The 125975-nt window shown below is 42.1% G+C and overlaps 5 protein-coding genes across 7 annotated transcripts; 3 read left to right on the plus strand and 2 right to left on the minus strand.

Moving 5' to 3' along the window:
- The first annotated feature begins 346 nt into the window (after positions 1 to 346).
- On the plus strand, positions 347 to 73966 carry DIP2A (DIP2 acetate--CoA ligase A). Of its 2 annotated transcripts, none has more exons than XM_005528922.3 (38): positions 347 to 491; positions 21717 to 21788; positions 28381 to 28500; positions 33953 to 34072; positions 39235 to 39480; positions 42926 to 43054; positions 43620 to 43739; positions 44578 to 44775; positions 45609 to 45700; positions 45983 to 46093; positions 46805 to 46928; positions 47168 to 47277; positions 47673 to 47775; positions 48712 to 48776; positions 49095 to 49188; positions 49617 to 49736; positions 50456 to 50570; positions 51476 to 51615; positions 57728 to 57864; positions 58325 to 58405; positions 58601 to 58728; positions 59688 to 59802; positions 60923 to 61124; positions 61250 to 61359; positions 61499 to 61579; positions 62607 to 62730; positions 62998 to 63119; positions 63276 to 63387; positions 63605 to 63714; positions 63824 to 63954; positions 64491 to 64659; positions 65683 to 65853; positions 68429 to 68490; positions 68654 to 68711; positions 69405 to 69479; positions 70059 to 70233; positions 71535 to 71658; positions 71982 to 73966. In XM_005528922.3, the coding sequence occupies exons 1-38, from the start codon at positions 395 to 397 to the stop codon at positions 72232 to 72234; spliced, it is 4716 nt and encodes a 1571-aa protein (XP_005528979.2). In that variant the 5' UTR covers positions 347 to 394; the 3' UTR covers positions 72235 to 73966. The 2 variants fall into 2 exon arrangements, with proteins under 2 accessions (XP_005528979.2, XP_087914833.1); XM_088058707.1 differs by having other exon boundaries at positions 61250 to 61350.
- A 1651-nt stretch (positions 73967 to 75617) lies between these two features.
- Positions 75618 to 84641, plus strand: LSS (lanosterol synthase). The gene is made up of 21 exons (XM_014257744.2): positions 75618 to 75765; positions 75840 to 75978; positions 76057 to 76165; positions 76562 to 76683; positions 76990 to 77086; positions 77783 to 77918; positions 78133 to 78241; positions 78551 to 78669; positions 79074 to 79171; positions 79278 to 79305; positions 79893 to 79949; positions 80135 to 80206; positions 80911 to 80961; positions 81106 to 81255; positions 81605 to 81701; positions 81863 to 81968; positions 82197 to 82262; positions 82675 to 82755; positions 83045 to 83215; positions 83527 to 83605; positions 83690 to 84641. Exons 2-21 carry the CDS (start codon positions 75900 to 75902, stop codon positions 83879 to 83881), a joined length of 2019 nt encoding a protein of 672 aa, XP_014113219.1. The 5' UTR covers positions 75618 to 75765; positions 75840 to 75899; the 3' UTR covers positions 83882 to 84641.
- Positions 84642 to 86588: 1947 nt separating this feature from the next.
- Positions 86589 to 91374, plus strand: LOC148183884 (maestro heat-like repeat-containing protein family member 7). Its single transcript, XM_088059115.1, has 15 exons — positions 86589 to 86694; positions 86931 to 86995; positions 87090 to 87239; positions 87418 to 87566; positions 87827 to 87974; positions 88167 to 88354; positions 88444 to 88581; positions 88836 to 88950; positions 89123 to 89260; positions 89512 to 89688; positions 89815 to 89970; positions 90112 to 90213; positions 90603 to 90705; positions 90795 to 90851; positions 91124 to 91374. Exons 1-15 carry the CDS (start codon positions 86589 to 86591, stop codon positions 91306 to 91308), a joined length of 1977 nt encoding a protein of 658 aa, XP_087915241.1. The 3' UTR covers positions 91309 to 91374.
- A 3195-nt stretch (positions 91375 to 94569) lies between these two features.
- On the minus strand, positions 94570 to 104359 carry NUP35 (nucleoporin 35). Its single transcript, XM_005528920.3, has 9 exons — positions 104241 to 104359; positions 103354 to 103524; positions 101279 to 101406; positions 99566 to 99626; positions 98186 to 98327; positions 97753 to 97822; positions 97534 to 97662; positions 95562 to 95729; positions 94570 to 95209 (listed from the first exon to the last, which is right to left on the minus strand). The coding sequence occupies exons 1-9, from the start codon at positions 104272 to 104274 to the stop codon at positions 95132 to 95134; spliced, it is 981 nt and encodes a 326-aa protein (XP_005528977.1). The 5' UTR covers positions 104275 to 104359; the 3' UTR covers positions 94570 to 95131.
- A 774-nt stretch (positions 104360 to 105133) lies between these two features.
- On the minus strand, positions 105134 to 112328 carry DUSP19 (dual specificity phosphatase 19). Of its 2 annotated transcripts, XM_014257750.2 has the most exons (5): positions 112072 to 112328; positions 111943 to 111989; positions 110497 to 110649; positions 106024 to 106290; positions 105134 to 105936 (listed from the first exon to the last, which is right to left on the minus strand). In XM_014257750.2, exons 1-4 carry the CDS (start codon positions 112289 to 112291, stop codon positions 106069 to 106071), a joined length of 642 nt encoding a protein of 213 aa, XP_014113225.1. In that variant the 5' UTR covers positions 112292 to 112328; the 3' UTR covers positions 105134 to 105936; positions 106024 to 106068. The 2 variants fall into 2 exon arrangements, with proteins under 2 accessions (XP_014113225.1, XP_005528976.1); XM_005528919.2 differs by having other exon boundaries at positions 105134 to 106290.
- Positions 112329 to 125975: the final 13647 nt, after the last annotated feature.

Below are 125975 nucleotides of genomic sequence, written 5' to 3' on the forward strand. Positions count from 1 at the left end.
TCACAGTTCCTACTTTCCTTTGGGAGCAAGAAGTGGGGAGGGAAAGGGCAGTTTCGGTGTATGCAGGAAAGGGGCCTCGGCACTGCAGGTGCCGAGGCAGCGAGAAGGGTGGGAAAAGGGAAGGGGGCACACCAAGGGCAGCGGCCGGTTCGGGAGCGGGCGGGCCGTGCTGCGGCCCCTCCCCAGCGGCACGGCCCCGGCCCGCCCCCGGCGCCGGCCGCGGGGCCCGGGCTGCGCTAGGGGCTGCGCGGGGCGGCGGGGCCAGCTCCAGCCTCCTTCCCTGCCTCCCGGCCCGGGCCCGCCGCTGCCCGCCTCCGGCCCGCCCCCGGCCCCACCTGCGGCAGCGCTGGGCGGTGGCTCCGCCGGGCCCTCTCGCTGCTCGCCCACCCGCGCCATGGCGGCGGAGCGTGGGGGCTGCGCGCTGGAGGCCGTGCCGCTGCCGCCCGAGGTGCGCGAGAGCCTGGCCGAGCTGGAGCTGGAGCTGTCGGAGGGTGAGTGGGGCCGGGCGCGGGGCGCGGGCGGGCTGTGGGGCCGGTCACGGCCGGCAGGCCGCGGGTGGCTGCGGTGCCGCCGAGGGCTCCGGGGCGGCGGCGTCTTCGCTCCCCGGCGCGGCTCTCGGCGGGCCCGGGCTGCGCTCCTGCCGGAGCCCTCGGCCGGGAGCTGGGAGCGGGCGGTGGCGCCGGGCTCGGGCGGGCCTGCGCCGGGCCCCGCCATCCTCTCGGCTGCACCGAGCGCTCGCGGCCCCTGGAGCCGGCGCCGGCCGGAGGCCCCTCAGGAGCTCTTCCAAATGGGCAGTTAACTTGCAGCTGGATACTCTGGAAAGACATATCTGTTTAGTATCTTTTCCTAACTGTAGTTAAAACCTTAAATCTTTCCCTTTGTAGCTGTCATTAATTTCTAACTTTTTTTTGTGCTTCACTGTATATACAGCCAGGAATATGATCATGCTCTATCTGTTTTTATAAACCTCATAGTCGTAGAATGGTTTGGGTTGGAATCTTAAAGCTTGTTCAGTTCCGTTCTCCTGCCACGGGCAGGGACACCTTCACTAGACCAGGTTGTTCCAAGCCTCATCCAGCTTGTCCTTGGAACACTTCCAGTGATGGGACAGCTGCAGCTTCTCTGGCCAACCTCTGCCTGGGCCTCAGCACCTTCCCAGAGAAGAATTTCTTCCCATTGAGCCATCTGGCCCTGCCCTCTTGTCAGCAGGAAGCCATTCTCCCTTCTCTTGTCACTCCAGGCCCTTGTCCAAAGTCCCTCCAGCTTTCTTGGAGCCCTTTCAAGCACTGGAAGGGACCCTAAGGTGTCCTTAGACTCTTCTCCAGGCTGAAAACCCCCAGCTCTCCTTGGCTGTCTCCAGAGCAGAGGGGCTTCACCGTGTGCATTCGTGGGCTCAGAGGTGACACTCTGCAGTACCAGGCAAAGGGTCACTGTGACCATTTGATGGATTTTCAGCCCCCTAAAGGAGACATCCCTTCCACCTCCAGGTCAGTGATAACAGCCCTTTTGTGATCCCTGTGGGTGTTAGTAGAGGTATCTGTGTTAAAGAGCTGGGGAAGGATTTTTGTATGCTGATTCTCTGCCGTGGCCCATCCTGCAGACAGGCAGGTATAAGCACTTGGTACAGGAGGGCATGCTGGGGTGGTGACCGAGGCAGCATGTTCTGTGAGCTGTTGCTCATTGCATTTTCCCCAGTTAACTGTCAAGCTGCACCCTTGAATAGAGGAGCTAAAAGCCTGTTAATACCATCTGTGGTTTTGGGATTAGGAGCATTCAGTGTGCTCCTTGCAGTTTTCAGATTTCAGCTGGGCAAAACTGGGCCTATTTCACCTAAATGTGCTGCCTGATTCAGGTCAGAGTTTCGGAAGTTATTCACAGGTCTGCTGTCGTCATCTCCAGTGTGGAAGCTTTGGTGCAGAGGTAGGGGAAAAGTGTAGGACGGGTGACTGTTGTCCAAGTGTAACCTGTTGCTGCATGTCTGCTGGCACAGTCAGAAGCAGTACCTGGCATGCCCTGTTGCATGTGCTAGATGAGTTCCTGCGTGTGAGCTGGGACCGTGTGCTCCATGGCCATGCTGGGTACAGTGGTTCTTCCTGTGTGCCTGCTGACATGTGCAGGGATATCCTGAGGCTGGCTCCTCTGCTGTGTAGTTCCTGACTGTGTGTTTGTTTAACTGATAAAATACTTTTTTATAGCTGGATCTGCATATGTTAAACCTGTGAGATACCTGAAGTGATTGCACATTGTCCCAGTGCTGTGGGTCTGATGTGGAATATGTATTGCTGTGTAGCTGCTGGATTAATGGAGAGATTGGGTAAAGTGGTAATGTGAGCTTGAATTTCTTGATCACTCTGAAGACTTAGTTTATATGAGTTTAGATGTGACTCCTTTTCTGTCTTTCCTAAACTGGAAGACATTTGCAAGTAGTTCTTCAACATCTGGTAATATGTTACATGCTCGTATCCTGCCATTGCTTGACGTTTGTATGGGCAGCTTTTAATGGAGCCCTCCATCATTAATGCTCAAAACTTGCTTACTTGGAGAGGAAGGAATAGCAATCTAAGATTTCTTATGCTAAATATGCCTCAATTTAGAGAAGGTCAGTACTTGGGCGGATGTTCCCATCATCTGAGAGGAAGTGTGAAGGGAGAAAGAGAAAAGGAGAAACGTGAGAGCAAGTTCCTTTCTACTTTGTGTACTTTGTTAATTGAAATATTGTGTGTTGTGATGAGGCAGGAATAATGTCTGTTCTCTTTGATTACATTATTTTCACCTGTAAAAAATAAGTCAGGAAGATGATTAATCTCCTCCTTTGGTTTTGCTTCAGATAATCATAGCAAATGTTGGGAAAAGTGTGTTGAGCTATAGAGAAGCATGGGGACATGAGTACATTGGTGCTTTCTAAAGACAACTCAAAATCCTAAGTAGAGCATTCAGCTGAGAAGAATTTTGGATGGGGATGGAATGCTAGTTCATGCTACGATTCCAGTCATGTGCATGGTTAGGAATCCTTCAGCTTTACAAGATCCTAATCTCTTGCTTGACATTGTTTGTATTCTTTATGTACTAGAAAAATAATAGTTCAGGATAAAAAGTGTTCCTACTATGATGCTACTGTGCTGCTTTGTTTTATCAAGACCAGTTTCTTTCTTGTTGAAAAAAAATTGCGAATCTTTTAAAGAAAACTAAGAGATCTGCCACAACCTTTTGGGGAGATAAGGACAGTTTTGAGACCATGCCTGGCACCTAAGCTGAGTTTCAGCTGATGGATCTGTGGACTACACTTGCTTATCTTAAGGCTCTAAGATGCTGATGTAATGGAAGGATACAGAGTTCCCTAATCAGACTGGCAGGATCTGTGTCAAAGTATGATGGGGATGCTGTGAAGCTCCAGTACTTCAGGTTGTTTATTAGTAACTATAAAACATTGGTGCTTTGGGGGTTGTTTGCTTATTTGTTTGTTTGTTTTGGAGGTTTGGTATGGTTTTTTCTTCCTTGCTCTGAAAAAGAACTAAGGTTATAAACAATTCTTTAAAAAATTCTTATCTGCAGTGGAGATTCTGTAGGAAAGGCATCAATGTGCATTTTAAAGCTTGTACTTGCTCTGTGATACTGCATCATGTGTATGTATGTATATATATTATATATCTAAATGTACTTGTACACCACTTTGGAATTGGGTCGTTTTTTGCTTCTTCTGGGTTGTCTGTGCAGGAGAATGCATCACTTGTTCCTTGATCATCTAAGGACAAGATACATAGAAGTAGTCAAAGATAAAATTGTGTGATGTGTTCATGTAGCAGTGAGGACCTGGTGTCAGCTTATATTGTCTTCATCTTCTAGGGCTGGTGGTGGTAGCAGTGCCCTCAGCCATGTGAGAAACGATGCTCACTTTTAAAATTTCAAAGGTTTATTAAACCTTAACAAAATACAACAAATGACTGTATAAGAAAAATTACAGTGCTGCGAGCATGGAACTAAACCGCCATGTGCTCATTTACAAAATGGATGCTCTGCTTTTTATACCCTTGGCCTCTCCCAAAGTCTTGTCAGTCAGCTCCTTCTCTGCCACCCATCAGTGAGATCACTTTCTTACAACTTGACTGGAGGTCAGGTGTTGCAGTGCTGCACCCCCTAGTAACAAGCCTGCTTTCCCCCAAAATGCCCCAACTCCAGTGGCCACAACATAAGGGGGAGGGGAAAGAGGACCATGGGGAGAGCAAATCACAATAACATAACTCTGCATCAATAGAACTTCTCTTAACATACACAATATTCATCCCTTAATTGTGAGAGCCAGCTATCACATTACCCATCTATAACAGCCAGCAGTTCAGGGACTTACAAAAACATATGACTATGTATATGACATATAACATATGACTTTTTTTTCTTGGGAATTTTTGATCCAGTTTCTTGGGAAATCTTGATCCAGTTAGTCCGGGGCATTTGGATGCACAACAGCAGATTTTCGTTCAGTAAAAATTGGATTAAAACTGCAGGAAGAACAATATAGTTGTACCAACTTTGAGGTGGTGTTTGACTGGCTTGTCAGTGGTATAACATTTTCTTGGTCTGAATTTCTGCAGCTTGAAACATTAAGTATATGGATTTGGATTTTCTTCTGCTTGCTAGGAATTTGTAGGTTGGTCTTACTTTGAACTGGGTGATCTTGGAAGTCTTTTTCAACCTCAATGATTCTATGAACTAAGCTGAAACTCCAGTCAGAGATTACCTAAGTAAACAGGCTTAAGAGATTTTTTTTTGCTAGTTCAAATTTATTCTATTACTTCACCTACTGACAGATGGGGAACACTGTTCTCAATGGCTTCTATCAAACAGGCTGTAGGATTAGTTCAGAGATAGAAAAGTATTTCATGTAGCTTACCATCTTAATTATAACCTCAGTTATTTCTTAGTTGATTTGGGGAGGAGCATTTTTCACTTCCTGCCACGCTGCTCATAGGTTTCTTCTGAGCCTGGCTGAGTTTTAGTGGTAAAAGATGCAGTTTATGTGGAGTGGTCAGTGGACTGGTTGCTCTGCTTCCCCTTCAGAGGTTTACTCTGCCTGGACTGAAAGCTGACTCTCATGTGATTTTTATCCCAACTTTTTATTTCCCTTTATAGGAAAGGAAGAAATTGTGTGCATGACAAGGAGGCTTTCTCTGGGGTTTTATTGTTTTGGGGATTTTTTTCTTTTTGCAAGGATTGGGGTTTTTTGGCACATTTTGAGGTACTGCAGGTAATTCCTGAGTGGAAGAAGATACCAGCTACGAAATATTTCCTGAAAAAAGTAATGGTATTTAATGTCTGATATCTTTGGCTGCTGCAAATATCCCAGCAATACTTTCAGCAAGTACTTTTGGTAATTAGTTTGATTTGGCTTTTAAAAAAATAAACTGATAAAAGAATACTTTTTTTTTTTTGGTCAGAATGCCTTATAAAACCTCAGGGTGGTGGTCAGAGCTGAAAAGTTTAGGTCCTTTTGTTACACCAACAGTATTGATGTGGTGTTAAATTTCTTTGTGTGAAATCAGACGAGGAAGAGACACCCACACACACTTGCACCTGTTTTTCTTGAGATATATCACGGTATTCAGGTGTTAAGGTTTTTTGGTCTTAAAATGGTAGTTTTCCGCTATGGAAGTCTTGGAAATACTTGGAAATAAATATGATCTGAGGCTGTCGGTAGGAAGAACTGTTGTGACTGGGGAGACAGATGGCAGTCTGTGAAGCTTGACCTGCAGCATCTTTCTTACTTAATTTCTGGGCTCTCCAACAGAAACTGTTAATTGTGTGATTGTACCTGGGGCTTGCCAAATGCCCATGGGAACTGAGTAAATCTTGTTCTCACACGTTAACACCCGCAGGTCTGGGCACCTGGCTGATGTCCTTCAGGCTGTCCCCTCTGATCCTGAGAGCTAGTGAGGAGTTGAGCCCAGCCCCTCACTCCCCAGCCAAAATCTCACACCTTTCCCAAGGGAAAGCCCCTCAGCTACAAGAGTGCAGCCAGCTGCAGCCCTCCCCCTCTTCCTTGGCTACATCTTTTGTCTCTCCTAAGTACTGGTGGTAGATCTTTTAGGCAGTAGGTGGGAGAAAATTCCCTGAGAGGGGGAAAAAAAAAAGATTCTAACCTCTAGCATTGTCCACCCTGAATTTTTTCCCATACCAACATGTTACATCAAACTTAAACTTTTAAACTAAATACATACATGCATTGCCCCAGTTTTATACATATACCTAGATTTAGCTACAGGCACAGTGTGACAGGTGGTTCACCCTAAAACAAGGTCTCCTTGAGGGATGCATGGTGTCTCTCCAACCTTTTGCACCACCTGGTGCAACCTGGTCCCTGAGCAAAGACAACCCCACAGATGGGTTTGTCTTTGCCTGAGGCAGAATTAACCCAAACAGTTTTTCCCAGGATACCTGTCATGTACCACTGGAGCCTTATCTCTGTTCTTCACAAGGGTTCAGATTGGGCAGGTCCAGCTCGGTTAGTGGAGCCTCTGGCATTAACTAATCAGGTGGTCTTTAGTAAATGCAGCTCCCAATTTTTGGAAGTCTCTCTGCCCAGTGCCTTCAAGCTGGTTTTGAGCAGTCCATTGCACTGTTCAGCTTTCTCAGTTGGTGCATGCTGGTGCATGATAAGGGATATGGTACACCCACTCAATGCCATGTTCCCTAGCCCAGCTGTTTATAAGGCTGTTCTTGAAATGAGTCCTGTTGTCCAACTCAATCCTCTCAGGGGTGCCATGCCTCCAAAGGAGTTGCTTTTCAAGTCCCAGGATGGTGTTTGGGCAGTGGCATGAGGCACTTAAAGGCTTGCAGAAAAAAGGACTACATGTACTATTCTGTTACCTTTATCACTGTGAGGAAATAGAAGATTCTGAACCAGGAAAACTGGGATTGCTAGGTCATTAATTTCATTTCCCATCAAAGCAGAATTTCAAATTCAGGCAGTTAGGTGGTTGGGGCTTTTATTGGTTGTCTTCTGGATTTCTGCTGTAGTTAACCAGTGTTTAAATTAATCTCATCCTTGTGTTAGAGTAGAAGTCTTGTTATTCTTTTATATCTTGCTTTGGCAAGGAAGGTTAAAACCTGGTGAGGAACAAAAGTATGATGGCAACCTGTACATTAAGAAAATTAAAGGAAATACATTTTCTTCCATGTGTTCTTGTGCAAAGATAAGCTTCCCTTAAAATTATAAACACACATTTATGAAGTAAATAGACCTTTATAAAATTAGCATTGAACATTATCCTATGTTCTACCTCCCTATCCTTCCCCTAGACCTAAATTAAGCTCTGCCAATCCTGAGATCATGAAGTGACTGTCTTTTCCATTTGCTAGTTAAAATGCTGTTGGGGGATATTTTTTATCTTTGGGTTAGTTTGGTTTTTAAAGGAATTGACTATTCTTAAATGTGATTTCATTGAGGATGGGCTGTGGCATCTCTTGGACTAAAGAAGGTGTCTGCTTGATGACATTAAATACAGCTGAGTTACAGGTGTATCACTCAGTTCTGTTACTGAGAGACTTTAATATACCTGTATGCAAATGAGAGGGAAAACATATCAGTCTCTCTTGATTACATGACAATCATTTGGTTATTAAGAACCCTTGTATTTACCTTGGAATAAGTATCAAAGTATTTGACAGTTTCTTGGCACAAGGTTTGTAGCTCTCGAGGAAACATAAATTTGGTGCATTCACCTGAGTTTTCTTGGCATGATGATTGCAGATCCAAATGCAACGATCATAGAATTGTTTAGGCTAGAAAAGACCTCAGAGTTCATAGAGTCCAACTGTTATCCCACCATGGTGTGCAGTGAAATACAGTATGTAATTCTGTGCAGACATCTAACAAAGCAGTTCTGCAATGCAGAATTCAGGGGACCAAGTTGAAACGTGTGACTGAATAATTAAAGCCTCCAAATCATCATCATATCCTTCTATCACTTGCTCACTGCTTCATTATGACCTTTCTTCTTTCTCAAAATGTTGTTTCCTCAGCAGTGCTCCACAGAACACAAAGATTTTAAGCTTCTGTGGGTTTTTTTTTTGTTGTTGTTGTTTTCCCGTGTGGAAGCTTGTGCCTTGTATCTGTGATTTACAATTTAGTGAAGAAAGAAGCAGCTCTTAATCTTCTGTGTCTGTTGTTACCTTCTAAAGGTCAAGACATTTCTGTTTGATAATCTCTGTGTACATCCCTTTAAGAACTTGAAGAGAATTCCAACACCAGGTGAATCCAGTTTGGCCTCATCTAGCAGGGAGTTTTTGTTCAATGTTCTGCTGGATGCCAGTGATGTCTGACAAAGATCTGCCTCTTGTAGGATTTGCTGTTTATGGACACTAAAAAGATACTAATAGTTATTATTGTTATTATTATTATGAAGACAGATGCAAATAATCATTTTTTTCTTACTTTTTGTTATAATTCACTGTGGCTCAAATTTTTAATATTTTTTTATTTTTTCCTTTTTCCTACTTACAGCCATATGGCCTCAGAGCTGGATTGGGTTGAGGGCAGAAGAGTGAAAGAGGGTGCCAATACTTCAGCTTAGCTGCAACATGAATCCATACCCGAAATAAATGTTTTCGGCGTCTGCCTGTATCTGTACGGCTGTTCCTTCAATCTGTTGTGGATCCAGCCTCAAATGAAACGTAGGACTTGCTGATTGTAGCAGCATTTTGTCCTAGAACTTGAAATATGAAAGCTCCCATAAATCATAATCAGTATGTTTGTGTCCCACAGATCTAGGATTCATCAGATCCAGGGAAAATACCAGCCAGTTCATCATTGTATCAAATCATGTTTGAGAAGTTACTTGCTTATGGAGAAATGAAAACCTGTGTTGGGAGGTGGGTTGAATATAACTGGAGGGGCTTCAGCTCTATATCTACCAGCTGCCTTTGTATTATGGTGGAGTTCTGTCAAAGTCCCACATGATGAGATTTCTGCCTGACATTATAAAGAGTAAGAAATGCTTAGAAAGCACCAGAATGTGTGGTTGCAAAGGAAGCACGTCAGACAGTCCATGTTGTGGAAGCACACAGTTTGGTAGGGTTAAGAAAAGGTGTTGTGACCACAAAACATTTGTTGGCAATTAAGTGTTTATCTAACAAAATTACTGAAGTTTCTCATTTCAGATGTTTGTGTATGATTTGTATTTCGTGGGAGTTACTTCACCTTGTAAAGATTATTCACTGTTTTCAGAGATGGCAGCTCACTAAAGATTTTTTTCTTCATTTTTCCTTCAGAAACAGTATTTGAAAAAAGCAAATTTAGGTGTGAGCATATTTTCTAATTTTTTTTACCTAAGCTCTAATTTGCTAAGTAAAAATCATGAAGAAGCTTAAACTTTATAAACAGCTAGTTGAGGTTGAATTAAAATGGTTGTGCTTGGGGATGCTTATTCTTGCTCTTTGCCTTTTTTCTACTGCCTCTTGGTTAGATGTCTGTGTAGTAAAATGCATGACCTTGAAACTTCTTAAGAGTCAAGCAGATGACCCCAAAATCACTCCTGGCAGGAGCTTGGGGTTTTTTTCCCTGTCTCCCCTCCCCAGCCTTGGTCTAGTGCAAGCATGTTAAGAGCTTCACTCTGGAGGTCCTCCCAGTTTGACTCTACATAGTCTCAGCTGACTGTGTACACAGAAACACCAGTGAGGTCAAGATTAGTTTGTCTGCTGTGGGTTTGTGTATTGTATTTTTGCCGTGTGTTTGTCTGCCTTGAGCAGTTTGGTAAACTGAGAAATAATATATTCTGTGGTGGTCAGATCCAGATCTGTGGCTGGACATACCGGTTTGAGCAATAGCACAGGAATTAAGGCCATGGTGCTGTTGTCCCTGTGCTCACTTTCCATCTTCAGCCTCCTTGTTAGAGAGGGTTTGGTTTACTTTTGATGAATAATTTAATAAACTGGTCTGTTTAAAAGCATTACTTATAGTAATCAACCAGTGTGATCGTGCAAGAGATGAAGGAATGTGTTAAGGAAATGGGTGTTTTTAAACAAGAGACTCTTCTGATGAACTTAGTGGTGAGAACAAATTGTATTTGTGATTCTAGACTTCTCACAGTTGTGAAGCCAGGATTAGATGTATCAGCAGCTATTGCCTAAATAAATGCAAAGTCATAGTTTTCTTCAGATTTGGGCTTTAGCAGGTATTGACAGGGCTCTGATTTGATTTCCACAGGACATCAATTTATCAGTGCCTGAGACTGACCACTAGCAAATGAGACTCTTCCCTTAGTATCAGAAGATGTTTTCACTTGCCCTTCAGAATGTTTAGATTCTGCTAATTGAAAGAAGAACTTAAGGTGCTGGGAATACCTTAAGTATACCTAAGGTGTTTACAGGAGGCAGGGGCTGGGACAAAGATCTGGAAAAGGTATCACTATGGATGTTGCCCTTTTCCAGTGGAATTGATTTTTATTTGTTTTTTACCTCATTATTAATTACAATGTAAGTAACTTGTGGCACGACCCCAGCAAAACTACAAATCCCTTCCTTGGGAGACATATTCTGTATTTGCTTGTAGCTGTGGCTCAATATTCTAATCTTAAATTACTGTTAAGATTATAAAGAATAATTTAAATTATAAAATGTCTGTGTATAAATCCTTGTATGTTACTTTTATCCTTGCAAAGTTATATGGCTCTTAAACCATGGGAAGTCTGTGTTGCAGAGTTGTAGCAGGGTAGTTGGGATGAGGTGATTACAGGCTGGTTTGAGACAGAGGAGGAGTAGCAGAATCCTTAGTGAAACCAGAAAATGGTAGCTAGTAGTAAGAAATAAATAATCTTGTATTTTTATTTAAAATGGAAGCCATATAACTTAGATTTGACAAACTCGGTGGCTGAGTATGTACTTAGGCAGCTGCTATATTGCTGCTCCTTTTTCCTGGCAGGACCAGTGTTCCCTGGACTGCATCCAGAGGGAAAAAAATTAAAAATCATTTTAAATGTACAAAACTTGTGAATGGCTAATAACTGACAACTTGTTCATGTGATCATTACATGTTTTCTGTGCCCTACAGCATCTTCCATGTATCTTCCATGTGCAAGCTCTTACATCAGGGCAACTTGTACCATTTATTTGGGTTAGGGCATTTTAGCCACTATTGTGCTACAAACAGGTAGATTTTTCCTCTGTGGAAACAGCCTTTTCTTGGTTTTATGCACTTCTGTCCAAAATATTCAGCACTAATAATAATAACCCACTAGGTTTTTTGGAGGGTTTTCCTTTCTTTAGTGACTATTTGTTAGTAGTGAACTGATAGACACTTTATGCTTAACTTGGAGCTGTACTCTGCAGCGCTGCAGTCACATGTTGGTGCAGCTGGTGCATTTTGGGAAGCCCAATAAACTGACTCATTACAAGAGATAGCCTTGCTGTGTTCAAACAAGCAATGTTTTGACACTGCAAAATAAAGAGAGGTTCTGAATCGGTATGAGATAATTCCCGGGGGTGATGGAAGGGGACTGTGAGATCGATTGATGACTCATGCAGTACTGATGCTATCAAAATTGTGTTCATCACATGAAATAAGTTCTCAATGCCCTTTCATAAGGGAAGCTGTGAGCTGCAAAACTTGAGAACTTACTTTGTGGCCCTCATCAGTGGGTGTCATATTTGGGAGAACGATTGCAGTGAAATTGTTACCTGATGCTGTGTAAAGACCATTGCCAAATTTTGGGCTAGAAGGATGGTATGACAGTTCACTTGAAGTTAATGTTGCTGTTTTGTAATTAGTAAAAATATCTTCAGCAAAACATAGTTCAGAGTGATTTAAATAGAGATATTTCTGTAATCACAATGCATTTGCGTTGTGACCAGAGGAGGGTAACCTGCCAAACCCCCAAAAAATCATGGTTACATACTACCTTCAGATGATAAACCTAGTGATAGTGTAGTAACTTCTGCAGATTTGTCAGTTTGTAGACATTTTTAGTAACAGTGAAGTAATATGTATTTATTGGAATTAGCAATTGGTGTTTTATGGTAAATGCAAGTGGGTTGCATTTTGAGACTGAGGAAAACTTAGGTTTAAAGGAAATCCAGTTACTATCTTCATAGGAATTGGTGTTACACCTTTGAGACTCATCTTGAGGTTTTTTTAGGTTTCAATAAAGTTGGTTTTTTTTCAATAAAGTTTCCTTTGTCTAGGCTTTCACATGACACTTCTGGAGAATCTTGAATGCATGAGTTTATAAAGAGATTCTGAGCAGCAGGTCTTTGAGGGCTATTGAAAGTGAGGCATACACACAGAATTAAGCATAGAATATGTGATTTGACAGAAGAATGTTGTGTTGATGCCTTTAACCTTCTTTTGATCTTTCTGTAGATCTTATTGGATCTTGACACCATGCTAATATCATTGCTGATTTCCAGCTTCTGCAGGAAGGGCCTTTACTGGTGGCTTTTGTAGTGAACTTTTTTTTTGCTCACAACAGAGAAGGTAACAACAGGATCCTAAGGAAAATCTGCGTGCAGAGTTACTGACTTTGAAATGACTTTTTCTTTTTTCTTTCCCACCTGCAGTGACTTGGAGAATTTTTTTAGGGATGTTGTATTAGCCTGACATTAATAGAATTTCTTGAGATTTCTTGACAATTTCTTGGTTTCAGTCTTATTCTTGTGGAGGTGTCTTGGTTTGAAAGACAGGGGTCTGCTAAGGAAAGCAGGAGCCTCCCTTGGAATGGAAAATATGATCCTCTCCCTCCAAATTATTATAACTTTGAAGTGAAGGGTCTTTCAGGCAAAGATGTGGGAAAAGGAGTAACAGTTGTTTACTGATGTGTATATATATATATTCCAATTGCCTCAGTTTAAATGCAGGAGATTGTGTAAAAAACAACAGTAGATAGCTTGATTCTGCATGTGTCTTGAAACTATTTTAATGCAGATTTATGCAAGGTGAAAGCAGATATTTGAAGGTGCTGACTTCCATGTGAACAGTAGCGTCTCTTCTTGGATTTGGGGTTTTTTGAGGTTTTTGTGGCTTGGTTTGGTTTTGAAGAGCTTGGGTGGTCCTGCTTTCTGTCCTGCATCCAGTCCCAAGCATCCAGCAGGTTGTTGCTGCTTTACCAGGTTTCAACACCAGCAAGAGGTTCTGCTGATGATCTTGGAGGAGATTGGAAATAAATCCACACTCAGACTAGATCTGAATTCAGGATTAGGTGACTTTTCGTACTGTGACATGTCTGAATAAGACTGTTATGAGTATAAACAATTGGGGATTTTCTGGTTTAGGATGAGAAAGTTGAAACAGGTGGTAACTTCTCCTTCACAAGTACCACCAATCTCTGCCTTTATCCATGACCTTCCTGTTCATGAGCTCCTACATTCTGAAGCCTTTTCTCTCTTGGCGAAAGAATTAAACAAAACAGATACCTATTCAATGTTCTGTTTATTGAACAATGTCTCCTCAGTGCCCTGAATGAGTCATGGGTCTTGCTGAAAAATAAGTGTAGTCATGTAGATTTTCCCACTACTTGCACGCAAGGGTCTTTGTTTGACTCAATGGATAAGCTTAAATCTGATATTTTTGTACTCCAGTATTTGTAAGTGTAATAATTTGAGCTTGCATTCTGGACACTCAGTGTGGTGTATTAGTACTGGGTAGCACTGCATTGGTGGGTTTTTTGTACTGGCCTTCACTGTTGAGGCATCAAATACATGAACTTTCCAAAGTTCATAGATGAATATTGTTTTAAGGGAATTGCTTGCAATCTTTTTATCTCAATAAAGAGATTCCAAGTGATTAAATGATTTGTAGTTACTTAATAGTGGTCAGTGTTAAGGAGCTGTGGTGGTAAAAGCTGCTTGTAATGGAAGAGCTTGAGGAAAGCAGAACTGTAGTGTCAAGTGGAAGAACTTTGGTGTTTTGTTGCTTCCTTGAAACTAGGTTTTGTTGAAACTTTTTGTTTAATTGAAGCTTTGTTATGCTGTGGGTTTTTGAGGGGCCTGGTGAAGAATGTATCGTCGGCAGTTGTTTTTGGGGTATCCAACAGGGAGCAGGTCCCTCTCTTCCCATTGCATCCACACCCTTTGCCTACCTGCTTCTGTTTCTCACAGTTCTGCTGCTGCATTCCTGCTCAGCCACCCTCATGATGGACAGAGTTTTCAGCACATTTAGGTGACCATTCAACAGTGCATGACAGCACCAAAGCTGCACACCAGATTTGACATAAACCCTCAGTGAATATCCATGGTGTGGACATAGAGAGATCACATATGAGAGGAGGAAAAGGAAAACCTAAACTGAGTTGCCTGTCTGTCATTCATGGTTGTTCTAGTACAGATTTTCTGAATAATTGGTATTTTTCTGTCTTCTCTCTGTTTCCCAGACTCAAAAGAATAAGAAATTTGCCACCAGAAAACCAGAGGTGTAATTTGGCAGGAAATAGATATCCTAGGACAGGAGGAGGTCAGCCTATGTGAATAGGGAAGACTTGAGAATAAAGGTTTTAGCATGGATTGTGAGTAACTCTCATGGGGGAATACAGGAATAAAATAGATGTATTGCAGTTAGTGATGTGATAGTAAGAAGCTGGAAAGGTAAGAAGTCACTGTGAATGAATTGAAAAGCAGTTTAATGATATGACCTCAACAAGGGAATTATAAATTATATTAATTTTATTATCATAGTAAATTATAGTACTTTAATAATATTGTGGGTATTATAACACTCATTCTATAATAACTATGGATTATAAATAATAACCTGATTTAGTGTAAAGTGTGACCATAGAAGGATATTGAAACCAGATGAGCTTTAAGGCCCCTTCTCTCCAAACCATTCTCTGATTCAATAAATGTGACCACCTCCCATATGGCAGCATTTTTAGTAGATTTCTCAGGTTTGGTCTAGTTAAAGGTGCTTTATATTTCTCATGCAATTGACAATCAAGTACTTTTTATCTTACAGTAGAATTAGTAAAGGTAAATAACCAAGTAGCTTGGTAAGGGCATTTAGAGGCAATGACATCAAATACATGGATATAGGATCAAAAGATGCAGGACAGAATCCATATCCATATGCATATTTTGGTTGCAAAGATTAGGCAGAGGTGGTAAGGAAGAATAAGTGACTTAAGATACTGCCAATCTGTCTCTTCCAGATCATCATTAATGTTGGTAAGGATATGTTACTGCAAAAAAGTGTTTTTCAGGCCTTTGATTATGGGTATCACTGCATGGGACATTCTGGAAACATGTTTGATATGTACTGGAATTGGTTCACCTTTTCTCCCAAACATGATTTGTTCTTAAGCAGCTGATTTAAAAATTATTCTTGTGTTCAATACTTTGTTGTGATACAGCTGCATTTCACAAATAAGGTTATAACAAACCTTACTTCATAGAAAATACTGCTGCTGAGCCCCTGCCTTGGCAGCAGCCTGGGATCAGCATATTACATTCAGCCTCAAACAGGTGCTGGCTGGGGGCTTGAGCATCTGAGACTGCAGCCAAACCTGGCTTTCCTTTGGCTCTTTTTAACAGATAAAAAAGGTCCAGTTGGCAGAAACCACAGAATCAAGGAATGGGGCAGGTTGGAAGGGACCACAGTGGGTCATCTGGTCCAACCTCCCTGCTCATCATTTTGTTGCCAACGTTTGGTTCATGCTGTTCAGAGAGAGCTCCATTTCATCAGAAAATACACTTAATAAGTAGTGTTGCAACTGGAAATAAATTGTAAATAAGTTTAGCCAGCACAGGGACGGACCCATGCTGGGGCTTCTCAAGGGTGCAAGCTCTTAACTGTTCTGGTTCTAATAGGGATTGATGGGGTTTTTTTCCTGCCATGAGAGGATGTCTGTGTGCACCAGCTGGCTTGCTTTGCTGCCTCCTTCTGTGAATAATTCAGCTGGTTTGTTTTTGGTTTGGTTTTTTTTTTCAGTTTATCATCCTGTAGTTCAGCCAGGATCTCTGAATCATTCATCTGATTCTTTGTGATCATGTCAGATGACTTATGTGCACCCAGTATATTAGTGAGGTCTGATTTATTAGTAAAATTATATTGTGTTACGTTATTTATGTAGTTTTAACACGAATACTGATGAAGTTTGGGTTGTTTGGTTTTTTTTTTAATATGCCAGTGTTTTATTTTAAGAAGTCAAAGTGTCTGCATTCACCATAAAATTTTGCCCAGTAGCCACCCCCCTCACCCCAGTTATTTCAAGATTAACTGTAAATCTTTTCCCTAAAAGCATGGTTTTATAGTGCATTTGAGGGCATGGTATTGACATGCCAGGAAACTAATCAAATCTGAAACCCAGATCTAGAAGTTAATTGAAAAAGTTTCATAGTTTACAAATTGAAGTAACTTGTGTATGGAGTAAACACTGCAGGTTACAGACCTTCTCATTGTACGTTTTCAAGATACTTGGTGAATTTTGTGTGTTGTGATGCTGTTTGAGTATTTTGGAGTTTGCTGGTGTGTTTTTAAATGATTTTCATGGTCTCATAAATGAGTTGGATATTTCCATGGTCATGGATTTTTGTATCAGTCCGCTTCAGTCTTTAGTGTGGTGCATCATGCCTAAATGGCACCTTTGCTATGTTCTTTGTGGTTGCTACCAAAATTTAAATACAAGCTTTTTGCAAGTAGTAAGTATGAAATGCTCTTTTTCTTGTAAAATATCTGTGGCTGATGGGGTAACTTCTTGCATATTAGTGGAGGACAAAAAAAAAAAAAATCAGTGTTGCTGACATCCAAAAACACACCATAAAAATAAAGCTTCATACAAGTTTAATAGTCTGAAGTATCTTCATTGGGTTAATTAATCACTTTGCCTTATATAATAAGTCCATGAAGAATGTGAAAGGAAAAGAAACTGTGCTTTAGAAAGGCTTTTCTTTATGATTCCTTCGTACCTGGTTGTGTCGAGATTTGCATCTTTGGAGGCAGTTTTCATGGAATTTTTGGGGGATACTATAGAATGACTTGGTTCAGGCAATTATTTCTGGTCTCATTCATTATAAAAGTTGTTTACTACATGTCAGACAGTTATTCTACTTTGATATTTTATCCTTGATGTATCTAGGAAGTGACAAACAGAAACTCTGAGTGTTTTTATTTCTGTAGTACACTGAAATTTTGATTGTTTTGAAATAGCATTTTTGATCACGGACTCAATGATCTTGAAGGTCTTTTCCAACCTTGATATTCTCATTCTGTGATAATGAGAACTGGAAGTGGTAGCTGGTGTGATAGATGTTGTTCACCCTCAGGTGTACCATAGCTGGCATCTGTCAGTCTGCGTCTGTGTTCTGCAGGGAGCTCCGGCAGCGTAGAACGGAAATGGTAGAGTTAGAGCTTTTCCTGTCTCCCTGTAGACCAAGCTTAAGGATTTACCGCAGCAGTGGAAGAACAATTCATTAATTTGGCTTAACTGAGCCTAGAAACTGCTGCTAAGGCTGCTTTTGTGATCCAGTTATTTAACCTTCTTTCATGCTGTCAAACGCTGACTCCTGGCAGATGAAGCAAATGAGTGTTTAAGCCAGGCACTTCCAGATTTTAAAAGGAGCAGCTCTCTCTTCTCCCTACGTACACATGCAGCTCACAAGTAGGGGTTGTATGTATCCTTTCTGAACTGCAGGATTCACCCTCCTTGGGTTTTTAAAGTCCTAAAATACAAGCTGGGCCTTTGTCCTGCAACTGCTTTGAAACCTCAAGGTGAAAAGGTGATATGTAAATGTGTAAGAATAGAATTTTATTATTCTAATTTCAAATTTTCTAAATCTGAATGCTACTTTGGATTGCTTTGCTAATTGCAAAATGTCTAATGGCTTGATCAAACTAAAATTATTGGTTTTGCTAATTCCTTCCCCAATTTAATAGGCAGTTAATGGTACTGTAAAATATAGTTCCACTGTGTAATTGTGAACAGAGTGGAAGACTGTATCTTTTGCTATTAACATATTGGTCAAATTCCTTCCCTTTCTATCATTAAGATACATATAATTAGCTGGTCAGTATTTGCCTAGGGTCTAGAACTTGATGTTTCAGTGATTCTGTTGTATGTGCAAAGGTTTAAGGAAATTCTGCATTTATATAGTTGTATATCTCCATGCTGCCACTTTTACATCACACAGGTTTTGTACTTTGATAACTTAAATTCCCTCAAAGGGATGCAAGTCCTGCTGCAAATTAAGAATTACCAGTAACATACATTTTCAGTGAAGTCATGCTAAACTTCTAATACTGTTTCAAGGGTGTGGGAGTTTGCCCACTTGAGTTAACAATTGATTTAAGGCCATAGGAAACATCTAGTTAGGTTATAGCAAAGAGAACAGGATTGTGAGTATAGTTATGTTAATATGCTAGTTCTATATCAGGTTATGTTTTGAGTTCTCATTCATGATTGGATGTTTGACATACATGGTAGTGTTTGTGGTTCTCATTCATGATTGATTACTTGTGTTATATAGATCGTGATGTTTGACCCACTACCAGGTCTTTGAGGATCATCCCCGTGCCATGTACGGCTTTTGCTCCCTTTTGTTTGCCATTAAACTCTTACTTTTCAGATATCCTTGTCGCACCCATCCCTATTTTAATTTTGCCACAAAATTCCTGGTTGGCCTGGTCCTGAGGTCGTGGATGCCAAGTTGCGACACAAAGGCATTGTGATATTCTCAGGATGTTTCAAATAGGGGCTTTGAAATAGAATTTCTATTGGCTTAGTTAACTGCATCACCATATGAAGTGATCAGATGTCATTTCCATTTTAAAGAGATTCCTGTTATATGAAAGATTCCAATCAAAATGTTTTCACACTTCACTTAGCTCAATATGCAAACTAAATTAAGGTATCAGTTGACCTACCAGATGTGATAGGCACAGACCTTCCAGAGCCCATATCTCAATCATGGTTGTAAGTGTTGGCTGCTGTATAGTTTGGAGAGCCAAATTTTTTTTTGATTGCAAGTAATGGTTTTCCTCTTCTACTTCCTTTATTGCCTGTTGATCAGTTTGGCTTTTGCCTGATTTACACAAATGTAGTATCTGGAGAACATGTACCAGGTAACCATATCTGGGAATGGGTACTAGTAGTAGGTTTGGAGGAGTTGTTCTGGTTCCTAGATTTAGGTGGTAATAAAAGCTTGTGGGTTAAATAAAAGTGGTTGTTGAACTGTCACGGGCAGAATTTTTTGGTGGCACACCTGTGTGTCCCAGGTTGATGCTCACAGGTGTGCATATGGAGAAAATACGTCCCAAACCACTTCCAGTTTTCTTTAGACTGTTTAATTTCTGAAATTGTTCCTTAACCTTCTCCCATCTTTTCCAAAATTTCTACAGTTTATCGTAAAGGATTTGTATTTTGATCTTTGGTTCATCTTCAGGGACTTTTTTTAAAGGGTTGTTTACGATGTAGAATTAGCAAGGATGTCTGCTGAATTGACTCTTCCACCTCCACCAACTTTTCAAATACAATGACAGCCTATCCCAGAAACATGGGGGATATGCTTTAAATACTTCTACAGATGACATGTGAGTTTATGTTTTAGACTGGCAACTTGCCTGCTTTCCACAGGAGCCACCTCTGCAGGCAGAAGCCAATGTTCATGCCTAGGACTTTATCCTGAAGGAACTGGCAAGATTTCTGCAGTCAAGGTGATGGACCTGTGATTGTGACTGTGCTCACCAATGGCCAAACAGTGCAGTTCTTAAAGGTTTCATCTGGCAGAGCTGATCCAGCTGGTTAGGTTCATCCATGTTTAATGTACAGTCAGTTCATTTAGAAATGTTTCTGCTCTTGAGCTCTGCAAACTGGGGACCAGGAGCCATTTCTGTGTCTTTAGCAAGTGTCATGCTCTCACAGATCCATTCTCAGTTCTATTTAGTGAATTTGGCATTAGGATTCTGTTAGGTCTAGTGCTGACATGGTGGAATAGAACCATGCCTGGGAAGAGTCAGTGTAACTGCATGACAGATTCTTACGTGTACTAATGAAGAATATATTTTTATAGATTATATTAAGAAATGCTAACACTTTCATCTCTGTCTAGATTAATTTTCCTGGCACTTCTGACATATTTTACTATATATATTTTATGATACTTTAGATATTTCAAGTAAAGATCTCTTCCAAACAGAGCTGTAACAGCTCAGCCCAGTGTCTGGCTTTATGCAGCCTCCCCAGGTGCTTTGCTGAGGCCGAGGAACCTCAGATTGCTTTTGTGTAATCCAAACTCAGGATAAAATGAGGCTAAATGACAGCAGCTGTGGCCCCAGTGTACCAGATGTGGCAAAGTGGCTCTTTTTGGAAGAAATGAGGGATCACAAAAAACCCATATGATGGGTAAATCCCCCTGAGGCTCTGGGGGCAAGGGAGGGAACAGTTGTCAGGGAGAGCCCCAGGCTTTGGAGAGAGGAACAAAGCCCAGCTTGGCTGGGCAGCACAGCTCAACCTGCCACAGCACTGCAGAAAGCAGCAGAGATGCTTTTGACTTCATCCTTTGCTTAAACTCATTGAAGGAAAGTCCTTCAAGTCAGCATTCCAGGAAAATGAAAGAATTTCCAAGTGCAGCAAATGCCGGCGTGTGAAGTGCTCTGGTTTAAATAGGACTCTCTCTTCAACCCGGTTGTGTTGTGATCAGTGCTTCCATGGCTTACCTGTGCAGTTGGGTGGTACCTGGCAGAGGCTGAGCTGCACTGAGGGTTGGGATAAGGATTATGTGGAGTGTTTATGAAGCTGTGCAAATTGATGTCTTCACTGGGCTTACAGTGCAGCACATTTGTGTAAGGTACAGTATTGATCCTTAAAGAATTTGCTGAGCTTTAGTCTTCTAAATTACTTCTGGCTTAAGAAAAACTGTTCTTTTTAATGGTGCTTCTTGTTTATTGGATTGGGTTGGTTTTTTTTCTTCCATAACTGAAAATTATGCATCTCTTCTGGTATCCTTTTCCTTTTTTCATAAAAAGTGTAGTTTGTCATTTTGACTACCTGTTCCCAGGCAGACAAATCTGCTTGGGCATTTGTGGTGCTTTGTTGTAGTTTGATATCATTCTCATTTTGATATAATAATACTATATATAAATAAAAACTATATTTCTGTGTATTTCTTCTGCTAATTTTTTTCCCGCTTTAGAAAAATGGTAATTTCTGTCTTGTGTCCAAATTTTATGTATAATATTTACATGGGTTTATAAAAAAAACCTGGCAGATTGTAGTTTGAAATACCTGCAGTGGTTGAAGCACTCCAGGATGTGCATTTGTTTTTCTTACCTATTTTGAACAATGTCTTTGAACTCCCATTGCTTGTTTTGGGAGAATGTCAGTAGCTTTAAGTGATGCACATTCACTTGGATGGAGGTTGGGGATGGCAAAAAGGAATTACTTTGTGTCTGTTAGTGTTCTCTGATATAAGGGTGAGGTGGATATTTGAGGAAATTAAGAATATTAAGTAAAAAATTAAACACAGTCCTTAAGGATTAAGGAAAGTAAATGAGAATAATTTTAAAATAAAGAATAAGAATTCTTCTGTGTAAAATCTGACTGAGTAGCAGGATTTGTGCTTGGCCAGAGGTAGGCTGAATCCATATATATATGTAATTAATGCCTTTTTGTTGGTGTTTTTTTCCCTGCATAATTTGCTTTGTTAAACTCTTTCACCAATATGTTGCTGATAGAATGTGCTTGATGCAAAGATTTAAATGTAGAATTTCCAAACAGCATGTATTTATTTCTTTTTTTCTTTAGGAGACATCACTCAAAAAGGATATGAAAAGAAGAGGGCAAAGCTCTTAGCACGGTACATACCACTAATTCAAGGTGAGAAACTGCATGGAAGTTACACCTTTGTGCCGAATCTGTGAAAATATGAAATGGAAAAGTTCTCACTAAATAAACAGGATTAATTATAATAGTGTTTGATATTGTATCTAACCAGCAGTGGGAAATGGCTGTCACAGAGAAGTGCAGAGCAAGGAAAAAGCCTGAAATATATTTTTTTTATAGTTTTATAAGAAATGTTAAATGGTAACTTTCATCAGCAAACTTCAGTTTGACAACTATGTCTAAGAGTTTAAGATAACTTTAGAGATTAATAGTTATTGCTAAAAGCAAACTGGCTGCTTTCATTAAATGAAAATACTCAGTAGCCCTCACTCTCATGCTTTAATGTGCTGTTTTTTGCATTTGCCCTGTGCCTCACCCCATTTCCACACACTCCCTCACCCCCTCTGTTTCTTCTAAGCACTGACTTTTCTTACTATACTTCTATATGTTCTTCTTATACTTCATATACTTCATATACTATATGTTACTTCTGAAGCTGGTTATTATCAGACTTCGTCGTCCGCAGCCAAAACCTAAGTGGCCAACTTTCTTTAAAATTTATTTTTATACTAGGACACTGAAATCACTCAAGGTTAGGGCTGTTATGCTGCCACTGAGCTTTGGTGTTCTATAATCCCCCAATTTTCAATAGTTTGACAGATTTTAAGATAAGGGAAAATGAGAAGAAAACCAAGGTGAGTAGAAGCAATGAGACACTGTAAACTGAGACAGTGTTGAACAGTCAGAATGTAATCTGGTGTTTCATCATGGGGGTTCTTAGCAAAGATTTCTTTTTTGTGCCTTTTGTTTTTATTTGTGTTGGGGGTTTTTTTTAAGAATAGATGTAGGTTTTTTCTTAGCAAATCTTTAATCTCTGTAGGCCAAGCAGAACCAAATTCATCTCTTTAAAATGGTTTGTTCCTTGCAAAGAAGCAGTTTGGATTTTTAGTATGACTGACAGTCAGCAGCAAGCTCTAGCCTCACCTGCCACAGCTTTTCCTCCTTACACCATTTTTCTGGAAAGAACTGTCTCTATTTTCTGTTCAGAATACCATGTCCTCTAACTCAGCTTTATTAAAGATTCTGAGAACAGGTGAAGTATAAATTTTGACTAAGGATTTACAATTACTAGAAATATTCTGTCAATGCACTTTGTCTCCTAGAAAGTCATGTCTTTGGATTTCTGTCTCTTGCTTAATCTCTCATCACCTTTTGATTTACTCTGCCTTCACTCCTTTCTATTGACAGTGGGGGTTTTACTTCATATTTTTTCCTTGTCAGCTCTCAAAAGGCTGTTTGCACAAATATTCAAGTACTGAACTCTTAAGCATAGCTTACAGAACTCCAGTACTCTGTCTCCCATACTCGTTAAAGTAAGTTTAGATTTTCAGCTGCTTAAAGATGTTTCTCCTTGTTCAGCTATATTTTCCTTAATCGCCTTAAGCAGTAGCTTAATGAGTCAGCAAATCCTTTGGTTTGTCCTACTTGCTCGATACCACATTTTCAAAGAAATACCAGATTACCTGGTCTTTTTTTACCACTTCTGCCTAGTATAGCATTAAGCTGACAGGGATCTAGCTTTAATATACTAAAAAAATGAATAGACTGTCTGCCTCTGAGCACAAAGAATGATGCTCTGGCAAAAAGATAAAATTTGCCTAAAACATGAAGCTAACTGCCTGTTTCAGTTTCCTGACATATGTTCCATTAACCCAGTTCTAACTTGAAATTTCTTAATTGACACAGCTTCAGCATGGCTCAGAATAGTGTGTGGGAGTCCCAAAGGCTTTGAGCCTGCAGAAATTTTTTATCATTAACAATTTAATTGCAGCATTCCTGATAGGATTCAGTATCCATCAAGGTTTTGCAGACTGATGAATGTCGGCATTTTACATTTGTTGAGTTATTGCTCTGTGATTTGACATTCCCAGGACCACTAAATCATGTCTTTCTACAGCTTCATGTCTTAAAAGTGTACTTGCATGCCCAGAGGTTTGAGTTCAGGAAGTTTAACTTTCCCTGTTTCACCTCATCAACTGCCACCTACAGACTAATCATGTGCAAACTCCTGCTCTCTCAATACCATGTAAAATGCATTGGGCTATGTTCTGCTGCACTGTACAGCTGAATCTGTGGGGAGCTAAATCATTAGCCAGACAGTGCTGAACAACCCCACAGAGGGCTTGCTGAACAGAAAAATACGGAAGTGGCTGCAAAGCACATTTTCAATTAACAGGAAAATAAAGCAGAACATCTTGTGATTCAAGAGTCTCATTCCTGTAGATTGTTTTGTATTCTAAAATTCTAAATCTGCAGTGATGAAGAGTTAGTGAAAATGTCAAGGTTTAGCTTAGGAACCATAGAACAGTGTAGTTATATGGAAATAATAACTAGAACGAGTTATTTTTCACTGATCCAACCAAGTGCACTGTGCAAAATCAAAAACAAATGTTGAGTAATAGCAAGCACTAAACAGTAATTAATTATTTTAATGAAGTAAAATTTAACAGTCAGTAATTGGCTTCCTCAGTCAACCTCTGCATGCAAATTACAGATAAAACTCTGAGGAAATAATTAATTATATCTGTAGGCAGTCTGGCATGCTGCATGGTGAAGTTTCTGAGTGATGGATAACATCAGATACATGGCAGAGGGTGATTTTGAATGTGGGTAGAGCTGGGATCTAACAACATTCAGAAATAACACAATAAAATAAGCAGCATTTACAGTGAGTATCCTGTCCTGGTGGTCTTAAGCATCCTTTCTAGTATCTCAAGTAAAACTCCTGCCTTGTGATGGTTGTTTCCTGATTATCTTGATTTCTTACTGACCTTTTTACAGTGTTGCTTGTTATTTTCAAGTTGCCTCTTCAGCTGTGTAAATGAGGTTGAAATTACAGTTAGTGTCCTGGTGCTGCTTTACAAGGCAGTCCCTGGAAATTATTTCAATGGGTTTAGTTAGTGCTAGATAAACACCTTGGTGGGTGGCTTTGTTTCTCCTCTGGTGTGAGAGTGATTCCACTCTAAAATTACTTTCTTTTATTATTATCCTTCTCTTTTCTTCCTTAGCATTTCTGCTCCAGCAAAATTGAAATGTTATCCATTTTCAAGTCTTCATTTTAATGGAAAATGATGATGAAACCATCTCTAATTTTGGCTGAGGCTGGCATCCTTCTATTTTTCTTACATTTTCATGGTTTTATGTCTCTGTTTCTGCTGCTACCAGGAATTCATGCATGTTCTATTCCTGGCTGGACCAGGTGATCTTCAAGGTCCCTCCAGCCTGGATTGCTCCATGATTCTGTATAACTGTGATTTTTGTTTTTATGTCTTTGTGGGTAAGAAGTACCCACAAATCACCCTCCCATTCAATTAGAGTGGGATGAGTTTACATACCCTTATAGCACTTAGTATCTGTAGTTTCATGTTTAAGGAATGTGCAACTTACTCTGGTGTCTTGGAGTCTCCAAAACCTTTATAATTTCTTATAATTTAAAGGAAAAACATAGAAGTGCCTTTCTTGGTGCTATAAAGTTAAAAATCCTACTTTATACTATGGGTATAATGACTGTGATCAAAAGATGTCCAAATTTTAATTGGCTAATTTGGTTGGGTCTTGGTGTACTTGGTTTAAATGAGGTATGTGAAAATGCAATGTGTTCATGTGGACTAGTTGAAAAAGCAGTTTATAGCTTCATTGCTTACAGTTTCTCAAAATATCAAGAGATTGCAATTCCTGTGCCTTTTCAATTCAGTGCACATCCTTTTAAATTAGGAGTGCTGGGCTGCTTGTGAAGCACTTCCTGAACTGCTGCTTAAAATGGACTATTATTTTGAGAAATTTATGTTCTAGCTAATGCCATGTAGGTGTTCTGCTTACCAGTCTGTCATAGTGTATAAATAAGTGTGTCTCTTGCTTATGGGTATTTTCATTGAAATGGTTTAGTCACTGTTTGGATTCTCTGAATTGGATCCAAATCCTGACTTGTATTTGGTTTCACTGAGTTTATAACAAGTGTCTTCTATGCTTTTGTGTTCTTTGCTGCTGTTTCATGCTTCCTTGAACAGAAAGTGTTAATGTCCTTAAAATAGTTTCATAGGCTTCAAGTGGAAGCTTATGAGCTGGAATTTACTTCCTTGAGTAGAGCAAAATGTTACAGAATCATGGAAGACTGTCAAAAGATAATGCTTTTTGGTTACCTTTATTATTTCTAATCTCTTGAATTTCTAATACCTTATTCTGGGAAATAAATTACATTGGGTAAACCCTCTTTTAGTCCCTCTAATCTGGAAGAACTGAACACTTAGTTTTGGATCTTGAAGACAAAAGAAGTGTGTACAGCAGGTAATATGTTCTGATATGACAGTAAAGGATGATAACATTGAACTGTGATCTTGAATGAGGATTGGATACTCAGTAACTGCCCCAAAGCCAGACCTCCACATTTTGGATTTTCTGCCTTGTCAAACCTTTTCCTTTCTTTTCACGCTTTGAACCTGGCTGCTGTAATTTGTTCCTTTCTTACTTCAAGAGCTAATTCAATAGCTGCAGAAAGATTTGATAATGTACAAAGAGTCTGGAGTTTCCTCTTTGGTCTCCCTCTTCCCTTCTCTGCTCTACAGAGCTCTTTAATACATTATGTTTTGGAAATTTGATCTCTACCTACCTGGTATCTTTAGCTGCATATCCTCCCCAGTGATGCCAGCAGAGAATCTTCCTTGTCCTGGCAGCTCTTCACTGTTCTTATGGTAAAATAATTTTTTACTTGTATAAATGAGAATTGTTTGAAATGCCAGTATTAGTCTTAATTCCCCAGTGCTTGTGGATGGACAAATACAGGAATAATTCAAATATTAATTTCATCCTGTAGTTAATTGTTCAGTTAATTGGAACAAGCAGCCTCTTTAAGGTGACTTCATTCTTGCTAGCTTTGGGCAAGTTAAAAATGGAGAAAATGCAGTGATAGTGGATCAAGTGCCTTTAGTATATGCCTTTTCTGTAAAGGTGTTGGTGTGAGTGAGGAAACTTGGCCTAATTAGCCATCTGCTTTTGCTAAAGGCTAAAGTAGTGGTTTGCATAGTAGGAGAATAAATGAAAAAGCTCACCAAGCTCGTGGAACGGCATTTTACTGGCACATAGATATGTGGCCTAAGAGTCAGATGCACTATCTTACTGTTTTTACCCAAAAGTGACACTTTTCAGATTCACTGTTGGTATTTTTGCACTATGATATGAAACCTACTTTGAGAAAGCAAGAAGGGAGACTTAGTCTGAAGAAACTGAGTTGTTGTTTCTAACAGTGCCAAGGATTTCATGCCTCATCCTAATTTCAAAGGAACTTCTGAGATTCACTTATACATACTTCATCACAATAACTCTGATTCACAAAAATCAGATCTTAGTCTTGAGAGGAGGAGAGTGTTCTGGTTTTGGAGTTGGTCATACACTCCTGTTGTTATGTGTGGTCGCTTCTTCCCTGCTCCTCCTGCCCCAAGTATTGGTGCAGCCAAGCAGCAGTGCTCAGGCTGCACTCAGGACATCCCACATGCAGGTTGTCATCTGCTGATGGATTATACCAGTCAGCTCATTTTCCAGATTATTTTCCTCCCACTGGGGATCACAGAGTGGAAAATGAACTCTTACAAGTCCTGATTTCAAAGCTCTGTAGTTACTTCAAGACTGCAAATGGGAAGAATAAGGAATTCCCTTGAAGGGAAGGAAGGAGTGAAGGGAAAGATATATTCAGCCCTGTGTGGTACAAGAGACTGAGTTAAATACAGTGAACTTGATGCAGTAGGTCTTACATGAGGAAAGTTTATTGTAAAACACAGCGCTAAGCTAAATTTATGTTAGGATTATGCACAAAACCTTCCAACTGCACTGGAATTTTTACATTACATTTGAAAGTGTGGATGTATAATAAAATTGCAAATGGAAGTTCCTAGTCCAAATTTATATAGCCCTTGATGGATCAAGAGCCAGCAGGGGGTCCCCTCATTTTGGGGATCAGGAAGTGATAGTGGATATTTAATGGTTACTGTCAACCCCTTTGATTTTTTTTATTCCTGTTTTGCTACAATGTAAAATTGAGATTCATCTTCCTGAATATTAGCCAGCCTAAACGTAAGCAACTGCTCTGGGTTATCAGAGCCCTGTTCTAATAAGGTGCAGAGCAAACAACTAGAGAATGGCTCAGTTCCTGTTATTTTTGTTACCTTGTGTGAGGCTGGGAAGGTCTGTCATTGTTTCAGGAGTATGTGGAGCACCCAGACAACTTAGATTACAGCGGGAGCTTTTATATGGCTGAAGCTGACAGAATTAACTCTGCATTAATATCTGCAAAGGTTTTATTAGAGAATTGTAGCATTTTTGTAAAATATGAATCTTCTGAGTATTGCTCTATTAAATGGTGGGTATAGATTGAATGGGATTAAAATGCAGGTAGAAGATGAGCGCTTTTTAAAGGTACTGTCTTGCAGCAGTTGAATTTATGAGTAAGTATCAAGGGTAGTGAAACAATGTAGACATGGAGAGCAGATACTGTATTTGCAAAGCCGAGTTTGTACTAAAATAAACTGTGTTTCAGGTGTGGATCCATCCCTGCAAGCAGAGAACAGAGTCCCAGGCTCTTCCCAAGCTGCTCCTGCGGTACCCAAACAGCAGAAATCCCGATCCACCAACTCAAGGGACGAACGCTTCCGATCTGGTAAGGGACACAGATACAGCTGAGCCATCACATGTCCTAAGAGGAAAAGTATACCTGCAAAATGGTACCTGCACCTGCACAGAAAGCTTTGGAAGAGGGGAAGAGATAATTAATGTCTTTCAAGTATCTTTTTGTTTTGATACACAAGTGGTTTTGTTTGAATATGGCCTGGAGGAAATGCAAGAAGGGAAGGAGACTGTAGACCTGTCTTCTGATGTGTTTCTTGTTGTGAATTTTACTTTTACCTCAACAGCTTTTTCATATTTGCTGAGAAAACAAAATTGGGTTTCCAGTCTGTAGAACAGTTGCTTAAAAATTTTGAAGACTACAGTGTGTGGGATTTTTTTGCTTGCATGTTTGGGTTATTTTGTTAAAGCAAGGTTATATATTTATTGTAGCTTTCTTTCAAATATTTCCTGGTTTAAAGCAAGTGCACAAAAAAGGAAGTGTCACAATGGATATTCTACTTCATTTTAAATGGACACCACAGTGACAAACCTGTTTTGGAAAATTGTGTGAAAATACTGATATCCTCATTGCATCCTGTTCCCATTGTTACTTTTCAGGTGGTTGGAGTGCACCATTTCCCTGTGAAATTCCTTGTCACAATAGTGAGGAAGAACAGGTGTTTGGAAGCTTTTCTCTCCTAAATACTCTTGGACGTCTAGCTGGATATTTTTCTGTTTGTTGTGCAGGGTAATTCCACATCTTGGGTTTGGGGATGAGAAGTGCAAGTGATGGCATGCACTGCACATCCTTAACAGGAGGCTGGTCTTGGGTCACCTTGTCTTGCCACTGCTTGGGCAGAGTGCTGATTGCATCCTGTTTGCCCTGCTGATATGTAAAACCTTGCTCCTGAGTTGAAGTTGTGCCTTGTACATTCCTTAGGGCTAATTGAATGATGAATGAGACTTCTTAAATATTCTGTAGATATATACAAACTCCTGGGAAAGGTGCCTCTATTCAGCTACACAGAGAAGAAACTTCTGAATGTCAGGAAATATTGCATAGCGTTGTAATTAGTTAATTATATTGAAAAATATTTTTTAAAATATTAAATTAAAGAAATATGTTCTAGAAAATTATATTATAGAAAATAATGAGAGTAAGATGTGCCATTGTTAAACAGAAATAAAAATCTACAAGAGCAAGATTTCTAAGGAAATCCTTGGGAGGTAGTCCTTGGTGGGCACTACCGTGTCCTTTTGTGGTTTCCTATCACTGCTCCCCAAACTAATGTTTCATTAAATATTTCTGCCTAGAAGAAACACGTTCTTTACTTGGAAATTTGGAAAGTTCTTAGTTACAACACACATAATTGGTTCTCTTTCTCCTATTAGTGGTAAATGACAAGGCTTAATATGCTCAGATTTGGTACCAAAACCAAATAGTGACAGTTTTTTTAGACTCGGTTTAGGTTAAACTTATTTAGGTCTGTACAAGGAAATGTAGATATGGCTTTCAGATGCCAGTATCTATTCCCATCTTTCTTCTGTAGTTTAAAAAAAACATCTTCACATTTACTGCATTAGTGATTGGCTTCTTTACCTCATCAAAGAGCTAGACATTGTTCCATTTTTTAACTTCCCTGTGTGCTGACACACCTTGACTGTTGTGAGGGATAACCAGCCTCAGCCTCCTTTCCTCAGTCTCACACCTTACTTATTCTTTAGACTCTTATGGGGAGGGGACAGTATTGTTTCTTCCTTTTTCTTTCCCTTCAGTCTTTCTTCAAATCTCATCTATGTCTTTTTCAAGAGTAGTTGATATGGGGAGAATGCAACTTTTCCTAGAACAGGATCTTTTCTGGAGCAATTTTAGGTACTTTAGAACCATCAACATAAATTACTTAAAATGAGCAAGGAAATGAAACAGTTCTATCTTTTATACAATTAATCTGTCATTTACTCTTGGTAAGCACTTTTTTTAATAGTTTCACAGAAGAGTTGTATATTTAAATCCACTGTATGTTTTTATCATCCCCAGGTACTTGTCTTCAAACAGTAAATATTATCAAAAAAATTCCAGCAGCGAATACTGTTGATAAGTACAGGCCTGCTGTCCAGGCTTCAGCTGGAATAGTGTTAATTCTCTGCTTAATAGCTGGTACTGTACTGTATTTAGGATTTGCAATGAGAATAATGCTTATATATTATTATTTTTCTTGTTCTACTATTATTTTTTTTATTGTGAACATCATCATTACTATTACATTTTATTTACTTCAGATATTATTGTTCATATCTCAAGCCATGGATTTTACCTTTTTCCAGGTCCTCTCCCCATCCCACCTAGATAGTGCTTATTGCTTTATCTGTTGGTATTTTGAAATCCATGAGCAGCAGGGACACTGGTCAGCCTATAAATGTCTTTTTTTTTTTATTTGACTGACTGTAGAAATTCTTCCTTCTGTGCCTTAAGAATCAGAGGCTGATAAATGGGCAGAGGCTACAAATGGGAAAGAAAAATGCTCTTCTAATAGCTGTACAGTTTAGAAGCTGTAAGAGTTTTTAGGTGATTTATAGTCCACAAACTATTGTAGTTTTCCTCCCTTAGCCCTTTTTTAAGGACACATGGAAAGAAAGAAAATGAGAATAAGTACAAGGAACAGGAGAGAAGATTATGTGGTTTACTACAACAGAAGGAGAAAATGTTTGTAATTTATTAATTATTGATGGTTGCTTGCAGCTTCATAAAGTGCAGAAGCTTAGAAATACATCTCCAAGGCTTTTTTATTCTGCTTTTGGATGGCAGCATGTGTTGTTTTTCACTTTGGTACATATATTCTTTCTGTTAGTGAAATGCTGGACTTGCTGTTCATCACTTCCAGTGATCACTGTTAAGCATTCATGATCTCTGTTCTCAAAAATGTGACACATTTGGTCTGATTATGAGTGTTTAATTCCCTGAAGAAAACTGAACTCCACAGTTCTTACATGGTGAAACTTTCACAGTAAATTTTGAAGAATTTAAGTAACAGACAGTGGTAGAGAACTTCTTTTTTCAATATCCATATCAAATTCCAATAGCCAGTTAAAATTCAATTTATACTAATCTATGAATTTTTGTACCCTGAGCATTCTGCTTCTTTAAAATAATGTCATTCCTTTTACTTGTTTTGTTGAAATATGTTTCATCATGTAGAAAAGCTCTTAAAGCAAAAGTGGAATAGGAACAAAGTGTTCCAGGGAAGAAGTGAAAGCAATTACTTCATTGATTTGGATGAGAGAGGATGTTCCTACTCAGCTGATGTCCAAGGACAAGATATTATAAGAAAGATTTCAAGCCAGGAATAGATCTTAATGAGTATAGAGGGAATGATGAGTTAAATTGGCACTGTAAAAATAAAACATGGAACAGGATAAAAATTCCTACTGACTGTCTCCTGGTTGCATTTTTATCAGTTAATCTACTCTGTTCCAGGTTTTGGGGTGGGAGTTAGGACTAGAGGAGAAGGCGGTGGTGATTTTGCCCTCTGGAAATGGAATGAAAAGTAGTTCCCATGCTTGCTCCCACAAATCTGTGTGAAGTTATGACCTGCCCTGCTCTGCTTTGTTACAAAGCCCCAGCACATCTTTGTCTCCAACTAGGCCTTTCCATTCCCAAAATGCACAACTAAGAATGCTTTCATTTTTTCATCTGCCACATTATTTAATGACTTGATGTATTTATATGCAGACTACAAATGTTGTGTGTTATTTTGGTCTTTGGAAGACCTTTTCTGGAGAAAAACAGTGCATGTTCCCCTACTTCCTATGAGATGTTACTTTAACAAAAAAGTCTTTTAAATTGTATGTAGATGTAGACATGGTGGAAGTGACTGCATCTCGCAGTTACTGTCTCTTTCTAGAAACATTCCAGCTTGGTTTTGACTGGAATTTCTGCCATGGAAATGTGTGGCCATTTTGCCCCTTTTAAGTCTGCAAGAATAATCCTTAATTGATGTTGAATCCTGCTTAAACTTTCTGGAATTTGGGGGCATAAAAGGTTTGCTTCTCGGTATCTATGGGAATAAACTTAATTGGTGAACAATTACAGATAAAACTAAGGATCAGGAGAAACTAAGACTTGACAAAAAGCCTAGCTGTGGGAATGGAGAGGGAGGCATGCAGACATAAGAAAAAGGGAATTTTTAATTTTTAAGGCATGTATTATTAAGTCCTCGGTGTGAAGGACTGCAGCAAAAATCTGACAGGGGGCCCAGGACAAAAAAAAATGATTGCATTGAAGGGTAGAGGTTTTATTGTTTTTTGGGTTTTTTTTCCCTTCTTAATATTTTTCTCTCATAGCAACATCATCTTTGAACCTCCCATGTTGGTTGCACAAAAAGTTCTTCTTTGAGATAATAATCTACTTAGTACATTCCTGAGTCTTGTAGGAGCACACAGGTGGGATAGTATATTTGCATGTATACATATTTTAAATATTGCTCTGAACAGATTATCTGCAGGGAGCTGCAGACTGAAAAGTGATAGGTACAGGGATAGAGTAATTACATTACATTGTATATTATATGTAAGTTGTATAAGTATATATCTGTCATATACTTACATACCTACAAATAGTTTCATACCTTCAAATTTGTCTGCCTGTTACATATTTTCATCTTAGCAAAAGAATAGATAGATACTTACTGAAAGAATATATATATTCTTTCAAATTGAATAGTTAAAATTCTGAAAACCTTGTACAGCAGTTACCATGTAGAAGAAATGTGGTCAGCCCAATGCACAGATTTAGCTTTTGGCACCGTTGGAATGCAGAGATCAAAGCGAAGAATCTTCTGAAATATCACTGGAATACATTAAATTTTATCTGCAGTGATGTCTTGATTGAATGCTGAATTCCTGTTTAATCTCAGTTTCGGCTTAAAAATCAGAAAAGTTAAAATATAGCCCTTGAGCCTCTTAGGGTAATTTTTTGCTTTCAGGAAGGTGAAAAATCTGTGTGTCTTTTCCCTAATTCTTCATATAGAATCATAGAATTTCATTAGAGTTGGAAAATTCCTCTAAGATCATTGAGTCCATTAGTCTCTTTTTTCTGATTTTTATTACTTGCATTGTTTTGTGAGAACTTCAGATATGCATGTACTTGTACTTCTTTTCACTTCCTGGATTTTGAGAATAAAGAGTCAAATGCTGTTGCAAATTTACAGAATCTGCATTGAAATTTCCCCCTCAAATGAAAATAACTGATAGTTCAAAACAAACATGCTGGGTACTCTGTAACTGCAGTGTTTATTTCAGGGGGGTTTCTGAAATGCTACTCAGAGAGCATTTTCAGGCTGATTTCATGAGGAAAATGTATCAACTTGCCCCTGCTTATATTCTCCCTTAGCTTTCAAAACCATTGCTTCTGCACTGGATTGGAGCTGGAGGCTCCAAGTGGTGTTGATTCAGTCCTCCTGATTAACTGAAATTCTAACCTTTTTGTTTGTTTGTTTTCTATATAGATGTCCACACTGAAGCAGTACAAGCAGCACTTGCAAAATACAAAGAGAGGAAGATGCCCATGCCCTCAAAGAGACGCTCTGTCCTGGTGCACTCTTCAGTAGAGACATACACCCCTCCAGGTACATGTTGAGTGAACACAGACAACTAACAGAGCTGCCCAGAGAAGCTATGGCTATCCCATCCCAGCAAATGTCCAAAGTCAGGTTGGACAGGGCATCCTGAGATTGCAGAAAGTGATCCTGCTCTAAGTAGTTATTAGGTTGCACTGAAGTTCTGTATCATGGCTGTATTTCCCAATAATAAGGTCTTGGCTGGATTTATGCTGTGATGTTTTTCCTCGTGGTTTTTAGTGTCTCATCTAGAGAGTGTAGCTGCTGAAAGTCCACAAGAGAGCAGTCTTAGAGTGAGCAGGTGTCATTTATGCATTAAGTATATTCTCCTACATTATATCTCACTCAGAGGGTATCATCTAGGTAAGTATGTCAGAGCTGAAAATACCCCATTTCACATTGCAGAAGATTCTCCTATTATAAGTTGAAGAAAGTACCAGGGCATTAAGTTGCTGCATTAATTGCAGAGCACTCATCAGATGGTTTCAACTATTCAGTGGTGAGCAGACTGAAACAGTCAGAAAATCATTGTTCAGATTGGTTATGGCAGAATGCCTTCTTTAATTTTTTAGGGGGAAAAGGTAATCTTCTGTTGTTTCACAATGAATTTTCTGGAGGTTAAGAAAATACTACAACATATTGTGGTAGCAAGCCGTGTGGTTTGAGGCCAGCGTCTGTACAAAGAAGTGGGATTTCCTAAGATGTTTAATTTTGAGAACGTGTACGTGTCTTTTTTAATGTGGCCCAGGAGCAGAAGCATACAGACACCTACTGCCCTTCTCTGTCATTTCTAGTTCTTAACCCCCTTCTCTAAAAGAAGAGTTCTGGTATGCTGCCCTCCTGCTTTCTGAGCTGTATTTCTTCTTTCTATTCTTCCCATTTAAAGAGAATTCCACTTGAGTTTGCTAGTCACACACTTAAGTATATTATTTTTGTGGGTTCTCCAATTATTTCATTAGTTAATAAACAATAGTCTGTATTCTTATATGTAGTCTTTCTTGACCCTTCATGTTTTTACCTAGAAAACATGCTAAGTATTTTTATTAAAGTATCCTTTTATTCTGAGTGACTCTTAAAAAAAGCTGAGATGCTGTGGAGAGAATGTTAGGTTGTGTGATAAAAGCTGCCCTGCTCACCTGCAAAGGAGCGTGGGACATGGCAGGTAGGGCAGCCCAAATAATGCCCCGTCCCAGGAGCCACCAGCCTGTCTGTCTTAGTTTAGGGCAAATTAGGAAGGAAAACTCCAAATGGGGATTTCCCCAGGGAAATGCCCCTCCCCACCAACTGGTCCGGGAAAAGGAAAAAAAAAAAATTCCTTGGAGAGAAGTGGAAAAAGCTGTTTATTTAACAGAAATTGAGTAATAATAAATAATAAAACCTCTTGCTGTTCGATGGGATGGCAAATCTAGGAAGAAAAAGTCCTTTTCATGTGGTGTAGCTCGGCTCGCTCAGGTTCTTATCAGTCCCTCCGGCGCTGGAAAGTGCCGAGGCCCAGGCCCCGGTGGGCCCCAGGCGTGAGCTCCTGGGGTTTGGCTGGGTGTTCAGTCCAGAGCAGGCTTGCACAGATCTAAGAAAACTGGAAAAAAACAAAGGTCCAGGGAACTCTTCTGCCTCAGCTAGCTAAAACTAACTAAAAGCCAGAGAGAAGCTCTGTCCCGCTGTCTGTCCGTGCTGCAGACACCACAGTCCAGGAGCGGGATGTGTGGGAGTGATGTTTTTCCTTAACACAAACTGCGCGCTTCTTCTTCCCCCTCTCTTGCTCTCAAAGCCAGTCTTAAAGGTGCAGAACTTAATATATAACATAAACCAGACGATTGGGGATACCAGTATCATAAAGTCACCCAGGACACTGTCCCAGACCCATCTGCACAAACCTAGAGGGGCACTGGGAACAGTAACAGGCAGGATGCCAAGTTCAGGATTCTGAGAAGGGTCACCCTGTCCAGGCCTGTCCCTGGAGAGCCTCAGCCCTCAAGACCTCACACAGAGGGGTGAGGGACACTGTATGGGATGCAGGGAAAGAATATATTGGAACTGCACGAGTCTTGTTATGGGATGTTAAGGTGAGGAAGTGCAGACAGGCAAAGGGGCCTCGCCTCCTTCCTGTTGGGGAGGAACAAGTGTGGGGAAAACAGCAGGATAAGAGGATCAAAAGGGCTGGTGGTGTGTAAATGGAACACGTGCCTGGCCGTGCCCCCAAGCCTGCGCTCCATGCCATACGTGTGTGAACAGAGCAAGAAGAGGCTGTGGGATCTGCATGTTTTTTGTGTGTTTGTGCTGCTGGAGTGTCATCTTCTAACATGCCTGTGCAGGTGGTCAGCAAAGAAGCCAAGTGTACTTACACTGGGGTTGAGCAGGGTGCAGTAGCACCTTAAATAAGAGGAGCTGGAAGCTGGTGGTGTGACCACCACAGGGACGTGGTCATGACCACAAGGCTGCTGGAGTGCATGAACTATTTGAACAACACTCCCAGGCACACGGTGTCATTCTTGGGGTGCTCTTGTCCAGAGCCTGGAGTTGGACTTGGTATTCCTCATGAGTCCCTTCCAACTCAGGATATGCTATGAAAAGTTAAGTGCCTTTAGAATCTGTCAAGCTCTTTCTAAGAGAAGCTGTTATGAGATCCCCTTATCTCTATAGGAGAATGGGTCACTGGCTAAGTTCTGTATCATGGGGAACCAGGACATTCAGAAATATTCTAGGTACTTTCTTCAGCTATATCAAGTCATAAAAATAATTGTCTTTTTATGGTCCTGACTTCATTTGCAAAGTTAGCTCAGCAAGAAGGATCCAAAGTTGCAAAAACCCGAGTAGTGCTGAGCATCTAATCCATTCACCCAATGCCTTAAGTCTTTTTATTGGCAGGAGTTAATGCAATTAAAACATGCTTTGCTATTAGTAATTGAAACTTTGTTACAAACAGCTACCATCAGGTACCAGGAAGGAAGTATCAGGTTCACATTCTTTACCCTGAGGGTTGTGAGGCACTGGCCCAGAGAAGCTGTGGCTGCCCCATCCCTGGAGGTGTCCAAGGCCAGGTTGGACAGGGCTTGGAGCAACCTGGGATAGTGGAAGGTGTCCTGCCCATGGCAAGGGGTGGAACGAGATGAGCTTTAGGGTCCCTTCTCACTCAAACCATTCCGTGAATCCAAGGTTCTCAGCACAGTGTTAAATTGGAATCCAACTCCTGTCTGGCAGTAAAGGAATTACTTTTATCCATCATCCTTCCAAAAATTTTGACATACTTTTGGTGTTGTCCTATTGAGTCTCTAATCCTTCCCACACGAATTCCCTGTGATCAGAACTGGAGCTGAGCCTTCATGCAAGTCTGGCTCAAAGAGGGGTGGTTTCTGTGACTGTCTTGGGTCAGCTCCCAGCCAGGAAGAGCTGGAAGCCAAGCACAAAGTATTCTGTCACTGTTCTGTCACCACACACCAGGATCAATGGATTAACCCCTGCCACTGCCACAGGGCTTCTGCTGGGGTGATCTTGCTACTTCGTGATGTATTTATGTTTTGATATTAGAATGCTTTTACCATGGATCCTCTGTTTTTTTGCACAGACTTCATTTGTCTTGAGTCTGGGTAAGGAGATGTTGTCAGAGTGTGTATTCTGTGCAAAATCTGCTTTTTCTGTATTTCTTCCTCTGAAGTGGTTATAAATTGCAGACAAGGTGGTTCGGTTAGAGTTTTTTTTTCAATCTCTGGCTGTTGATAATCCTATCTTGTTCCATATTCCTGGGATTATTTATTTTTGCTTTCTGCCTAAAAGAAAGGGAAGGTTGCAAACAATACGGGACAAGTTTGGCTTCTCTCCAGGAGCAAATGGAGTCAGCTGCCAAAACCTCCAAATGTGGCAGCAGACCAGAAGTATCACATGAGACATGGACCCAGGAATGGGGATGCACCACAGCTGAATTTTCTCAAAGATCTCTTGTTTGGGTATTTTCATTCAAAATTGTCATGTTTGATGAGGCAGGTCAAATAATGAGATATCTACAATTTTAACTTAGAAAATGCTATCAAAGGTAATGGAAATCTTATTAAATGTTTTTTGCCCAAGATGAAGAGTAGCTTTTTTTATGTTGCTTCAAGAAATTTATATGGAATTGTATCTAGCTGAACAACTGTATTTAGATGACCAATTATATGTCCAGAGGATTAAGAAAATAGCCAAAATTAAGGTTGCAGAATTCATTATGTAACCCACCCCAGATTTCCATGTCTAGGACTCTTAGAGTATAGTAACAGACACCCTACCTTATATAAAGCATGTAAAAGATCAAGTCATTAAAATTCAGCAATTTCTTTATGAGGGCAAGATTTTTTTCTGTAATAAGACTTTCTGTTTTTTGCTCAAAATCATAAGGGATGTATTTTCTTGATATTTAGAATGACCTTTTTATTTTTAATTGGATGGATAATAAATAAGAAAAGATTGTGTGCCAAAGGGAAATGTCTGGAAAGTTGTAAGTAACTGAATGGTAATTAAATTAGGAGCCCTTTGTCAGACTTCTAACAACAACAAATATACATCAAGAATGAAAAGATGCATTAATAAGCATTTCTGTGTATTACTCATTATATCAGTTTATGTTGTTAAAATAATTTAACAACTTAATTAATGTAATTCTTGGTAATTACTCTTTCATTGAACTTCAGACCATCATGTTTTTTTAAGAATTAGTTCTCAAAACAACTTGTCAGAAGAATCAGAAACTGAAGAATTCCCTTCCCCTCAAAAAGAGTAAAAAAGGAAATAAAAAAAAAAAGGGGGAGGGTGGTATTCAGGTGCAATGAGATAAAATTTACCTGTTCAGAACAGAATTATTTTTTTCAGTGGAATAGGGATGGGATGGGATTCTCACTGATCCTCTGCTGTAGGTAGAAGCCTGTTTTGACTCTCATGTCATTACAAATGTTGGAGGTAACAGAAACTTTGCTCCAGGTGTGTTCTGGCACTAATGTGTAGAAGTTGTTGTCTTAACCCAAAAAACGGCAGCAAGAGGGGTTTGTGTGTGTGAATATCCCATTCCTTTAGTACGCGCCCCTCACGTGTAGCACGTGAGAATGCTGCACAGAGCACATGGAGCAGGGCCAAATGCCGTGTTCCTGGTGCTGGGTCATTCCCATTCCCACATTACAGGCCTGTCATCATTATTTTGACCACAGACACATCGTCAGCATCAGAAGATGAGGGTTCGTTGCGGCGGCAAGGGCGGATCAGCTCCACTCCGTTCCAGAGCCATTCCAACGTAGAGCCCTGGCTTAACCGGGTCATTCAGGGCTCCTCCACCTCATCCTCTGCATCCTCCACCTCATCTCATCCTGGAGGGAAACCTGCTGCTGCTTCCAATACCGCTCCTGCCACCACTGCTGCCACTGCGCTTGCAGATCTCATGGCACACACGCAGATAGGTCAGTAAACCTGCCGGTGTGGTTGGAATGAAATCAGATTACAAATCTCAAAGCAGGGCTAAACACAAAGGTCTTCACCAGGAGATAGATACCTGTGAATAGCCTTAAAATGTGCAATTCACAGACCAGGTAGGTATGATGTATATGTATTTAACCCAAGCCAGTTGCTCATGAGATCTGAATGTGCATTCTTCTTGGTAAAATGCTTGCTTTACCAAGAAACTAAGGTTCAGTTTTAGTGGATCCCAAAGCAGAATTTCAGAGGAATCCTGGTTTTGGTGCATGCTTTCCAATCTGCATGTATTTACCCTAAACAATGTCAGACTGTGTATTTCAGACATGATTCAGTTGCCAAGCACCCAAAAGACAGAAAAACACACAGAATCTTTGGGAAAGGTATGAAATCAGAGGTCCTAATCATTAGGAAAATTTTTTGTTGTTTGGACAGAACCTTTAAAGAAACCTAATTTTTCATATTCCCGTTTCCAAGCTTATTAATAATGAGGAATTTGCAATTTTGTTTGTCCTTGGTGGTTGTAAGAAGGAGGTAATCTGTCACCACTTTACTTCAAGCCATTCAGGATTTCATATAATGGATTAATAGAAATCATGTTTAACTCCTTAAAATTACAAAGTCAAATATTGCAAACCTTTTAAGCTTAACCGGCTGTAAATAAAAAAAGATATGTATTAAAATAGCTGTAAAAATTTGCAAGATACACAAAATGTAGCACAGCATCTTGTTATGTCTCATGCCACAGGCCAGATAGACCTGTCTATCAGGACTTTTTAATCAACAACATTGAATGCAAAATCAAGGCCTTATTAAACAGGTCAGAATCCAGCATTTAAGCAGCTGAATGTTGGACTGTATGCAAGTTTAAAATTTCCTTAGTGGGAAATAATTACAGTATCTAGAAGGAAGGAAGCTCAGGGATCATTAAGAGCCGATCTATTAAAATATTTATAAAAATAAAATTTCCAGTGCCTTTGCCAAAAAAAAAAAAAAATAGATGCATTTTCACATAAGAATGGTCTACCTCATTTCTGCAATACCTGCCATGTTCTATCAGTTTTCATTCCTAGCTTGGTAACTTGGTAAAGCTTGGTTTTCATTCCATGCATTGGTTCATGCATGGCCAGTATCAGTTCAGTTGGGACATTTATCCTGTCTGTGTCTGTCCTTTCCTAGCTCATAAGAATATGAAAACTTACTCAGTTCTTACACTGCAGAATTTCTAAAAGGGGCTTTGATTTGTCCTAGAGCATAGAAGAAGAGTTTTTTTATTTTTTCAGATAGTGAGCTGATATCAGCAATCTAAAAGGCATCTTACATGTCTTAATTGCCATGCCCTACTGAAATATTCTGTGTTTTGGTTATGTACTGAATAGCTAGTCACAGTTTTGAGATGTTGAAAATTTAAATTCAGCAGCTTGTTCCCTTGCAGCTCATCTTCTCCCGCCTGCATTTTTAATGGTAAGCTCAAACTAAGTTCCCAGGCGGTAAGCTGCAGTATTGGAAGTGCAAGGTTACAATATTTAATGGAGTCATATAGGAATGTGCATTATTTTTAAGATGTTTGTCTTTCACTTAATATCAGCAAGGACAACCCTTCATGTTGGAAGGCTTTTTTGTCTTTTGTGTAATTTTTTTTTCTTTTAATGAGTAAGGCTGGCAATATGTCTTGTTTTTATTCAAGAGCACCGTATCATCTGTGGAGTATTTCCCACCTTAATTCTTGGAGCAGCTGGAAGTACAAATCATCGTGACTTTTAATGCTCTGTCATACCCCATTTGTTCTTTCTTTGGATACTGCTCTCTTGCATTTATCTCTGTCTGGTCATCACTAATGGAAAGGTCCTTCAGTCTGAATCCAATTAACCTTTCTTCCTGAAGTCACAACTCTGCTCACACTTTTTTTTGTTAACTCCTCACCACTTCTCTTACCCTGCTGTGCCATGGTATTTCACAATGATATAAACTAATGGCATGGGGTCTCATGGGCATTTATTAATAAAATGCTCAAATCATTAATTGAGATAATGTGGTTTTTATCTGAGCATAAATCCTGAAAATTGAACCTATTCCTTCTCCATACATGGTGAGACACTGCTAGTCCCTGCAGGGTTTGTCAGGTGGGAAGTGGGATCCAGGTACACTTGTCTCTGTGGCCAAGCTGTATGCTGCAGGAAGCCTATGGTTTGGGACTTTGAGAAAGCCAAGAGGGAGAAAAAAAAACCAAAAAGCAACTTCAAAAATCTACAGAGCAGAGTGAGAACATATACTTGAGGCAGGTGTATGCATGGGCTCCCTATGGGTCCTGTGCAATGGTTGTACAGGTCAGCTTTACACAGTTGTCATCTTTGTGGTTACTGATTCCAGAGCATTTTTCTGAGAGATGAAGTAACACTTTTCCCTTCATGTACCTCACCCACATGAAAGGAATTTAGTCTCTGCAATACAAACATTGGCACTGCAGTGAGGTCCATTGGAAAGGATGGGAATGGATTTAAATTTTTCCACTGGTGATCCCTCTAAGACTGCTTAGAGCTGGACTTGTGGTTTGTGTGTCAGATTTGGCAATGTAGGACCAGTGCAATAGGCACTTGCTGTCTTGGGGCTGATTACTGCCTCAGAGTGGGGGATAATGTCTGTATTTCACAGCACTACTCAGATCTCCCTCTGCCTGGAGTTTTTCTGGCAGGATTTGTGACATGCTGAGCTCCTCCAAGGGCTGTGTCTACAGAGGCAGCTTGAGCCCTGGGCAGCAGGGTTTTCTCCAGCTCTTCCCTGCTGCATTCCTGTTTTTACTCATCAGGATTCTGAATATTTCAGTCCTTCTATTCTTGTCCATTGTTCAAACACTTCTCAGAAATACTGCCATTTCCTAACCCATTCCATTCAAAACCATTCTATAACCTTGGTTACAGTTTTGGAATGATGATAGCAACTTCTTACAGGAGTAGTTAGTGATAGGATAAAGGGAAATGGCTTTAAATTTAAAAACAAGAGAGACTCAGATTAGGAAGAAATTCTTCCCCTGTGAGAGTAGTGAGACCCTGGCTTGGCACAAGTTGCCCAGAGAAGCTGTGGCTGCCCCATCCCTGGAAGTGTTCAAGGCCAGGTTGGACATGGCATGGAGCATCCTGGGATAGTGGAAGGTGTCCTTGTCCATGGCAAGAAGTGGGAGCAAGATGAGCTTTGAGGTCTGTTCCAACCTGAACCATTCTGTGATTCTGTGATGTTCCCTAAGCATTGCTCTACAGCCAGGAAATGAGGCTCAGCTCCAAGCAAAGCAGGCTTGTGCCTCTGGGTTTGTAAGGAGGTTCTCAAGCCCCTGTCAGGTGCAATGTAAGAAAAAAAGCCTCATGTAAGAAGCAATTTTGATTATGTTGATTCTTAAGGTGCCTGATGAGCTCCTGTATCTGTCTTGCATTTCTGCAGAGAACCACTCTGCCCCCCCTGATGTGACCACTGGCCTGGTGGAATACCTGCACCACGAGCGCCCGCAGGTCGCATCCGTGCGAGGAGTGCCCAGAGGCTACAGCAGCAGCATTCTGGAAACTGCAGATGGTGATTGCATTATAGACCTCCTACCTTTCCATCTGTGTCCCCTTGGATATATATCTACATATGCATCTTAATTTTATATTGCCTCAGAGCTTTAAATTTTGATAAAAACGTGTATTTGTATGTAATTTAACATACACAAATGAAAATCAGTATTCAACATGTTTTGTGTTGTGATTATTTTTACAAGCCCTGTAAAATATTGAAAGATTCACTATTTTTTTCCAAGCATTTTGATGCTTTCAGAATGGAATGAATGTTAAAGTGTAGTAAATACCTAGATCCCTGGAGAAAAGGACATTCTTCATGTTTCAGTTTAAATCTCATGAAGGGGCCAGTGGGCTTGAAAAGCTAAAATAAAGTATGAGAAGGTGTTTGCATCAGCCAGGTAGCCAAGGAACAGCATTGTTTGAAAGCAAATAGAAGTTTCTATGGTGGAAACTCTTACTGATTTAAGCTGTTTTCTAAACTAGGTACTCATCCTGAATGACTTTTCCACCAGAAAGTTATGTGTTTTAGTGTATTTTGGTTAATATATGATAAATAATAAATCTTTTCCATTTGGCAGGTGTCCCAGTGAATAGCAGAGTGTCCTCTAAAATCCAACAGCTGCTAAATACTTTGAAAAGACCGAAGCGCCCACCTTTGAAGGAGTTTTTTGTGGATGATTTTGAGGAACTGCTAGAAGGTTAATTTTCTTTCAGATACATTTTTTACTCCTTGTGTAAGTGGTTCATGACAGAACTGATCCCTAGCAAGTGTTGGTTTCTTTTTCTCAATAGAAAACTAGCCATACTAAAATTATACAGAGGAGCAAGAAAGATCATATGTTATCACAAGTGGAAGATAATCTTTAACTCAGCCCTCCTTCTCGGTGTGACATTTTTGAGCAGCTACCACTAGAGTTCCCTTACTATTGATTTGATACATGTAAGATACAATGCTTTTGTGATTCTAGTCTTTGCTGCCAGCTGGACTTCCATTGAGGTGCATGTAATTGTGGAAAGCTTCACTTGGAACCATTAATTTTGCTGGTTGTCTACATTGAGTGTTCACTAACTTCAACCAGGACTTTGCTAACTAAGATCAAGGTACTTCACTTTCTGGAGCCTTGTTAGACAGGCAAAGTGTCGTTTCTCATCACCTTTTGAGAATTCAGTGCAGCAAAAATCAGTGTCCGGATGTCACTGAAACCGTTGTCTCTGATAACCCTTCTTGACTTGGTGGAGGCTTTCATTGAAATAGATGTGGAGAACAAGTAGCAGAAAACAGCAGCTTTCCAGAGTAGAGAGAAGTGGGCTAGAGATTCAAATTCTGCTCTTTCAATAATGTGAAATCACAACTGTGAAGTGTTGGTCACTGTTTTTTGGGAAGCCAACAGATGATTAGCCTAGCATCATCATAAAGCAGAGGAGAAGAAGGATAGATGTGAGGAAGAGGTGAATGGTTCATAGAATAATCTGTGAAGTGTAACTTACACATTTTGTACAGATTGACATTTCCCTTTTACTGTGCTCTGATTTTAGTGCAACAGCCTGACCCAAATCAACCAAAGCCTGAAGGAAATGAAGTTAATGTACTTAAAGGGGAACCCCTGGGGGTTGTGACCAATTGGCCCCCCTCACTGCTGGCTGCCCTGCAGCGCTGGGGAACCACCCAGTCCAAAGCCCCTTGTCTGACAGCGCTGGATACCACTGGGAAAGCAATTTATACCCTGACCTATGGTATGTGTTGGAGCCAGCTGTGAGGAGGAATTAGGTGTTCATCATGAAATAACAGTTTCTCTTACTTGAGAGGGACTGCCTGTGCTTGTAACACATGGTTGGAGATTGCTGTAGCAATGTAAATTATTAACTCATTGTATGTGAAAAACGTTTTTAAAGAAGGAAGAGAAAATGTTTATTGCAAAACATATTGATTCTTTCCAAGTGACTATTTGTAAATCTCTTAGAGTTGTGTGGGTTTTTTCCTAAAAGAATGCTAAAAATAGCCCAGTGTAAATTGGGAGGTAGAAACAGATGACAAACAGTGCACTCTTCAGATTCCCAGAGGAGACATTCCACTTTAACATCTTCATGCAGAGCCTTATAGAGAAGACTCATACCTCAGGAGCATAATCAGGATGTTAATGGTGGGAGGTGAAACTTGCCTGTATTATTGAACTGAAAGTATTATAGTAAATTGCATTTTTGTGTCCTTCAGGGTAGCTCACTGCAGCATTTCACTGTATAATATGTTAGAATGTTAAACTTTATTGTTTGATGAAGGATGCAGGAAATATAGCTGAGCATCTACAGTAATTTAATTACTCTGCAGTGGAGCTTTGAGTGTTGTTTAGAATGTCATGTTTAGTTTTACATTTAAAATAAAAAAAATAAAACAATAAAATAAAAAAAAGAAAAGATAAACCAAAAAGAAGCTGAGTTCTAAATTGTACTTGGACTCAGCCAGCTGTTCTGATATAGTCATGCTTAGTGCATGTGTGAGGGACTGAGGTTTACCAATTAAATGTTAAAATTTTAGTTTCTCCTTTTTAATTTCTTCTATAATTCTTTAGGCAAGCTGTGGAGTCGAAGCTTGAAGTTAGCCTATACCCTGCTGAACAAGCTAACCACTAAGAATGAGCCCCTGCTGAAGCCTGGAGATCGGGTAGGCTGCTGTTGGAAGTGGTCCCTATGGATGAAATAGTGAGGAACAGCTTTAGCTGAAGAAAGCCTTGTAATAAAATAATACTTGTAATAATATACTGTGAAATAATTACTGTGACTTATAATAATACATTGTCTCAATACTTAGTATCTCTCTGCCTGGTTATCTATGAACCTGGACATTGTTGTGAAAATTTTGTTTCACAAATACAAAAGCAGCCTCCCTCTCTGCCAAATGACAAAAAAAAAAAAAGTATTTTCATATTTTACTTTATTTTTGTAGGTAGCTCTCGTATTCCCTAATAGTGATCCAGTTATGTTTATGGTGGCATTTTATGGATGTCTCCTGGCAGAACTTATTCCTGTCCCAATAGAAGTTCCACTGACAAGAAAGGTAGGTAGATACATTCAACATTTTTATTGTTTGATAAATAAGTGAAGTGCTTGTCTATGTGTGTATGTCTAAATCCTACAGTCCTTGTATGGGGTCCTTCAGAACCTGCTCTTTAGAAAGCATCAGGTGGACTGTTCAGTGTATATTCTGTGCTTGGAATTACATTAAGCTAGTAATTTAAGTATCTTAGGATATGTAATTGTAGAAATTATTTCTATCCATTATTTGCAAAAATATGTGCGGAAGTATTTCTCTGAGTACATCAGAGAAAGGTTGTCTTTTCAGCTCTCAGGCTGAGTATGAGGCAGGCAGAGACATCATAGTTACTGGAAATAAAGGTATAATCCTACACACCTGGAGATAGTTAGGAAAGACCTAAAAAGGTACAGGCTCTGTTCTTCAGTGTGTCAGGACTCAGAAACAGCATCAAAACAGTTTTCTGCTTTAGCAGAATTTATAAACATCCCTATTGGGTTGAGTAGGGATGTATAGCCATTGCTTCTGATGCTGCTTTCCTTACTACATCTGCTGCAAATCTTAGCTGGCATTAAGCAAAACTAAATTTTCTCAGTTATTCAAAGGTCTTATGGTATAGGCTTTTGTTTTTTCCTGTTACAAATTGAGTTACATTTTCTAAACAGGAAGAAGTTACAAAAAACTGTCCAAAAGCTTTGTTATTTGTAATTTTGCTATTTCTTTGTTTCTCTACAGGATGCTGGCAGTCAGCAGATTGGGTTTCTTTTGGGCAGCTGTGGAGTCACGTTAGCTTTAACCACTGATGCCTGCCAGAAAGGCCTCCCAAAAGCTCAGACTGGAGAGGTGGTGACATTCAAAGGTGTGGGTTTATTTTTTATGGGATAAAAAGCAGATATATTCATTTTTGCTGTCAAACTTCAGCTTTTGGGTTTGCTTGCATGATTCTTATAAAGAGCTGCCTTGATTATTGTGGTAGTGCTTTGTGCTGTTTCTTCCTATCTGGGGGTGGATTCTGCCTTTGTCATTATCCCTGAATACTGGGGGAAAACCTCTGATTTTTGGAACTATTGTGGCAGTAGCTTTTATTTTTCTTTGAAGGCTGGCCTCGTCTCATTTGGTTTGTGATTGATGGGAAGCATCTGGCAAAACCAGCCAAGGACTGGCATCCACAGGTCCGGGATGCCAGCACGGAGACTGCTTATATCGAGGTGATTTAGTGTAATGTGATCATTTCTGTGGTTACATAGTTCATGGGATGTTTTCTTCCTTTAAACTCTTGATACAATAAAAGAGATGGCTGTAATATTTTAAACTGTGAAAAAAGAGTGTTTCCATCAGGCTGCCAAGCAGACAGTTCAGTAACTGTGTGGAGTGAGGTTAAATATTGGAGATAATCAGCATTTTGGGATCCCCAGGACAATTTAATTGGATTAGAGAAATATTTTTTACCATATCAGTGTATCTGTGGACATAAATATATTTTTATGCTAGCTTTTTGAATTAAAAAAAGCTGGGTTTGTTTTTGTAATGTTTACAATTCTCTACTGTAAAATTTCTTGGTTTTGCTGTTAATCTAATGCTTGCATACACTTTCTCTTCTCAGTACAAAACAAGTAAAGAGGGCAGCACAGTGGGCATTACTGTATCTCATGCCTCCATGCTGGCACACTGTCATGCACTGACTCAGGCATGTGGTTATTCAGAAGGTAAGTTAGGTGTAACTTCAAAAGGATACTGACAGCTTTGCATCTTCAGACCATTTATATTGCATAATTGTGTCTGCTGTCTTTGGAGAACTTTAGATACAGAGTAGTAGCTTCAGCTTCAAAGGGAAGGACAAACTTCCTCATTTGTAAAGGGTGTGATGTGAGAAAGAGCATTAAGCCACCTATGAAATTGTAATCAAGGAGAGGATCTTTCTCTTCACCTAATCATGTCCCATAAAAGAACATCTCCCCAGGGATGTGAATATAGTGAGAGATCTGCTTGTTTGCAGTCATTCTTCCAATGTACAGCCATGAAATGTGCTTGTTTTTGACTATTTGCCTAGAGTTAATCTGTGCTACTACTTAAGCAAGTACTTTCCTGCATACATCCATCCTGTATCAGTGATAAGTAAGTTTTACCTAATCAATACAAGATATCCGGCAAAAATTGGGTTGAATCCTTGATTTAAAATCTTTGATTCTTTTTGTTTTTTTGAATCACATAAGATACTCAAATTCCTCAGAGAAAATACTGAAGAAAATTTAGTAGAGCCATGGTGGTATTTCTTACTGGATCCAATTATTTCAAATACAGATTAACTTTTTCAGTTCAGCTGAAGAAGTTTGCTTCTAGACTAAATTTTCAGTCTGCATTGTTCATTGGCAGATGTTACAAATGCACATAGAAGGGGTATTATAATGAATCAAGATCTTAAATACCATGTAATATTCTAGTCTAGTAATCATAATTCAAAGGTGGTTGCAGTAGGTTATAAAAGGCACTTGGAGCTTAAGCAGCCTGTTTGTTATACGCAACAGAGCTTTGGTTTCTTAGCAGTCATGAAAGTTTCAGAGTTGCTTTAACAAATATTTCCAGTTCTTAAGCACTTTTATAAATATGCTTTTTAAATCTGATATTTTTTCCTTCACTTTCAGCTGAAACACTAACAAATGTCTTGGATTTCAAAAGAGAGGCTGGCCTTTGGCATGGAGTGTTAACGGTGAGTACTGCATGAAGGGCAAAAACCTGCAGCAATTTGCTTCTTTCATTGGTAGTGTACTGATATCAGAATGAGGCTATAAATTCATCAGTTCTCTCAAATGGTTTTTGTTTCAATATTTCTATTTTTCAGAATAAACTTGCTTTTTCAGTAGCTTGTGTAGCCTATTTTTTCAGAGTATATGCATAGTTTTCACTAGCACTTAACTGTAAGACTTATGCTGTAGCTGTGATGATGGGTGGGTTTATTTAAGCATTGTTACATGTTCTATATTTTTTAAGCCACTTGGAAGTTTATTTTTTAATTTCTTTCCTGTAGAGTGTTATGAACAGGATGCATGTCATCAGTATTCCCTATGCATTAATGAAGGTTAATCCCCTTTCCTGGATACAGAAAGTCTGCTTATACAAAGGTACCCTAAAGGTTGTTTTAATTCACCCATCTCTTTTTGGTTTATTAAAAACAAATTAAATTGTTTGTGCAGAATGTCTTTGTACACCACTGAGTACCCCATTTCAGTGTCTGTGTGCTCATAGTTTCACTGATGAGTGACGTTGATGGCTTCTTCTGAGAGACCTTTAAAGAAACTGTGTTTCTTAGTATTTGAATTTGTAGCAAGCATTCAAATTCTATGATCAAGTCCATCTGGAGATATTGAGCATACATGTGTTATAGTAGTTGAATATTTGGCATTTGTATTTGTTTTCTACGTTTGTAGTGTCATAAATTTTGTGTGTAGTTTCAGGAATTTGTGTAAATACACAAGAATACTTACATAATTTTATAATTGATCTTTATTTTGTTCTGCACATGCAGCATAATTATTGTTTTGATTTCCAGCCCGTGTAGCAGTAGTAAAATCACGTGATATGCACTGGTCACTTTTGGCTCAGAGGGATCAGAGAGATGTCAGCCTGAGCTCCTTACGGATGTTAATAGTGGCAGATGGAGCCAATCCATGTGAGTATGGATGTGTTTCCCGAGTGTCAGTCTTGCCATGATCCTGTTTGTTGTAAGCCCTGTGTCAGAGCTGATGCTTGGGGAGTTAAGCAGTTTGTTCTGTAGTAAAACACTTAATTGTGTGCCAGTGATGCCACTGTTTTTTCATTGCTGTTTGCTTTTCTTGGCTATATTTACCAGTGTAACCAGTGAACTTCATGTTTTCATGAGTGTTATACTCATCCATGAATTGACTTGAACGGATAACCACAAGATATAAATATAGATATAAACCACTTTGGGCCAAGTGCTAGAGGCCTGATAGAATTGTGAAGGTGTGTCAGAAGTGTTTGATATTCAAGTGCTGTGACCTCTGTAAGAAACAATCAGATAGGAGCTGTCTAGGCAGTTGACATAAAATTACCCTTAGTGACAAAATATTCTGATCCCTGAAGGACTTTCCATTTTACTAAGTGCTGGGGAGTGCTGCCAGTGGAGGAGTAGGCAGCTGGGAATTTCATTCAGCATAGTTGTTAGTCACTAGTTCTTTCTCCAAATCTACTCTCTTACAGTAAACTTGGAATACCTCTCAGACAATTTGGAAGACTATTTGGTTTGTGTATGAAGGCAACAGTATTAATATAACTGAGCTGAGTGTGAGCACAGACTTTGAAATTCCTGCAGTCCAAGCTTTCCTGCTCTTAGAAAAATATTTCTAATTATGTGATGGCTCTTTCTAGGGTCAATATCTTCCTGTGACGCATTCCTGAATGTATTTCAATCCAGAGGTTTGAGACCAGAAGTAATCTGTCCCTGTGCTAGTTCTTCAGAGGCACTAACTGTTGCTATCCGCAGGTAATTCACTTTTCTCACAAGTGAACTGAATGTTTCCTTGACTATTGAATTGTGTCATAGAATCACAGAATGCTTTGGGTTGGAAGGAGTTCAAACCCCCCCACCATGGGCAGGAGCACCTTGCACTACACCAGGTTGTTCCAACCCACATCCAACCTGGCCTTAAACACTTCCAGGGATGGGGAATCTCATGTTAAGATGATAGTCAGAAAATAACCATGACCCACATAGAGATGCCCAAAGACCTAGGCAGAGGGAATGTAAAGCTCACACTTTCACTGAAGGATGAGTGATTTTTGTTTGGTTTCTTTAAAAAGTTTCATGTTTTCTGAGACCAGTCAGGCAAAAGGTGTTTTTTTCATGCTTTGGGAAAGTGAGGTCTCATCCTCACTGGAGTTATTGGAGGGCCTTTTAAAATGCCCCCAAAATAAGACCTACTTATTTGGGAGGAAGAAGATGGTGAATCCTCAATCAATTGCTTATGTATGATGATTTGTAAACAGGGGCCTAAAATTAAAAAAAAATAAAAAATTGTAACTGGTCTGAAAAATACCGTTGGATTTCTGGAGATGGCAAGGGATGCTCCAAGAAAAAGAAATACTTTATTAATTAATTATTAATAGATACATGGATGGGCTATGCTGGAATTTTTTGATAGCGGTTCTGATCAAAATGTGCTTTTTCAGAAAGTCAACTTCAAGAAAACTTGAAACAAAAAGCTGAAATTATGGAGAGTTTGTTTTAGCTCTTTCTTCATTTAGTTACCATATAAGTCTTGAAATCTTGTTTGTTCAAAGTGAGAAATCATTCTTTTTCTTAACCTCACCAAGCCTAAGAAACCAGCACAATGTTTTCAGTGACTCTATCACCAGTTAATTTATAGCTAACTGGACTTTGTCTTCCAGACCTTCTGAACTGGGTGGCCCCCCTCCAGGAAAAGCAGTGTTATCCATGAATTGTCTGAGTTTCGGTGTGATCCGAGTGGATACAGAGGAGAAGTTGTCAGTGTTAACTGTGCAGGATGTTGGGCAGATTATGCCTGGAGGTAGGAAAGCATTTTGTGTAGGTTTCAGCATATTCCAAATAAGTTTCCTTTACTATTACACTTGTGTGCATGGAATAAATAAAAATGTTAATTTCCTTTAAGGTAGTATGAGTTATGTTTTGACACATTACCTAAATACATGATGGATTAGAATTTCATGAGCAATAAATCTGAATGACTGTAGATTTTGGTACGGGTAAATGATTTTGGCTCGTTGCAGAATTGTTTTTGGAATGGAATGGAGTGGAGTGGAATATGATAGAATATTTCAGTTGAAAGGGACTTCATCTCAAACCCTGCAAAGATGATGGAACAACTAATTCTGGAAACTATTTTCTCATGCCCATGGAGTATAAGAAAGTGATCAGGAGTTACCTGGAGTAACCTATTTCCTAATGACATCTGTTTGCAACACTGTGGTTCCTGAATTAGGTAGAGCTGGGTATTGTTCCTCAGCCCATTAATTGAAGAGACTTTGTCTCATCCTTATTGTTCTCATTTGACACCCAGCTGCATTTGGAGAAGAGAACACTCTGAAGAAGGTTAGTAAAGGTAGGGTGCCAGACCAAACCTAAAACTGTGAGCAGTGGGATGAAGGAGTGGACACTTGGTGCCATCTACTCCAGCTTTTAGGCTGGCAGTTCCATGGCATTGTCTGTACTACTAGCTTCAGGCCCTGACCTGCTCTGATGTGCTTGGAGAGGATGTAGTACAGATATTTTGGAATTTTCCTCACCCCTCAAGTTTATTGTGTAGTTACCAAAGAACCTGCTTGATTCTGGTCATGCCCCTGGCACCTTTGCTATTCTTGGTCTCCTTATGAGCTTCCTGCCTTGCAAGGCAGTGGTTCTAAAGCCCTGTTCTCTGTAGAGCATATACTCAAGGTAAAGTGGGAGACTCAACTTGTGTAATTCCAGCAACAACCTCTTCTCTGTACACCAAAGCCCCTAATGCAGGTAAGAGGAGGTAGACAGCTTCCCACTCTGCTGATGAAAATTTCAGCCATTGTATGCTAGTCTCATTGGTCTTGTTTAATTTTCCTTATTATCCCCAGAAGCCCTTTGCCACCCCTGAAGTCAATGGTTCAGTTGTTATTAACTTAGATATGTTAGAGGTCCCTTCTGAAGACTGAGCAGAAGCTCTGTACTTCATAACAAATCGAAGCAGAGGAGTCGGTTGGTTGTTGTGTAGCTTCTCTCAAGTTTTTTGTTTTGTAATAAGACCTTTTGAAGTTGTTTTGAAAGTCCATAATAAAATACAAGGAAGGCAGTAGTAACTTCAGCCTCACAGGTGGACTTGATCTTAAAGGTCTTTTCCAACCTAATCAATTCTCTGACTCTGGGACTGGCATCAGTGTCTCAAAAAAATAGTGATTTTTCTGCTTCAACTGGAATACAGATGGCACGTACTGCTACTGCTGTCTATTTTGGGTGTCCACACTACTGCTGTCCCCTTGAAACCTCACTGAAATTCAGCTGTGCTCCCAATGTTTTCCTTAGATTATAGGTTAGACACAGGGACCTGAAAGGAGCGAGTTTACATGCCCTTGAGGTAGTCATGAATCCTTTGGTGAACTGACTGAGCTTAAACTCAATGTTGTTGCTGTTCAAAAAACTGGTATTAGATGCAGGATCAATTGAAATCTTTCTTTGGATCAGTTTATCTTGTATGGCCCCACCTCTATGGCCCCCTTGCTACCAAAAACCAGGCCATGCAAAACCAACACAGGGATGCTCCTGGCTTTGCTGTAGGCTTGCTCTCACAGCAAAGTGTGCTTGACTGCACTAAGGCACAAAGCTGCCTGCAGCTATTATTCATATTCAAGTGTTGAAGCTGTAAGTCCCCTGGGTTAATTTTCCACAGAACATCTGCTCAGGGGCGGGTTCAAATCTGCCTTAGGATGTTGGAAAAGTTCCCTGTATGCTTATGGCTAAGTAATTTCACCTCATTATGAGTTGTCAAAAAATACGACTCTGCCCTTGTGAAATGCCTGATTCAGCAGTCAGAGGGATCTGTGAAAAAGCCTTTCTCCTTTGTCAGAAGTCCTTGGGGCATTGTCTGGCAAATCTAGGGGACTGTTCTGGATTAGGGTGCCACTGACAGGCAGTGATAATGCTACCATGACTTTCTGCATGAGTAAGAAGCGTCAAGTGACTTATCTGATTCTGTGAGGGGAGAAGAGTAAAATGTGTACTATTAACTGTCTCAGAGTGATGTGACTTGTAATTGCTGGCTGTTGCTATTTGAAAATACAGTAGTAAGTGGTAAAACTACTTGTAGGTTAAGCAGAATTTGGGCAATTTAATTCATTAACTCCTTTTAAACCCTTTCTACCATTGAGCTGTCAGAATCTGGGGCAGATTTGTCTCAATTTATCCACATACTAAGAATTCCAGCAGAAATTTCTCTGTACATTCCTTAAGTCAGAATATACGTGATAGATTTCATTATGAAGGGTAATTGATAACTTTTGTCTCTTAAAAAAACCTGTGGAGTATGAAGGAAGTCAGAAGACTAGCAGCTACTTACAGGGGAGTGCTAAATGAAAAAAAATTAATGAGTTAAGTGAATTAATTACTTAGTTTCAAATGGGTCTGCATGTACATTCTAACAGTGGAGATAATTGTGCCTTACTTGGTAAGATTTATGCCTTTTCCTGTGTAGTATTCATGGAGGGTGTGTCCTTGTCCCTTCTGGCTTGGTGTTTGGCATACAGGAGAGAACATACCACCACCTGCTCGTTGCCCCTCTGCTGACTGATGAGTCTTGATCTGCTTTTGGTTTTGTATTTCTTCCTGAAGGCTTTGTCCTATCTTCTGATCTCCACTGAACTTGGAAGTCTGATCTAGCCTTTCAAATACTTTGTGCCATAGGAGCTCACAATCCTGAATTTCGTTTGGAAATGGTCAAGCCAAATGGTTTTGATCTCATTACCTGTGAAGATCTCTGACATGCTTTATTCAGGAATTGCCTGGTTAAAAGGTCATGGATAAAATGTCCGCTCACACCCTCCTTTTCTTCAGATCTTGCTTTTTTTCTGAGATGGTAGCCTACCTGCTATGGGGATCTTACTCAACAGAGCCATCAGCACCAGGGTCATGTGTTACTGCTGTTTAATCCATAGGCCATTCTTGATGCCACATTCCCTTCATGTTCATTATCTACCATGAGTGCCCATCACAATACCCTCAAGAGCTGTGCCAGCATCCACAGGGAAATCTCCTCAAAGATAGCTGGAATTCTTAAGAGAAAATCTGGTATGAATTCCCATGGAATCCTGTCATGAAGGAATGATGTTTTACCCCAACTTTTGACCACCTTGGGCTATTTTGCATAGTTTCTATCTGGGATTGGCATTACTAAATTTGGCTCCGAACAATATTCGGCTCATTTTTTCAAATTGGAGAGTAAAGATGGTAGGGGGAGTGCCAAATCTCTTTTCTTCTGCCCATTCTCAGCCTCCAGCTTTCACATCAACTGGAATGTGATTGCCGTGTTATCTGTCATCTTGGAAGCATATTACACCTTAAGTTTGAGCCTGGATATGTTGCTTGATGGATATATTAACTTAACTGCAGTTAAGTTTGTCTCCCTTCTACTTCCCAACTAATCCTTTCCATTCTTTTACTGGGATCCTTCTCATGTTCTTTTTTTGACAAAAGCTAAATCCCAGTAGCTTCTAATCATACAAAGGCTGGTTCCTAGAAACAACAGCTGCTTTCTTACACTCGAGCAGAAAATTTCAGTTTGGCACCAAATTTTGGGCTTCTGCAAGATCTTCGGCAGTGAACAGAATCATGTTCTGGATTGTGACTGCATTCAGTATCTTTTCTGGAAGTTTAGGGAGATGGTTCCAATTTCCTAAATGTTGGGATGCTCACATTGTCTCCAGCCCATGGATGTCTTGTATTTCATTGTTTCCTCTGTTCATGTCTGAGCAAACATTTGCCTAGGTTCTGGTATTTGCCACAGCACATCTTCACGGCAGAGGGCTCTGGTTCCTTTATCTCAGTGGAAAGAGTTGTTACAGAAGAACTTGGTGAAGCTTTCAGGTTTTTTTTCCTAAGATTGTGGGTTAAAAGCACCTCTTTTCTACTCAGCCCTTAGAATTTATCATATTCATCAGGTCTGTGTTCCTCTGGGCTTGAGTCTTCACACAGTGGCACAACATCCACTGCAGAACTTCTTCTGGAGACCTGTGCCAGTGTGTGTTTGGGATAAGACGTTTTCTTCCAACTTAGATGTTAACTTTGGATGCTCATGATCTAGATTTATGTTCATCCTCATCTGGGAAGTTGGCTTGCTTTATGCCTATTGCCCTTTCCACAGGAGCAGGAAGAGGTTCAGGTCTGCATTTGATATCCCCATATGCTGTTTTGCTCAAGGATGAGGTTTCTCTGGAAACCCTGGAAATACCTTCCACAGTGATTCTAGAGGCATTTTATCCTGGCATTTTAGTATTTTTGCTACGACTTCCTGCTTCTAGAAGAGAAGTTCTTACTAAAGACTGTAATCCAAGGGTAGCTTTAGTATATGGATCCACTATGAAATGCTGGAAAGGGAACAAGAGAGCACTTCCTGACCCTCATCAGTACCTTTGGTCACAGCCTTCTGCTGGGCAGGCCCTTTGCATTCTTCTTGCATTCCTGCTGTGCTAGTCTTGAAACATCCAGAGCTGAATCCAGTCTTTGGTAGGGCATCAGTGCCATCCTTTGCACAGCAAGATTCTCATCTCCTGCCAGGATACTCCTTGGCAAGTTTGCCTGCTGCAAGTCGCCATCTGTCAGAATGTACATGTGGACTCATTTGAAGAAAGAAAGCTTTCTTAGCAGAGTCTGTGTTCTTCGTGACATGCAGTCCACATGTACATTCCTGTCCCATCTGCTTTTCCCTTCTCTTTAATTCTTTTTCAGATGCAATGCTGTTGAGAGAGACTGAAATGGTGGTAGATGCACTCTCTTGTATGTCACACATGAAGCAGGAAAAGGAGGAGAAGCAAGAGTAGAGGCTCCACAGATACTGCAGAAGGGCAGCCTTGCAGTATATCCTGGCAGGACAGAACTGTGCCTGCTGTTAGAATGTACCTGTAGACTACCTGTATCATACATTGGTTACTGGTAAGTATTTTTTTTTTTTACTTGGTCAGGGTGATAGGATTGTCCTTTGGCTTCACAGATGGAGCATCATTTAGGGACTGCAGGCTGATCTGTTGGTTTTTCCATGTTTGTGAATACAGTGAGGGCTGTACATTTGTTAATGCCCACAAACTGTGCTTTCTCCAGTTATTACCACTTCCCTTCGCATCATTGTTTAAGTGTTACATACAGAGTTCTGATGTTTGCTCAAGTTATTTCCTCTAGTAATAAACTATTTTTTCAGGTCCAATTTACCACTGAGTTTTATTTTTTCTTCCTAAATTGCAAAATATGGGGTTTTGCATGACTGACAGTTCATACTGTAGATTTTAATTTCAGACGTCTTGTTCACACATACAATATCCAGAAGCTGTACCAGAAGTTGAGTAGCATCTCTTTACTTGGTCACCCAAGGTTATCATTGCATGGTTTCAAACAATTACTAATTACTTCTAGTTGTTCTGATAGGTAATTTTTATGAAACCGAGATAATTTAGAGGTTGATGTATTGGCAGGGTGAATGATTATCTCACCTATTCAGACTGAGAATGCTGGCAATTGGAAAACTTCCCTAAGGTTTGAAAACGTACCCACAAATCCATTTTACCACCAGTCGCTGGTCAATGCACACAGCAGAGTTGGTTTTGCCATGTTTATTCTGTATTGACCTGGGCAGATTTATTGGTTTCTTTCTTGATCTTGAGTCTTAACCTCCCTCAGTCCATTGTGGCTTGGAGTCAGCTGCACCTGATGTGGAGGCTGTGAAGGGCTGTAAGAAAAAAACATTGCATTTGTGAACTTGGAGAACAGATTGCACAGTCTGTCAAGAAGCTAAAGTGAACTGTCTTACATGCTGTGGTTTTGCTGTAGCTGATGAATAATTGATATTAAAATCTTTATCTTCAGTGGCAGAGCACCATGTGTGTCAGCTGCTGGAGAAGCCTAACACTGTGATTCTGTGTTCTTCCTCTGTGCAGCCAGCATGTGTGTTGTAAAGGTGGATGGAACTCCTTATCTGTGTAAAGCTGATGAGGTTGGAGAAATATGTGTGAATTCAGGAGCAACTGGGTCAGCATATTTTGGCCTCCTCGGAATCACCAAGAATGTATTTGAGGTTTGGATTTCTTTGTAATTGTTATATTTCTAATATTTCTCCTTGCAAATAGACTTCTTTATTCCTTAAAGGTCTTTTTTTTTGGGGGGGGGGGGGGGCGTGTTTTATTCTTTGCTTTGCTTTTTAGTTAGTTAGAAAAAAGCCCTGGCCAGGTACACTTCGCTTCATTCACAGAATCATAAGAAGACATTCTGTCTCTTACAACCAAAAAATACCAAGTGTCACCTGCAGTCAGTCAGCTTCTGTATTCCACAGTCCAGTGTAGTGCCTATGTGAGCATTTAAATTTGTCTTAGCTCTGAATTAACACAGTGGTCTTACATATAGTTACCTGAAGGCATTTCAATCTTTCTGCCCATATTTTTCCTTGCAGTGGTACCCCATTTCATGTATTCTGGCAGGAAAGGAGTGAAAATCCTTATCAGTCCAGTGAGTGTCTGAATCCTTCTGTGTTGTTCCAGGCCATCCCAGTGACGGCAGCTGGCATGCCTGTATCAGACCAACCCTTCACAAGAACAGGATTGCTTGGCTTTGTGGGTCCTGTAAGTGTGAACAAGCCCTCAGGGCCCTGCTTTGTCCTGACTCCCAACTCTAAAGAGATGCCCCTGAATTCAGTAGAACTTTGTGTCAGGGCACCAACCTCCTATAGATCTCAAGAGTATTGTTGGCTTGAGTCAGGCATGTATTGCCAGGAGTGAGGTTTGTCTGCTCTGTTTCTAATCCTTCCTTCTTTTCAGGACTATTTGGTGTTTGTGGTAGGAAAATTGGATGGCTTGATGACAGTCAGTGGCCGCAGGCACAATGCAGATGATGTGGTAGCCACCGCCTTGGCAGTTGAACCCATGAAGTTCGTTTATCGGGGAAGGTCAGTGTATTAAAAACTTCAACACTGCTGATTCAGCTTTGTTGCTCCTTTTTTAACCCACAGGCAGTCATCAAGTGACACAGCATACACAGGAGCAATGCACATAAACTTTCTCATGTGTGTTTTGTATGAAAGTTGACTAGATTGTGAATTTGGTTGTTCCTGCTTACTTGAAAGACAAATACTGACACCTTGATTCATGCATAATAGATTTTAAATTACTTTCACACAGTTTAAAGGTAGATCTTAAAGTGTCTGTTAAAACTTCTTTCAAAGTTTCTCCTAAGACACTCAAATGAAGCTCGTATGCCAGATGTAAAACACTTCTGTCCCCTGAGCCTTTTGGGTGGCTGAGGGAGGAACTGTGCAGCCTTTTCTAAAGAACAAACTAGGCTGCTGAAGGACCCTCAAAGATAGTGTGTTGTACCACCAACCTGAGTGCCCTTCAGTGGTCCAGTGGAGATCAATGACAAGTGGAGTCTTTCAGGTTTCAGACTGGAGCTGATTGATTCAGTCCAGGCTGAGGCATTATTAATATTTTATCCTAGAAGAGGAAAACCTAAAATTAAGGTAATTGCCCAATGGGAGTTAAGTATTTTTCTGTGCAAGCATCTGGTGGTCAGTAATTTGACATAGTTGTCTTCCAGAAGGGACATTGTATGTAGGGGCTACAAGTCTAGTGTACATGATGGAGTTCTGTAGGCAATGTTTGCCCAGCCCCTACATGTATGAAACTTGCCTATCAGATACGTGTTACATGGGTGACTGCAAATCCACCTGACCCCCAGCAGAAATGAATTACCAGCAAGGAACCCACATGTGTTCTAAATTTTTCTGTGATTTTGTGATGATCTGGCATGAATAATGCTTGTGTGTGTGAAGAGGTTGCAGCCATTCCCATGTGATGGTAAGCCATGCTCTTGTTGCATCCTATCATTCTTCTGTCCTTTGTGTTTTAGGATAGCAGTGTTTTCTGTGCCTGTTTTGCATGATGATCGGATAGTGCTTGTGGCAGAGCAACGCCCTGACGCCTCAGAGGAGGATAGTTTTCAGTGGATGAGCAGGGTTCTACAGGTAGTCAGTCTGTCCTTTTCTCTTTCCAGGTGAATAAGGCTGATGCATGAAATGAGAATATTAGAGCTTTTTTTTTCCACTAGCAAAACTTATCAGTGTAACCACAGTGAGCTGTAATAAGATAATTTTTTCAGGGTTGAGAATTAACAGAATTTTGTAAAATGTAAGACTTCCTTTCAGAATATTCTTTAACTTCCTGCTACCAGGATTCTCAAAGTCCTAAGGGTCATGGGTTTTGTTTGGGTTAATGCTACATGTCTCTTCTGATTTCATACTGAGAGTTACCTCTGAAAATATTCATAAGTATACTGCCAAGTTTATGAACAGCCCCAAAAGCTTTTTATCACTAACAACCTTATTCTAGTTTTGCAACAAGAAGTATAAAAACTTTTTCCCTTAATTATTTTACTGTATTTTCTTGGGGATGAAGGACAGGAGGAAGGGGAACTGTGATAGATCTGCATTTGCAGATTTTAGAATTAATCAGTTCTCAGGAAGTGAAAATGGGGAGATCAATTATGAAAGACTCTGGAGACAACTGAAGGGAGGGATCCAGAGAACAACTTAAAGGAAGTTTGCTCTTAAGAGTAAGGCAGTTGAGTAATACTGGTTTCTGTCTAATTTCACCTTTTTTATGTTTTTGGAGAGAATATCTGGTATTGGGAGAAAATATTTTTGTTTCTCTAAAGTGTCATAGCTAAAAGAGACACTTAAGATTTATGCAGCAAAGATGCTTCCCTCCTAAATTTTGTGACTTTTATGTTCTACTGTGCTTTTGTGATTGTGCCATACATGCTAAATTTGCTGTGATATAACTTTGGCTTTTGAAAATCTCTGCACTTTTTGCCCACTTTTAAGAGACTTTCCTAATCCCTGATGTGCAGGTGGCATCCCCTTGATAGAGGGCACAAGCAAAGTCCTGGGTCTGCTCCTGCTCCCATTGAAGTCATGGCACAGCTTCTATGAGTTCAGTGAGTGCAGAATTGGACCCTTTATTTGCAAATTGTGGTACAAGTAAAAATTTTAATGTTTTAAATGAATTGAATTCAAATTCTTGCTCTAGCTACATCCCAGTTGATAACGTGGAATGTTTTGGTTTTTTTCTTTAATTTCTGTGAAGGCAGTTGATAGCATTCACCAAGTAGGCGTGTACTGCCTTGCCTTGGTGCCAGCCAACACTTTGCCAAAGGCTCCACTCGGAGGAATTCATATTTCAGAAACGAAGCAGCGCTTTTTGGAGGGTGCTCTGCATCCTTGTAACGTCTTGATGTGTCCCCACACCTGTGTTACCAACCTGCCCAAGCCGCGGCAGAAACAGCCAGGTGAGGAAACCCGAGTATGTGCTGGTTCTGCCAGACCTGCGTTATACAGGGCACCTGCAGGCTGAAATGTTGCTTTTTCCTTAGGTTGTTTTTCCTCATTTTGCACTGTTCTTTTCAAAATGCAGATGTTGGTCCTGCATCAATGATTGTAGGAAACCTCGTAGCTGGCAAGAGGATTGCACAAGCCTCGGGGAGAGATGTTAGCCAGCTGGAGGACAATGACCAGGCAAGAAAGGTGACACTGGGGTCCTGGTATTATTAAATATTTTAATTAGCTTATTCAGAGTGACAGAAGACCAGCTGTGATACTCTGCTGAAAATAAACCTGGGGCACTTTGAGTGAATTTGAGTGTATCCTTTTTCTTCCCTTTTAGTTCCTGTATTTAGCAGATGTTCTTCAGTGGCGAGCTCAGACAACTCCAGATCATCCACTCTTCCTTCTGTTGAATTCCAAGGTAAGATGCACTTTAGGTCATACTTGGAGATTAAGACCAAAACAAAAGATTATTGAGTTTCTAAGAAAATTCCTTCTAGAAGTCTTTTCCTGAAATGCTGCAGATTATTTTAATGAAGCAGACAAAAATTGCTGTAGTAAGCAGCATAAATTTTTCCACTTCTGGAATTTTATGTCATATGTTTTATTCCACATCTGGAATTTCAGTATGTATTCTGCCTAGCTTAAAATGTTGCAGTAGTTGCATTTTCTGCTGGACTACAATTTTTGTCATATGAATGGAAGCCATAGTTCTGTCTTCATTCCTGATCACAAGGATTAACTATAATATATAAATCAGAAATGGAGGATTTCGTGATTAGAAGATCTAGAGCCTAAGTAGAGAGCCCTTGGGACAGTTTTGAAGTGAAATTTTCCAGGAGCAGGGGATACTGATGCCTTGCCCTGGGCTAGGCTCTGCCCTCAGAAAGGATGGCACATAGAGTGACAGTAACAGCCCAGGGACAAATTGGATCTGCCTTGTGCTGTACTGTACTGCAGACAGGAGTCTTCCAGAAAGTCTAGCAGCAGTTTTGGGGAAGTGAAAGATTTGTGGGTCTCATTCAGAATGGCAAAAGAGTTTAGGACATTAGTTCAAACTTTCTAACCTTTCTTTTGAGATTGTGCTTTAGAAAAATAACATGTTTCAACATCATTATTGTTGAATTGGTTTATTCTCTCAGAGTAAAGATTTTGAGGGAAGTTTTCTAGTATGAAGCAGCCCTTTCCCAGGTCACTTCAGGCAGGTTTTACTCTTGACACAGAGACAGTGCAAAAGGAAACACAAAACTTGGGCACAGAGAAATTACCTGTTGGTGAACACCTGTCTTAAATAGCTGAGGACTAATGAGCTACCTTGCTGTATGTCGATGTGTTCACATGTCTCCAGAAGAAACCCTTCTGGTTTATGCCTTTTCCTGTCAATATCCAAGTCACTGGGCTGCTGCTGTTCCTATAAAGGTTTCTGCTGTCACTTGTCTCCTGTGCAGGGTACTGTAGCCAGCACTGCCTCGTGCATCCAGCTGCACAAGAGGGCAGAGAGAGTGGCAGTCGCGCTGATGGAGAAGGGACGGCTGAACGTTGGTGACCATGTGGCCCTGGTTTACCCTCCAGGTAAAGCAACACACACAGCAAAACACACAATCACACAGCACAAGAAAAGAAGTTCTGGCCATTAATTGGATCGGAATAATTTTTGCTGGCTCTTAAATGCAAAACATTTTAAACTGAGTGTGGAACAGCCTGTTGATTTGAGGAGACACTTTGTGACAAATGTTTGTGTCTTAATAACAAAAATCAGTATGTATTTTGATTTTGGTGAAAGAGTTTGGCCTATTGATCTGATAAAAATGGCTTTAATTTCACAAATATCTTTTCCAGGAGTAGACTTGATAGCAACTTTCTATGGCTGTTTGTATGCTGGCTGTGTTCCCATCACTGTCCGCCCACCTCATCCACAGAACCTTGCTACCACTCTGCCCACTGTCAAAATGATTGTAGAGGTAGGTATGAGACATTCCTCTCCTCGTGCTTTATTTTGCTTTGTTTCCAATTATTTTCTTCATCTCTTCATCTTACTGGTTATCTCATCTGGATGCATGTGTGACTTTGAGAATGCACTGGTTTTATCAATGGTCTTAATGCTTTGCCTTTTGCAGGTCAGTAAATCTGCATGTATATTGACCACCCAAGCTATAATGAAACTGCTCAGGTCTAAGGAGGCTGCAGCAGCTGTAGATATTAAAACGTGGCCCACTATTTTGGATACAGGTATGATAGCAAAAATGGAAATAGTTTGAAGAGTGATGTATTTATTTTGCTACACCACAACTGCCTGATTGAGTGGATGTGTTGTGCATTGCATTTAAATAGCTGTCCAGAAACTGTAGGGGGGATCTGGTGATAATGCTGTAAAGATACATTGTTTGTCCAGTGCCTGTTTCCCAGAATAATATGGTACTCTCCTCTATTTATGTATTTTAAATAGATGATATGCCTAAAAAGAAGCTGGCTAATGTTTTCAGACCTACATCTCCAGATATGTTAGCATACTTGGACTTCAGCGTGTCTACTACTGGTATATTAGCAGGAGTAAAGGTACAGTAACAAGAGATAATCATGTTTTATTCTTTTACATTTATAAAGAAATATGTAAAACCCTTTTTCTAGAAAAAGGTTTCTGAGAGGTCCTCTTTTCCTCTTGCAGATGTCACACGCAGCTACAAGTGCCTTATGCCGCTCGATAAAGCTCCAGTGTGAGCTGTACCCATCCCGACAGATTGCCATTTGCCTGGACCCCTACTGTGGCTTGGGCTTTGCACTGTGGTGCTTGTGCAGGTATGGCTCTGGAGCTCTGGGTCTCCTCACGTGTGCCCAGCCTTCTCTGGAACCCCAGGGAATGGACATGGCTGAAACTGTCAAAGAAAGCCAAATTAATCTTTTTATCAGTAGTTTTGTGGTAAGAAAATCCATTTAAGTCAGTTACATTAGTAACTTCAGGTTTGCAAGTGGAATTAATTTGATACCAAATTCAAGGAAGAAAAGGACCTCACTGTCTGTTTCACATTAAGTAAATCCTTTTAAAGTCTTTCAAGATTAAGCAATCCTTTTAAACAAGACCTTTAAGGTGTTCATAAGCAATCCTTTTAAACAAGACCCTTAAGGTGTTCACTGCAAGATTGGTATGCATTAAGAAATACTGCTAAAGGAAGCAACTAAATGTTTCTTAAAATGAGTGAATCTTGACTTGGTTCAACCAGATACCAACTCTAATGCAGCACATCTGGCAAAGCTGCTATTTTTTTTGCCTTTTAAAACATGTCATATGCATTAATTAATTGAATTTTCATGTTCCTGTTGCTTCCTCTGCCCAGTATATATTCAGGTCACCAGTCCATCCTGGTGCCTCCTCTGGAGCTGGAGAGCAACGTGTCTCTGTGGTTGTCTGCTGTCAGCCAGTACAAAGTGCGTGTCACCTTCTGCTCGTACTCCGTGATGGAGATATGCACCAAAGGCCTCGGGACACAGACCGATGTTCTCCGGGTGAGTGGGCTTCATTTTCCCACATACTGACAGAAACATATGTGTATCTTTCTAAAAATACTTCATTTTGGCTTGGAGAAGATGAGGTTTTAAGTGTTCCCATGAGAGCCTTCCATTATGACTTGATTTTTGGGGAGTATTGAGTATTGCTGGAGGATTCAGCTTCCATGTTTCTGGTGGAGGAAAAAAAGAAGTCTTGTATTTTCAGTTTTAGTTATTTGTGCAAACTCTGTGCTGCTGGATGTTTTTGAGATTCTGGGCAAGCCTGTCAATTTATTTTTGTCTGAGACAAGAAAAAAGCCCAACACCAAACAAAAAAATCCCAGACAAATCACACACCAACTGAAGGAAAAATCCCAAAACCCACCAAACAAAAAAACCTCACCCGAAACAGCCAAAAGAAAAAGCCCCCCAAAACTCAGCAAGTCTTACTTACTTTCAGATTATCACTTGATACCAAAAGTGTTGAGTTCTAAAATGGATGTAATCTTCCCCAGTCCTGGAAGTGTTCCAGGCCAGGTTGGATGGGGCTTGGAGCAGCCTTATCTAGAGGAAGGTGTCTCTGCCCATGCAGAGGGGTTGGAATGAGGTGAGCTTTAAAGTTCTTTCCTTCCCACTCAAAGCATATGCTGTATGATTCTTCGATTCCTGACATCAAATACACTCTAATACATCTGTTTATTTCTGAGGGAAATCTCTCTGCTCAGATTTAATTTATTTAAAGAGGAAGGAGCATTCCCACAGCTGTTCATGCTCAGAGGAGCTGATGATGTCTGGGACACCTAAACTGCAGTGCTGGGAGCCAGCAGTCTCTGGTGAGCCCAGCCCTGTGGCAAAATTTTGAGGGATTTTCAGCTCAAAATGGTGAATGTGCATTGCAGCTACACAACATCTGTAGTGTTAATCCAGTTCATGTCTTACTCTGGTGCTTTCAAAGCCATTCTGTTGTAAAATACCTTGGTTTATTTCTAGAATTGCTGCCTTTGAAGTTAAAATGTTTGTTCTCTCCTCCTGCCCTCGCAGATGAAGGGGGTTAACCTGTCCTGTGTGCGCACCTGCATGGTGGTGGCAGAGGAGAGACCGAGGATCACCCTCACCCAGTCTTTCTCCAAGTTATTCAAAGACCTGGGCCTCTCTGCTCGTGCAGTGAGCACTACCTTTGGGTGCAGGGTCAACGTAGCAATTTGCTTACAGGTGAGGGTAAACTGCTTGTTCCTTACACAGAACCTCTGAGAACTTGGTAGAAAATCATGTTCAGCTGAATGGATTTCTTTTTCTAATGAACTAGAGCTCCATTGCTTGCTTGCTTCATCACCAAGTGAAACTAAGCTTTTTAATAACATTTTTAATATGGTATTGATTATGATAATTTCACTTTTCTATACTAGTTGACCAATTGATTTACTTTCCTAATCCAGAGGGTCAGTACTAAGAAACTGGTTTCCTTCCTACTATGCAGGAGAAGCACTAAATAAACAGCTTCCTGTTCATTAATATTACAAGCAGTGCTCTTTCTGTTTTTGTGTGATTCAGATTTTGTCTTTTGTATAATGTGGAATTAAACAGAAGACAGAATTTCACAAATAAGATCCAGGAAAATTGACAGAGTTGGCAGGGGTTTTTTTTATTTTTAAAGATCCCAAATGAATAATAGGAACATGCAAATATTTTTGTCTCACCTTGTGTGGACAAAAAAAAAAGTTGGACTGTTTTTTTACTTAAAAGTATGAAATTGGAAGCTTTGAGAGGGAGGATATGCCCATAAAGTATTCGGCCATGCTTCATAGTCTGGAGATAATGACATGCTGTGGGCCAGAACCACCTCTGATAGTTTAGTATTCAGCTGATAATAATCTTTTATGTGTAATTTAACCAAAGGAAGTCTAATTTTTCTTAACAAGGTATTTATTTTCTAGTCAGGAGATTTTTTAAAAATATATACATTATATATATATATATTATGTATATATTTATATATACAAAAATACATATTCCAAAACTTACCTGAAAAATCAGGTGTTAAGTAAGCATGGACTAGAAAATTGGAAAGCACCCTGAAGTTTGGAGGATGCTTGATTTAGTAAATAATGAGCTCAGGTTTCAGATGAGGCAGTAGCTTTGTATGTGGACAGCATCTTAGGGGGCACATGGATTAAGCACGTATAATTGTAAATTTAATTTCCAATTTTATTGGTATGGATTACAGTTAATAAAATAGGATTCTATGAAAATTGCTACTGTACTTTTGCAAAACTTTGTTTTTCCTTTTTTTTTTTTCTTCCTGGTGCCCACTAGATGAAGAAAAGCTTTTTCAACTCTCAGAATATATTAGAGTGTTCTAGGTTTCCTACAAGAGAGATAAGTTACTTAAATATGTTGCCATTTACAGTTGTTTCCTTAGTTTCTATAGTTTCTTTCACAATTAAAGGAGAAAGGATTTTTAACAAGACCAAGCTAAATGGTTATCAAGAAATAATTTCAGAGTAATTTTATGAATCAATACATGGAAAACCAGGAAGGATACACACGAAATCAAGATGACTGCAAATTAAGATTTTAAATTCATTGAATACAGCATTTCAACTCCTAAGTGTGAAATAATAGCTTTCCAAATTTCCTATGTAAATAGAGATTTCAAAAGCCTGTTTGGGATAAAGGGGTGGGAAACAGTTTTTCTGCAGAATACTGAATGGCAACATGAAAAGTACTCAAAAAAAAGCCTGGTGAGGAATGCAGGACTGCTGAGCAGTTAAGTTTCCTTTCATTTTATGCCTTTTTCATCTCTGTTTTCCATTCTTGAGCCCCTTTTTAGTGGAGAGGTTTTCTACTCCTTTCCCCCCATTCTTCCAAAGTGATACCTCCATATTTTAATTGGATTACACTTTTTTAATTAGATTTAAATGAATGTCAATTAATGACCTAACTTGTATCAAAAGCTTAAAAATTAGCAGGCAGATAAATACATGTCTTCCAACCCTGCTGATCTGGCTCACTGAGAAGGTGTTTCTGAAGCTGCTAGCAGTCTTACAGAAGGAGAAGGGATTTATTATAAAGCAATGTATGAGTTGCTGTAGCCCTCTTTTGTTCATGATCTGAGACTTGCATGTTTCCAAAAGAACTACCTAAAAGTGCCAAGCTCTTAAATAATCTGAAATGGAAATTTTCTTTTCATTCTTAAACAGTGTAAGTTTTGTTTTCTGTCTTACTGTGTGTATCTTATGTTTCCAGTGCCTCTTTGTTTGTATTTTCCTTTTTTCCCCTTTCTCTCTGTTTCCCACACTTTGATGGCCTCTGTTACTTCTGTTTGTGGTCCTGCTGTCAGCCAAACAGGCTGGGCAAGCTGGCTGAACAGGTATAGTGATGCATGTGTGCTTGTCACGTCCTAAAGTCCATCTGGTTCTGCAGTATTAGAGACTAGGCCCACACAGTTTTGTGCTTACATCCTTTTGCACTGCCTGTATGGGTTTTAGAGCAGGTGCTTACTCAAATGAAATCCTAAAAGCTGGATATTAAATTTAAAAAATTTGCAAATTTAGACTTACCTGTAATGCATACTTCACTTGTGCATTCATTGACTGATTCCATAGAAAGCAAAGGCTCTTCAGTAGTCACAGTAGAAAGGGGGGCTACTTTATTTCTTGTACATTAGGGAAGTGCTATGTAAGTGTCAGTAAAAAAGGGAGAGAAATATGTGAATTTATGTGGCTGTGAGAATGAAAGCAGGGTGTTGTAGCTTCTGTTGAATTTGTTTCTTCCTCCTTATTCTTAGGGAACAGCAGGACCAGATCCAACAACAGTCTATGTAGATATGAGAGCGCTTCGACACGACAGGTACAGTACATCTTTTGAATCCCTTAAGTACTACAGTCATTATCATATCTTAGGCAGCAGATGGGAGAAAATTTCCTGAGAGAAAAAGGAAAAAAAATTTAAAAAATCCTAGCCTCCAGTTGTTCTTAAAGTCTTGTACAAATGTATCCTCTTATTTTCTCAGGGTGCGTTTGGTAGAGAGAGGTTCTCCACACAGTCTGCCACTTATGGAGTCTGGGAAGGTGAGAGATTGAGTGTGATCCTTCCTCCTCACAGAATCATGGAGTGGTTTGGGTTGGAAAGGACTTTAAAGCTCATCTCATTCCAGTTCCTGTCTGCCATGGGTTGGGGGACACCTTCCACTATCCCAGGTTGCTCTAAGCCTCATCCAACCTGGCTGGCCTTGGACATTTCCAGGGGTAAGGTAGCCACAGCTTCTCTGGACAGCCTGTGCCAGGGCTTCATCACCCTCACAGGGGAGAATTTCTTCCCAATATCTACTCCAAACCTCCTCTTTCAGTTTTGAGCATTATGACACTCTTTATGTCCTCGTGGCCTTCACCTGGGCAGGGAGCTGCATCACCTGGATAAAGAATGTGTGGGATGAGCTTGGCTTATCACTACATGTCCAGGCGAACAGTTTATGACTGAGTAGTTAAAGTGAAGCCAGGTGCATGACATGAAACAATAGGATAAATTTCTACCACCAAAACAAATCTGAGGCCTTCATATGAAGGGCATTGTCTAGGTATGAAACCAACACTGCAAAACAGCTGCTCAGAGTTAAAATTATTTAACAAATTAACAGTGATAGGAAGAGATGGTTGGTATCTGTGGTGCAGAAAAAAGTAGTAAGAGAAGCAGACTCTTGACTTCTGATTAACTTTTATATTGATGAATTCATTTTTTTAACTTCTGTTTGCTTCTTATTTGAGATTCTTCCGGGAGTAAAGGTCATCATAGCACACACAGAAACTAAGGGACCTCTGGGAGACTCGCATTTGGGAGAGGTAAAGGTTTGGTTCTGTTGTACTGGGTTTATCAGCAGTGATGTGATACATCAATACCTCCTGTTAGATAAATGCCTTCCTTCCCCTGAGTGGGATGGCCAGGATGATCCCGATGTGGTACGTGAATGAACCCCACAGAGAGCTTGCACTGCATGCATTGCTGCACATGTGGCTGCACAGCACCAGGTGAGACCAGGGCACTAGTCTGTGTCTGCCTGGCAGCTAGAGCAGGTAGGGATGTACTCCCATCAGGGGGCAGCAGCAGTAGGTAACTTGCTGCTTGGTTTAATCTTTGTTTTATAGGCATCTTTTTGTTGTGTAATAAGATGCCCAGCTAATCAGTTAGCTTTCCTGTAAGCCAAATGCCTGGTTCATTTTTTTATGGCCTTTACCATCCCCCAATTACATGTATATAAAACTCCTTTTCTCTGGTCAGAAGTTAATTATTTCAGTAAAACTGGCATTTTGGAGCAGTCAAAATTGTCAGTGAAACGGATCTTTCAAATCAATTAACCATGCTGTCTGTGTCTGGCAAAATAACCTATGTTTATTCCAGTTTGGATTTGGTTTATCCCCTAGATATGGGTGAGCAGCCCACACAACGCTACTGGTTACTACACGGTGTATGGAGAAGAAGCACTGCATGCTGATCATTTTACTGCTCGCCTGAGTTTTGGGGACACTCAAACCATGTGGGCTCGCACCGGCTACCTGGGTTTCCTGCGCAGGACAGAGCTGACGGATGCCAGCGGAGGTGAGAGGAAACACCTGGACCTACAGGGGCACTTGTGTGAGGTTCCTAGGGGAAGCTGAGCCAGCAAAGACTGGGCTTTCCGGAAATTTATGCTGACTTCCATCACAGAAGACTCCTGAATTAAGGAGGAGATGTTCTGTCATTCATTTGACACGACACCAGTGATTTTGCAGTCTTTCAGAAGTTACAGGTCTAGAGGAGAAACTTTCCAGTATAGAAGATAAAGTTAATCTTGGGGGTTTTTTGAACTAAGCCAAGATGTCTAAACTTGGGAAAAGTTTATCTTCCATCTGCTCTGTTTTCTGTTGAGACAGAATACAAAGTAGATATTGCTCTTGATAATCATATATTTAAAACATAAATCTCTGAACATTCTAAGGGGTTTGAATACTTATAACTTAGTAACAAATGTGTATTGGTGGTTTTCTGTGATTGGACTTGAATGATGGTGTCTACATGAATAGTGTCAGTGTCCCGACTGCTGCCACTGAATAGTAATAACAAGTTTTTGTACCTTGCAGCTTTCTGAATAATCACAGAGATTTTTATCACCAGGGAACAATATCAGTTGTTCTTCAGTTAGTTTTTGAGAGGCTTTGTGCAGTGAATTAACATACAGTATATATGAAATGCAGCTTCCCAACACGATTCTTGCCTCCAGTGACACAACTGAGCAAGACAAGACTATAAAACAGTTAACAAAGAAAAAACAAAATTGAACTGAACAGAGTTACAAGGATGAATGTGAAGAGTGTGTCCTTCAAGTAGGGTCTAGCAGAGCTTTGCTTATTTAACCTGGCAAAGCTGAGGCTGAGCAGACGACAGAGTTGTTCTTACCATGGTAACTTGGGGGCTTAAGAAGCTGAGTAGAATTTTGCTGGCATGAGGACAAGTGGGTATAAACTGCTGTTAAAAAGAAAGAAAAAAAAAAAAGTTAAATTTGCGAATTTGGAAAAGTGGTTGTGTAGGTCAAAGAAGAAAAGTTCTCTGGTAAGAGTAGTAGAACAAAAAGATGCTTTAACGGTGGATTTTGCTTGTGTTTATGAACAGAGGTTACATTACTTGAGAGAAAGGACAGAACTGGATGACCCAGAAATTTTTTTCGTTGCGGTTTCAGTTGCTTGAAATCATAGGCAGAAGTGCTACATGAGCTCTTAACTCTCTCCAAATGCTAGAGCTTGTATTATAGACTCTCCTAGGAAGCACTGGGAACATCTTAGAATGTCAGGAATCAGCACTTACAAGTGACCGTGTTTGTCCTGTAGAGGTGATGATGTTGAAATGTGTGTGCTGTGTTGCAGAGAGGCATGATGCCTTGTATGTGGTGGGCTCTTTGGATGAAACACTGGAGCTCAGAGGAATGAGGTACCACCCCATCGACATAGAAACCTCTGTAATCAGAGCACATAAGAGCATTGCAGAATGGTAAGAACCACAGCATTATTCTTCTGTATCATTTTATTTATTCTAAAGCAGAAGAACTTGTAACTTCCTTGGGTGTGTTGGAATATACACGTGGGTGTGGTAAACACATCTCAAGATTTCATGGATGATTTCTTCTCACATGTATTATTCCAAATTGGCCCTCATGAGTTATGTGTATCATTGGCTGTAGGTCCTCTCCAGCCTCTAAGCCTTCAGGTTTAGTTGTAAGCTTTGGGAGGTCTTGTCTTTTTTTCAATCATCTCTTTTAATAACTTGTCTAGGTGTTTTTTTCTCCCCAATTAACACGTGTGTCCTGCCAACAGTGCTGTGTTTACTTGGACAAACCTGCTGGTGGTGGTGGTGGAGCTGGAAGGCTCAGAGCAGGAAGCGCTGGATCTGGTCGCGCTGGTGACGAACGTGGTCCTGGAAGAGCATTATCTAATTGTTGGTGTTGTGGTCATCGTGGATCCCGGGGTCATTCCCATCAACTCCCGTGGGGAGAAGCAACGGATGCACTTGAGAGATGGATTTTTAGCTGATCAGCTGGATCCTATTTATGTTGCCTACAACATGTGAAAACAGCAAATCACATCAAGGCTAAAGCACCAAAATCCAAGGGGCTTTCCTCATAATAACATTGGAATCCATGCTCTTGTTTTTAAAAGCTGTTGAAGACCTTAGGAAAATGGAGATACTTCTCTTTACATACAGCCCTTCATCTCCAAGATTGCATTTGCTTTCATAAACTCATTGTAAAAGTCACAGCTGTCTTAGGATGGAGAGTTTACTGGAATTCCTGAAGGAAGCTTATTAGAACTATCATGGACCAATTTTATTTGGGGGGGAAGGGGCAGAGGGGAGAGAATAATTATGAATGTCAGTACTTGATGCACTGCATAAAAGGACATAGAGTGGGGTGGGGAGAGAACACCAGCTGTGAGGAGGACTCGTGGAAACAGCACCCAAAGTCGTGAGTAACCATCCAGAGTTCACCTTCCATGTGACTGCAGTATATTGGCAGTGTCGGGGTTGGGGCATATCCTTCAACATTGCACACACCTCTACCACATTCTCTACTGAAAGGAATTTTGCACATATTTGAGATTTAAAAATAGAGCATTTTTATTTTAAAGCAGTGACTCATCCCTATTCAGAAGAAGCCAACCCATTCCAATCCTGGATTCAGTGTTAACAGTTATGCTGCTGTTCAGCTTTTTTGTACCAAGCAAAAACAAATACTGTAACAAGGTTACTTATGGTGCCATGCTGGACTCTGAAATGCTATAAACTTTATAATAAAATACAAAGTAATACCCAGTTTTAACTACTTGATGCAGGAGCCTTCAGTGCTCTTGCTCTTCTAACTCTATGTCAAAGTTGCTTGTTTTCATAGTGTTAGCTGTTCATTCCTGCCCTGCATAATGCCAAGGATTCGAAAATCCATTCCAAAGCCACTCTGAATGATTTGTATGTTTACAAAGCATAGGCTTACAAAGTGTTTTCCCTGAATATTCTGTGCTAAAACTTGAAATAGTAACTCTTTTTCCCCACCATCTAAAAACCTATTCAGTGTTAGTTAGCTTGAGCTGCTGTGGTACAAATTTCCTTTTTTTCTTTGGGACTGTATTTAAACTCTTTTGTTTGGGCTAAAATATCCAGTTGGTTGAGTCACAGTTGGACTAATTAAGGTTTTGAAGTTTCTGCCTGATCTAATACTGCAGTGAACCTAATGCAGAAAGAGAATATGAAGTTATTAAAATAATTCTGTGTTTGAAGGTAGGCACAAGATTAGTAAATAATTATTTTTATAGATTTCTTAAAGAGAGCTACATACATTTTTTTTAAATAATGCACAAGTTTGCAAAAGAGCCAGTTTATTCTGCAAGGCAATTCTGCCTGGATCAGTGCCTAAGAACGATGGATGTCAATCCCCTTATAGATCAGATTTATCCACGGTCAGATAAGCTCTGAAATCTTCAAGAAACAGCTCTCCTTTATAGTAGTTATGGGCCCTGATAGTGTTTACCTGTGGTGTATAATACAGCTGCATACTCTGACTGTAATTATGTACAGAACTTGTGTAACTTATTGTTTGAGTCCAGCAGCCTCCAGCAGCAGGCTGTGGGACACCCCTCCTACCGAAACAGCTGGCAAAAGGAGACAAGTCCCTAACCCCCAGTTCCATGTTGTAGTTTTTTAGCAAATAAAGCATTGTAAGACTTTTGTATTGAGATACTGATGAAAGTGATACAAGTTGCCTTGTAAAGTAAATCTTAAAACAAAAAGCTTATTAAACATTTCAAAACAGCTCTTGCCAATCTGACTTGATCAATGTTGAAACTTAAGCTGTTAGGTCAAAACCTTGACATAGCACAGTTCTCGCTCATATTACAGACAGTTTGATGCATTAAGAGCTTTTTCTGCAAAGCTTCACTGCAATTGCTTTGCAGGTAAAGCAGTTGTAAAGCTTGGATGGTCCTGAATTTCCTGTTTTGAACCTCTGCCAGGCTGCAATGCTGTCGTCACTGTGTCACACATGACATCACTGCCATGGGGCCAGCAGGGCACGGCTGTTAAGATATCACTGCCATGGCACAGCTAAGCAGCTGCTCCAGGCATGGCCGAGCCTTTCCAGGGCCTCTGAGCTCCAGCTCCAGGCACAGACTGGCCATGGCCCTGCTTGGCTTGCAGCCACACATCCACTGAAGTTTATGCGCTTGGAAAACATTGCAGAAGGCACCAGCTGGACAGGAGACCTGATGCCAGATCCAGGCTGATGACTGCCAGGGAGAAAGTACCAGCTGAAAAGGAAAAGCACAAGCAGAAGCAGCAGGACCAGGATGATGCCCTCCAGCAACTTCAGCAGGCTGACCCACAGCAGCCACTGCACTACCAAAATTCTCCGAAACTGTCAGGGTAAGAAGGTCCTGTCTCCAGGCTCTCCCCTTTGAGTCAGTAAGTCCTGTGGGCCCCTGTGTCCCCTGGGGAGGAATGATGAGAATGAAGAGGGGGTGTTGGGTGTAAGAAGGGTTGGGGAGGGCAAGAGCTGTACTCACAGGATCGCCTCGAGGACCAAGGATGCCCTGGAAAACTCAGGAGGTGAACGTGTCCCTGCCAGCCAGGGGAGTTAGGATGGGATGGGATGGAATGGGGTGGGGTGGCAGCTCCCGCCAAAGCAAGGGTAGACAGTACACTTTCTGTGGGATACACATACAGTCCCTCGTGGCACACATGAGCTGGGCGCCCAGGCTGGGCCGGCGTTGTTTTGTTATTTCCATTAACGACGGAAACCACACGCCTGGACTTTGGGGTGCACGGAGGCGGGGACAGCCGCTTTCGGGGCTGGCGCTGTTACCCAAAGGGACGGGACGGCTGTCGGGGTCTGTGGGGGGATGGCGCTCCTGGGGAAGCGAGCGCGGTCGGTGTGCCGGGGGCAGACACGCGGGACGGAGGGGCCGAGCCCCGGCCGCTGGCCGGGCGATGTCCCAGGGCAGGAGGGGCTGGGAGGAGACGGGGAGGGACGGGGACAGCCCGGGGACCGGGCCGGGAGGGGACAGCCCGGGGACCGGGCCGGGAGGGGACAGCCCGGGGACCGGGCCGGGACCGGGCCGGGACAGCCTGGGGGCGGGGCCGGGAGATGAGGGGGCGGGGCTTCGTCCCGCCCAGCGCCCCCATTGGCTGCCGCCCGTGAGGCGATGTGGGGTCAGCCGGCGTGGTCGCGGCGCTGCCAGCGGGAGCGGCGATGGCGGCGGGCGCTGTGTGGGTCCTGGCGGTGGGATCGGGATCGAGAGCGGGAGCAGTGGGTGGATCCCACCCGATCGGGTGGGGGTCAGTGGGTGGGTCCCGGCTGCGGGATCAGGAGCGGCGGTGCTGGTGAACGGCGGGGTCCCGGCGGGGTGGCGGCGGCCGCGGCTCACGGTGCCCGTGTCCGGCAGGGAGGTTCGGCGGCGCGGCGGCCCTTGGCGCTCGGCGGCGGCCACGGAGCTGCCGGCCTGGCGGCTGCGCTGCGAGGGCGGGCGGCAGCTCTGGCGCTACCTGGGCGATGGCGATGTCGAGGAGCGGCGAGCGCAGACAGCGCTGGAGCAGCACAGCCTCGGGCTGGACACGGTGCGGGGGCCCCGGGCCGGGGCGGCGGGGCCGTGCCCGGGGCGCACCGCTGAGGTGCCCCTGACTCCCCGCAGGGCGCGACGCTGCAGACGCTGCCGGCGGCCGGCTCGGCCCGGGAGGCGGCTCGCAACGGGATGCGGTTCTACGCAGCGCTGCAGGCTGAGGACGGGCACTGGGCGGGCGACTACGGCGGGCCGCTGTTCCTGCTGCCAGGTAGGTCTGGGCACCTGCCCGGGGGTGAGTGCCCCGTGGTTCGGCTCTCTGCAGTGCCGGCCTCTCTGGTTCTTCTAGGTCTCCTCATCACTTGCCACACCGCCAAAATCCAGCTGCCCGAGGGGTTCCGGAAGGAGATGGTACGCTACCTGCGCTCTGTGCAGCTCCCGGACGGAGGCTGGGGCTTGTGAGTAGCAAAGATACTTCTTTGAGTGACGGCAGCTCCCAAGGTCCCAGGACTTGGAGTTGCTGTCAGATCTGCCCAGGCTCGGGGAGGAGGACTCAGCACCTGTGATCGGTGTGGGTGGTTGGTCTTGCTTGTACAGCACTCCAGGTACACTCTTTGTCAGAGGTGGCCGTAGCATCGGGTCTGGCCACACCTCAGGGACACTATATCCCAAAGTATCATGTGTGACAGGGTAGTGCAGAGCAACGTTTTTTACTGTATTAGTTCCTTCTTTTCCAAAGTCACCTTTGGTATCCCACTTCACCCTAACAAAGACAGCTTTGTGTAGTGGCTTGTGTCTGGCTAATGGCAATAGCTGACTAATGGGTGTGATGTTTCTGTATATGCTCCTGGCAGACATGTGGAAGACAAATCAACAGTGTTTGGCACAGCCCTCAACTACATAGCCTTGAGGATCCTGGGGATTGGACCAGATGATCCTGACATTGTGCGGGCCCGTGTCAACCTGCACAGCAAAGGTCAGCCATGGTACACTGGTGAGAGAGGTCTGGTGAGACCTGAGGGCTGCAGGGAGCACTGGGGGCTGCCAACTAGTGGAAGAACTGTTGTTCTTACTTGCCTTTCAAGGCAACTGCATTTTCAATTAATGATGGGAAGCTGTGTTGCATTTTTCTACCATTGCCTGCTTACCCTGTTTTGGGACATGTATCCCAGCCTGAGTAGAGTGCTCCCAAACATGGGGAGAAGTGGGCCCTGTGATGGGGAAGAAAGTTGGGAGCTGGCATGGCTGTGTTAACCCTGAAAGCTGATACTGTTTTGTGCAGGAGGTGCTGTGGGAATCCCTTCCTGGGGCAAGTTTTGGCTGGCTGTCTTGAACGTTTACAGCTGGGAGGGAATGAACACGCTTCTCCCAGAGATGTGGTATGTGCCCCCTCACTGTGGAGAGAGGAGGCAGTCTCAGTCCTGCCACTAGCCTCGACCCAGAACTGTCCCAGGCACTGCCAGGAGCAGGAGGTGCTCAGGCTGCTCGTCAGCTGGGAGCCAGCAGCAGGCCAGCCAGTAGGTGGATAGCACTGAACACTGCATCCATGGGAGATGCCAGAGTGCAGCTCTGGTAGCATTTCCCACAGGGTCCCTAATATATTAATGTGGTCCCTGCCTGCCACCAGTATTTCCAGCAGCAGAACTGGACCCTACCAGGAAGGGACAGCCACATGTACCCTCTCTGAATCTTCACAGGGCTGCTGGATGTCAGAGGGGGAAAGTGTCTGACACTATCCCTGGAGGAAATCAGGGGCTGCACAGTACCAAGGGCTGCTGGTGCTTTGTCAGCAAATGCCATTAACTGTGGCCTTCAACATCCCATGTGACTGAATTGTCTTCTCTCCTTCCTCTTTGAGCTTGAGTTCCTCCCTGCCCTGTGTCAGCTGGGCCTGGAGTGGTCTCAGGACGGAGTGTCCCTGTTGGAGGGGGAGTCCGAGCAGGGCCAGGCTGTGTGTATATCCCCTAGTGTAGGGGACAGGGAAAGGCCTGCCCTGCTCTGGGCATTCTGCACATCTCTCCAGTGGCCCTTGCCTTCCTTGTTCCTCACAGCAGCTCTTTCTCTGTTGCAATCAGGCTGCTTCCCACATGGTTTCCAGCCCATCCGTCGCGGCTCTGGTGTCACTGCCGCCAGGTTTACCTTCCCATGAGCTACTGCTATGCTAAGCGTTTGTCAGCAGAAGAGGATGAGCTTATACGGAGCTTGCGGCAGGTAAGGAAGGAGCTGATCCTGCTGGACAGGGGTACATGGCTCCATGACCACCTGCTGTGCTGGCCATGCCCTTGTGAGCCAGCCTCTGGCTTGCCAAGTGGCAGCTCTCATAAGCTGCACAGTCTCTGTCAGACAGCAGAGCCAGCTCCCAGCAGTAACTGCCCTGGGTGCTTGCTCCTGGCTGACCAGGCTGCCCTTTGCTGTCCTGTGCCAGGAGCTCTATGTGCAAGACTACGCCAGCATAGACTGGCCAGCACAGAGGAACAATGTGGCTGCCTGTGATGTGTACACCCCACACAGCTGGCTGCTGGATACTGCCTATGGTGAGTGCAGGAGCTGCTGTGAGGAATACTGAAGCTCCCTTGTACCCTCCGAGCCCTTTAGGGTCTACTACCAGCTACTAGTGTATGCCCTGCAGCTGGGATGGAGACAGGAATTATGTGATCCGTGGGGTTTGCCCTCGCTGAGAGCAGGAGGGCCTTGTGCCCATGTCCTCAGGCCACTCTGGGGCAGAGCTTCACATTGTCCTGATGCTTAATCTGTTGTTGTGTGAATTCAGGTGGCCACAGCAAGTGAATCTGGCTGCACAGGGTGGGGTTTTTTTCATTGCATGTCCCTTTCTTCTCCTGTAGCCATCATGAATATGTATGAAGCTCACCACAGCACTCACCTGCGGCAGCGAGCCGTCACAGAGCTGTACGACCACATCAAGGCTGATGATAGATTCACCAAGTGCATCAGCATCGGGCCAGTAGGACACTTGCTGTTAATCCTTTCATATCTCACCCTTTGTTCTTTAAGGACCAGCTTGTGCAATTGTGGCATGTAATAATCACCAGATCTCTCTCAACTCCTGCTGCTCCTGATGCTCAAGAGCTTAAGGCTGACAGGGCACAGGAGATGCAGAGGCCATGAGGACAGCTGTGGCCCTGGTGAGGAGTATCTGTCCTTGAGGTCCAGGGAGATGATCTGAGAGGAAGCTCTGGAGTAATCTCATGGCACCTAACTCAGCTATGCTGGGTGATGCCAAAGGTGGAGCCATTGGGATCAAGGCTGAGAGAACCTCTGGATGGCTTTGTGTTGAGTGGGAGGGATGTATGTCTCTGGGACTGGAAGAAGCTCTATCCAGAGTAGTGACAATGCTCCTCTTGGCAGATCTCTAAAACAATCAACATGCTAGTTCGCTGGTTCGTGGAAGGGAAGGACTCCCCAGCTTTCCAGGAGCATGTGTCCAGGATCCCTGACTATCTCTGGTAAGGGCTGAGTGTGTCCCATCTGGCACAGCACACCATGGCTCCTGACTTGCCTCCTGGTGCTCCCACTGTGCCTGTGCTGCAGCTCTGCTCTCTCCTCCCACAGGCTGGGCCTCGACGGCATGAAGATGCAGGTGAAGTGCTGTAGGAGCTCCCCTGTGACTGAAGGGACCCTGGTGTGCTGGGGCAGCCCATGGAGTAATGGGATAGTGTGTTCATCCCAGGCCTGAGCTCATGGTGTCTCACTGCTGGTGCCTGGTGGCCTTCTCAATGCCACTTCCCCCAGATGTGCCAGGAGGGAGTACTGTCTGTCCTGTTTGCTTTCCTGTGGCTGGGAGCTGAGAGGCCTCCATTCCCTCCATCCTCATGAGTCTTGGGAGAAGGGCAGGAGAAAACCAGGCCCCTTATCCTGTGTGTTAGCTGAGCTCTGCCTCTCTGAGCCATTGTGTCCAGCTGTTCCTTAATGCTAGCCACCTCTCCCGCCTTAGCTGTGCACAGAGCAGACTGAAGCAGCTGTCTTATTTCATTCCTATTAATTCCCTGTTTCATTCCCTTGCTATCCCTTGACATGCTGGATCTGTCCTCTCTGTGCCAGCATGTCAGCCGTGATGCAGGGTGACACTGGGGGTAATGCAGGAGGAATGTGCTGTCCCTTAGTCGCCACAGCTGGGTCAGGCTGCTGCTAGCACCTGCCTCTCACTACCTGTTTTCTCTCTTCCAGGGCACAAACGGATCCCAGCTCTGGGATACTGCTTTTGCCATCCAAGCCTTCTTGGAGGTAATGCACCCTTCAGTGCTACATGCTGCCTTGGGAAAATGGTCTCTGCTCATGAGTCCCCAAAGACCAGAGCTCCTGCTGTGCACCCCCTTGGAGCTCTGTTCTGGCCTGGCATTCTGTGACCGAGCTGGCAATGTCTGGCTACAGCTCCTTGCTGACTGCTCACTGTGCATCTCTGTTTCTAGGCAGAAGCCCAGGAGATGCCTGAATTCACCTCCTGCCTCCAGAATGCCCATGGGTTCCTCCAGTTCTCCCAGGTGAGCAGAGCTGGTCAGTGGTGTCTCACATACTGGCTGTGCAGGCTTGACTGTTTCTCAGAACCCTGTTGGATGCATCTGTTGCCTTCTGAAAAGAGCTTCTGAAGGGCTGACTAGCAAAGTCCCAGGCCCAGCCTCCTGTTTTCTACTCCCTGTTTTCAGGGAACCGTCTTTGAAGCTTGGAGAGGACCTTGGCAAGGCCCAGGAGTGCTTGGGTTGTCTGCCTGAGCTTAGAGAGGCTGGAAAACTGAAAGCTTAGGGTTATTTGCCCTTCATCTTGTCTGGTACCAACACATTTGAGGCACTCTTCTGGGAAACCCAGTATCATTCAATGGTGACTGTATGCGTTCAGCTTCTGCTGGCCAGGCCAGCAGTGGCTCAAGGTGAGGGTCAATGTCACCAGCAGCTTGGTGCATATGCGGTCATGGGTCTTGTTCATGGTGCTGCCAACAGGAGCGTTGAAAGCAGGTGGTTCCCTGGCAGGCAAGCTCCCAAAGGGGACTTCAGCAGCACTTGCTGAAAGTAGGCCAAAAGGTGATCTCTCTTCTCCCTGCTCCACAGCTGACCACTTTCCTGTCTACTTCCCTCAGTGGAAGGCGGGTACTGTCCACTTCCACATGGTTCTGTACCTGCAGTGGTTTCAGCCCATGGTCCTGCAGCCAGGCACCTCCAGGCTGCCCTCACTTGTTTCTTGTCTCCTGCAGATCCCAGAGAACCCACCCGACTACCAGAAATATTATCGCCATATGAACAAGGTATGATGGCTGGGCAGGGGCATGAGTGGGGCAGGGATTTGGGCAGAGGGAACAGGAATCAGGGGCAGCACCTGCTCTCTTCCAAGAATAGAGTGGCTGAGGGAAAGTGATCCTGTTCCTTAAGCCTACCTGATTGTTTTCCAGGGTGGCTTCCCCTTCAGCACGCGGGACTGTGGCTGGATTGTGGCAGATTGCACAGCGGAGGGGCTGAAGGCAGTTATGCTGCTGCAGGAGAAGTGTCCCTTCATAGCCAAGCTTGTGCCTGCTGAGCGCCTCTTTGATGCTGTGAATGTGGTAAGAGCTGCAAAAATTTGGCCAAGCGACATGCAGGACTGTAAGAGAAGCCAAGGCCCAAGGAACTGCTAAATCTAGTATTAGCTCTGGTATTAGATCTGGTTAGATCTGAGCTAGTAAGAGGCCTGGTGTGGCAACACTGTTGTGATTCAGAGCTGCCTATTTTACCTGATGTCATGTGATGGCCCAGATTGGGCCTGCCTGCCTGTCATGGTGGTTTGGGACCTGGGTTTTCTGCCAGCCCCATAGACCTGTAGGTCTGACTTTGTCCTCAGAGCTGGCTTGGGGCCAGACTGGACTAGTACTCCCCATGAGGTTGTCCCACCCCACTCTCTCCTTGTCTGGGCAGTTGCTGAGCATGAGGAACTCAGATGGAGGCTTTGCCACTTATGAAACCAAACGAGGAGGCCACTTACTGGAGCTGCTGAACCCCTCGGAGGTGTTTGGTAAGGGGAGCTGTGGGGCTTGGCTGTCCTGCCCACTGTGAAGGGACAAAGTGGCCTGGGCTGAGCATGCCCAGTGGGTGCCTGACAGGGGATGTGTGTCCTGGCTCTGAGGGACAGGCCAGCAGTGGGCTGTGGCACTGATACCCACTGCCTGCTGGCAGGTGACATCATGATTGACTACACATACGTGGAATGTACATCAGCTGTCATGCAGGCACTAAGACACTTCCAGAGCCAGTTCCCTGAGCACCGAGCCCTGGAGATCAGGTGAGGAGGCACTGAGATGAGAGCTGGGCAGGGGAGAAGACAGGCTTACTGTCCTGAGCTGCCTGTCATGGCCTCCTGAAATATGTAGCTGCCTGTCTGCATGCTCTTGTCTCTTGTGCCTGTCAATAATGGGACCCATCAAAGCCTCAGAGGGGCTGATGGAGCCCCCAGTGAAGCAGACACTGAGTTTGAGCTGCTTCTGAAGTGGATGGCTTCTTTCTTGTCCAGGGAGACTCTGCAGAAGGGCCTGGATTTCTGTCGCAAGAAGCAACGAGCTGATGGGTCCTGGGAAGGGTAAGCAGAGATCCCAGCACTCAGCTGGCCCCAGTGTGAGAGGGATCATCATGGCAAGCGTCCCTGGCTGGCAGGATCTGTGGGAGGGGAAGTAGGGGCTGATCCTCCTCTAGCTGTTGTGCTTTGCTCTCAGTTACTCAGTTTGCTCTCAGCCCAGGTAGAACAGGTACCTTGTGCATTGCACAAGACCCAGAGAAGTTTGGGGTGGCTCCAGCTCCTGTGGTCCCAGTTCTGCTGACACTTGAGTTAGCTGGGAGTGGGTGCTGGTGGGAGTGGGTATGGTTGGGCCATAGGGGAAGGCAGGCTGCAGCTCTGTGCCTGGCTGTGCTCTGCTGTGATCACAGCTGTGTTGCAGCCTGCTTCTCCCTGGCGCCTTGCACCCCTGACAGTGCTGCTCTCCCCTTCTTCCTAGGAGCTGGGGGGTTTGTTTCACCTATGGCACCTGGTTTGGTCTGGAGGCGTTTGCCAGCATGCAGCACACATACCACAATGGGTGAGAAGGGGATGTCTGGGTGCCCTGCCCCTACCTACCTCCTGGGCCAGGGTAGGACTCCATGGTGGGGCTGGCTGGATGCCCTGGCTGCACATGGACTCTTCTGCTTCAGGGACTGCTCCTCCCAAATCCTGTGCCTGCAATATGGCCAGGGCACTTGCTGCCTGACCCTCAACCTCTCGGGGCAGTGCTGGCCACAGACACCGCTTCTCTTTGCAGCTGAGAACTGTGGGCATCCAAACACTGTCTGTCCACAGTCCTGTCTTGATTCTGCCCCCCATCTCTGCAGGACTGTGTGCCGAGAAGTGGCCCAGGCCTGCCAGTTCCTCGTCTCCAAACAGATGGCAGATGGTGGGTGGGGAGAGGATTTTGAGTCCTGCGAGCAACGCAAGTATGTGCAGAGTGCTGAGTCACAGATCCACAACACCTGTTGGGCCCTGCTTGGACTCATGGCTGTCAGGTAAGAGGAGCCCCACCGGGCTCCAGTGTTCAGGGAAAAGAGATGCAAGCTGGGTTGGGTGGCCTAGGGCCTGGCTAGTGTGATCCAGTGCAAAGCAAAGCTTTTGGTCATGACTGCAGGCCTCCAGCCTGGGAAAATGGTGCCATATTCATATCTAGTGTCTTGGGGTTGTGGGGAGCCCTTCCCAAAGCACTCAGCATGCCTGGGGCAAGCTTGGGGCAGCCTGGAGGTGGTTGAGTTCCCCAGGCACATGGAGGAGGGTTTGCAGATGGTTTGGACAAAGATGCTTACATTTCCCTTGTGCTTTGTAGGTACCCTGACATCAGTGTGCTGGAAAGAGGCATTAAAGTGTTGATGGATAAGCAGCTGCCCAATGGGGACTGGCCTCAGGTACATCTTTAGTCTTTCCGAGGTTCCTGAACATGCAGCAGTCCCCTGTCACTCATACCATTCTGCTCTCTGTTTCTCTCCCAGGAGAACATTGCTGGGGTGTTCAATAAGTCATGTGCCATCAGTTACACCGCGTACCGCAACATCTTCCCAATCTGGACGCTGGGGCGATTCTGCCGGCTGCATCCCAGCAGCCCTCTGGCTGGGCAGCTGCCAGCCAGAGCCAGACCCTCAGCTGAGGCAGGGCAGGAGGAGCAGGAAGCCCTGTCTGCTTAAACCTGGACCTCTGGGGATGCCATGACCCTGGACTTGTCTTGGATCCCGGTGTCTGCATGGGGCCATGGCGGTGTGTGCTGCATGGGATATCTCAGTGCTGACCTTAGCATGTGGACTGCTTCCCCTGCCAGGAAGGGGCGCTGCACTGGTGCTGCAGAGCCTCTGTGTGCTGTTTAACCTCTTCTAAACATTCCCTTTCTAAGTTTTTTTCCAGGTATATTCTCCATCTCCAGATGGGGAGTGAAGTGCCTTTTCAGACCATTTTTAAGATCTGACAAAGCTGCCAAACTGTGCTGTATTTGACATCTGGACAGACTCTCCTAGGTTGAAAGGCTGCCTTTATTGTCGCAGGCTGTCTGTCTATACCAATAGTGTGGGATTTGGGGTCTTCCCTGTGCCCACCATTGGGGGTGGGGGGAGGCACTGCACAATCCCTGCCGAGCTGACCTCTGTACTGTGGGTGCCAGTGATGGCCTTTGAATTGCTTGCTCTGCTCTGGAGCCCATGCTGGGAGGGGAAGGACACCTGTCCTCCCCCAGCTGGTGGCACCTAGCTTCTGCAGGTGAAGTCACTACCAGCCCTTGGAAAAGGGGCAGCTGAAGCAGAAAGCTGTGAGGTGGTTGGCACCCTGGCACAGCCTGAGCCCCAGGGCTCCAGCCTTCCCCCAGCACAGGCCATGGTGCTGTGGGGCATTCACAGGTCATTGTCAGAGCTGGATATCAGATGGGATAATAAATTGCTAAGCGTGATGCAAGAGGAACTTCACTGTGTTTTCCTTTCTGTCTGCTAGTGTGTGTCCCAGGCAGAGGGGAGCTGGCACAGCAGCCTCATGTCACATGGCTTGGGTTGCCTGTCCCCAGAAGTATGAGCACTGTATCTACCAAACCATGCTGGGAGCCTGTGCCTCCTCTAATGCATTTAGCCCCAGAAAAATTTAATTAAAGAAGCAGCTCACTAAACGGGAACGATCACTTCCCTCATCCTGCTGCTTACACTCATGTAGATAAGCAAGATAGAGAAATTTATTTATTTGAGAAGATTCAACTCAGGCTGTCTCAACCCAGCCTGTCAGGTTTAACGTGACGTGAGCATGACTTGACAAAAAGCTTTAGACTTAGTAATACCAGAATAAGGAATCACCCCTGTGCAGGGAAGCAATAAGGAAGAATATCTGCTTTAGGGCATGAAACACAGCAGGTTCTCTCATCCCAGAGTTATCCCTATCTTCTACACTTCCCTAGGTTCCTCCCAGGTTCAGCAGGGAAAATCACTGCTCACACCTGTCCATTCCCTTGCCCAGCAGGCACCCATCTGTGTGTGGACATGAGCTTCTGGCCACAGCCAGCCAGGCAGCAACCGGAGCATTGGGCACCAGACGCTGGGCTGATGCTTTCTTCCATAAAGCAAGAAAAACAGTCAGAAGAACACAAGGAAATTTGACAGTATATCTCTAAGAATCTAATCGTCCTGTGAAAGTCAACTTTCTTCTCTAAGAGATGTTTACATTCTTGTCTCTTGGGAAGATGTTTCGTATGATTATGGGTCCTCTATTTTCACAGGTGCAATTCCTTTCTGACAGGAACTTGTTAGGCTAGCTGTTAGCTGTACCCAGCCGAAGCAGCAAGCCTGAGCCATGGTTTTATAAGGCCTTTCTTTTGTAAGAATATACATGCAATATATGCAATTAACAGCCGCCTGCAGAAAGAAGCACAGACACCAATGCATGCTGGCTTTAGCTGCCCTCTGGCACAGGAGTCCTCTGGGGCAAAGGTCTCTGTGGTAGGACATGGGCACCAGCATTGGCAAGGCTTGGGAAGTGGCAGGGACTCTGCCCCCACTGTTGATTTCAGTACTCCCCAGGGGTCTGAGCAGCATTTGTGCCCTGGGCCACACATCCCGTGTCTGTGTCACACCCCTGCGTGTATGACAGCCACCCACCAATGGGACGTGTCCCAAAGAGGCTGTGGTGGCTTCTGTGGAAGGCCCTGGTGCCCTTCCCGCTACAGCCCCATGGGGACTCCTCCTGCTGCCCTGAGCAGGCAGAGCAGAGGAGCATCTGCTTGTTTATTGTTTATTGTCCCTATCTGGCTTTGTTCAACACTTGGGGGAATGTCTTCCTAGCAAGCTGGGGCAGTTTGGGTGGGGTGGGTGTGTCCCCAGGGCATGTGGAGGTGTGTCCTAGGGCTCTTTGTGACACAGCACACCATGGTCACCGTGGGATGGGAATGGACAGAGTGTAGAAGGGTGACCCTTTGTGACAAGTCATGACATAGGTGCTGGTGGTGACACAGCCACACCACAGTGCTCAGTGCATGCAGCGAGACAGGACGGGACAGAGCAGTGCTGTGAGGAGCCCCCACACAGCCAACTCGTTCTTCGCTGATCTGGAGCTTTCCCAAGCTGTTACTGTTGCAGGTGACCTTGAAGCCAGACTGTGCGACTTGGTGACCATAGGCTTCTCAAGTTTTCTTTATTGCAGGTGCCCTCAATGGCAGTCTGGACTTGCTGACACAGAGCCTTTACGAAATGTCTCCTGTCACTGTGGCAGGAGGCCTTGAGGCCAGACTGCAGGACTTTGTGTCCTGTAGCCTTCCCAAGGCTTCTCTTTTGTAGGTCCCTTCAAGGCACAACTGCAGCCCTTGCTGGACCTGGAGCTTTTCTGGGGAGCTTTTCTCCCCTGCAACTAGCCATAAATCCAGACATTGACATGGCAGAGAATCCCTCCAACCTACCCAAGAAGGTGGAAGAATGCCCTGGTGGTGCCCCACCACAGCAACATAATGAGATGGAGCAACTCCTGCTGCTGCAGAAGGGTGAGTGTCAGAGCTGGCCCACAGGGCTGGTGCCTGCAGCCAGCTTGGCCCTGTTCCATCCCATCCCAGTGGACATGCCCACGGATAGGACAAAACAGGGGCTGGACCCCTGGCAGCCGTACTCTATCCTCAGGGCATCCTGAGGCTGCTCCTGCCTGGGGCACTGCAGGGCTGGGCTGTGTTCTCCAGCCTCTTCTGCAGCTCTTTCAGCTCTGACATTCCTTGCTCTTTGCCAGATGCAGGGAGGGACCCGACAAAAGAGCAGAACTCTGCCCGTAGCAGCTGGTGCTTTATAGGCCAGGTACTGAGAACCATCCCCACCTTCTCAGCCAAGCAGCACAGTTGGAGCACTCAGTGGATCATCCCTCTCTTCCCTATTGTTCCTTGTTTTGCAGATGTTTACGAACAAAGGCACTTGGTGTCGAGACATGATCACCATGTTGACCAAGCGTGCGGCAAAGCCTGACCCTGCACCCACTCAGAGCATAGCTCCTGCTCCCAGCATGGATTCTTTTGGAGACAGGATTGTCTCCAGTCCAAATCAAGTAAGCAGCCTGTGGCCAGGGCTGGGTGTCCCCAGGAATTGCACGGTGCCTCAAGCCATTTCCACTAGGCCTCCTCAGCCTTTGAGTTCAACCCAGTGTGGTGGGAAGCACTTCTCAGTGGAAACTGGGGAAGTTGCTCCCTCTGGCAGCTCTCCAAGTCTCCCTGTGCTTTCTCCAGGTGCCAGGTTTTGTTAGGAACATGCATCAGAGGCTCATGTCCAATGAGCCTCCAGACGACAGGCTGTTCATGGACATCCTGAGGCTGACTGATGCACACCCCACTGATGTTGCAGTGACCCTCCTGCGCTGTGCCCCATCATGTGATAGGTACAGAGCCCACCTGCCTTAAGGGCTCAGGTCTAACCAGCCTGTAGGGCCTATCACCCTGTACAGCCAATCCAATGGGGTCTTCTAGACAGGCAGACTTCCAGGAGCCACTGGACCCTCCATTTCCCAGCCCCTAAGCCTCCTGCCATGCTCCCTCCCTACCCCTCAGGGCTCTGTCGCTGTCATCTAGACCCCTGTGGCTGCCCAGGCCATGGTGCTCTGGCTGAGACCCCCCCTGACACACAGCTCTGGTCCTACAGAGGTGCTGCAATCATGTGGAAAACCATAGCATCATCAGGAACAACAGTGGACAAGGTGCTGCCATCACTGCTCTGTGTGATGGATGGCTGGCCACAGCAGAGAATGTACACCTCCGATGGGGACAATAAGGATGTATTTTCCATGGCTGTGAGTTTCTGGAACTGGCCTTTGCTTGCACCCAAGTTGCCTCCCCATCCTCAGGCACTGGGCTGACACCTGGGTTTGGGGCAGGTTCAGGGGCACCAGGCCAGGTCTCCCCTGGTCTCCCCTGGCCTCTCCCTTGCACACTTGGCCCTGCCACTTGGCATTGAGTGCTGTCTCTGGGTTTATCCTTTGCAGGCAACCAGGGTGGTTTGGGAGATTCTCCGCCTGCCCTGGTGCCCAGAGCCATTTATGGAATATTCCCCCCATCTCATCGTGGCTCTGCTCTTCCAAATCTTCATCAGTACAGAGCAGGTGCCAGAGGAGGTCAATAATTTCTGGAGGACATGTCAGGAGGAACATGGCTTTTCCACAAGCATCAACAGGTGCTCCATCCCAGTCCTCCTGTCATTGCCACATCCCCAGGGCTGCAGCCTGGGCTCCCAGAATGACCTGGGCTTTGCTCTGCACACAGGTTTGCAATGCAGACTTTAAGGGCGCTGTTCCACCATCTGCAGTGTGTGGATTTACTGGTTGCAGTGGAACGCAAGTGTGGTTGGGACACACTGCTCTGTGTTGACACCCACCACTATGCTGTGGGTCTGCTGGCAAGGTGAGAGCCCCTTCTGCCCACTGCCCCTGTCATTTGTGCCCAGGGTGCCCTACACAGTTCCCATGGTCATGGGCCAGAGAGCCTTGTCACAAAGAGACAGATGAGCAGATTGGAAAAGGGAGAGGAGGGTGCCCAGTACCACCCACCTCCCAAAGTGCCCACAGGGTGCTTGGGAAAAGACGAGACCTCTGTCAGTCCTGGGAGAGGTTTTCCCACCCATCTCAGGGTTGACGGTGCCTCTTTCCCCCTGCCAGAGAGATGCGCCGTGTCTCCATACCCTTGTGTTCCTGCATTGCACTCCGCCTGCTCAGGCTGCTCAACAAGGAGGAACCACGCTGGGAACTTGCTGCCCTGGCGCTCCTTGTGGAGGTGAGCCCGATGGCCAGCGCTGCCTTGCTGAGCTGCTTCCCACCTCTCTGCCCTCTCATAGCTGTGGCTGCTTGGGACAGTGCCCACAACCTGTGCTGCTGCCTTGGCTCAGCCCTGTGTAGTTCTGAGCTCCTGCGACTGAACACCCTTGTCACTGCTCTTTGCTTTTCAGGTCCTGGACTGCCTGGACTTGAATGAATGGGGTGAAAACCTCCTGGAGATCATGACAAAGCACCTGAAGAGCGAGTCCAAGGAGGAGTGTCACCTGGCACTCAGAGGCCTCGTGGTGCTCAGCCAAGATCCCTTGATGGTGAGGAGGCAGTGGCTGAAGCTGTGCTGGCAGTGCGGGGCTGGGGAAAGCAGCCTCTTGGGCTTGGCTGGGCTTTGGGAGCTGTGTCAGCTGCTCCCAGCTCTCCTGTGTTGCTGTTTAGCTGCCCGAGTGCTTCAGGAGAGGCCTTCGGCCTCTGGGCTCCATGGCAGCAGGGTGGGGCTGCACCACTGGAGCGGTGCTGGCAGTGCAGCTGTTCATGGATTCATACCACAAACATGTATTCCACACAGGCCAAAAAAATGTGCAACCTGTCTGAAAGCTTGGTGCAGCTATTGAGGAACGCAGATGGAGAGGAGATCAGGTTGACCCTCACTGTGTTCATGAACATGCTTCTGAACAAAGATATCCTAGTATCCAGCCCCACGGCCCCGAAACTGGCTGAGGCTCTTCGGCCTCTCTTTGACAATGTAAGGCTCTGTGCCCCCAGCCACAGGCTCTGGGTGCTGCCTGAAAGTGTGGTGCCCTGTGCATTTTCAGGCCTGTGCACAGGGGAGTCTGGAGAATCCAGTGCTGAGTTTTTTCCTTTCCAACAGGACAACAGCCACATACAGGTGCTCTCCATTCAACTCTACCAAGAAGTGATGGAATCGGTAGTGGAAAAGGGAAAAAAGCCCTTGAAGGTGTTGGTGAGCGAGAGCCTGCTGCCGCTCTTCTTCCACTGCCACAGTGAGAACAGGCGTGTGGCAGAGGTGAGGACTCCTGGGTGCTGCTGTCCCCATGGGAGGGGGCTCAACTGTCTCCCCACACCCTGTCACCTCATGGACTGCAGCCTCCTCCTGGCCTTGTGCCCTGGGCTGTGGTGCCATCTCTGGGTCTCTGCTGCTCTGCAGTCTGCTCGGGAAACACTGCTTTCTGCACTAAGCTTCCTGAATAGGAAGGATCTCAGGCACCTGCTAACGATGGAGGACCCATGGAGCTTTGGCGAGCATGTGGTAAGGACAGCCTGGAAGCCCCAGTTGGAGCCTGGAGAAGTCTCCTGCCTGTGGTGCGCAGTGTGTGGGGCTGGCAGCTGTGCCCCTGCCCAGTGCTGCACCTAGGGGCACCAGCTTTGCACCCCACATGCTGCTCCTTTTCCTGGGCCACATGAGCTCTTCTCCAGGCTCCAGTGGCCCCAAGTCAGATGCTGATGGAGCACCCAACCCAGTGGGGTGGTACCATGGTTCCCCAGGGCCCCTGCCCCCTCCAAAGCCTGGTGCCAGTGGCTGCTGGCCGGGCCTCAGGGCTGTGTGGGCAGGGGAGGTAGTGTCGGGCACAGGGAGGATCTGGCCAAGGAGCAGTGCCCGTGCCAACACTTCCCTCCATGCCCTGCCACTCTCTCCAGCTGGCAGAGGACAGGAGCCAAGCGGGCAAGCACCTGCGGCAGGCTCTGCCATACCTGGAGAGCCCACAAGAGCCCGTGCGAGAGGCAGCCATCAGGTCCATTGGTGAGCTACATGCCCTGGGTCTGGGTCCCTCCCTTCCCCATCGCAAGGAGGATCCAGGCCAGGGGCCATGACAGGCTCTGTGTTCCCAGGAATTGCCAGCATGCTCATGAGGGGGCAGCAGGAAGAGCTGCAGATCATCTGTGAGGGTGAGTGAGGCCAGCAAGGTTTCAGTGGGAGCTGGCGGGGGAGGCTGCAACTCCTGCCCCAGCTGCAGAGGGCTCTGCTCCCTGTGTGGATGAGGGGTGGTGTGGGCAGAGCACAGAAATGTTTCAGGGGGCTGTGGGATATTCGTGGCCAGCACCTTCCAGCCGATCCTTGTTGTCTCCTGCTTCCTCTAGGCCATGGCAAGAACTGGGTGGACTTTCAGGGTCCTTTCAGGGGGTTTCCTCACTCTGACCATGGGTCTGTTCTGTTTCAGCCCTTCAAGCCCTTAGGCAAGATGAGAGCCCCTCCAACACAAACCTGATAGTTCAAGTCATGTTGGATGAAAGAGCTGCATCACTAAATTCATCTCCTGGATCAAGACAACCAGGACAGCACCAGATCCCAAGCAAGAGGAGACAACCTGGAGCTCCAGGCACAGCTGATGCTGGGCACTCCTGAGCTTGCCTGGAAGCTTGAGTAGCTCCTGGCCTCTCCTTCCCTCTTTACTGATCCCTCCCTACAGCCCTCAGACCCTGCTCGTTCCCTTCTTCTCCTCCCAGCTCATCCCTTTGCTTTGCTTGCCATTAATAAACATTTTCATTAATAAACATTTCAGCTTCTTTACCTTATTTGTATCATTGTGGAGCTAAAGTGGAGCAAAACCTGAGCTCTGGAGCACACAGGCCCCATCCTGCTGCTCTTCTCTGTGCTGTGTTTTGTGCAGAGTGGAAAAAGGGCAGATCAGGCTGGAAAGGTCTCTGCCCTGAAAGTCCAGTTTCACAACATTGTTGAATTAAAGGTCTTGCTGAACACACTGAAGGTCAGCAGTAAGACAAAGATTTGGACTTTAGAAGAGCCAACTTCAGTATTTTCTGAATCTGGCTGAGAGGGATTCCATGGTAAGCATCCACTGAGGGCAAAGGAACTTGGAATACTGGAAGTTATTCATGAATAGCTTCCTTGAAAGCACAGCAGTGCTCCTTCCCTAAACAGGGTATTATAAATACACATTATAATATTGGCTTTTCGCAAAGTATTGGAATGGATATTATACATATGTTAAAGTAACTTTGCTATAGTTGTTTTTTTTCTATTAACAAAACTTAGGCATAGTAGTAGAAGAGCTGATAGTTATGCTTCAACTGCCTGGCCAGTTAGGATAACATCCAATGGACATATGATGAAGACCCCTGCTACCTTCTTCCATCTGAAGGAAGTATGGACCAAAACCCAAACTGGAGGTGATAATAAGAATGGACTAAAACCACAGCCAAAAAATGCGCACGCTCTAAAAAAAGGCTGTCCTGAGGAAGAGCCATGTAAAATAGTTCTTAGAATATGTAAATTAATTTGAAGAAAAGTTTAAATATGTATAATTGCTTATGGATATGCAATAGGCTGATGCAACAGAAACAGTATATAGTGTCCCCAAAATAGTAGGTGTGCTCTTGGCAGAACACCCGGCTGTTGATCTTTGCTTTATCCTTGTCTCCTATTATCTCTTATTAAAACTTTCAACTTTTACCAGGACGTAAATCTCGTTTTTCACAAGGGAAAGGAAGAGGGCAGAGACCACCCTGATTTACAGTGAGCTTTGGGTGTACTCAAAATGAAACAAAAGAGGCAGCAGCACAGGGGCTGAGCCTCAGACATATGACCACCCACTGAACTGAGCGCTGTGAGGCAGTGCTGGGATCCTGGGTGCGGTTCTGGTCCCCACAACTGAGGAATCACAGTTCCTGCCTCGTACACAGTCAGAAACCAAAGTGAGACCAGTGGGAAGAGACCATGCCAGTCTCTCTTGGGCATGACTGCTAAACAGACGCTGCTTCTTCCTCTACCTGTGTTTGCTGACCCCAGAGCCAGAGCCAGGTCATGCTCTATTGTCCAAAGGCTGTTCAGAGCAGGCATGAAAAGTGCCCCATGCACAGTGTCAAGTCCTGGAAGGACAAGAGCATCTAACCCAAATCTATCCTTTTTCAGTTTAAATATGTGGCTTTCTCCAGCAAGAAGGAGCTCCTCTGTCAGTGCCTGTTCTGCTTGCTGCCTTTGGGCCATCTAATGCTGGGACAAGGAATTTGCACCAATTCCAGAGTCTGCAATAAAAATAAAGATGCTGAATTTGGGACTGATAAGTTGGTGTGATGACTATATAAGGCTAAGATGGAGTCCTAAAACTTTGGATGCTGTGATGTTTGCTCATCATCTCAGCAGCTGAGAACTTGAGTGCAATTGCAGTTTTGCTCTTAGCTCTGGGAATCACAGAATCCCAGAACAGTTTTTGTTGGAAGGTATTTTAAAGATCCTGTATTCCAGCTGCCTGTCTACAGGCAGGGACACCTTCCATTAGAATTGGAAGAATTGGACTAATCCATCTTTACCTTCCATCCTCTGGATTTTGATCCAATGTGAAGATATCAGCTCGTTAAATTTTGTAGCTCACAGAAGTAGAAACAGGAGTTTCCAATGGGACCAGGAGTTTCCCAATATCCCATTTAAACCCACCCTCTGGCAGTGGGAAGCCATTCCCCCTGTCACTCCAGGCTTTTGCCCAAGGTTCCTTTCCAGCTCTCTTGGAGCCCCTTTAGACACTGGAAGGGCTCTAAGGGCTCCCTGGAGCCTTCTCCAAGCTGAACATTCCCAGTTCTCCCAGACTATCAGTGTAATGTTCCAGTTCTTGGACCACTTCCTGGCCCTTTCTTACCTCCTCTGGACTGCCTTGAGGTCCTCTCCATCCATCCCAAGATGAATCATCTTGTTGGCTGTGCAGCTTCTAGGCTAGAATCTTCTCTGTGGGACCAGCTGCTAAACTTTTCTAGTTTTGTAACTGGACTCTGGGAGCCTGAAAGTTCATGAGGATCCATGGAGCTGAGCACACAGAACTGTGTCTGCTGCCCTTTATAAGCTGCAACCAAAGTAATAACCAATACAATTGAAAGCACATGCCAGCAAGTTAGAAAAAGGCATCTCAAAAATCACTGAATCTGAGGTAGAAGCATGACTTCTCACTAGGGGGTTTTACTCAGGGCTGTGTCATTAGCACTTGAAGGACATTAGGCATGCTTTTGGTCTAATTTTTCAATCTCATTTCATCCAATGAAGAAGCAGCATGAAGAAAGGCATAGAAATGTGTATAACTGGAAAGTTACCTGGCCAACATGCTACTTACTGACTGAGACTAAAAGGCTGACGTTGACCCACACTAACACAGACACAAAATCACAAAAAGGAATAGTGGCCTGTAGTTTCCCAACTATAATAGAAAAAATTTCTCTTTCCAGATGAAAGAGCCTATAATTACTTGAGAGTCTCATCTCCAAAACTTCAAAGGAGAAAAGTTTGATTTAGAAAATAAAACTATGAAAATCAATCGCCATTCAGCCAATTTTGAAAGTTTGAAATTTTCTTAAACACCTTTTGAAATGAAAGAAGCTACTACCATTCATTGACACACTGCATTTTTCACTTCAGCTATTTCAAATAAAAATTTTATAGCTGAGAATGCTACAGTTTGTTACCTGTTAAGTGCACAATGGTAAAAATATCCTTATAGGTTGAATCCTGGTTGGTAAATGGTTTGAATCCTACTTTGGTAAAATCAGCAGCACCCGCTCTGCCAATAACACTTCAATAAACTTAGACAACAACGTATTTATCAGTTAAGAGTACTGCTAATAGTTTTTCCTAACAGAACTCATACTTGTTTAAAAAAAAAAAATCTAAGAAAAGAAACTTAATTTTTATTAATGAAACAAAGAGTTAAAAGGTTGGTATGACATTTAGAATAGTATGCCAGAGGTAATTGTAAAACAGCAACAAATCCCAATTTTAAATAATTCACACATACTAATAAAAAGCCCTGTCCCTGGTAGATAGCTCTGCATAGTGTTTCTCCTGCAAGTCACCAATCACCTTTCCAGAGGGGGAAAAAAATTAAAGGCATCAGTAAATTTAGCTGCCAATTTAAGCATTTCCAACTTACTGTGAAGTAATTTACAGAAAGCAATTACAGAGGAAAAGTCAGTGCTGACATTTTTTCACAATCATGCCATCAGAGCAGAAATGGGGAAAAAGCACTTTTATTTACACTTACTCAGTTTGTAAAACCATGTGTACACTGCCATCATTTAAAGTGCAAGCTACATGTCTTCTGAATAAACTGAAGGCATAACAGGTGCTCTGTAAGATAAAATACTGCCACCAGTAGTTATACAACTAACTACAAGTGACAGTAGTATAGTTCAAACCCTGACCAGCTTAGTGTGTTACTCCCTCTTGTGTATTACCAGCCAAAAACATATTCCATTGCTTTAGATACAATACTTTCATCTTTCCTAGGAGTTTGTCTGTCAGAAACCACCTAGAAGGCAGGGAGAAAAACAAAAAGAGAAAATACAGAGAATCAGTTAACATGCAGTTAATAGTTTTTACACCAACCATTTACTTATTTTTTCCTAAGTGCTATTATATTTTGACAAAATATGTTTGAAATATTTTCAAAACAAGCCCTTAATTCCTGGAAAAGTGAAAAGTCATTAACTTAGTACTTTTTATTATTATTTTAGAGGCTGAACAGACTGAGCTTGCACTTGAACCACATTGTTAAAGAACTGAGAGCAAAAGGTAAGGTCACATTGAAGTTAATGTCTGTACAGCCTCAAAGAGCTAAGGGAAGACAACACAAAAACATGTTTCTGTTTCCCTCAAAATACCTGATAGTCACTAGTGGAAGCCTTATATGCTGTTGCAAGAGGTCTCATTGTAGAAATCCTTGCAGTATTATTTGCAGGTTGTATTGGTGTGCCAGCAGATTTTGTAGGCGGAGTGAAAATCGAAGACATCGGGGATGTAGAGCTTCTTTCAAAGTTTTCCATCACACTCTTAAATAGAGGGTTAATATAATGTAAACAAATACTGAAAAGCAGTATTCCAACTTTTATTGTCTAAAATTATCTACTATTAACATTTTTTTTTATAAAACATACATGGATCCCAAAAGATAAAAGGTGTACCAGTACAGAACATACAGGTACACATGACCAGCGAGCATTTTCCTCACTGCAATCATGTTGAATTATGCCATTGCGAAGTAGTGGAAAGTTGAAATCTGTTCACTGTCTGTACTAAATGTCAACCAAGTTTGAAACAATGTAGAGGAAATATACTGTATGACTTGCAGTAAACGTCAAGGCTCCATTTTGTAAGCCTGTGTTTAGAAAGGAATGCACGTTGAATGGAAGAGGTAGCAAGTGACTTGATGGGAACCACAAGTTCCTCAACAAACCAGAGAAAACAAGATGGTAAATAACCAGCCTGGGGAGATGTGATTTGGTGGATTTAGACTCAGTGGAGCATAGGTTTCAACCAGGCTAAAGACAGCAAAAATTCAGCAGCACATTTGGTAGAAAAGCACTTTCCAGAATAAACACTAGGACTGGTGTACACTATGGATGGCAGCTGACTCTCTGCTTAGCACAAGGGGAACCCATGGAACTAATACTTTTAAATCAAAAGCCTAAGCACTGGTGTCAAATCCATCACATCTAGTTTTCAATTCCAGGAAAGTCTGACCAAAACCAATCCTTCAATGGATTAGTCTCCTGAAATCTTTTGCCTCCAAAAACACAAATTAATGACTATGGGTTTATTTACTGGTATATGAAAGTGAATACTATCCACAAAGACATAATGAGAATTCAAAAGCAATGAAAATCAGATGCCTGGCAATTATAAGTCTTAGATCATTACTTCTAGAGCTTCAGCTTACTGACCATTCATTGATAAAAACTGGACAGCAAAATATTAAAAAGGCTTGGACGGACCACCAGCAGAAGCCCACAGAGAAAAAGGCTGCAGAATTACTTGTTTCTGAATTTTATTGAGTGTAAGAAATGTTTCAGACTGCTAAAACTTCAGAAATGCAAGTTTAATTTCTAGGGCTGCCTTCTCAGAAGAGTTTGGAAAGCTTACATTACTCTTTAGTATTGTGTATCCTTAAAGGAGACAAAAAAAATAACCTGTGCACTATAGAAGAATGACTGTTATTTGCTTAAGCTAATGTACAGTACCCAGTGCAAAGCACTGCAAGAATTACAGGTCAAGATATTGAAAATACCTAGACAATAATAGCTCATGTTAATATTAAAACTACAAGACAGCTATGTCTACCCCTAACTGCTTCTTACAAGAGAGTGACATGTTTTCCTAGGAGAAGCTGGGAGAACAGGATTGGGATTTTCTTGCTAACAAATTTTCAAAGAATTAAGATAAATCCAAGAGCCAGAAGCACATAGTCACATAACAAATAGAGAGGTACAATTAGGCACAGCAACGATCTTAATCTGCCATTAGGTATCTACTGCAGGCCCTAAATGCCACAAATTCCAGTCAGGAAACTTATCTCAATTGTCTCATATTATGGTTTCACTTCCTTGTCTTGTACAGCAATATAATGTGCATTGTAACTTCCAAGGAGCACAGAGATTGCCCATAGTGATCCTTCTCAGCAGGAAATGTTGACAAATACTTAAGAAAAAACTTATATAAATGTGTAACAGACTATATAGATGAACTACCTACAATTTGCAATTCCAAAAGGAAAAAAATTAAAGAGATCAGGGAAAATAAAAAGAAAGACCAAAAGCAAAGTGCCTTATATTTAACTAAAAGCAACTATTAACTTACTTTATCTATACAGGGCTTGACACCAATCATGATAGATTCACCAAAAATTCTTCCATCTTTGCTTAAGGCTTTCCGGGCTTGAAGCTTAGACTGATATCGAATATGCATCCAGTTTCCTGTGTTGGACATCTGAATGAGATTAAGTGAAAATTGTGAAATGTAGTTTTTTCAAAAATGCTTAATTCACAATGTTTTCTGATGTGTCAAACTAAAACATACCACATGCTTTAATATGTTTCCATACTGAGCAAACTGTAGTAGAATATAGGAAGCTGATGCTTGAGGAAATCTGAAAGACAGAAAAAAAAAACCTCAAAAAATTATGAGTAGTTTAAGAATTCAGGTGTTCAGATACAACCCTATGAAGCATTTACAGAAATCCAGAAGAGACCACTGTAATGATATAAGAAGCAGTGACTTGAGAAATGCCACTTTCCAGGCACTTTACCACACGCCCCAACAGCAGAATGGTGTTTTTCTATCTAGAAAATATAATGTGTAGCTCAAGTTAAGATGCCTCACTGAAATGTGTTTGCTTGCTTTAACCATAGCAGCACATAGCAATGTCAGACAACATCAATGCCCAAGTATTTTTCTCATATTCTCTAAGGACTTCACCCATGTTTTTCTGATACTTTGGAAATCAACTTACCCAAATACAGTTACCCATGTGTCATCAAGTTGATCTTCTGAAGTAAGGGAATCACCTTGAGTATAAAAAGGATCTAGCTGAGCAGGAGATAGTGTGGTCTTCTTAGGCTGCCCAATACTTGCAGGACTGAACATGCTTGAAGCTGTTAAATTGAAATAGCATTGTTTAACAAATTTCTTTTGCAAGACAGAGGTGTATAATACAAGAATAAATTCAATGTCAAGCATTTTGCTTGTATATGGAAGAGTTTGATGGGGATTTACTCACACACAGAAAAAGTCAATCATTGTCCTGGTGTGACAATGGTATCATTTGGGTATCCCCAATTGCCTTGTTTATGTCACATATTAAGTTCTGCACTTTTAAGACTGGCTCTGAGAACGAATCAGGAGGAAGCAGAAGCTGCAGTTTGTGTTCAGAAGTGGCACTCACTCCCCCACATGCTGCTCCTGGACTGTGCTGTCTGCAGCACCGACAGACAGCGGCACAGAGCTCTCCTTTGCTTTTAGCTGGTTTTTAGCTGCCTGAGGCAGGGCAGTTCCCTGGACTGCTTTTTGTCTTTTTTCTCAGATCTGTTCAAATCTGCTCTGGACTGAAAACCCAGACAAACTCGGGGAGCTCACGCCTGTGACCCACCGGGGCCTGGGCACTTTCCAGCGCCAGAGGGACTGATGAGAGACTGAGCAAGCCCAGCTACAACCCACAGAAAAGAGTTTCTGGATTTGCCATCTCCTCAATCAGCAAGAGGTTTTATTGTTTAATATTATTAATTTTTTTTTTTTTTATGCTTGTAGATGCTTTGCTTGTTAAATAAACAGTTTTTTCCACTTTTCTCCAAGGAAGTCTTCTCCAGAACCAGCTGGGGAAGGGGCTGCTTGAATTTGTTTCCTGGAGGGACCCCATTCAGAGGGTTTCTCCCAAATTTGCCCTAAACCAGGACAATCATACCTTCACATCTGCAAACAAACTAATAAGTTTTTATGTCTAGCAACCTAGTGTTCTCTTTGAAACATCAACAGCTTAATACAGTTGCCAAATAGGAACAGGCCAACAATAAATTTTAGCACCAGCTTCTTACACAAGATATCAAACCTTGTGAAGATGGAAGGCAATCCATCAATCTCAGCTTCTTCATTCAATTACAACCACCTCTGTGCTCAGCTCAACACCACATTTGGAACAAGAAAAACTGCTTGAAACTCTGTCAGTCTCAAAATGAATAATTATTTCCTACTAATACCCATACACCTTTGTAAAGCTAAGAAACACACAACCTCTTCATAAATCAGCAAGGAATGGATGTAGCTTTAACAGTGATGATTTATCTGTATTAAAGAAAGCAGTAAGGAAAGAGAGTAGAAATTTTGACAGGACATCTACCTGCTCCCGGTGTTGATGGCAGAATTCCAACTGATGGGCTCTGTGTTAAACTAAAGCTGGCCTGCATTAATATACAGAAAGAAACAAATCATTCTTATAGGTATACTGCTCACATCAAGAGAGACAATTTTCAAGTGATTTAAACATTCAGGTAATAATATTAACTGTCTGCCTTAAGTTATTCCTAATTAAGAGTAAGGACAGATTTTTGCATGTATATTTAATACAAGATTGCCAAGGGGTATTAATGAAAAGTTATTTGACAATATATATGACACTTGCTTTGTGAAACAAAGTAGCTTTAAGTATCAATACTCAGAAACCCTTTAGTTTATTTTCTCAAAATAATCAGGTCAATATTGCTACACTGTAATAATTCACACATTCACGTGCATCCTGATAGGAAGGATATTTGTATCCTAAGTTTATCAGCATTGTCACTGCATAAAGGGTTCAGAAATCATGGAAACATAACCTTCATTTATACGGAGACTATTACTGGACTTACTTTCTTGCTCAACTATTTAGTGCATAGAAAAAAAGTATACTTTGAGTTTTAAATGGCAGCAGATGTTTTCTTATTAACATAGGATTTCAACACCCAAAACAATTTTAGTCTGTTTTTAGCCTGAATAGTGGCATTTCTTAGATACATGATCGAACAGCCTGGAGTACCTGTAGACCTAGCAACACATGTTCAAACATTTTTTGAAATTTAATATCCAGTCCTTCAAGACACTATAGGAGTCCATCCTTCCCAGAGAACCTCTGCTTTCAGAATAAACTTTTCAGAAGGCAACACTCAATAGAAAGACTGCTCATTCAGTGAAAAATGTTCTCCTAGCATCAAAAGGGTTCAGTGAAAAAGGACCTAGCAATGCCTGATTAGTCAGTTAAGCAGTAGAGCTTATTACAAAATTTACCTTGTAGAAATTTAGTGTTCCTCTTTCAAAATTAACCCCAACTGTCTACCCAAACTTTGATCAGATATTTTTCTCAGAAAAAAATTCATTCTGTTTCTGTAAGTGCCTGTATTGCCTTCTAGAAGATAATCACAGAAACACCAAATTAATAATGTTGGAAAAGATCTCTAAGATTGAGTCCAACCATTAACCTAACATTGCCATCACCATGTCCCCAAGTTCACTTCCACTCATCTTTGAACACTTTCAAGGATAGAGAGTCTAACACTTCCCTGGGTGGCCTGTTCCAATGCCTGACCACCCTTTCAGTGAAGAAATTTTTCCTGATATCCAAACTAAATTTCATCTGGTGCAACCTGAGGCCATTTTCTCTTGTCCTATTACTTGTTACCTGGGAGAAGAGACCAGTCTCCACCTTGCTACAACTTCCTTTCAAGCTGTGAAAGGGCCATTCTGTCAATAAGCAGCCCAATAAACTTACAAAAAAGTGAAAAGCTGACAAACAAAGCTGAATTCGTACAAGAAAGCATAACTGAGGCATGACTTGCATTTTTCATTTCCTACCGTATTGAAAATTGGCAATAACAGGAATTTGCTTCATGACCACAGCTCTTGTTTAGTCTATACAGGAACAGGTAGGCTGAACAACCCAGATTAAGCAATAGCATGATCTGAAGGGTCACCAGTCATTTTGCTACAGCAGTTTATACAGCTAAGTTTGAGAATTCACTGCTGCAGTAAGCTGCCTCACATCATCTGCTAAGAACAGGCCAGTATCCAAGACACTTACTGGTCTTCTTGAGGATAGAGGTGTTGATCCAAGCCCAGGACTAGATAACTCATCATATATGCTTCTAACTGGTGGAGCACCACCTTTATCTTTATGCGAAGGGACTACTGGTTGTGGGGGAGACCCTCCTGCAATTCAAAGGAACAAAAGAAGAGCATGAGAAAACTTGTAATTTTGCTTTGCTGCTACTTGTTCTGGAAGCTTCAATAATAAATTCAGCCATGCTCTCATGTTGATTGCTGCTGAGACTGCTTGTTTCACTGGAGGTTTGCAAAGCCATCTGTCTTACCAAGCTGTTCAGGTTTGAATGTTGTAGGTAGGAGCATTACATTTGTGTCTAACAGCACGCTAAAAAAGTACCATTTAGAACTTTCAGACCTCTTATTAACCCATTATATTCACTGTTTACATGTTCCTTCTCTGAAGTTCTGAGCATTGCTGTATCTTTCAATTTTAAGCCAGGCTAGAAATCTATTTCAATTGCTTCAGAGACTAACTTGCCTATAGTACAGATGCAAAAGCAAGATTTTCAAAAATTGAGATATCCTACATGTTAAAGAACCATACCAAAATGCAGAGACCTTGCACGTTACTTTCACATTCCCACTGCCAAATTCCTTTGCTTCCTATCTAATTTCATATTAAATAAGAGCATAAACTCTTGAAAGCAGGGACTAGCTTGCCTACAGACAGGATGAAGTTAAACCAGCTGCTCTCCCATTTTGTAAACTTTGGAACTTCCAGAATAACTGAGAATTAAACTTCTTGAAAGAACTTGATGTATCTTAACACTTTGTGTGGATTTACCCCAGGGACAAAAAAAAAAAAAAGTAGCTTGCATCAAGTTTTTATTTGCAAAATATTTGGAAATCAAGCTTTTCCAAGGTTCTCTTCAATCCTAAATTCTGAGCTTCAAGACTTCACTCTGAACTACTTAACACATATGAGAACTTACATGAAATAATGTGCATTATGTAAAGCACTCTCCCATCAAGGTTTTCAGTTTAACTGATCTACTTGATCACTCCCTTTGGGAAGTCTGTGTTAGTATCTGACTGGCTTCCCTCTTTCTGAAATTTATACTCTAAGGCTATAATAAACCCTTTAAAAAACAATTTGGTGAAATTCACGTGATTACTTTCAATTTCATAAATATTTTCATAAGAGGTTTGTTCCCAGACATATAAGGGCAGGCAGACAAGAGTAAGAAGCAGAAGACAAATAAACCTCCAATTACAGAACGTTTTAAGTTGGAAGAGACCTAGAAAGATCACTGAGTCCAATCTGGCCTGACAGTCAAAGAAGAGTATTTTATTAAGTTAAATTTTTGCAGTACTTTAATCATCGATTTCCCCTTCAAAATGACTAGCATATTAGCACCCTCAGACATAAAATTATGCCACCTGATTTAGTACAAAAGCCAAGATTACCTGTGACATGTCAACTACTCACACATTCTTCTCAGAGAAGAAAACAGACATACATGGGTCTAACATGGGTAAGAACTTCTCCTAGTCTGATTAATTAGGTGGTTGAAGAGAAATGAGCATCTACAGCTAGGAAAAGTCACTACTCCAGTCCAATGACAGCAGACATCAAGACTTTAACTACAACCACTAGATACTAATTAAGAAGTCTATTTTCAGTTTTTCTCCACCCAGTTTTTGTAAGTTTTGACAATCTGTAAGTGACCTTTTAGAATTCAAAGAAATAGAAAAAATTCTGCAAAGGAATCAGCAGTTCGTACAAGCTGCATTTAGTTTTCCAGCAGATATCTCTGTTTTCAACATTGATGTATGTGTAATTGACTAGTAAAGTCATATAAACTGATCCTGTACTAGTAGAGGTTCATAGTGCCTTCCCTGTAAAACAAACTTTTCCTGATACCAAAACTGCCACATTTAAAACATTTATTATAATTGAATACACCGAGTTTACCACTTATTCAATCAGTGGAGTTTGCATATAGAAAGATATAACTATAAAGATTCAAGTCTGCAACAGTCACGCAGAACAATGAGACAAACCAATTTTTTGCTTTCACAACAATTTTCCAACATTTAACAAATTCTGACCTGCAAGTAGTGGAGACCTTGTTTCCATTACACCAATTGAAGGGCCGTATAAAGCACGTGGCTGCGGAGTCACTGGGGCAGGTAAGTCACCCATCAAAAACCCAGGGAGAAATTGAGCACTAGTTCCTTGTTTGGGAGATGTTGGGGAGCCAAGAGTCATTGGTTCAGCTCCTGAAAACAAAATGTTAAGAAAAAGACTTAAGCGAGCTAACTTTTTCCATTGTGGGCTCTATCAAAGAAACATAACACAAGTAAATTATTAAGATCACAGAATCCTAGAATTGTTAGGGTTGGAAGGGACCTCTGGAGACCATCTAGTCCAAACCCTCTGCCAAGGGTTTGACCAGGTACACAGGTGTACCCTCCAGGTGGGTTTGGAATGTCTCCAGAAAGGGTTTGTAATGTCTCCACAACCACACTGGGCAGCCTGTTCCAGGGCTTGGCCACTCTCAATGTAAAGAAGTTCCTCCTCATGCTGAGATAGAAACCCTTGTGTTTTGGTTTCTGGTCATTACTCCCCGCCCTGTCGCTGATCACCACCCTCTTGGAACCCGCCTTTGAGATATTTACATGTATTGATGAGACCAAAGGTTTAATCATTCATTTTACAGGTAAGTCGAGTTTACCACAACCTTGTATTTTTTGCAACTACAAGTGGCGACCGATCAATTTAACCCCGCTCCCCTTTCGCTTCAGCCCAGCGGGAACCGTCCCTTCCCGGCGCCGCCTCCCACTGCCCGGGATCCCCGCTGCAGGCGGGGGTCGGCCCCGGCCCCACTCCCCTCACAGGAGCGCAGGCAGCGCTGAGGGACCCGCCGGGCACCCGCGGCCGGGCGGCGGCGGCCCCTGAGGCGGCGCGTCTGGGGGAACCCGCGGGCCCAGCTCACCTGCGGGCGGCAGCTCCATGGCGAAGGCGGCCATGTCGGCCCGGATGGCGGGAAAGAGGCGGCGGCAGCGGCTCCGCCGGGCGCTTTCAAACGGGACGGAGCTTCCTGCCGCCGTCACTTCCGACCCGCCCCCGGCCATGTTGCGATGAAGGGGGCGGGCGGAACCCCGTCACGGGGGGTGTTTATCGGGGCCAGACATGGGCTTGTGCCGGCCTGTCGCCTCACGGCTCCTGGCCAAACGGTCCCACCGAGAAGGGCGAGGTGGCGAACAGAGCTGAAGGAACCGCGGTTACAGTTACAAGGGCTTGTCCTGGGTTGCTTCCACGGCCTGAGAGCTCAGAGCAGCCTCCCCCCGCTGCCGCCCCGGGGAAAGGCTGTGAGTCATTGCCCGGGCTGCCGGCACCACAGCCGCCCGCGCCCGCCGAGAGCACGCAGTGAGCTGTTCCCTCACGGACACGGGGATCGGTGACCACGAACAGCGAGCAGATGCAGCGGGGTTGCCTAATTCCCGCATTAACGTTTAGCACAGACTCGTGGAATGGCTTGGAAGGGATCTTAAGGCACATCCAGCTCCATCCCTGCCATGGACAGAGACACCTTCCACTGTCCCAGGTTGCTCCAAGCCCCTTCCAACGTGGCCGTGGACACTTCCAGGGATGGAGCAGCCACAGCTTCTCTGGGCAGCCTGTGCCAGGGCCTCCCCACCCTCAGCGTAAATAATCTAATCTCAGCCTTTTCTCTCTCTTGGAATCCATTCCTCCTTGTCGTGTCACCACACGTTCTTGAGCACGAGCAATCCACAACAGATATCATGGTTCAAACAACCATGTCCATGGTACCAGGACAGAACGCCAATCTTGAAACCAAACCTTTAAAATCACTTCAGCACACAATTTATCCAAACACAGTGTTCTCTTTATTTTGTTGCATATTAATAAATATATTAAGAGCTGGCTTGAAGGCCACAAAATACTATTAAAATCTTGTGGAGTTTTGTTTTTGGTTTTTTTTAAAGCATGACATATTAATACAGTAACCAGCCTGGGATCTCTCAGGAGGGTCAAAATTACATACCCTATATGTTCTTTACATATGATGTGGAATGGAGTGAGGGGACAGTACGTGAGGACTAGATGTGAAGACAGTAGCATGAGCAGAGACAAATCATTATCAAAATTTTTTGTATCTCTAGTGAAATGATTTACAGGTAAAAAAACCCTGTTAGTTCCAAGACTGGATTCATCATGTTAGTGCACTTCAAATCACTACTAGATGATAAAGAATAGAAATACATGAAGCATTAAAGCATCCTATGCATTTTGAGCATCCTCAAAAGACCATCGTTTTAATTTAAAAAAAAATTAATGGCTGGCTAGCCCATAAAATTCAATAATATCATCCATAGTTGCAATATAATTTTAAATTCCAATATCAAGGTACTTCATTATTTGAACATTTTATTATCTAGATTTTACAACAAAGTAAGAATGTGCAGATTTGGAAAGAAAGCAACTTATCTCAGTTATTTTACTTCCTTTCTCTATTGCCTGCATTTTCTCGTGGTTCAATAAGCAAACCATCATTCTATTGTTTTCTAATATTTCAAGGAAAACTGAGCTGTATCCTTTTATTAGTGCTCTGGTTTTAGGCAAAACTTCTCTGAAGTCAGTACACCACTTGACCTTTTGATGACATGCTGGAAAAAAACAGGGTGAAAGGAGGGTAAGAAAAAAATATATAAAGACTTGAAAATGCACATGTGAAAGTGGTTTAAAGTACATACAAATCCTGTATAGTCAAAACAGATTATTTCACTTCTTGCTTTGGATCAGTCATGACTGTTTATGCTTCCATTTGCCTTTACAATCTGTTCTTGGTACTTGTGAAGCTGCTCCATGAAGCCAGGATTTGGACAAGCTGCAGGCCTTGCATTTTTCACCAAGGAATAGGCTCTGGCAAAGCTCAGTCTTTCTGAATTCATTAGAAAACCAATAACTACAGCCGCTGCACGGGAGACTCCTGCATTACAGTGAACCAGTACCACACCATCCTCCAAGAAATAAATTAAACATAAGTTGGGAAAGTCATTAGATAGATTACAAGTGTAAGAAACTTTATATAAAATTCTTTTAAGACTTATTGAAAGCTCCTTACCGAGCTCAAAGCAAATATTTACACATGTAAGTCCAAACACAGACATAAGCACAATATAAGCATGAAATTAAGTATTTTTCTTCGCAAAATGCTTTATTATTACCAAATTCATCAAACCTAACTCATACCATAGTACTAAAAGACATCTTCTGTCTTTCTTCCCGAGGCCTTACAGCAGCCTGTTCATGTAAAAACCAAATCACAGACAACTGGGATACCAAAGTATCTGATCTAATTGGGTGCCAATTTTGAAATAGATTTTATTTGCAATATTGAAAGGAACTTAACAGTATCTTGTTAAAGGTTAAAAACATAGCAAGGCAGCAAACAGCTAGGCAGAGAGGCAGATTTTAGAACATCTTGTAGTTCCAGTAGCATGTTTCTTGTGTACTCTGCAGGGAAGATTCTGAGTAACAGGGATCATGCACGGGAACAGAAAAATTAGAAAGGATATAGTGTGATTTGCAGCAGATCTCTCCCTTCCCATCACACCACTGGTACAACTAACACGCCTTAACTGGGAACTAGAGTGCAAATCCAAAACTACTCAAACTCCCATAAATTCACAAATGCTTCTTCTGGGGTTTGAATTCAGGCTTATGCTGCATTATATATAAAATTAATGGGTTTTATCCTACTTAAACATTTCCTACACAACCTTTGAGATACCTGAATGGCTCTTTTTAGACACTCTGAGTTTTGTTAAGAAATAAACCCAAATTAACACAAATACAACTAGACAATCTAAAATCTCCTAAGTAATGCTTGCAAGGCCCAGGCTTCGTGATGTTGTCATGTTTGTATGTCAGATTATGACCTGGAAAAGCCTCAGTCCAAACTGTCCACTAAATGCTCCTTTGACACAAAAAGAAACCATAAAACCCCCAGCACCTCCATATTCAGAATGAAAATACTGAAACATGACATGATGTGCTCAGATACTTGAGGCTAAACAAAACTATTCTAGTTACAAACAGCCTGTTCTGTCTGCCCTTAACAGGCACAAGTTACTTAATGGGAATTTTACCCAGAGACAAAAAGATCTTTTAAGCACCAGGGTTCCTTTCTAGGAACTCAATAGGTTATATTACAGATTTGGGAGCTACAATTACCTAGTATTTTAAGACACACAGACCAGAAAATGGTTCCTGCTCCAAAAATCTTCCAGTTTAAGTAACAAAACAAAGAAGTATGAAATGGAGTATTATTATCCTTGTTGCAGAAATCCCAAACTGAGCCTAGAAGAATGATGTGCAACATTATGATAGAGCTAGGAACCAAGTCTAAGCTCCCACATCCCAGCAAGTAATACCACCCTTCCTTGCAATGAAAATCACATCTCCTGTGCACTGCCTGCTGCAAATTACTCTCTTCATTCCCTTGCTCACATTCCCAGGACCACGTGTCCTCACACACACTATGGCAGAGTAGAAAGCAGATCTGTAATTTCAGCTACCTGAGGACATGCCAGTGGTGGACCTGTAAATCCAGAATAATGACACTAAAAATTATGCTACTGCTGATGAAGCAATTGCTAAAGGTTATCCACTGTAGATTTGGAGTAGTATTTACTGATTTAATGGGAGTTATTTTAGACACAGCATACCATAATCCAGATCAATGTCTAGCAGAGGCACTGAGGGTAAATAAAATGCATTGGAAGCAATTTTTCTTTTCCTTTGTACAGTTCATTCTTTACTTCCCTCTTTCACATTAAAGTCTGATGTATCTTTTTAAATAACTATATATAAAAATTATATAGTGATACCCATGAATTCTGAAAATTATTGAACATGAATAAATGTGGGCCATAATATTAAGCCAACTTTAATACTGAGAATATTTATCTTTCCTTGCTATAGCCCATTGTTTACAATTCATACAAAAATGAATTTGGCATGTCATTCTTAACTAATGTTTTATTATCTATGAATACAGAATAAAGTGAGAAACAGACTGCAAACAGGAAATTCATCTCTATTTACCAAAAACTCCTTGCTCTGATTCTGATACCCTAAGTTTTCCTGCCAAGAAATGGTCAGTGGACTTGAAAGAATCATGTAAGATTCAAGACCAAGTTGGGGTTTTTAAAAAATTTTTATGGAGGGAGAAACAAAATCACCTTCCACTATCAGAAAAGGTGATTATATAATGGTTATACACAGTGGGCAGAAAGCCTCACCAAGGAAAGAAATTTAAGAGAAGCATAAAGTTTTTAGTGAAGTTGAAGGCTAATGTAATTCCTTATGGATCCATTTTACTTTGCATTGAAAAAGAGGCTTTTTCCTTAGGAAAGATAGGGGGAGCAATCCAGAGTGATGTTCATGAATAAGCAAAGATTTTCTCTTTGAAAACACAAGATTTCCGAAGTTTTATTATTAGATATTAAACATATCAAAAAGTATCCGTCATTCACAGTATTATGAATTGACATGGGTCACCGAACATGTCATGGAAAACCTGCCTGCCAAGCTGGAGCCTAGAAGAAAAGCTGAGCTCTGATCAGTATCAGAATTTGTACCATGGTATCTAGAGACTTGAGCCATTACAGTTTTAGAAAAGTGAATCCTGTTACAAGTGCCCAGCTGGCAATGACTTACAGAACAGTGCATCCTCAAATTCACATGCTCTTATACTTCCTTCATGGAGTTCACCATGTTCGAGAAATAATTTCTCATGTATCATGTTCTCTCACCAGTGAACATGTCTTTCTCCCCCATTTTAAGAGATGAAACAGTAGTATCTCTATGGTTACTTAAACAGAAGAGCACTTCATGATACAATCTATCATAAACTCTTTTAACACTATTTTGAGAAAGCAAGTAAAGTAATTCAAACCACCTAGAGATCTGTCTCTGTATACCACTATCATGTGCTTTTTGAACTGATTCTGGAGAACAACTATTCCACCAATTACCTTCTCTTTCATCCACCTCTTCCATCAGAAAACTACTAATGCTGTTGTAAAAGTTTTCCTGTAAACTCCTTAACCTACAAAATAGTAACTGAGATATAAACACCAGAGGGCAGAAAGCAAAATTGTGCAGTTGTGAATGGCAACTCTCATTTAGAAATGAACTGGAAACTGTAATTAGAAACCTTGAAAAGGTAATTTAGTGATCATACGTTATCACATAGCTTGTAAATTATAAATGAGAGAAGGAAAGAACACTGCGACACAACGAAAACTGGGGCAAGATCATCTTTTATCCCAATCTACATAAACAATGAACCTGATAGATATAGTAGAAAAACATGCAATAATGTTTGGTTGTTGAGTTATAGTTTAGATACCAAAACAGTGGTTGTCCTAAATTACACAGTAAACCTGGATTTAACAGCTGTGAGTTGGGCATGTTCCTGGCTACAGATAATTCTGCCAAGAAACCCCAGAAGGGTTTTTTTAGCCAATTTTCTCTATCACATCCTTTCAACATTTTGTGAATAGTTAAATCACTTTTGGCTCCAAGACTACTAACACATTCTCTGATATTCTGGGTATGTATGTGGAATCATAGCATCTTCTTTGAGCAACCTGGTCTAGTGGGAGGTGTCCCTGTCCATGGCAGAGGGTTGGAGCTAGATAATCTTTAAGGTCCTTTCCAACCCAAACCATTCAATGATTCTATAATGAAAAGCACCAACATGGTGAACAGCTGATGATAGACCACACAGATATGTAAAAGCTGTGTTTCTTGCTTTTAATTCACTCTGATTTCTAATCCAAAACAACATCCCCAAAGGATAAATAAATTTTCTTCATTTCCTTCTGTCAGGGGTAGTGACTTGGATTTAGGATGCAATTGTGTAATTTAAACTCAAGCCCTGGTCCACCTGTATTAAAGAAGCATTTCTCTAAAACTCAAGACAGTAATTCTGAAAAAGCAATGCTGGAGGGAATAAAGATTAACAGCAGTGCCATGTCTCTAGGAATACTTAAAAATTACTTGGAGTTTCTACTTAATATTTAAAAAGACAATGGCAAAACTATTCATTTGGTACCATATTTTCTTTTAACAAAAGAAGCTGCTTTAGTTCTTAAGTAATGTTATAAATAATCTAAACAGGATAACTACTAATATTAATTATTGATAGACCGTACCTGGATCTTTGCTTTCTCAATAAACTCAAAACATTCAGGGAAATAGGAGGTAATATCAGTTTCTGGAAGGTCCAGAATGGAAATGGTCTTGTATATAAAGTCATTGAGGAAGGCATTTTGGACTCCATATGCCACATTTAGAACATGAGTGACCTAAGTCAAAAAAATAAAAGAAAAAAAGGAAAAAGGCATTTTCTGAAGATAACAAGCAAAACGAGCAGTAACAAAGGTGAATTAATCTTTAGGCATACACACACTCTACCTTACACTGATGCAATGTTCAGTTTTACATACATATGCTGTCTATGGTGCACTTTTCTCCAAGCAAAGTTTCAAAATGTGCTAAAACATACTGTGATAAATCTCAGGGTTTTTCAGAGAGGAAATGAAAAGATCAGTACTCAAACACAGACTATAAAAATGGGTTTTCAACAGAAAAGGGAGTTTTCATCACGTGGTTGGAAAATAAAAGAGAAAGCAATAGGAATGAGAGAACAGACCACACAAAAATCGCCCAAATTTTAATCCTGCTCTAACCCATCAGCTTAACAATCCTTCTGGTTAGTTACCAGAAACATTTGCTGGAGCAGAAGGATTTCAGAGTAAACTAAACCTGTTCTTGGCAGTTGACACCACTTCTGGCCTCCTGCCATCTCTGGTCTGTACAGGCTACAGTCAGGTTGTGGGTTATTTTAAGTTACAGTAAAGTGACATTTAGATGGCAGCAGATGCCAACCAGGTGCATGCAGAACCACCACTGTCCAAAGGCCTTATCACCCCATTACTGCAATAGAGAAGAGTAAAAAGACAAAATTTTGGGACAGACTTAGAGAAGCTGATTTATTTTTCTAGTTTTATCAATCCACGTAAGGCAAGGGGGAATGGAGCTACTTAGTGTCTGAAGTGCAAATGCATATGGCAGTGCAGGAATCTGTTCCATTAAACAGCTCTAAACAATCATCACTCTTGCAGGGAAGCAAGATTTTTTTCAGTGGTACCTAGCAACAGGATGAAAAGCAATTGTCATAAATGAAAACATAAGAAGTTCCACCTGAGCATGAGGAAGAACTTGTTCAGATTGAGGGTGGCCAAGCACTGGAACAGGTGCCCAGGAAGGTCACAGAGTCTCCCTGTCTGGAGACATTCCAAACCCACCTGGACACGTTTCTGTGTCACGTACTCTGGGTGACCCTGCCTTGGCAGGGGGTTTGGACTAGATAATCTCCAGAAGTCCCTTGGAAGATTCTGGGATTCTCTGAAAGCATTTCAGCTTCTCGTGAAGCCAACAGAAACCCATCCACCTGCAAACGGAGCAGCCTTTTGAAAATGCAAGTGGAACACAGTTTTCCTCATATCTGCTAGAGAATAATTAGGAGTTTTTAATTTACAGGAGAAACGCACTGCGCGCATCACACGAGATGCATTTATACGTCCGTGTAACGTTACCTTATGCTTTCTCATCGTCTCCAGGTCGTGAGCAGCATCCTGCGACCCTACGGAGAGAGAGCGTTCCCGTTGCTGCGCTGAGCCCCTGCCCGGCCGGCGGACGGCGCCCACTCACCCAGCCCCACTCACCCAGCAGCAGCCAGGGCTTCACCACGCCGACCTGGAGGTCAGCGCTGAGATCCTGCACGAAGCCGCCGTCGGGCGCCGCCTCCTCCTCCTCCTCCATGTGCAGGCAGGCGCCGCGCCACGTCTCGATGATCCTGCGGCCGGTCAGCGTGGTGACGCGGGTGCGCTGCTTCCGCAGGTTGGCCCTGGAGAAGCTCCGGATCTCCTGGGCGAGGGAGTGCATGGCGCCACTGCCCGCAGCGCTCCGCGCCGGCCGCGCCGCGCCGGCCGCCCGCCCGTGACGCGGCCCCGGGGCGGTGCTCGGAGCGCATTGCCCCCACCCATCCCTTCCTGCCGTGCGTAACCAAAGGAGCCTTCGCATCGGAAAGCCGGCCTGCCCGGGGCCTTGCTGATCTGGAGAACGGGCCACGCAGCAGCGCCTGTCTGACTCTAGTCGGGACCGGCTTGTCGGGAAGCGTGGGAAAATATTGTAAAGAGATGAATGGAAAATATTCGAATTAAATATATTTGCGTTATTTTTTTCCCCAGAGACGTTTGACTAGTGACCAAAGACTAAGCAAAATCAGCTTCTTATGTTTACCAAAGAGGCAAAATGAAGAAAAGGGAGGCAAGGTGAAGCTGTTTTCCCCTTATTCCCGAACGACTTCATGCCCACGTTTTCATGTTTTCTCTGTAGCGTACCATTTCTGATGTTCTACAGCATAGTCATAGAATCATGGTTTGGGTTGGAAGGGATCTTAAAGATCATTTCATTCCAACCCCCCTGCCTTGTGCGTGGACACCCTTCATTAGACCAGGTTGTTCCAAGCTCCGTCCTGGCTTCCAATGTTTCCAGAGAAGGGGAATCCACAGCTTCCCTGGGCAACCTGTTCCAGTGTCTCACCACCCCCACAGTAAAGAATTTCTTCCAGATATCTGTTTTTCCCCTTTCATTTTGAACCTATTAGTTCTTGTCCTTTTTGGTTACTTAGGTTCCTGATAAAGAATGCCTCTTCCTTATAGGTCCCTTCAGATCATGGAAGCCTACATAAGTGTGTGAAATGTTTGCTTGCAAAGTGAGATGGTAATACTATTAACTTAAATTCTGCCAGAAATACATTTCAATTTGCTAACAATCCTCTGTGTAGGCTTATAGAATAAGGACATACTACTACAGTACTTCTCCTCTTGTAATATTCCTCAAACTTATGCTGGAGGGATATGATCACTTTGAAAAGATCCTCCTGATAGTCCCCCAGAATGCAACACAGACCAAAGGCAACTTAGTTCCATGTAAAGAGGTTTACAAATGCCTTGGCATTTTGAGAAGCAAAGAATGCTATTAGGAACTGCAAGAGCATTAATTATTTCTGGGAATGCCAGAGGCAGTTTTCTAGTAGGAATGAGACATAAAATCAAGGTAATCTAAAAAAAGGCAGAACACCCCACACACTATCTGCAGAAGCAGAAAGATGAAATCAAAGATGATGCTTAGTGTAGAGAGAGGAACAGAACAGAGATCTGGGCTAGATCAGAAGTTAGGGGGACAAAGGCACCTTGAAGTACAAGTAAGAGGTTTTGTAACATTCTGCATGATATGTGCACATCTGCATGCACAGTGTACGAGTGGGAAGCTGATTGGGTGGTAGGAAGCATGGACAGCAGCACTGCAGTGCTTTTCTTCTGTTCTGTTTGGTTCTGGTTGTGTCCAGTGGAAAATAGGGGTATAAAGAGGGGGTGTTCTCTGGCAATAAAGAGATCTTCAGAGCTATAGGGAGTCTTTGTTCCCCATTGCTGCAAGTGGACTGTGCTTCATAGCCGTTAACTTAAAATTATAATGATGCAGAAGTTGATTTGTTTTTTGTTAAGGCCTTATCAGTTATTTTGATGAAATTGATCAGAAAGGAAGTGATGGGGAGCTTTAGGTCTGTGGCCCAAGCCAGCAATTGCATGGAATTTCATGGCTGCTTTCAGGCTGCATTGGCTCACTATAGGTGCCTCTGTGAAAGACAAGGATATTAGGGTATCTTGCAAGAATGCAGAGAGCCTTGAAAGGGTTAAAAGAATTGTGCCTAGGCATACTTGGGCAAGAATAAGATAAATTTTAACCAATACAGAAGCTAGATGAAACTAGGCAAGAAATAAGGAACAAAACTTGAAAAAATGAAGGACAGAGCTTGCTCAAACTGGTGAGGAAATGGCTGAAACAGCTAACAAGAGACTGTGCATGCCTGCAGGAGAAAGGTGAAAAGGGCACGGTGATGAAGATGTCCAGCCTTCATCAGAAGGAACAGCGAGGAAGGTGCAGAGCCTTCCTCAGTGCCATCACCAGGGTGCACTGCACCTGCGCCTCGCGTATGCTAATATAGTAATGAGTACTAAGAAATAGTTTCCATAACCACACCTTTTTGATGGAAAACTATGAATATGCATGATGCAGCCATACATTGTAATTTGTTGTGTGTCTGGGTGTGCACTGTTAGGAGGAATGATCCCTGAATAAAGCAAATATCCCCACTTCTTAGACTTTGTCTCAGAAGTGTGTCTTGGCCCGGTTTGGGGTGATTCAGCCTCGTGTCAGGAAATTTGCAAGGACTTAGCAAAATTTGCTTGCAGACAAGCCCCAGCATCCGCCCCTTAAGAGTAGCCAGGTGCTTTGTAGCCAACTTTTGGCCTGTATGAGTATGGGGTGTGCTGTGTAAGCATTTGCAAGACTAAGAAATCTGTAAGCCACTCACAGTTAATAATACAGCTAGGTATTGTTCCTTGATCTCAGAGGAGGAAGATGCAATAGGTGTGGATGCAGAAAGGCATCTGACTCCAAATTAATGGCTTCATTTTCTGCTAGGGATGTTGATCCTTGTTATAACTACCTTAAACACCAGGGGTCCCTACTGGACAAAAATATCTGTACTGCTCTTTTCTCTCTGAAATCCAAACACACTGCAGATGTTTATAAGCACAATTATTATCTTATTATTTAGTGTGTCCGTTCATGTCATAAGCATTAGATCTATCTTGAATATTCATAGACAGTATTTCTTATAAAGCAGGCATTTCTATGATGGTGTCAAGTTGTTAATACTGTTCATTACAGGATAGAAGAGAGCATAATTGTGAATTAGAGTTTAAAACTGGGATTTCAGTTTAAGATGATTTCCTATATTCCTCTTGCAGGCTTTGCTTAGATTATAAGACTTCTCTAAAGGTGTGGCAGGAGCTGGATGCTTTCTCTACTTCCTTGGCTGAATGTATTTGTGGTATTTCTGGATATTCAGGTTTTGAATAAGCTACATATCAATGCAAATGCAGTAGCTTTAAGTAATTTTTAATGTTCTGATTCTTCTGTTTTGTCTCAAGAAGTTAATCAGAACCTGTTCTATGGGTATAAAGTAAGAAATGCCTACTGTAATTACTAATTATTATAAAAAGCAGCTTGTACATATTCAAAGAGCTCATATGGAAGTACATCATCTCTCTGCTGTATCTATTTCCTTCCACTATTATTTTGGACTAGGTACTGCCTGTAATTATTGATGCAGAAGAGCTGGCTTCTATCAGAAAAGTGATAACCAGACATTCCAGATAGCTGACTTTGAAAAACCAGCCTTGCCCTCTGAAAAATGCATGTGTTAGAGGGTTGAGCTAGATTATAAAATGCACTGAAAATTATCAGTTGATTCTTAGGTTGGTAATTTAACTGAAATGGAGAACTGAACCCTAATTCATACACTAATTGTGTCACATTTTAAACTGCATTTACCAGATGACTTTGAGGAGTGAGAGAAATGGGGGAGAAAACCAAAGTATTGTCAGCTAATATCTAACTCTAATAATGTCTCTGTTTCAGACTCTATGTTCCTTGGTTGAAAATAACAGAGAAGTTGAAAATAACTCCGTGCACCAGTTGGTGACTGGAAGACTGGTGAATCATGAATGTAGTGTGGTGATGAGAAATGCAAGTGTGACTGTGAAATGCATGAGGAGGTATTTAAAACAGAGAGAGGGAAATAATAATAATACCATTATGTAAAGTTCTAATAAGCCTTTTTGGAAGTGAATTGTGCTATTTGGGGATGATGGTATTCAGGAAAGTTGATCTCATACTTGAAACAAGTGCAAAGAATAGTTTGAAGCTTGAATTGCACTGTATCTGTCAGACTCTCATCAAAGCACTCTGTGGTACATGGACCCCTTGGGACAGGCAGCTCCCGTCCATGATGACTTGGGAGGGAGTAGCCTCCTGCAGGGGGACTATTTCACCACCATTTGTGCCAAAACACAGATAAACACTTTTGAGTGTACCTGCCTCATACATGCCAGGATGCTGTCTCCTACACAGCCTGGAGGCCCTTAGCTGGAGCAGAGTTTTGGTTTCAGCTTTGCAAAGTTGTCAAAACATGATGCCTACTCCTGCTGGCTTTTCCCTTTCTGAAGCAGTTAGGAGTCACAAGCTCAGGATCATTCACACCCTGAGCAACCAGCAAGACAGTACATGGGAAGATGGCTGGAGTATGACATGCTCCCATCTCCCTTCAGTGGCATATGTCTCTGCTCCATGTCATTTCCTTCATGCAGAGAGGTTTGACTGAGAGACAACCACTCCTTTGTTCTCATCACTTTGTTTTCCATCCTTTAGACTTGCCAGTATCTGGTAGGGAAGGAATATTCTGGAAGAAAACTAGAGTCTCAGCAAAGCTGATGGACAGTGATTCTTTTCCAGCCTTGTTGTGTGCCTTTGTCCCACATCCCGAATGAGGATGCAGATATTAACTCCTTTATTCTCGTATCCAGTAACATGTCTGGGAAATCTATCATAAGTGGAATCCTGACTGGAAACTGAGATTTCAAAAAGCTAGTGAAGTGCAGACAAAATCTTGAAATGTTATTTTATAAGGAAGAATGAATTTGTACCAAGGCCTTTTCCAGAACTTAATATAGTAAAGAGTGAAAAGTCCACAAGGATTCTCAGCTTCGTCTACTGAGTTCATTGCTGAGGTGAACTGTGAAGGCCTAAGCAATTTTAAGTTTGCCACTTATGGATTTTGGGGGTTTTTCCTAGGATGGCAGGAATGAGGGATGAATTCAGGGCAGATTAAGTAAATAGCATTTTAAATGTGTTGCTGTAGTAGTTGGACTACATGGGAAGCAGGACCATGCTGAAGGCTGAGTACAGAAAGTTAACAGGGCGTTCCTGCACAAAGTGCTGCAGTAACACATACTGTGACCTGGTTGTTAGTGAGCAAAGCTTTGCTGGAAGGTGTTAGTTCTGAGTTTCTGGATCTGCCAGTTTGTAACACATTGGAAGTGCTAAACCCTATTGGCTAAACAAAGTGCAGTTACTTGTGTGTGGGAATAGGGTGAAGCCAGAGGTGGTGGGAGTCATCTGTACATATTTTTGTGCTTTTTTTCTTCATAACTGTGGTGCTCATATACTGCTGCAGAGGGTTTTCCACTGTAAGGGGATATATATCCTATATATATATATATATATATATATATATATATATATATATAAGGGCTTATATATCCTAAGCACCCATTTACATATCCTCTCTTCCTATGTTCCTTTGGCATACAAATCAAAGCATCCATTAAAGCCATGCTGCTAATATATGCTGCGTCACTCTTGACCAGCTTTATCTATGCAGTGTGCTAGGTAAGAGCAGATTATGCATTTTGGTCAAGCCCAGAAAGAGAGCCAGTTCCTGAACTCTTTGGAGTTTGGGAGACTAACTTTGATAAGGTGCAATATGGAAACCCAGTCCAGACTGCTAAAGACTGCGAGCAGAGGCCCAATGGTTGCTCCTAATAATAGTATTAAGTCTGTGAGTGAACCTTCTTCAAACACTGCCTTTTATCCCTGGCCTGAAGAGTAGGGAGCTGCGCTTTAATATTTTATTTCAAGCAGCATAATTTGCTGGTTTTTATAAAGCTATCCTGAGCCAGTGGTGTTTCCACTGGTATGTCTTCTTGTATTGCTACAGGGAAATCTCCCCAGAAGCAAAGTCATGCCCATGACCAAAGGCATGGCCCTACAAACATCAGGGCATTCCTCTCTGTTCTAAGCACACTTTGTGAGCAATCCAGATAAATGAGCAGACAGATTCACTGATATAAAGATGAGTATTTTTATAGTGTGTCAGGAATTGTGCTTAATGAAGAGCACTGAGGAACAGAGTAGAATGTAAAGCTGAAATATTTAGTAGCCAAAGGGAGTACCCCTGGGGACCTATCGGTATGAGGCAGATCTGGCAGAAATTGTGTCTATGTTACATGAGTAGGATCTGAATTCCACTCCCATTTGTGCCCAGGTTTCAGTTCTCCAGGTGGACTTGAACAGGCTTCTCTGCAGTCATGTTAGCAAAGATTAACAAAGATACATATACACAAACACACACACATATATATATCTCACAAACTATATATATATATATGAATTGTTCATGTAGCTTGGTGTAAAACCAAGTATGTCAGCTCAGCAGTGGTTAGGCAAAATTTATCAGGGAAAAGAAAAATATCAAAAGACTACAAGAACTTTTTAACAAAAATGCACGTGTATGAAACACCTTCCATTCAGGCTGGCTGCTTTGCAAAGGAATGATGAGTAACTATGCAGTTAGCATAGACCATCAGTCACCAAGGAAGTTTTTCTCCACCACTTACGTGTTATTTCCTTTTATGTATACTTTCACTTCAGAAAAACCAGCCTAAGAGAAGTTAACCTTGCAGTAAAAGCTGAAAAAAAGCCTGTAAGGGTCAGGACTCTCAAAAATAAATAAGAAAATCTTAGCTCATCTTTGCGAGATGATGTTAATGTAAGTTTCTGTAATGCTTTCAAGTCCTTTGAAACCTGAAATGTGGTTTTCTTTCTCTACTTTAGGTGGCAGATGTGAAGTAAAAGGGTATGATTTTTCAGTGGTTATTATGACTGCTCTTAATTTGTTGGGGTTTTTTTGTCAGAATACTTGAATTTCCATTTTGTACCTCAGCTTTTAACAGTCTACTCCAAAAATGCCATTAATCTGTCTCACAACTTTTGTTTCTCTACAGATTTGTTTTACTGGTCATTTGAAGACAGGAGAGCTACTTAAAAAAATAATTATTATTTACTTTAGAGTTTTTAAGTCTAAATGATAATGGTAGAAAACTAGATTTGGATGTCATTATGAATAGATTTGATTACTATATTGTTAACATCTTAATTAGGAAGATTTCTTTCCTTTGGGACTATCTTGTAAAAACAAGTAATGAACAGAATTTCCTTTCTTTCTTTCTTTTCCATCTCAGGTTTTCAACCACAATTTCAAAATCACCAAAAGCTCACTGAAGAACAGTCCTCAAATGTCAAAGATTTCTGTTCAAGTTTGATTGACAGGACAAATGTCCTACCAAAAAGGCCATCTAGTATTTGGAGTAACAGTCAATGACTCTTTGTGAGCAGCACTGAACTGAGTGTTCTTGGCTTCATCTTAATGTTAAAACTTCACAATTTTTCATAAGATGTAATGGCTGTTTTCTGTCCAACTCTAAACAATGAGCTTCATTAATTGAAGCAGATGAAATCTCTGATGCTACTTTGCTAATGGCATTCCTTGTTAATTCCTCGTTAATTCAGCAAGTTAAACAAGAGACTATTTTTGACATGAACACTATGAAGGGAAAATATTTTTCTGGATTAGACATTATTATTTTGTGTGAGTAACACTTGCTTGATCATTAACAATTTCATTATCAACATCAAAATATATTGCAGGGAAAACAAACCAAAACAAACCTGGGAGACATATATAATGAATTATACCTATAAATCGAACTTTTTTCAACCAAGGTAAAAGGTATTTCTGCTATTAACACTCTTTAAAAAAATTAAAATTAAAAACCCCTAAACATTGCAACAACTACAACAACAACAAAACCCTAAACATTTTATCACTAAAGAAATGTATGTGGAAAGCTCTAAATGCACTAGAACTAATCTGTGTAAGGAACTCCCCTAGTAATGATTGGTATAGATCTTCTGATTAATGGTTTTATTACTTGTTAGAAATCCTCAAAATTGTGTTTCTGTTATTTCACATTCTTCTTTATAACTCTTAACAGTATTACTTAAGTTGAAAAAAACCCAAATTTTAAATACACAAAATACAAGTTGTCTGACTCATCTATACAATCAAATTCTTTGATATCTATCTAGTCCTCTGCTTCATCAAAGGAAGTTATGCACTGTTTATCAAGAGAACAAATCATCAGGAAATAAGTATTTTCAAAGTACTTATGTTTCCTGTAGGAAAATTACTGTACCAGGTTTTCCCAAAAGCAAAATTTTCTGCATTTATTCAAAGAAGAACTCAAACTAGGCTATTTAAACAGCTAAAGTTAAGATGCAGATTCATCCCATATGTTTTTATTGAGTGATATAAGTTTGATGGCTGCACATAATTTTTATTGTGGCAATCTTAATAACCACTGAACTTCAGTTCTTAGCTACAGTTATCTGAAGTAGGACCACTCCTTAGTGTTCACAGCCTTACCCGGTCCTTCTACCTTTCTCCCCACAGAGGGTTTCACACAGCATATTGGGATAGACTTTTGTCATATCATATTCCATCTCTGGTCTAAGTTGTATATTTCTGTGCTGTGTGAAACAACTGGGGCTTTTTATACCCTCAAAAAATTTCGTATTTATTTTTCAAATGGAAAAAAAAACCATTACAGATGGAAATGTGGGAGATAACTGTAGTGTTTCTTCAATCTTTTTCCCCAGTTTGATCACAGGTGTGACAATTTGGGTGGTACTCATGTAATTCTTATCCACTTTTTTTTTTATTTTATTTTATTTATTTTATTGTTTTTAGTCTTTGCTGGATGGATCGTAAAAGCTATTGTATTTAAAGAGGGACATGCTATTCCACTGGGTTCTCATGAGAGAAAGGGAGAGGAAGGGAGAAGACAAAATAACCTCTAATAGGTTATTTTTGTACCTTTTCAACTGTATCCACATGTGCTACTCCATTTATCCAGGACAGAAGTGTAACACAGGCTGAAGAAAGTAGATCAGAGCCCTGGAGCTTTTACATGCCTGCCGAAAAAGCCTCTGTAGGTACATGAAGATAGTTAAACTTGTAGGCCCAACAGAAACCCTACAGTTTTTCTGTGTGCTGTAACACCATAATAGGGCTTTGCCATCTGCATTCCAGCAACAATGCACAACATTTTGAATACATCCCAGTTTCAAAGAATTTAGAGATTGTTCTTTGCAAACTGAACACTCATGGTTTATTCTGGTCAGTGAGCAGTTAGCATAGGCTAGCTCATCTTTGTGATAAAGATTTGAAGGTCATTAAGCATTCTGTTGATATGTAGTGGCCTCACAGACATCTTGGAGATCACCATTGGGTATTCTTGCCTCTTTGGCCTGAGAGGGAGACTGAGAACAAAATGCCCTTAATCCAGGTGGACTCCTAATCCAGTGCTCTTTCTGATTTCAGTATTTGCCAGGAACTTTTTAAAGCTGGCGATGTAATGTCTGCTTAGAAAGCTAATTTAAGGTCTACAACTGTGTCTGTTTAATAACATCATTTAGTTGTGTAGCTTATTCTGACAGCCCTCCTAAACTTTGTTTCGTAGTCAGTGGGAAAATGACTAATCCATTTTCTCAATCGTTTCTGCAGGAGTTAATTGTAATTCTAACTCTGAAACTAAACAATTGCATCCTGATTCCTCTTCTGCTCTAAAAGTAAGCAGTGCCTCACGCTGGAACAGGCCAAGTCTTAGCCCATCAATGCCCTCTAAGCTCGTTCTGTTTAGCCATGCTGATAACTCACATGTAAGCAAATTTCTTCTTGCAGTCCCAAACTTCTATAGCCAGCAGGCTGACATTTGATTAGCCAGTTAAGTATCATGGGTTAGTCATGGACCTGGAATACACTGAGAAGTCTGGCACTCAAATCTTGGTAACAGCCTGCTTCTGTACTGATAATACTCATTTATGTAGTGTTGGGCTAGTAGTCCTGGAACAGAGTTGTCAACCTGTCCCTCCAGCATAAGCAGGAGCACTCGTGCATTCTGAAACTGGCAGGTATCTGCAGTTTGTGAAAGAATACCTGCTATGGTATTCATCATCTGTTTCAAAATGAATTTGCACACCTCTTTTATGTCCTCCCGCTACCAAATTCACGGTTTTTTAAGTTCAAAGACCTGGTATCTCTGAGCTACTGCTATGTTCATATACAACCTCAGCTAGAAGGATGCTGACACACACACATAATTGAAAAGGCACATATATGAGCTTGCATTTTAATGGGAGAACAGGTTAATATAATGCCCAAATACCTTTAAAGAAAGGAAAGAAGAGAACATGGTAAATTGCAGTCATGCTGGCTTTATGATGGATTAAACAGTGAAAAAGGTTTGGATTCATCAAGAAAATTATCGATTGAAATATAATGAATCTGTCAGCTTGGTTTAGTGAGAATGATGGGTCTTTTGAACCTGTTGCTTCTTTACATAAGATTAAAAGGCTGCCTGATAAAGACAATTGTGTTTTTCAGTGCTACTTATTTAGGGTCTCTCAACAATATTATAGCCTTTGTATGGTAAATTATTCAGCTTGTGTGCCTTTACAAGCAAGTTCAATAATGTAATAAATACATACTATAAATAAATAAATACTAAGACATGACCCAAATAATTAGGGTTATGGTGACCATTTAAAAATTCTGGTCTGTTAAAATTACAATGTCTTCCTGTTTTGAAATGTTTCTACCTGAAAAGGAGTTATTGAACAAGACAAGTCTTTAAAAATTGTTTCTTGACTTCTGTTGGTCAAAGGGGAAGAAGTCATGCAGTGGGCTGCACTAGTTTGCTCATGGAGAATGCAGCTGATGGCTGCCATTTCACTGAAAATCCTGGCCAGCACATTGCCATTTCACATGAAAATCCAAGCCAGAAGTTGAACTAAGGAAAAACAGACAAGAAAGGAAAAAAAATCTAAATACTACTACTACAGAGATGTAAGTAATAAGTGTTGCAAAGACTTAGGTCTTTACTACTCTGCAGTAGTAAATTGCCCACTAAGGGTTTTAAAATAGCAGTGCTAGAAAAGTATAAATCCCTGTGTACTGTTTGGCCTGGAGAAGAGAAGATTGCACAGAGACCTCGTAGCAGCCTTCCAGTATCTGAAGGGTGTACAGGGAAGCTGGAGAAAAACTCTGCTTCAGGAACTGTAGTGATAGGACAAGAGGGAATGGGTTCAAACTGAAAAAAAGGAAATTTAGATTAGATACATAAGAAATTCTGTAGTGTGAGGCACTGGAAAAGGCTGCTCAAAGAATATGATGATCTTTAAGGTCCCTTCCAACCCAAATAAATTTACGATTTTCATTACTGTCTGAAAGCCCCATAGTGATTAGAAAATTAAACTCTATACTGAACAGAGAATTGACTTTAAAAGTCAAGTGAGTCAAATGACTGAGCTTGACCCAAATCGGAAGTGCTGTTTCAAACTTGCCCTAAACTTGTACTTTTGGAATAAATATAGAAAGCTGTTTAAATCTTAATCATTAATAAACCATTGAGCAAACAGAAGTTGTGTGTTTTAAAGATAATTCTTAGCCTTACTCTCTTGTTCATTCAATTTTGCTACACCTGTAAGAGCTGTGCTGTTGCTGACAAAACTTATATTTCCACATTATTGTGCTTGCTGGTAGATTGGTGAATGCAGATTGTGTGATTTTTATAATCTAGCATGCAATAAATCTTCCTGCTGGAAAATTTACCTGTATTCCTGAAGCTTCTACATAAAGTTGCAGCACAAGTAGTATGACAACATGGGCTTAATACTTTTGTCATTAAAATTGGTGACAAAACTGTGGAGTGCTTAAGTACATACAATGACATTGACCAAGAGCATTGTTAAAAGTCTGTGTGTAATCATATTACAGTGATAATTCTGATCATCTACTTAGTATTAGGCCTGTAGACTGCATAGCATTAAAAATTCCTTGTGTCAGAAATTATTTTTTACTGATATTGATCCTTTCCCTATTCCAATATTCAGTATTGAATGCAGCTAACTTGGCACTATTTACATTAAAAAAATTATAGTAACCCAAGGTGCTCCTTATAATAGGATCTTGTAAACAGGCTGATGAATAATGTGAGAGTTTGCAAACAGGGTTCTACTTCAAAGGGGAGAGTCAATAATTTTTCCCTTCTGTGCCTTAGCCTGTTATCTGTGCAGCATGGAGAGGTCTCACAGTAAAAACTACCTAACTAGTTACAGAGAGTTTGAGAGTTTTCCAGTGAGCTCCATTAAGCACAAGCCTTATCAAACCAAGTAGCTCTGACTCCAATGTGATCTGTAATTTTTCTACTAATTCCAGAGGAAGAAAGATTAGGATGTTGGATCATAGATGTTTCAATACAACATACAAAAACTCACAATGAATTGTCTTGGTGATGTCATTCCACTTGCTTGGCTATATATAAATTACAAATTCTGTGACTGTTACTGTTCAAAACTTCTAGAACATCTAATATGGTAAAAAATAACTGAATATGAAGTTAAAAATGGGGTGCTTTTGTGTTAGACATAGGTGTGTAGGTGAGGAACAATGAAAGTACTAGTATTTGCTCTTAAATAGCTTTAAGCTGAAGGAAGGTAAGTTTAGATCAGATATTAGAGGGAAATTCTGTACTGTGAAAGTGGTGAGGCACTGGAACAGGCTGTTCAGAGAGGCTGTGGATCTCCCATCCCTGGAAGTGTTCAAGGCCAGGTTGAACAGAGTTTCTGGTCTAGTGGAAGGTGCCCTTGCCCATGGCAGGGGTTTAGAATGAGATGATCTTTAAGGTCCCTTCCAACCCAAACCATTCTATGATTCTTATTTTGCACTGCAACTACATGAGAAACATCTTTGTTTCTAGAAAAACTACAACTATTACATTTGATACTTTAAAAAATAATTTATAATGGAAGGCAGATGCTTTGAGTAAAACATTACTATAGATATTGTTAATTAAATCACATTAAATCACATAGCATTTTATGCTTTATAAATTTAGCAATTTGAATAGTTCTGATGTTTTCCATAGACTCCAGTAAAGTCAGGTCTAACAGGTCTAACCTAATTAATCTTTACAACATTGTTGCAAGGTACTCCTGACTTTTGGACACAAAGCTAAGAAATAAAATCACCTGATAAAGGCCAATGAATTAATCAATAGCAGCCTTCAGATTGGAACTCTAAGTTCTTGCTTCCTAGTTTTATTCTGAATCCTAAATTGTCTTGTCTAAAGTGAAGAAAGAGGTCAGTAATAATTTAACTACATTCATTTCTATGCTTTCTAAAGTAGATTAGTTTAAAATCTCTGAAAGACAGAGACTGATTCTGATTTCTAATGCAAAAATGTGAACTGAAAATGAAATACAAATATTAATATGCAAGAAAAGTCACAGATGGTGGTGCCACTATAAAAATAATTAGATTAGAAGGTTAATTCTTAAACCTGTCTCTCATTCCCTATACTGGGGATCCCTGCATCCCAGCTGGTTGTGCTGGCCTCTCAGCACAGAAATAGTCTCCCTATGACATGATAATAAGGGATGGTCTTCTGGAGGTCTGTTGTTGACATGAACAGCACAGAAATCTCACCATTCCTTAGAAATATATGCTTTTAATTCCTGTGGCTTCAAGTGAAAAAAAGAAAAAAAAGCAGTGATGTGACTCATCTAGCTGGTGATACGGTGTTTCTCTGAATTTCCTGTACATTGCTGTACAGCAACAGCTCAGGGGGATGGTGACAGCCTCATGAGCCGGGCAGAGGGGCTGCTGGCAGCATCTCCACGGGTATTTCCAGTATTTCCAGGTTCTTCCCACTTCCCAGGGCAGGTGTGATACTCTGGGGCTGATGGAAATGCCCTCAGA

Source organism: Pseudopodoces humilis, chromosome 8, assembly GCF_049639895.1.
Source record: "Pseudopodoces humilis isolate 2021_Gansu_Grassland_sample_001 chromosome 8, ASM4963989v1, whole genome shotgun sequence".
Classification (NCBI taxonomy): domain Eukaryota; kingdom Metazoa; phylum Chordata; class Aves; order Passeriformes; family Paridae; genus Pseudopodoces; species Pseudopodoces humilis.

What these genes read in the sequence shown, in the direction of transcription:
- DIP2A (XM_005528922.3), top strand. Translation starts at nt 395, where the DNA reads ATGGCGGCGGAGCGTGGGGGCTGCGCGCTGGAGGCCGTGCCGCTGCCG. An exon ending in GGATGAGCAGGGTTCTACAG is followed by an intron (nt 59,803 to 60,922) that starts GTAGTCAGTCTG and finishes ATTTCTGTGAAG; the next exon opens with GCAGTTGATAGCATTCACCA. An exon ending in GAGACTCGCATTTGGGAGAG is followed by an intron (nt 69,480 to 70,058) that starts GTAAAGGTTTGG and finishes TTTATCCCCTAG; the next exon opens with ATATGGGTGAGCAGCCCACA.
- LSS (XM_014257744.2), top strand. Translation starts at nt 75,900, where the DNA reads ATGCGGTTCTACGCAGCGCTGCAGGCTGAGGACGGGCACTGGGCGGGC. An exon ending in TCTTTGATGCTGTGAATGTG is followed by an intron (nt 81,256 to 81,604) that starts GTAAGAGCTGCA and finishes TTGTCTGGGCAG; the next exon opens with TTGCTGAGCATGAGGAACTC. An exon ending in CAGCACACATACCACAATGG is followed by an intron (nt 82,756 to 83,044) that starts GTGAGAAGGGGA and finishes CCATCTCTGCAG; the next exon opens with GACTGTGTGCCGAGAAGTGG.
- LOC148183884 (XM_088059115.1), top strand. Translation starts at nt 86,589, where the DNA reads ATGGCAGAGAATCCCTCCAACCTACCCAAGAAGGTGGAAGAATGCCCT. An exon ending in TTGTCTCCAGTCCAAATCAA is followed by an intron (nt 87,240 to 87,417) that starts GTAAGCAGCCTG and finishes TGCTTTCTCCAG; the next exon opens with GTGCCAGGTTTTGTTAGGAA. An exon ending in TTTTCCACAAGCATCAACAG is followed by an intron (nt 88,355 to 88,443) that starts GTGCTCCATCCC and finishes CTCTGCACACAG; the next exon opens with GTTTGCAATGCAGACTTTAA.
- NUP35 (XM_005528920.3), bottom strand. Translation starts at nt 104,274, where the DNA reads ATGGCCGCCTTCGCCATGGAGCTGCCGCCCGCAG. An exon ending in AAGGTCTCCACTACTTGCAG is followed by an intron (nt 101,407 to 103,353) that starts GTCAGAATTTGT and finishes TTTGAATTGCAG; the next exon opens with GAGGGTCTCCCCCACAACCA. An exon ending in TCAAGCCCTGTATAGATAAA is followed by an intron (nt 95,730 to 97,533) that starts GTAAGTTAATAG and finishes CCTCTATTTAAG; the next exon opens with AGTGTGATGGAAAACTTTGA.
- DUSP19 (XM_014257750.2), bottom strand. Translation starts at nt 112,291, where the DNA reads ATGCACTCCCTCGCCCAGGAGATCCGGAGCTTCTCCAGGGCCAACCTG. An exon ending in GAAGCCCTGGCTGCTGCTGG is followed by an intron (nt 111,990 to 112,071) that starts GTGAGTGGGGCT and finishes CTCTCTCCGTAG; the next exon opens with GGTCGCAGGATGCTGCTCAC. An exon ending in AGACGATGAGAAAGCATAAG is followed by an intron (nt 110,650 to 111,942) that starts GTAACGTTACAC and finishes TTTTTGACTTAG; the next exon opens with GTCACTCATGTTCTAAATGT.